This window comes from Melanostigma gelatinosum, assembly GCF_949748355.1.
Source record: "Melanostigma gelatinosum genome assembly, chromosome: 10".
Taxonomy (NCBI): domain Eukaryota; kingdom Metazoa; phylum Chordata; class Actinopteri; order Perciformes; family Zoarcidae; genus Melanostigma; species Melanostigma gelatinosum.
Window position 1 is genome coordinate 16,533,244 of NC_136643.1, and position 144,179 is coordinate 16,677,422.

The 144,179-nt window shown below is 41.0% G+C and overlaps 7 protein-coding genes across 11 annotated transcripts; 4 read left to right on the forward strand and 3 right to left on the reverse strand.

Moving 5' to 3' along the window:
* Positions 1-2,448: 2,448 nt before the first annotated feature.
* On the forward strand, positions 2,449-6,444 carry csrnp3 (cysteine-serine-rich nuclear protein 3; the record flags this gene model as incomplete). The annotated part of the gene is made up of 4 exons (XM_079276438.1): positions 2,449-2,611; positions 4,393-4,652; positions 4,833-5,129; positions 5,320-6,444. 4 exons carry the CDS (start codon positions 2,449-2,451, stop codon positions 6,442-6,444), a joined length of 1,845 nt encoding a protein of 614 aa, XP_079132564.1.
* A 2,818-nt stretch (positions 6,445-9,262) lies between these two features.
* galnt3 (UDP-N-acetyl-alpha-D-galactosamine:polypeptide N-acetylgalactosaminyltransferase 3 (GalNAc-T3)) lies at positions 9,263-16,568 on the reverse strand. Its single transcript, XM_079277031.1, has 11 exons — positions 16,458-16,568; positions 15,644-16,172; positions 14,706-14,878; positions 14,152-14,301; positions 13,698-13,932; positions 13,505-13,622; positions 13,194-13,394; positions 10,569-10,700; positions 10,237-10,338; positions 9,996-10,148; positions 9,263-9,909 (listed from the first exon to the last, which is right to left on the reverse strand). The coding sequence occupies exons 2-11, from the start codon at positions 16,138-16,140 to the stop codon at positions 9,796-9,798; spliced, it is 1,875 nt and encodes a 624-aa protein (XP_079133157.1). The 5' UTR covers positions 16,141-16,172; positions 16,458-16,568; the 3' UTR covers positions 9,263-9,795.
* Positions 16,569-18,289: 1,721 nt separating this feature from the next.
* Positions 18,290-28,510, reverse strand: ttc21b (tetratricopeptide repeat domain 21B). 2 transcript variants are annotated; one of them, XM_079277603.1, is made up of 29 exons: positions 28,397-28,510; positions 28,087-28,216; positions 27,868-27,978; positions 27,604-27,770; positions 27,342-27,464; positions 26,921-27,078; positions 26,286-26,370; positions 26,041-26,139; positions 25,736-25,928; positions 25,527-25,624; positions 25,035-25,235; positions 24,739-24,868; positions 24,504-24,661; positions 23,992-24,216; positions 23,595-23,833; positions 23,061-23,133; positions 21,626-21,736; positions 21,389-21,527; positions 21,018-21,124; positions 20,731-20,919; positions 20,417-20,527; positions 20,248-20,329; positions 19,994-20,144; positions 19,752-19,913; positions 19,456-19,651; positions 18,922-19,146; positions 18,643-18,763; positions 18,485-18,552; positions 18,290-18,401 (listed from the first exon to the last, which is right to left on the reverse strand). In XM_079277603.1, the coding sequence occupies exons 1-29, from the start codon at positions 28,418-28,420 to the stop codon at positions 18,324-18,326; spliced, it is 3,954 nt and encodes a 1,317-aa protein (XP_079133729.1). In that variant the 5' UTR covers positions 28,421-28,510; the 3' UTR covers positions 18,290-18,323. The 2 variants fall into 2 exon arrangements, with proteins under 2 accessions (XP_079133729.1, XP_079133730.1); XM_079277604.1 differs by lacking the exons at positions 18,290-18,401; positions 18,485-18,552; positions 18,643-18,763 and having other exon boundaries at positions 19,137-19,228.
* Positions 28,511-32,894: 4,384 nt separating this feature from the next.
* scn1laa (sodium channel, voltage-gated, type I-like, alpha) lies at positions 32,895-54,606 on the reverse strand (the record flags this gene model as incomplete). Its single annotated transcript, XM_079277184.1, has 26 exons — positions 32,895-35,965; positions 36,084-36,354; positions 36,461-36,558; positions 36,697-36,838; positions 37,903-37,959; positions 38,099-38,365; positions 39,447-39,569; positions 39,678-39,851; positions 40,143-40,297; positions 40,399-40,531; positions 42,611-43,096; positions 43,247-43,603; positions 43,696-43,869; positions 43,972-44,210; positions 44,332-44,464; positions 45,829-46,200; positions 47,386-47,646; positions 48,303-48,509; positions 49,566-49,707; positions 49,852-49,915; positions 50,590-50,808; positions 51,907-51,998; positions 53,331-53,459; positions 53,556-53,636; positions 53,816-53,946; positions 54,343-54,606. 26 exons carry the CDS (start codon positions 54,604-54,606, stop codon positions 34,779-34,781), a joined length of 5,958 nt encoding a protein of 1,985 aa, XP_079133310.1. The 3' UTR covers positions 32,895-34,778.
* Positions 54,607-60,379: 5,773 nt separating this feature from the next.
* Positions 60,380-64,165, forward strand: slc38a11 (solute carrier family 38 member 11; the record flags this gene model as incomplete). The annotated part of the gene is made up of 12 exons (XM_079276631.1): positions 60,380-60,391; positions 60,480-60,600; positions 60,995-61,069; positions 61,164-61,298; positions 61,516-61,581; positions 61,702-61,808; positions 61,889-61,968; positions 62,123-62,193; positions 63,052-63,213; positions 63,316-63,428; positions 63,698-63,829; positions 63,926-64,165. 12 exons carry the CDS (start codon positions 60,380-60,382, stop codon positions 64,163-64,165), a joined length of 1,314 nt encoding a protein of 437 aa, XP_079132757.1.
* A 1,058-nt stretch (positions 64,166-65,223) lies between these two features.
* cobll1b (cordon-bleu WH2 repeat protein-like 1b) lies at positions 65,224-85,167 on the forward strand. Of its 4 annotated transcripts, none has more exons than XM_079276682.1 (14): positions 65,224-65,347; positions 65,888-65,968; positions 77,373-77,561; positions 78,541-78,745; positions 78,854-79,079; positions 79,201-79,245; positions 79,333-79,427; positions 79,604-79,840; positions 79,967-80,096; positions 81,908-82,130; positions 82,226-82,314; positions 82,400-83,814; positions 84,430-84,574; positions 84,669-85,167. In XM_079276682.1, the coding sequence occupies exons 2-13, from the start codon at positions 65,910-65,912 to the stop codon at positions 84,547-84,549; spliced, it is 3,033 nt and encodes a 1,010-aa protein (XP_079132808.1). In that variant the 5' UTR covers positions 65,224-65,347; positions 65,888-65,909; the 3' UTR covers positions 84,550-84,574; positions 84,669-85,167. The 4 variants fall into 4 exon arrangements, with proteins under 4 accessions (XP_079132808.1, XP_079132810.1, XP_079132807.1 ...); XM_079276681.1 differs by lacking the exon at positions 65,224-65,347 and adding an exon at positions 65,556-65,668; XM_079276684.1 differs by lacking the exon at positions 65,888-65,968 and having other exon boundaries at positions 65,230-65,347.
* Positions 85,168-85,394: 227 nt separating this feature from the next.
* grb14 (growth factor receptor-bound protein 14) lies at positions 85,395-111,970 on the forward strand. Its single transcript, XM_079276673.1, has 15 exons — positions 85,395-85,454; positions 89,370-89,584; positions 90,847-90,976; positions 103,179-103,335; positions 104,750-104,871; positions 105,014-105,088; positions 105,237-105,374; positions 106,470-106,580; positions 106,687-106,782; positions 107,142-107,204; positions 108,435-108,551; positions 108,882-108,951; positions 109,051-109,138; positions 109,642-109,735; positions 109,880-111,970. Exons 2-15 carry the CDS (start codon positions 89,397-89,399, stop codon positions 110,024-110,026), a joined length of 1,596 nt encoding a protein of 531 aa, XP_079132799.1. The 5' UTR covers positions 85,395-85,454; positions 89,370-89,396; the 3' UTR covers positions 110,027-111,970.
* Positions 111,971-144,179: the final 32,209 nt, after the last annotated feature.

Below are 144,179 nucleotides of genomic sequence, written 5' to 3' on the forward strand. Positions count from 1 at the left end.
GTTCATCTGAGAAAGTAACTATATCAATATAATGACAATATAATATAATTATTATCAATATAATGTGTTTTAGTATGAAGAACCCTTATACACACTATGCAACGCTGGAAACACTGTCATATGGGAACGCACTGTGAGGACATAACAATCTCCATGGAAACCACTTTTGGTATCAAAGCCGAGTGCAGCATCAGCTGAGGGCTAAGCATAGAAATAGGTTTCCAACAATGGCATTTAATTGGAACCCTCGCTACGAAATGGATTCAAATTACATTTCTGGTGGAAATTTCCACTCCTGTTTGCCAACAAATGACGTGGGTTGTGCAATGCATGAATTTATTTCCTGTTTCGATGTGAGATGTTAAATCTCTCAAGACTAATTTAATATATTTCAGCATTAGTTAATTAGTTCATGTCATTATGTCTTGTCAAAATTGCTCAGAAGAGAAAGTAGATTGGTTGTTTTCTGTCAGTAACTTCAGTTATTGGCTTTAGAGAATCAAAAAGATGGTTTTCTGCTTCCAAATGAATCTTTTCAGTGAGGGTACCCTGACTGGCTCCTCTCTCCTCCGCTTTCTCCCAGATGGAGGATGCCTCACATTCCTTAGTTGAAGGTAGAATTGTTTACTCTGGAGGTTCTCCAAATGCTGGCGGTGCCATGTACACGCACAGCCTCCTGGGAACAATGACCCTCTTGCTGGCAGCGCTAGTCCTCTCTGGGTTGCACCTCGTTCTCTCAGGCAGCATTTGCATCTGTAATGACTCGATAGCAGAGCCCAGATGAAACACCGTGGCTGTCTGTGAATGGAACTCCCCCACAAGCTGCTCTGGCTCGATAGACAGAGTGGGGACTGGGTGAAGATGCATGCTGCATTTACTGATTCCAGCTTCCAAGAGAGATAGCGGTGAGGGGGAAGCTGCCAGTCATAGCAATCCTTGCTGTGCTACAGCAGCACTGTTGTGTTAGTGGGTTTATTTTAAAATGTGAGATGATGTCCCAGCCGCTGCTAATAAAAAAAAGAAACATAGGGCTCTTCAACTAAATACATTAAAGGGCTGCAATTTCAGCAATGTCTCATATTATGAGGGGATTAAATGCGTCCTGCAATATTACAGTCATTACACGTTAACAAATAAATACATTTGTAGGGAAAAAGCAGTTGTCAAAATGATGTATTTTTTGACAGTTACAATGCAGTAGTTCCAGTGTAAGTGAGATTAGTTTTAGTGTAGTTGACTGATGAGCTTGGTCTAATTGCATCATCCGTCAGAGGGAGTTAATGGCCCCTCTCAATTGACATTAAAGTAGTTTGTAACACTTCTGTTTCAACAGCCTCTGTATGAAGTGCTGCCACAAACATTTAGCTGCACCTACACAGCTATAAAAAAATAGATAGCTTCATTCATTTCTTTTTCAGAGACATGGGCATGACAGTGCAGCAGATATACTGTTACAGATAGTATTATCATGGCACTATTTAATGATAGCTATCACAGAGAGCTCTGTAGCCGGGATAATATCCTTTGGACCATTTCTGCTGTTATTATTTTGTAATTCTTGACTTTGTTGCTGATTATACAGAAAATGAGAGCCAATCACAGTACGTTTATTTCCCTGCTCTGCGGTGATTGTAGATGCATTCACCTGAGGCCTTTTCTTTCAGTGGGAAGCATCTGACCGAACACAAGCTCATTTCAGATGTACAGGATGTCCCTCATTATCCTGTCAACAACAGCTTCACCAATTCCTCCTCCAGCACTGCATGATATAAGACAACTTTGTGTTGTGCAGATTGTTGCCACAGTTCAATAGCTACACACAATGCACATCAGCAAGTGCACATCTGCAAGTGTATGCACCTGTAGAAATGCACATAAACATCACACTAATACTACGTCATTTGTTGCATTGGCTTTTAGAAAAAGCTGCAGATGTTTTTTCCCCCCTGTAAGATGAAGTGTAATACATTTTAAGCCTGTGGACATTTCTTTTATTTTATAGTATCAGCAATTAAATATACATAATCGCTTCATTTTCCATTTAATACCATACATCAAACATATATATTGGGCATAATTGTAGCGTGACCGGTAGCAGTGCAATTTAAGCTGGTCCAGTATCTTTTTTTCTCCAGCCTCTCAATCAAAGACAGTGGAGTGAACTTCCTGTAAGGCAGATGTAGTATGTAATTAGCAGCTTTCTCCTTCCATCTCAGCGCCTTTGTGCCAATGTGATCATTCGCCTAGGGAATGCCTTGGAGCTGGGATAGTGGCAGGATAGATTGTGTGTGTGTGTGTGTGTGTGTGTGTGTGTGTGTGTGTGTGTAGGGAGGAGGAAGGGGGAGTCAGGGTCTCATTGCTAATTGAGTGTGTTGAGGATTATGAAGGCCCTTAACTGGATATTAAATAATGTGTGGCCCCTCTGCTGTCTTTCGGTTTCAGGTGCAGATGCAGCGGGCCATGAGTGGAATACTGAAGAGGAAATTTGAGGAGGTGGAAGCCTCCTCTTCCCCGTGCTCTTCCTTGCGGGAGTCTGATGATGAGGTCTCCTGCAGTGAGAGTGGGGATAGCAGTGACAGTGTCAACCCCTCTGCCTCTGGCCCTTTTACCCGTGAGTGACTGTGTTTTTTTAAATTCATACATTGAGCTCAGTGTGGCTATTGAGAGTAAGCTTAATGTTGTCATTTCATCTCATGGGGAAAACATGCTAAAGCACTGAAAGGGGTTTTTAATCAAGAAAGGAATAACACTCAGATACACCCTGATTTTGTAGCTCACAATCAATGCAGGATGCAGGTCAGACAAAACAAATCTGCATGTCTGTAGATAAAGGAGTGTAATATGAATTTACTGTCATAGCTGAGTTGAGGAGAGGATAGGAGGCTGAGTGATGAGTGCAGGGCTGTAATAAAGGGGAGGGCTGCACAGACAGCCTCCCTCATTAGGGAGCAGCATCAGCTGCTGATGCCGTCTCAAGCTGTGTGTGTGCAACACTTGATGGTAATGTACATATAAATGCACCGCTCTCTAAAAACACTATTATTTTCATTATGGATAGATCTGCCGATTATTTTTCGTGAATTAGTTAATTGACTGGTCTATAAAATGCTGTGGAGAAAAATGCCTCTCGCTATTTCCTGAGGCCTAAAGTGACAACTTCAAATGTCAAACAAATTAAAACAGAGAAGACCAGCAAATATTACTTCACATCAAATAGGTTGAGACCACCAATTGCACTTTGAAAAAGGACTCTGTCTGTTGATCGACCAACTGTTTTAGCTGCAGCAACAATTATATTACAATACAATATTAACAAGAGCTCAGCGGCTGCAGATACTTACATTTCACATTTTTTTGTAAAACTTTTTTTAAAACCTTTATTAATTAAGAGCAATTTTTATGATGCCCAATTATTTTTTATTTTTTAAAATCTGTGTAAATGACATGGGTGACAGGGGGCCCTGTCGCGAGACATAAGTAGGGTGCTTCAACCCTAGAGGCTGAGCTTGGCCTCCGTGTCAGCTGCAGCTGCTGGTAGCTGGGGAGAAGGTCAGCTGGCAGCAAAAAGGGAGCTGTGCTCCTGGGAAGACTTCACTCCTGTGAAGTGACATGTACACGTACAGTGATTGAATGTCATTGCCGAAAGATGAAAGGATTGAATCCTAAGTGGTTTTACATCCACGTGCTGTTGCGTTAGAGAGAGGAGGAAAAACACCTGTGTTGTTGTAGAGAGTAAAGGAACATTATAAACCTTTAAAATACCTGTGAGTTGTCAATTTTTTCCCCATCGGTTAATATAGACATTGGGGGAAAAAAGCTAATTATAAAGACCTTAACATTGGCTCTGTGTTTTTATACCTAAAACATGCTGTTAGCTGTTTGCATTTCTCTTTGTAGATAGTAAGGCGGGGGGGCTGTTGGAACCAGATGGTTTCTATTTGTCCTGTCTGTCTGATATGGGGTGAACGCTGGGAACACTGCCTCTGTGAACCAGCACTCTTCATCTCTGGGCCAGGCAGGGGATTATTTATGCTCCATCATTGCCCCCCCCCCCTCCCTCTTGTAGAGCTCTCCTTAAAAAGACACACTGAGGACTCGCATGCCAAGCGGAAGCTTGTGGATCTGATGAAATCCTTCCCTACAAAGCTGCACTAAGATACATAGAAGCTTGCTGTAATGGCAAGAAAGAATACCTCCTATTTAAGGACAAAACTCTCAGCACGTCTGTTCTGCTGCAGCATGAAAGAATGATTGAAAAAAAGATGCATTGGTTTGCAGTGTAGAGCTTTAATTATTTCCACATTGGATTAATGAATTGTCAGTTTACAACCAAGATGAAAAGTACTCGCAGTGTGCCACTTTTTTTTTAACATTAACCGTCTTCCTTTGCAGCTGACTCAATATTGAAGAGAGAGAAGCGGCTGCGGACGAGGAGGGTACATTTTGAGAATGTGACCGTGTACTACTTCAGCCGGCGGCAGGGCTTCACCAGTGTGCCCAGCCAGGGAGGCAGCACGCTGGGCATGTCCAACAGGCATAGCTGGATCAGGCAGTACTCCCTCGGGGAATTTGCCGTGGAGCAGGAGAGGATCCACAGAGACATGCTCAGAGATCACCTGAAGGAGGAGAAGCTCAATTCAGTCAAACTCAAGGTAAATGCCTGGTAATCTTTATCAGAGCAGTATTGACATATATTTCTGTAGAAGGGATTTTATAAGCACAGAATATATCAGTGTCAAATATGCGAGTGAATTTGAAAGGGATCTGGGTCACTTTGTTTTTGTTCTCTCACTTCTATAAAATGGCTTGGATCTGATTCCGCTTGATTTCAGCTGACTAAGAATGGCACGGTGGAGTCTGAAGAGGCCAACACGCTCACGGCAGAGGACATCTCCGACGATGACATTGATCTGGACAACACAGAGGTAGACGAGTACTTCTTCCTGCAGCCACTTACCACTAAAAAGCGCCGAGCACTGCTGCGCTCTTCGGGGGTAAAGAAGATTGACGTGGAGGAGAAACATGAACTGCGGGCTATCCGGATGTCCAGAGAGGACTGCGGCTGTGATTGCAGAGTCTTCTGTGACCCAGAGACATGTGCCTGCAGCATCGCAGGGATCAAGTGCCAGGTAAATCCCATGACATGCACGTCTTCAGCGTTATCCTTGCCCGACTGTACATGCAAAGACAAGGTGCAGGGATCAAGTATATTAAATAAAGCACATTCATTATTTGATACAATCATGTCATCATCAAATTACACAGGTCATCTGTTTAAAAATAAAATGAATGGCACAGTAAATGTTGTGTTTACCTTAGGTGGACCGCATGTCATTTCCATGTGGCTGCACAAAAGAGGGCTGCACCAATTCAACTGGGAGAGTGGAGTTCAATCCCATCCGTGTTCGGACCCATTTCTTGCACACCATCATGAAGCTGGAACTGGAGAAGAGCCGTGAGCAGCAGCAGGCGTCTCCCACCAACGGTTACCACAGCGAAACTAACGACCTGGGAGGCGGAAACTCTCTCGTTCAGTCCCAGCACAGGCTGGAGTACTCTCTGTCAGATGCCGTTCCACAGACGGCCAGCATGCACCTGCAGGCTGCGGAGGAGATGGAGGCGCCGCTGGACGATGACGAGGAGGAGGATGAAGAAGACGAGGAGGAGGAGGAGGAGGAAGAGGAGAACGAAGATGACGATGAGGACGAGGAGGATAGTAGCAGTGTTTGCAGTGTCTTGTCTGACTCCAGCACCCAAAGCTTAGCCAACAGCGACTCTGAGGATGACGATGATGAAGACGAGGAGAAGTCAAAGAGCTTTCAGGGTGTCACCCCGTCAGTGTCTCATACCGACGTTGTCCCCTTGTCCTCTGTGCTGTGTTACAGCAATGGCTCTGTGGCTCATGATAGCCACATAAACGGAAACACTTATTTAATGAACTCCTCTTCAGCTGAGTACTATCAGCTGGGGAGCTCCAGTGCCGTCTCTCACGGCCAAACCAGCCGACCCAGTGAGCCCTTCGGGGAAGCCTTAGCATTCCAAGATCCGGTCGCCGCGACCAACGGCAACGCGGCCCAAGGACCTTTCAACATGCCTGCCCAGCAGTACACAGACTACTCTAATCAGACTGAGGAACAACGCACAGCTAATCACCATTTCACGCTGACCACCGGCGCTCCTGCCGCCCCCTTGACCTGCTACACATCTGACCAGGAGAAGAAGGTGCTGTCCAAAGCAGCTTTTGCGGAGCAGCCGGACACCCAGAACCAGACACAGTTTAAAAACTACTTGAACAATAGCACACAGGGTTCTTACAGCACTTCATGTATGACAGCTGAACAGCCGCAGCAAGAGTCCGGTGGCCATTCTGACCTGAGCTTACTAGGAAACAACACTAACAACCTCCCTTTACCAGACCATTGCCCTGAGGTCGCAGCCATTTAGTGGGCCTCTCCTTTTGAAGTGTTCTTTCATCATTACGTCTTCACTTGAGCCTGACCAAGTGGTATTTTAAGGGCGCATAATCATGGCCTTTCTTTTTGCATTATCCGACCTGAGCAATTTACAGCACCGGAGTACATTTTCATCTGTATCTATAAAGCCATAGGGTCTTGATGGAAATTTTTATTTATTTGTTCCTGAGGGTTCCTCCACTACAGCGTGTGCTGAACTGCAAGATGGAACAGATAAAACAAATCGTTTGTTCAACATCAGTTATGTCATGCTGTGCAATGTATCTTGTAATTTCAGATGTAAAGTTCTAGTTTTAAGCAGATATTGTACTGTAGATGGAGATTTTCTATGTCTACTGTATGTGTCAAATGTGCAAAAAGGTTTACTGTCAGTTTATTTGTTGTTTCTGAATTATGTACTTACATATTGTAAACGTTTTAATAACAATATGCATGCTGTTTGGGCAATCTCAGTGACATTTAGGAAGAAAAGAATTGCCATTGTTTTATATGAAATGTGTTGTGTACATAATGTACATTCCTCTTCTTGTTTTTGTCACGATTATATGCTTTTCTATGGTTTTGAAAAGCATGAAAAAGCCTGAATTCTTATTTGTATGTATGGAATACAATATCAAAAGCATAAAATGTCAAGAAATCAATTCACAGCATTTTGGACTTGTGTGTGCAGGTCCAGTGGCATGTAGTTAGTCTTAACTGATGAACACTTGAACTGTGGAAACATATTGCCCCTCACTTGTTTTATGTCTCCACTGTTCACTCTGAGAATACTATCATTTGCAGGTGCCACAAATAAAGATGAATTATTTTAAGCATTTCATTGATACAGGGATATTAATGAAGTAGTACTTTGACATATCTCCAAAAGTATGAGAAGCTTTTAGAGAAGATCCTCAATAAAGTGGAATGAGATCTCTTTTAATTGACCGTCATGGCCCTTGTTATTGTACTTCAAGCACCATTAGTTTCATAGATAATAAGCCACAGCTTTGCCAGTTGTATACGGGGGAAGCAAATGTTCAAGGTTGACAATCAAAGCTCATTGTCAAACATGATTCATATCAGGAATTAACAGCTACACAAAATGACTCCTGATGTCCATGAGCCATTGATTATGACTAAACAGCCAGATGTGAGAAAAGTCTTTCCCAAAAATCTGTGAAAAACCTTTTAAGAGATCTTTATAAAGTCACTGACAAAAAGGAAATTGGAGGTCTGCAATAATTTAGCGAATAGAACTGCTGTACTGTGTTGCTGAAGTTATTCACCTTGAGCTCTCTGTTCCTGCATGAATACAGATATTTGTCCCTCTTCAAAGCTTGCAAATATCTGCCCATGTTTTATAATCACAAGGGTCAGTACCAGAGTTTTGGTGGTTCTGTCGAGTAGCTGGCACCTCTCGTGCTACAAAAGTGTACAGACCGCTTTCAGGCAATCAGTGGCATCAACATAGGCTGTAGATTAGATCAATCGTGCCAAAGCATACGATATGAGACGGCTAGATACAATAACCCTGCATCCAGTTAAGAATCCTGTGTTGGCTTTTTGTTTTCCAGTATTTATTATGAATGATATATTGAAATGTGTATTTATTGTGGTTTACTATGAAGTCTGTATTAAGTAAATTGCTTCACTATCTTAAAATTGTGTTTTGTTTCATGCTGGTTGTGAGTTGTAAAGCTTCATGTGCCTGATTTATTTATATTTCTTATTCTGTAAAATGCAAACGTTTGCACAAAATGGTACCATTTCAACGCGTTTGGTTTTCCAACTGTCGACAGAGCAAACCTCATTTTCTGTCGTTTCATTTATAATATGGTTCTGAAATAAATTTGATTAAAATTGCGAGTCAACATTGTACAGTTCAGTGATTTCTTAGCGCAAGGCGCCCTCTGCAGATCACAGGGAGAAATGAGACAAAGTGGCTCTGAGTACTACCCAACTTAATTTATTGACCTAAAAATAAGACCTCTTAATACCAAGACAAAAATAGACACTTTCCATTTTAAGCATACACACACATTTTATCTGTTTCTCACCCAGTCTCAAGCTTAAAAAAGGTATTTACACTGATCCCCACCCATGTAAACACTAGTGCCTGCACCATAGATTCATTAGTGGACTACAGTTTAGATGTAGAGGGAGAGTTTCAGACCTTCGATCAACAAATAGAATTCCGTCGGTGCATTCATTTCACATTAGAAGTTCCCCTTTGATAAACACCAGAGAATAAAATTTGAAATAATACAGATGAACAATGGCGCTATTTAAAAGAGATCGATTCATATTAAAAATCAGTCATGATGTTTGACATGTATGTTGTTAGTAACGCACTGACTGTAGGTCAAATAAAAAAGCATTTCAATCATCAACAATAACCTACAGTTCACTTTTGTAATGATCACTTGAAAAAAAAAAAAACACCTGAAGTACAAACTATTTGTATGTAATTTGTGTTTAAGGGCCAGCTCACTCTCTTTCATAATGAAAGTCCAAACTGGTATTCAAATGATCATTTCTCATGTCTATGCATTAGTTATAGTTAAGTGGACCTAATAAACTGGCGACAAGTGTATAGACATACAAATCTTTCTCCTGCAAAACTTTCCTAATCTCAGCAAATCTCATCATAGTGTATCGACTCCAATCCTGATTTGAAGACTCTTTCGATCACAATACTGTAGAAACTTCTATTCTGCATCAACAGAAAACTGCAGCAATCCTCCCACACCACCGCCCCCCCCTCCACCACTCCACCCACCCAGTATACAATTACATTTAAGGCACTGGATGGTAGCAAATAAGAGGTTTTGCATTATTTAAAAGTCATTTTAAAAAAGGGGACAATGCACCCCATATTTCATTTCCAGTCTCTTTGGTGCATAACATTTTGGATTTTTGTCTGTCCAACCCCTTGTTTTATGTATATATTTCATCGACAGTATTTTGTTTGTGTGATTTTGTTTTAAATTCAATGTAAAAAAATGTATATACCTAATACTGCATGTGTTGTTTGCGAAGACTTGGAGTCGTGAATACATCTCAAACACAAAAGAGGCACTTGTTCCAAAAAATCTCAGTTCAGTCTGATTGGGAGCATTAGTTCAATGCTTCCTTCCAGCAGTGGCACACTGTGGTTTCTCCCAAAGTCAAAATTTCCCAGCAGCAGCAGCAGCAGTTCAGTTCTTCTATGTATAAAAATAAATTAAAACTAACTGTCATTAATCTAACACTGTATGTTAACTGCATACAGTATAGTATACTCGTGTCCTACTAGGTCTATGCATTGAGTGGCTATTTTTCAAAGTGGTAGTTTGCACACTCAGATGAAGGACCAGAGCTGGTATCTGTCTGAGGAGTTGCAGAGGGCCAGAGAGGGGTGCACATGACGGGCACTCAGACACATGTTCCATCCTGGCATGTAGAATAACTGGTTCTATGCGAGAGAAGAGAAAACTATTACTTTCCTAAAAAGATAACCCAAGCATCTAAAAATCACACATCAGTGCAGAGAAAACTCACCTCCTTCAGTTCCCATTTTTGCTCTGCTCCTACAGATGTGCTCCTGCCTTTATACTGGCAGTCCTCCAGCTTCACAGTCCCCTTTGCCCCGTGCAAACACAGCTCCTTCTGAATGTTGTGCCTAATCTCGTGATGTGTGGAGACCTCAAAATACTACAGCAAAGGAAACAGAAAATGCCATCAACCTCTGCAATTAAAGTGAATTAAATGTCAGAGATAGAGGGTACATTCTCTGACTGACCTGATTGCCTCCGAGTCCGTGACATGGATAAAGGATCAGCTGTTTCCCACCCTCATTGTTCTCTCCAACATCCAGACACGAGTCTTTGCCGACATTTTTCACCTACAGACGAAGAGAAGGGAAGGGGAGAGCAGTGGGAGGAAACAAAATGAAAAACCAACATCCAATGCAAGCTGTTCAAACAACTTTAGTCTCTGGAGTGCTTTCAGTGGTGTCAAATTGGAACTGCTCAGTACCCTTTGGAGATCCCAAGTGGAAACCCACAGTGGCTAGACAGGGCTCTGAGGTTTGGAAAGACGAGAGCTGGCGGTGAGGTGTGTGTGTGATCTTACCGAGCCAAAGTGGAGAGGGTTGAGATCAGGCATGAAGGCTTCTGGATAAACGTTCTTCAAATACCACGAGAAGCTCTTGCACTGCAGCCGCGCACGGAGGTCCATGCGTTTGGAGATCCCTCCAAAGGCCCTCTGTTGAAACAATGGCAGGCAGGAGAGCAAAGCAGATCCTTTACATTGATCGTCAACACAACAACACACTGCAGGCATGTTGGACACTAGCATCCTGATAAAGAAATGTCAGGTATAGAATAAGATTACATTACATTACAGTCATTTAGCAGACGCTTTTATCCAAAGCGACTTACAATAAGCGTATTCCACATCGGTTTTCGAGAAAACTGGTCACCAGAAGTAATAAGTGCATGTCCTTTCCTCAGGCAAGCATCTAAGAGCATACACCAGCGCCAACGTACAGTGCAGAAACAAACGAATGCAATAAGTGCCACAAACTAATATGAAAATCATAAGTGCAATAAGCTGGTATGAATACAATAGATGCTAAGTAAGTGCTAAGCGGAAGGCTAAGGGTAGGCCTTTCTTGAAGAGGTGAGTTTTCAGCCTGCGCCGAAAGATGGGCAGCGCCGCCGCCGTCCTGACGTCAGTGGGGAGTTCATTCCACCACTGACCGGACAGAAAACAGCCGCGACCGGGTCGATCGGCCGTATCGGGACCTCTGAGCGACGGGGCAACCAGTCGCCCCGAGGCAGCAGAGCGAAGAGGTCGGGCGGGGGTGTAGGGCTTGACCATGGCCTGGAGATAGGAAGGAGCTGTTCCTTTCACTGCCCTGTAGGCTAGCACCACAGTCTTAAACTGGATGCAGGCTCTTACAGGGAGCCAATGTAGAGAACGGAGAAGGCAAGTTGTGTGGGAGAACTTGGGGCGATTGAACACCAGGTCGAGCTGCAGCTTTCTGGACAAGCTCCAGAGGTCTGATGGCCGACGCCGGGGCTCCGGCGGCAAGTAGTGAGTTGCAGTAGTCCAGGCGAGAGATGACAAGAGCCTGGATGAGCACCTTCCTCACCATCAGTGAGGAAGGGCGAATCCTCCTGATGTTGTAGAGCAGGAATCTGCAGGAGCGTGTGACTGATGCAATGTTTGCTGAGAACGACAGTTGGTCGTCCAGGGTCACACCCAGGTTTCTCGCATGGCACTTAAGATCACTTAGCAAAGGCTGTGTAGCTGTTTTCCAGATGAATCTGGAAGTGCCGTTTATGCACTGAAAAAGGTCAATGTTTCTTCAAATATTTCTCTAAAGGTTGCCATCCACACAGAAATGAAGATTTATGGAGAGCTCAAAGTCTGAAGACAACGCAAGCACACAAAAACAAGATTTCAGACCAACAACACTAAGAGCCTACAGCCACAATACTGCTTCTGTAAGGCTGTGCTTGCCATGTGCACTTTGAGTTTGGCAAATTGCCATGGTATCGTTTGCTAATTAGCACTGAAGGCAAAATACAGTACACCTGAGGCTGGTGGGAATGTCATTAGTTTTGCAGTTATTTGATCCTAAAGTAAAGTACGCTGCAGTAAGACTATTTGACCTGATGGTAGTGCTAGCTTACAAACCTGAGGGTGATGTGAATGTATGTACTAAACCCTAAGCCTCCAATTACATAAATAAAACATGACGCAACAAAATAAATAATACATTTTTTACCTTGACTCTCCTTACTTTCATCAACGCCCTACTTTCCAACAGTCAATGAATGTGTTCCAGTGCTCTAATGACTCCCTTGTTGAACAAATTAACAACAGACAAGTATTAAACCAGTGTACCTTTAAAAGAGGAAGCGTAGTGGCACATTTAAAAGGGTTTGCAGGCACCTAATGCTCTTGAATAATGAGAGCACTTACTATAATGATGAGGATGCCGCTCACACTAGGGCACACTGATAACTAATACAGTGCATTCCTTGAAGCTGTCGACGACGGCGTGTCTGTTTAAAGCCAGCGGGTGAGGGCTGGCCTGCTCTGTGAGGTACAGCCCCGAGGGAAACATTTATGGCACCTCCGGGACCACATGTTGGGAAACATTGAGAGCCCGAGTCATTTACCAGAGTTGATGCCCTTCAGGCCCATTTTTCTCTGTCTGTCAACAGCTTTCAGCCCCTAATTGGTTATCTAGTTCTTTCCTTCTTCGAGAATGTGTTTAATTTACAGAAATCATGCATTGAGAATTACAACAGTACAATATTATGGTGTGTAATTCTGTCACAGAAGCCAGCTGATGATAAAATCTGATCATTGAACTCTACTTATAAAGACCTGTTTTTTGTTTTTCGAGAAGACAATCTATCTTTTATACATCATATTGAGTTTCTTACAAAAAAAAAGGTTTCTACAACAGAAACAAATCCTGTTTTTCTTGTGCTGGAAGGAAAAACTAATTAAAGCAACGCTTTTACCAGGTGAAACTTTTACGCTGCCATCTTGGGCAGGACCCCCTTGCAAAAGAGATTCTAGATCTCAGTGAGGTTATCCTGATAAATGAAAGGTTAAATAAATACATAAAATGCTGGTAATTCACAGACAGGAGTTGGATTTGCTCAAAACTTGTCTTAAGAGGATGTGTGTGTGTGTGTGTGTGTGTGTGTGTGTGTGTGTGTGTGTACTACATACATCCTTTGCTATCTGTGCAGCTTGCTGGTTACGACGGTAAAAGATCTCCTTGTAGTCGTCCATCCAGACCTCAGCCAGTCGAACCTGGTTACGAGCAATTACTTGTGTGCCCTTGGGAAAGGTGTGGGGGCTCTTATTGCGGAAAACATGACCAACAATAGAGCACGGAATGATCTCCAGCTGTCCGCCACACTGCCACACCTGCAAGTTAAAGGGGAGACAGCACAAACAGATGTATCATGACATGCAGTTAAGGCAGCCGTTTGGATAGTGGCGATATTGATTCGACAGGTAACACGAGATAGACCTACCCTAAATGACATTTCAATATTCTCACCACCCCAGATTTCCATTTGTTCATCATAGCTTCCAATATGGTAGAAATATTCTTTTGAGATGGAGAAGAGGCCACCAGCAAATGTGGGAGTCCTGTGGAAATGATTTCGTAAAGGTGTTCAATGACAACCAACAAGAGTTAAAATACACTTAATGTCTTTTGCTTACTTGATGGGGTATGTTTCATCCTTCCTCCTTTGTTTCTCGTGATCGGGTAGGCTCTCCCAGCCGAAGGCCAAGGACCAGTCAAAGTTTCCCCGGTTGTGGTTCTGGCCATATGGGGACGGTTTTATGAACTCAAAAGTATTGAGATCAATAGTGGTTATATCAGGACTCACTACTGCAGTGTAGTTCTCTGCTATCCTGGCCAGAAGGGGCTCCAGCCATCCATTAAAGCATTCACCTGTTATTAACACACGCAAATCAGACATTACACCACAAATAGTTTGCTTTACAATACCAAATGAATGACACATTTTGGAACGTAAAGGCATCGCGCCCTTGCCAAGGACTTTAAAAAAAGAGCACACATGAGGCTGCTGAGCTGTGGGTGTGTAAGTCAGGGTGTGGCTGCCATGCAACTGGTTTTAATCTGCGAGTTACGTCAGGGGTGTTGACTAACAGTGGGCGTCCAGAAAGGTGAGTGTGTCACCGGTGGCCACGGAGGCACCCAGCAACCGAGCGGTGATGAGTCCTTTTCTCTCTCGCTGGCGGACAACTCGAACGATGCTCAGCCGCTTCAAATACTCATCCAGCCCGTCCTTCAACGCATCTGAAAGTACGGCATTTGCATTAGAAAGCTAGAGATTGAGAAGAACATTATGAAAAGTACAACAAAGTAACATACATAGTCACAAGTATTGCTGAATAGACAATATTCACAGCTCTCAGGGCTGGAAGGTAAGACTCAAGCTCATTAAAAAGGAGTCTTGATTTCATCTTCAACATGGCTGGCTGTCAGGAGAGCCATTTCTAAGCACAACCGCTGGTAATTCCTCTCAGGAAAGTATTCACTAGCAGCCCCTCGCTTCCTGTCGTAACCCGGTTCATGGGCCACAAAAGGAGCAGGAGGCTCCTCTCTGAACATTATGTGGCACACCAAAGAGCTGCCCACCCAACATGCTGCATGAAATCAAAGAGAGCCGAGCGGCCCTGAAGGGCCCTATTGAATTTTACCATCAACACTGGCGTCGTCCACCAGGATGATCTCCTTGAGGAGAATGGTAGGGGAGGTGTGGAGGACACTGTATACCGTCCTTAGCAGGGTGCTCCAACCCTCATTGTGAAACACAATTATAACACTGGTGGTCGGCAGGGCGGGGCATCGCTTGAAGGTTTGCTCAATACATCTGCAGAAAGAAGGAGAAAGAGCACAAAGATCTAACTGTCCTGTACAGTTCCTGAGCTGCACAATAGTGTAGTTATTACATCTGCAGACTCTCCCCTGTGGGGTGTCCATTTCAGCCTTTGAACTACCTGCCATATCAGAGCGGGAGACACTTTGTAATTCCCCATAAAAAGACAGCCAAGACATGGACAGGCTTTATGTCTGTGTCATGTACTGACTATCTCCTGACATGTTCTTGGACCTACATGCAATTGGATGTAGTGTAATTTGCCAAACACAACTGTGCTGCTTTCTGAACCGGCCACAGTAACTGGGCAGGGATGCTGAAACAAAGCCCCAGTCAGTACAATCATCTCGATGGTTTCTGCCGGAGTTTTTCCCCCAGTTGCAAAAAAGCAAATCAGATCAATGTGTTTGGGTTAGACCCCATCTATTTTACACTAATCTGTTCTGGTGTTTGTCAGTCTGTGAGTTTAAATGATATTCTCGGGCCAGTACATAAATCCATGGAGAAGTAGGGAAAGAGGAGTACTTCTTGTCCAGCACCACAGCTGCATTCACACCCACTAGGTGGTGCAATTACATGTTGTTACGAAAGAACTATCATTTGGAAAACGAATGAACATTATTTGGTCTACTATGTTCAACGACACAATGATCACCTTGAGCTTTCTTGCACATTTGGAGTATAAAACAAAAAGGTAAACATGGAGGTATTTTGCACAGTTTTACCAAAAGTGTAAAGATTGTAAAAAAATTGGCATACTCTGGTGGTCTCGTGTCTGCGCCGAGGTCTCTGCTCAAGGAGATGCGGTCACTGACATACAGGTTAAAGCAGTGTTTCTCTTCACCCCTCTCCTTCTCCTTCTGCTCCTCAAGGTTCAGCGAGTCTGCGTGGAAAGGTTTCCCAGCTGCTCCAGGAGCACTAGGGTTCTGAGGTGGCCGCTCCAGAGCTGGCCTGAGCTCAGCGGCAGTGTAGTGACCTGGCAGACAAGACACACCGTCTGCTCTGTCCGGCTGACGTACTGGGGCTCGGATCTGCATCTTTGGAATCACATCCCTGAAGTTATTGACCGCTCCAATCACCATGCCCACCATGGCATCCCGCTTCACTGCCATCTCCTTCAGCCACGGGTCCTCCTGTTGGCTTGGGCTCCCAACTTCCCATTGTATGAGGAACACGAATGTGACAAAGACAAGGGCCACTATCACCAGCTTAACTGGGTGCAATCGCCTTCGGAGCACTCTACGGAGAGCTTTCATTCTTCTTCAATGGAGAGCAGGCTGACATTCAGCTGTAATCAACACATATATTCAGATGTTGAATGATGATTAACTAGCATTAATGTAACTGTCGAATCTAAGACACTGGGGGTTCAGAAAAATACAACATAATGGTACGTTCCATGTCAATACAATAACATCTTAATGGCTACTTCAAGATTTTTATATTTTTGTCTTTGAAATAAAACTAAATAGGTGAGTAGCAGTCCCTGGCAAAGCTAAAAGTAGTCTGCTACCAAATACAGATCACACAGATTAAATCGTCTTCTGTGATCCTTTAGAAAACGACCACTTACCATTCAGTCGCTGAACTACACACTTCGGTTCGAAAAGACCTTAAAATTTCAACCAATGACATCCTGCTTCGACTGTAGATCTTCTGTCGGCTGCTCGAACTCCACAGAAACTTTTCGCGCAGCCAAAAAGAGTTGCTCTGTGTCCTGCTTTCACAGAACTTCCGTCTCGTTGGATCCAGGTGCGCTCCTCTCAGGTAGAGGGAGGAGGAGACGTGCTGGCGCGCTTGCGCACAGAGAACTTCTGCGTGTCACAATCCATACCTGGAATACGTTTGAGAAAACCACGACACGACATCCCGTTAAATAAGTTTAGCGATTGCAACTGTTATTCTTGCAAAATGACAGCCATGTGTTGAAAAACAAAACATGGCAAAATCTCTGCTGATTTAAATACTTTCGCAATAAACCTCGAAATAAACTATAAGGTGGTCTGCACTCACTTTGACTTCAGGGATATTGCGGACTGTGGTCTCCACCGAGTTCCTCAGATTCAATAATGGTGCCATTAATAGGATTTGTTCAACTGGTCATTCACTGGGACAGTTGCTGGGTTACAAATAACGTAGGAACGCGCTGTAAACCCCCCCCCCCCCCCCCCCCCCCCACACGGCCCACCGCATCCAATCAGGTTCTCTGAGAGACCACCACATCTTGCACACAGATTAAATTATGAACGCGAACACAAACTGTATAAACGCACATGGTCCAGCGCGCGCTGGTGAAAGTTACGCGTTCTTTCACATGGAAAAGCGAAACTGCCCGAGCGTCCGTATACTGAAAAGTTGGAAGAGATGCCACTCACCAGCGGACTGTGGTTTATCTAATCCGTTAATTCCCCCGGTGCCCCACAGCGGATGGTCTTCATAAAGAGTTGGATGCTTGAGGGAGTAAAGACGCGGATTCCAGCAGCAGGGAGCCTGCTCAGTGCAGCTCGAGTTCTTTCTGCCTTTGACTTGCACAGTGACTCCATCTGTAGTGACTGTGTTTCCCGGCACTTCCACTTTATTATGTCCATTAAAATGTCCACTGTGTGTTCTACTTTTTCTCCAGTCACGCTTGTAAATGTTTGACGATGTGACATTTGTTTGATGATGTAAATTCTCGATTCAGAACAGTCTTAATCGGGAGAGTTAGTGTGTTTTTTAATGCAATTAAATAAAAGAAAGCAGGTCAAAAAGACACAATCATAGAGCAGAATATTTTTTATTTGACATTTATCAAATATAGCGTAACACGAACATATACATATTTATCTACATCCTTATATTCATCACATTGATTTTGATTCAAATAAACTGTATAATAGTTTCAAAGACAATGTAAATATGGAATGTATCAAATAAAAAATAGGTTGTCCATTTCAGATGAATAAAGCTTCAACATAAATGTTAAAGACCATTTCTTTTTACGCTCCAAAATCAGTTGACATGTTTCAGTTTTGTAAGAAAAGAAAGAATGCTTCCAGCTGAGTGCCTGAACTCCACTGCAGGTTTTCCCTCAGGATTGCACTCAACTATTCATTTACTCACGTTTACACAGCAAGTTTTCAAAGAAGTTTTCCCCAAAGAAATACTACAAATAACTGTACATTCTTTTTAACTTGACACATAAAGCCAAACATTAAAAGTGGATTCAATGAAAGCAACACATTTTATTACAGAAACATTGGCTTCATCTCTTTCTCTCTCTCTCTCTCTCTCTCACACACACACACACACACACACACACACACACACACACACACACACACACACACACACACACACACACACACACACACACACACACACACACACACACACACACACACACACACACACACACACACACACACACACACACACACACACACACACACTTCCAACACTAAGCTCTCAGGGCAGCACGAGCTTTGTCCAGGATGTCCTTTCTCATTCTGGGATAATTTGGATGAGCAGCCAAAACCTGTGGATGGAAGCAAAAAGATTATTCACGGGATAAAAACAAGCTCAAATCTCTAAAACTGTGAACATCCACTGGTGTCTCACCTTATGACACACATCTATGGCATCAACATGCCTCTTTGCTTTTAAGTAGTTGAAGGCCAGCTTGTATCCTGAAACGAAAAGAGACATTGCATGTTGGAAATAGAATCTTTAGAATCCATTTTCTCCGTATGAATAGAAATGGATTTTGGCTGACATACCGATAGTTGGGTTCGTTCGATTTCCATATTTCCAAGCCAGTTCATAGTTGAGAGCTGCATCACGGAATGCCTGCTCTTTTTCCATTATGTAGCCCAGATATTCATAAGCCTTACAGCATGACTGTGGAAAAAATGTGCAATTATTATCACAAAGAACTTTACATAAAAGACATTACATAGTAACGCACATTTTCAAAATAAGGGAAATATTTTCAGCGCAAATTGGACCGCCTTGTAATCCACATAACATTCAAACATTGACAATATTTTCCGGCTGACCTTGTTATGATTGAGGCACCTCTTCAAGAGGTCCCCGGCCATGTCGTACTTCCCCAAATGGATGTAGATGTCTGCCAAGAGCAGCCAGCTCTTCTCAAACTCATCGGCGTCAACACGATTCCAGTTCATCTTAGCTATGCGTTTCAGCTGGTTCCTGGCTCGGGGAGTCTGTTTCAGCATCATATAAGCTGTCGCCATGGCCAACAGTGCCGGTACGTGTTCTTTCTGAATTGGACCAAAGACTCCTGGTTAGACAGGATCAGCCTGACAGCACCTCCCCCACGATCCCACTTCCATTTGTTGACACCTAAACCATACAGACTTCCCTCTCAGTAGTCTTTTCACAGAACGGTTATACACCTGTACAAGCAATGACTATACTGTACTTCATTAACATTCAGCCTAACGCAGTGTAATGTGCAGTTTATAGAATGACTGACATTAAGAGGGAGCCTGAATTAATGCACAGCTCCCGGTGTGGCTGTATTTACACAAGAGAGTACTCCAACTGCACACCAAATGGGGTTTACTTACTTCAATGTTTGCAATCTCTGTGAAAACACCAAGGGCTTTCTCCACATTGGCCTTCTGTTTAGTGGCCAGAAAGCAGTAGTTCTCCAGTATGCGGAGCCGTGTGTGTCCTGCTGATGTCTGAGGCTTTATCTCCTTCAGCAGCTTATCCGCAGTTCTCACAGCAAGCTGCTCTGACTCCTGCTTCTCCGTGGAGGTCCTGGTGAAAGAAGGAGGCGAGCATTAGATGGAAGTCTGTGGATTTTAAACAAAAGAAGATGTGCTGTATAGATTCGTAGTATGCTTCTACTGCCACTCACCCTACTTCACCATCTAAATTCTCAAATACTTCTCCTCCCATGGTGTCATTGTCCGGGTTTAGGTAGATTTCAATCATGTTATACACGGCATTTTGACCCCAAACATTGTCTTTCCGGGCTTTGTTGAAGTGCCGCAGAGCATCATTAGGTTCTCCTGTGTACCTGAGCAGCAAGCACAAGTTGAGCCACACATTTTAAAACGGATTTCACAATTTTTGGCGCAAACGCTCCTCCAAACTTACCAAAGATACAGTCCTTTGCAGTAGTTGAACCCGGGGTCAAATTTAGTCCTGGAAGAATGTTTTTCTGCCATATCAAGAAATCTGGGCACTTCCTCCAACTTGCCGGCCCTCCTCAACAAGTCAATGAGACGTGACAGTGTTGGGTAGTTGTCTTGAAAGCAACAGGTGTAAGTTATTACGCTTAACATTTAGAAAAAGGTCAAATCATCAATTCACATTGACCGCAAATGTTTTGAAACGTGGCCCTAATGCACCTGGTTTGCGCTCCAGAAGTTGTTGAAAGTGGAAGACTGCCTGCTCATAGTCCTGCTTCCTAAACATAATGTCAGCCATCATCTAAGGACAAACATATGTAAGAAATTACTTCCAAAAAAAAAAAAAAGGTCACGGTCAAAACTGTGGTGAAGGACAGACAAAACAAACCAGAGTTGCATCTTCGTTAAACTGGTCACTCTTCAAAATGATGCTGCACTGCTCCTGGCAAGCGTCGACCTCATCTAGAGTAAGGTACAGCCGTGCCAACTCCAGCATCACCTAGGAAGAGCGAGTGCATTCGCTTGAATTTATGTGACAACACTCTTGGTGGGATAATGTAGGTGGTGGAAATATCAGCCCTTCAAATCTAACCATCAACAACTAAGATCACAAACACAAGCACCAGACTCTAAAAGATCCCAGTGCTTGTTAACCACAGCTGCAGGGAGTACACAGGACGTTTTTGATTCGGCTGCACTGACCTTGCGATCCGTCTCACAATACACAAGAGCTTCTTTGTAGAATTTGACTGCTCTCTCATAGCCCCTCTGACTTGTGTAGTGTTTAGCGATCTCAGCGCAGATCTCGGCAGCGAGCCGTTTCTGCGTGGGGACGGCGTCAGGCTGCTCCAACTGCACCCGCTTCAGCACCTTGGCCTGCACATCCCGGGCCTATACGGAGCAAAAAGTGCAACTAAATCGGCAAAAAGATTTCATACAAAATGTGAAAAGATGACAGAGAGAGAGCCACATGACCGCAAACCACTTACTCTTTGTAGGGAAAGTAACGCTTCCTCATTTTTGTCAACCTTATTTTGGATCTTTGCCAACAGGACCAGATAGCGGCAATCATCTGAGAGTGCAAGCAGTTCGTTCACTTGGTACGTTCCAGGAAAAAAAAGAAAAAGAAGAAGCTCAAAACAACCAGTAAAACAAAGTAGGAATATGGTTTCATTACCGCGACAGATTCAAAGCGGTTTACAATATTTGCTGATATTTCTCTCATCAAGTTGTTTATACTCGAGCAGTATTTGCCAGCGCACAAGCTATCATCATGACTAGATTCTCTCGTGGTGTGTTTGACGCCAGCAGTTCACCGTGTGTGTGTGTGTGTGTGTCATACTGTGACGTCTTAAAGTACCTGGCTCATGGGCCAGAGCTCCTTGCAGGACTCCCTCGCAGCGCTGATATTGCTTCATCTTCATCAGCAGCTCAGCCAAGTCGTAGCGCAGGAAGTTCTGCTGCTCCGTCTTCAGCGCTGCTTCGTAGTAATTTATTGCCTGTGTAACAGCAGCTTTGTGTCAACACCGTTCTTTTTGTTTTTCTTCCTGTGAGTGAATCATGTTTATCATTCTTTAAATGAGTGTACAACACAAACCTTCATGTAGTTATGAGTCTTGACCAGGGCTTTCCCAATTTTGCTGGCTAAAGCACCATCTTTGGGGTTTTTCTTCAGAGCTTGCTCGTAAACGTCGATGGCTTTCTCAGGCTGAGGATGAAAAAAAAAAAAGAATCGCATGGTAAAGCGGTGTCACAATTTGTTGTTGGTTTTGTAAATATTATTCAGGACGTCTATAACATTTCCTTATTTACAATTGTTGTGAACATGCCGTACGCAGGCTAGGATTGAGAGCTGTTGGGAATGTTGGATAAGGATGCGATTACTGACGAAGATCTATTTTTGCCATGAATGACGCCATCTTACCTATCATCACAACCAGAGTATGTGTCAACATGCTCGCCTCGCCTCCATGAAATCCTGCATACCTCCTCCTCCTCTTTGACTTAATCTCAGGCCGACTCTACTCACTTCAATGCGGGCACAATCTGTCCCACTTGTTGAACAACTTTCTGATGAGATTTTGTTTTGGGAGTGTTTTGTTGTTGGTTACGAGTATAGGACGAAAAAAATCATTCTATATATATATATATATTTTTTTTTTTAACAGGTTGCTCTCTCCCTTCACTCTCAACACATTATTTTCCAGGACATTTATCTTCTTCTCTCATATTTCAGCTGCCAACCTGAACTTGAACAGGCCACATTATTGAGATAAATATATTTAAACTCAGACAGGAGATACCTTAAGATGTGATATAAGATGTTCATTTAACGTCCGGTGAGTGTGCTGACGAATGACGTTGCTCAGTCAGTCTCTGAGATGCTCATGCTATCTGACGATAAAAGATGGGGACACCCTGTCTCTAAACAATGTTTGGCAACTGCTAGATTGATCGAGTTACATGACCTCTCAGTTTGATAGCTCACTCCACCAGAAATGTGGTCAATTTACAGGCCTGTCGTAAACGGGCTGCTCCTTTAAAAATAAGTGCAGCAGCATTGTGGAGTGTTCCTTGTTAGTTTTTTTTTTATATTTCCTGGAAAAACATCCCCAACACGATTCGGTTCCATCATACTAAGAGGGACATCCTGTGTCCCATTTAGACAGTAATCATCCAAGGTAAGACTTTGGCGATGGTCTTCATGACAGCTCCAACACAGCACAGCGAGGCTCCTTTACATGACCGTTAAGAGCATGAATGTAGCATAATAAAACTCACAAGCGTAGTGACATTACATTACACAGAGGCGACACATTTGTGTAACACCACAATTTATAATCTCTCCATGAAGGACAATTTTTCATTACACTTTTGACTTAAAAAAAAAAAAAGGTATAAAAGACTTAAACAATAATGTGGTCATTTGAAGCACGTGGCACCTTTAAAGCCATTCTAAGTTCGAGGCCAATATCCATACAAACAATGTTGTAAAAACATTTCCGAAAACACAGAACCAGTCTCCCGCTTACTTCTTGAATGTGCATGAAGGCATCACCTAGTAAGAGATATGTGTGAGGGCTGGGCAGCTTCTCCACCATTTCTCTGGAGAAAAGACGAAGATGTCACATCACATATGGTGTACTTCATTGTGTAGACATGCAGTACGTCTCTGCTGCTCCGAGGTTCTGACACGCTCTCCTACATCTCAGCTGTTGATACAAGTAGCAGCAGAGACCAGCAGAGACCAGCAGAGACCAGCAGAGACCAGCAGAAGACTGAAGGCGACTGTGCACGTTTCATCTTCACTGGTCGAATGGCTCCAGTTCAGTTTTTATTTGATTTACTTTAAGCTCGTTGTCTTCTAAAGCCTACTACAGACACAGCTGGATGAAACGTTGGTGCACTATGGCTGAATATCATAGCGAGTCATCTATTTAATTCAGTTTCAGCCATTGCCATTGAGACAAACATTTACAATGCATTAGGTTTCGCTCATATGTTCAACTACTATCTTACATCAAGATGTCAGTTAGCGTACATTTGGATCCAGATGTATTGCTCACCTGTAACAGCTTGCATACAGACGTTTCTCTTTCCTGTGGTTCAGATATATGTGTGCCATTTTCTCCTTGGCTTGGATGTAGTAGGGCTGCTGAGGGGTAATGTTTCTGAGCATACTCAGTGCCAGCTCGGTGTCACCCCGCAGCAGGGCCAGGTCCGCATTGGCAATAGTGACACGTAGCTCCTCAGGGGTTCCCGAGAACTCATTGATTGCATCCTGCATCACCTTTGCTGCTTCATGCTGAAGTATTAAACCCATTCATAAGTGTAAAACAAGTGTTTTCCCCCCCTTCAAGGCCAGTACATCGCTTCACATCGACCATAAAGATCAAAAGAGCGCTTTAAATCAAGCAGCATTGCATCATGTAAGCCTTCCCATATCAAAACTCAAAATGTTACCTGTTCTCCGTTGAGCCACAGGGCCTCAGCTAACTCCAAGAAGACCGAGAGGCAGTCGGCTGGACTCAGCTCAATCTTCTTGTTCTTGGATTTGGACGAGGATCCAGCACTGCGGACACCTGGAAGACTCATGGCCATCTGCAGTGTCTGAATAGCCTCTGTCAGCTCACCCATTTTCTTCTTAGCCTGAGCATTGATCAGGTGGTACAAGGGATGTTCTCGGATCTGAAAAGGGGAAGACGTCACAGACATGCAATCCCTCGTAGTTAACCAATATCAGGTTGTTTAATTCTGCGGTTGAGTTCCTGATTGAAGCAAGAAATGCAACTTTCCATCTTCCTTTCACCTGCATCCTTTCCTGTATTACTATGCCCAACTGAATATTACAGAAAAAGGTGACAGAGCTGCACTGTATTTGTGCATTTGCCGTGGGTGAAATAAGAGCCTGAGCGCATATTGTCTAGTAAACGTTCAGCAGCCAATAACACTGTCCATGCTGATGGTTGTCTTACCTCAAAGTTATGGCTGAGGCAGAGCTCAAGAGACTGGGAAGACAGTGTGAAGTTGCCCTGCAGCAGATGAATCTGTGCCATTAGCAGATGAGCATCTGCATAGGAAGGCCACTGGTCCAGACAATGTTGTAGACTGCTCTGAGCAGCTTCAATGTCACCTGAACGAACACAGAAGCAATGCAGATCAATAAAAGCATTTGCAGAAGAGAAACCAAATTTTAAATGCAGTGCTCACCAGACTGATATCTGACTTTGGCTCGCATGAAGACGCCTTGGGGGAGACCTGGCACAATCTTGACCACAGTATCCAACAATGTGGCACAGTGCTGAAGCTGAGGAGCAGGAGGCTGGCCCTGTGCTGGAGGCTAAAACAAGAACAGCCAAAGTTGTATTTACTGCAGAGACTCTTGTGGCGAGTTTCACCACAACAGGATACATATCCTTATCATACCATTCCCAAATGTGTGAAATAAAGAAACAAAACCTAAGGACCAACAAACAGCCCATCATTGATGAATCTCCCAGTTGTACCTTAGCAGGACACAGTGCTAGATACTCTTTGACAATCTCCAACAAGAAGTCCGGGTTCAGCTTCTCAAAGTACTCCACTCCCAGAGGCAGGCCCTGCAGAGTGGAGAAGTGTGTGTCCACTGCATCATTCAGCAGATTGGTCACCTCTTCCTGGGAGCGGCGCTTCTTCACTGCCAGTACGGCACGTAGGTAGAGTAGCTCCTGAGGGTGAAATCGTTTTTAATTGACTTATAGAAGGAGAGACGCAAGATGGTTTGGAAACAAAAAAAAGAGGCAGAGTAAGCGGAGAGAGGAAAACCTGACAAGGCATTCTGTTCAAGATGGATCGAATACACGAGAATAAAAACAGAAAGTCTCACGGGAAGAATAAGTGAAGAGAAAACACTGAAGACCAGCTGCTGCCTCTCCTGCCAGGTGCAACTGCATAGTACACTATTATGTAATATACATAATTAATGATTCCCAACCATGATAAGACATAAAAGACGTTACCCCTGATTTTCCAATAGACTGTTGAATCTCTGTGAGAAACTCTAACTGTTGTTCTGCATCTTCAAGGTGGCCCTCTATCAGCTGGCAACGAATTATACCTGAGAAACGAAAATAAAAGATGTTATATCTTCAGAAATATGTAAAAAAAACATGTATGTACGGACCCAGAGCGTCACGGAGACGACAGATTAATAACTGTAAGACGTTACCAGTCAAAGCCGAAACACTTGTCTCATCCAAAGTCATGGCTGTCTTGTACCACTTCATGGCCTCCTTGATTCGGCCCTGAAGCACCATCTGGTAGCCCAACTCGGTGGCCAAGTCGGAGTCCCCCGATGCCACGGAGAAGGCTCTCTCCACCATCCTAAACGTCTGCTCAATCACGTTCTCATTCCGTCCACACTGTGACAAAAAGACCACTGTAAATGCTGAAATTCCAAACAAGTTAAACAACTCTCCAGCAGTATGAAGGACACAAAAATGTGGCATTTAAGGATTCTGAAAATTGTCTTACGACACGGGTGAAGGCTAGAGACATCCTGTAGAAAAGCTCCGGGTTGTGCGGTTCCAGAATCTCCAAGCTGCTGATGAGGTTTGAAAGCTGCTTCACCGACTGCCAAAGGTGGTGGGGGGGGGGGGGGGGGGGATATAAAAACAGCTTCAGTCAATTGATCAGCAACGCTCCAGCATAAATTACAGTATTTACAATGTTATTTTAATTCCTGATATTTTAATTCCATGTGAAAATCTTAACTTTACCTGAGTAATATCTCCATCTCTGCATAAAGAATGTAGAGCTAGCATCCGTAGTGCCTCCAGGTTATTTGTATCCTTCTGCAAAAGCCTGACATATGAAACAAGGTGTTGTGAATAAGGCCCATCTGCTACACTTGATAGTACTAGAGTATATGACACTGCTGCAGTACTATGTTGAGCTCCCACACAAATAACATTAAAACTTAAAGGAACTGTGAAGGCTGCCAAGCGATGTAAAGTGTACTTTATGCTCGCTGCACCTCTCCCACTTCACACATGCCAGTGAGGGCACCACAGCGGCTCTAAGCTTGGTGCGACTCCAATAATCACTCTTCTTCGTCAAAGGCCTTTTTATGCTGTCTGACCCTGGCCAAAGCCCAGAAGCGCGAGCACGAACAATGTTTCAATCAGTATGCACTGGTTTGAGGCATCGTGCTAGTGTTTCATTTGCACTTGAATGCTGTGCCATTTGTAGAGGCAGGCTGTGGTTTTTTTCTTCTTCTTACATCCATGGCGGTGATTACGAATAGTTTTTGCGCTTTATGATATCGCAAGAGACAGGCTTCAGACAGTCTTGTGCTAAGAAAGACGTGACAATGTGTGTGACTTGGGAGAAACCTAACCACCTCATCAATTACCTGTGTGATGCGCTTATGGTTTGCTCCCAGTCTTGAAGGCTGAGCAACAGTTTCATCTTCTTGGTGAGGGCAGGCAAGAACCCAGGGAAGCTAACAATGACCTTGTTAACCATCTCCAATGCTCCGGAGTAGTTCTGACGATATTCATAGTATTGTGCCTAGGACAGAGGAAACATCACTTAAGGAGTATCGTACACCCAGGCTAGCATAAAATATGACTATTCCTGAACTGAAAGACATTTCATATGGTGAATAAAAACAGTAAATATACACCGATCAGAGTGTTGGCAAGGGACACGTAAAAAAAAACGGAGTCAATCAGAAACATGAAATACGATGAAAGGCATCGGAAATATGAGAAATGATATTCAGCAGTGACTGAGGAAGAACATTCAATATGGATTTGTGATTCCTATTTCACCTTTCCCATCAGGGCAAAAACATCTGCTCTCTCTTTCAGTCCCTCATCGAAGTACTTTCCAGCCTTTCTGGCGTAGGCGTCTTTCCCAGATGTCACATCTATCCAGGCTTTTAGGATCATCCCCTGAACAACAGAAAAACATTCCTACTTTTACAACAGTGCAAATAGGCGAGAAGCCACGACGCCCCTCTTATCATTACATACAATTGGAAAAGTTATGCTGATGCATTTCTCAAACTTATGCCAAAAATGCAAATCTCACCTCTCTAGAGCCACTGGAGAGTTTGATCATTCTCTCTGTGTACTCCCTTGCCTTATCATTTCGCCCTAATAGCCAGAGAAACGTCCCCGCATAGTACAGGCTCTTGGGAGAAGCACTTTTTCGATCCTCTTTGACTTTAGCATCAAGTTCTTGAATGACTTCCCTGTCTGGGAATACAAAGACACTTAAATTGAACCAACGACTGTGTCCAGTCCTTTCAGCAAAACATGTGGCATGACTAAAAAAAGGACTATGCTGGCTTACCTGGGTTTATCTTTTTTTTCTCAGCATAGACAAGAGCCATTAACGTGCAGAGAGACACATCTCGACTATCTCTTAATGTGTCCAACTCTATTGAGGCTTCTTGAATTAGATCTGTAGTCAAATGATGGCAGACGTGCATGACAGACAGATAGCAAAGTTGTGTGACCTTAAGTAGCTCATGCTATGCTATGCTATTTGATTTGATTATTTCAAGCCTACCTTGCATCAGGGCACCATATGCATGGAAAAAAGTATAGATGGGATCATTGCTGAATTTCCTCTGAGCTGCTGCTGCAGTGTTCACAGCGTGATTGAAATACTTTTCATAGCAATAGCATCGTATCAAAGCCTGAAGAAAGACAGAGTGAAGACAATGCGGATGTACGTTAGGGGTTTATGGGTGGTGATAGCTAGAAAACAAAAAAAGCCGCCCTCAGTTACTGCTGCAACCAGTAAACTAAAGTTAACCAGCTTATTGTTGTTATCGTCATCTGAAGCCTTGGGTTTTTCTGTCATTGTGCTCGCTTACCAACGTTGTCTCTTCATCCTCCATCTTGGCTGATTCGCTTGTGTTCAACCGGCTACTCGTGTAAAAAAAGATGACTGCCACTTTACCTTGCCTGCATTGCACTTTAGCATAAGAACGGCATTATTGCTTTTTACGTTGTGTTTACGCCATCTTGGAACAACTCCTTTAGCGTTACCCCGGTAACTCGGTAACAGCCATTTATGGGGAATTTTTCTTTCCCCGAATATTCACAGGCTCAACTTCTTCGCTGGCTTCCTGTTTTTTTCCTGCCTCTTTTGGTATGATTGGCAGATCCAAACCCCAATTACAGTTTATATTAGGTGCCAAGCCTTTAATGTTTACTTGGTAAAGTTTATTTGCGCAATGATTTACAAATAGTGACAGTCTCTCGGCCTGATCGTAAGCCTGACAGACTAAACTCGGGAAATAAATGCTACAAGTATAGATGCCCTCTTTACGTAGTCGAGCTATGACGCCATTGTATCTCCAGGTGGCGCAGTCATCCTTTTATAAAATGTGACACAACTACTACGACTGATAATAATAATATTAAGAAATAACCATAATAACCATAACAACCATAATGCTATATTAATATTATTAATAATCATCATTAATATTATCATTATTATTATTATCATTATTCAGATGCTTATTCAGTGCTTTTAAGGTAAGGAAGAGTGTAAGGTAAGGGGATTGGTTATAGCCAACGAATGAAGTCATTGGTGAATTTTACCATGTGCCATGATTTTATAAGACACCAAATCAAATGAACTTCCAGGGCATTTGAAGCAACAAGCATAACAAATGTTGCACATTGAGGTTACATCTACTTTGAATGTATGGAAATTATTTCAGGGAGCTCACTGGCTTGAGTTACACCATAACACTCACAAAGTTGGATTACAGTGCTGATAGGCTATTGTTAGGTTGGCCCACTGCTTGCCAACACAGTTAACCATCCTTAGGATAGGAAAGACATTAATGTTAATATCTTATCTCATTTTTGTTATCGTGCAATGTAAATTATATTATATGAACAACAAAACAACAACATTTGTGAAACTTAACTTATAGTTTACCATCTGGCGTGGAAGCATATTTCCATTCTGCCAGCGGTGGCCCAATCTTATGCAATGCCATGCATTGACTGTTAAGTATGAACTCTTGATGTCTACAGTGTTGAGTCCATGACAGGACCGGTCAGTATCCAGTATAGGTGCAACTGTTCCAAGAGAGACCTTTCCATCCCTTGTCAGATACTATTTAGCACTAACTGTGGCACATAATCATTACTCTCTGCAGCGCACATCAATGAAAAAGTAAATCGAGTTGGTATCGAGCCCTGAGCATGTGCAGCAATGGGAAAAGTCTGTGTTCTGTACCACACAATTTAGTGCACAGTTTTGAACCAATAATGTTGGAGGTAATTATACCTCAATTAATATACCTGATGAATAATACTCAGTATGAACTACTATGTGTTTATTAATTCATTAATCCAAAATAAATTAATATTATTTTCCATAATAATCCTACAGAGTAATTACATGGCAGATAATCAAGGTGTTGTACTTAGCAAAGAGCAATGAATACTTCATGTGTTTTTGCACTTACAAAGAACGCATTTGAAAACCTATTAGAGGAAAGACATGGAATATGTACCCCTTGGGATATGATGCTATTGCATTCTAATGGCTATACCCATTGTGGTTTGTACAGACCATTATTGATCATAGAGCCATGCCCAATAATACAAGCAGCTCACTTGCAAATTAACTCCTTTATTTCTTTTTACATGTGTGTTACTTGTGATTTGTTTGCTCTTCGCTTCAGTGCACATATGATGCATGTACTAATTTACCCGACAAACAGATGTTGATGTTCATGGATTTCTATTGTCTAGCAGTAACGATATTGTTGTCATATACCTCATGTTTTTTTCGTGTGTTGTGAGCAGGTTGTGAGTTACTGAGGGAGTGGTTCCCTTGAAACAGTGAGTGTGTGTGTGTGTGCGTATGAGTGTATGTGATTTGGCGATTGAGAGAAAAAGTGAGTGTGCGTGTCTATTAGCATATGGAAGGTAGGGGGGTACTCACCACTACCTAAGCTAATAGGATTTTCTTCCCATCCATCTACAGCAAATTAAATTACAAAGATGTTATGGGCTGTATTCTCAGATTTCTCTTTGAATTGTTCCCCCCCCCCCCCCCCCCCCCCCATGCCTCTCCATGCATCCCAAGCCAAATAGACATCATTTCACATATAACATGTCCATAACAGCTGGCGAGACACACGGGTGGGGATGCCAGACCAACTTCCGACCTTCCACCCTAATGCAGGCTAACAAAGGAGCTTGATGTCATGTTGCTGGGCAACTGGCGAGGAGAATCTGCAGAATCACTCTTGATTTACAGGTCATTAAAGTAGGAAATATGTAACCGCACCTTTTGGAGCTGTGTGCTGGTTTCAGTCTTAACCTACATTTCAAGTACATTGGCTCTCTTACATCAGTTGGCGTTAGAGGCTAAGATTATTGTTTACAGAATAAGAATCTTTTCTATTTTTCAAACAGCAAATAATTGTTTTTTCAGAATGTTCCATACAGCTCCTTTAAAGCCAACAATGATGACTTAGAGTCATTTATAATCTTATATTACATCATAACAGTGATTATAATGCATTATAAAAATATTATAATAATGTATAACAACTATGGGAGTTAGATCCTTGGAAAAAAAAAGTCAGTGCGTGACCAGCAATTATGAAGTACTTTGCTTGACTGTATATGTCATTATAAACTGCCTGATCATTTACAATTTTTACATAGCACTATACATATTTGTGAGTTCTTTTTTACTATAATTATGCAGTTCTAGCAGATTATAATGCATTTTAAGTATGTAATGCATTATAGACACGAAAGTGTGACTCAAATATTTATCCAGAGGCAGCTCAATTGTTCTGCTGACTGGCTTCTTATGAAGACAACATGTGCGCTATAAAGTACAGTGAGTGAGGCGCAAACTGATAATCACATCATTGTGAGACAGTATGGCAGGGATTATCAGCACTTTGCCATCAGTCTCTTGTTTACTGCCCTCAGGATTCAGCAGCCACAATAGGTAAAAGCGATGTTGGACTGTGATGACTTTTTGGACTGTTATTAATAATTAATAAAATGTTCCACCCACTAATGACGCTAATAGTTTCCGGCAGGAGCCATAAAGCGCACTCAGAAACCAGATTCTTTCTTCTTGTACAAATGTTTGCGAAAACTAAACTGAAATTAAAATATCACAAGCCTGTACACATTTTCAGTTCAGAAGATTCCTTCTTGGTTAAGATTTTGAGGAACATTTTACACACAATGTTTTTTCTTGTCACTCAATATGAATTGCTTAAAGTCACACATTCATAAGTGCTTTTAATATCCCAAAGAAATATAAGTTCAACCATTTACAGTTTGGGTGCTAATTTTGCACACTGATAACTAACATTTTACAGGTTCTGAATTGACACTAATGCTGATTGTGGTTCGGTAACTATTAGCAACGTAACAGCCATTAAGCTTATTGAAACTGTAAAAGCTGATGCTTAATGTCTCTGACTGTGGTGAGCACTTTAGATCCATTTTTTTTAAATTGAATCCTCCCTCTCAACTGAAAGTTATCCCAACAGTCAGATCATTACTCATTAGTTTCATCCAAAGAAATAAACACTTTCTGTAGGTGTGCTCTGGTAATCTCTAATAAGCCTTTTAGACTTTTCAACGATCGTTAGGAACACCTCAACACAGCGTTGAACCCAAAAATTTGGTCTTTGAACAAAAATCTCTGAAACATGAATGAATCTCTAACGAGATTCGTGTGCCTATAGATGTTAATTATTGCACATTCAGAATTGTCAGACAAAGCTGGGAGAAGCTAGACAGGCTAATGTTGATGTAGAATATGTAAAGGTAAAAATACCTCTGTTTGTGGAAAAATAAATAAATTAAAAACCAATATTTTACACCAGTTCAGTTGGTTTCCTGAGAATAAAAATGTGCATATCACATATTATGTATTATACACACATTTAGTGCTTGAACAAGAACGTCAATTCAAACTTGAAAGAATTCCTAAATTATAAAGCTCCTAAACACTCGCTGCTCCCTCATGTACTGTAATTGTTGCTGAATATGATAAAACAGAACAGTTTCACCAGAACATGAACATGGATGATATCAGGGTCATTCTTAATGAAGAAAAACCAACCTATGGGCGGTTAGCCTCACTGGGCGAATATTTGACCTATAATCAACCTCTACCCCCTGTCACAGTCAGTAATTAAATGAAGGACCTTTCATACATGAAACCATACATAAATGTATTTTATATAAAGAAAATAAATGAATATTTCAGGCATACTTGAGGTACATGTCATCTTTATTCTTTTGGCGTTTCAGTGAAATGGGTTATAGCAGTGTCTTGCATGCAGTTTATTTATACACGACAAGCATTATGCATATGATGGGAGATGTTAAATTCTATGTCATCAAAACATTCTTTCATTATGCATAAAGTATAGTGTAAGTATTGGACGTTTTATTTACATGCAAAATATACTTACATTAATGGAATTATACTTTGATAACATGGAACAACAGATGAGGTTGTGATACAGTCTAGGGGGGGGGGGGTTGTCATAGCTATGGGAGAAGCTAAGAAAAGTGACAAAACTGCCAATATAAAATGTAAACAGAAGTAGGAAACATGAGATGTGTGATGCCATGTCCTTGAGACAATCATTCAGAATATTCTGAGCTGTCTTTCATTCAACTTAGATATCTATCATGATAAAGATTGAGAAGTAAACTGTGAAAAAAACAGTTTACAAAGCACAAAAAAAAACGTACAGATCGCCATTTCCAAAGAAAAATATGCAGTTAAAGGTTGAAAAGTAAAGTAAAGCTTAGACAACACAGTCATATAACATCACCAGTAATCAAACATAGAGCTTTGTCTTATGAAGTTAAACTACCGTCCATGTAAGGTTTTATAGACATTTACACTTTTCACCTCACAGCTCCTGCTAAATGTATAGTATCTCTGTCTGCCTGAATACAGCAGATCATGGAGAATACATTTGGTTTCATATCACAGGTGATACATAGCAATTCTTCCATACATTCTATAATTTCATAATCACTACGTTGAGGTCCATCATGAAAAACAACTGTGAAAGAAATCAGACACAATGAGGAAAAGGTGGACACATGGAGGAGACCTGTATTTTGAAGTCAAAAAATTTGAAGCGATGCTGCTGTCCTACAAATAGACAATATCATAGACGACCTCCTCCTGGAGCACACTGACGGAAATGTGTGGTTGAGCGAGGACATTTATAACAGGTTCAGTTACAGTGAGAAAACAACATGCTTTTTCTTAAATCGCCAGCTTTGAAATGCTAACCCTCAGTTGAAGACTCTTTTTTTAGCAGAGTTACATATCAAATCTGTACATAATAAGCAATATTGTAAATGGTACATAGCACACAGCAGGCTAAGATGACGTATGTAAATGATTTTGATGATTCAATAAACTGAATGTGCAAAGTCTTTCTGCCAAGTGTTACTGCTCTGCCACTGATAATCAAACATACGAGACCAGATTAGTTTGGACTGTAGAATGATCTCATGTTTCTGTGATGTTTAAAAAAACAGCCATGTCATGTCTGTATTCTTCACACAATGAAGCATTAAGATGAAAATAGTACACTCTGGCATGCGTAATCATGGAGAAACATTCATGCAGGTCTACACATCCAGTTGACCGCAGCAACTCCAACATGGTCTCTTGGATTCGTCAAGTATTCTAAGCATCAAGCAAGACGAGCCTTGAGGCAGTGCTGCTTGTTGTAAAGACTACCCTGGAAGAAACAACCCTTTTGAAAAGTAAAAAAAGAAAGTGTATAAAAATGAAATGAATCAAACTGTGAATTCTTAAATGAATGACATACAAACTGATTTTTTTTCTCTGCCTGAGTAAAAGGTAGGTAAAGTAATACAACAGTCAGTGATATAACAGTAATTCAAGACACTGGATAGCAGAACTAGCTGCAATAGAAGTTAAAGCATTAACGACTGTTTCTTTCAGAACACTGCAGCACATACAGCCAAAAGGCATCCTTGCTCCTGAACACAGCCAAAGTTGTCCGACTACAGTCTCTATGAGCCATTTTACACTACAGCGTTTAGACTCAAGTAAGCATGGTCAGTTTGGCATAGATATCCAGACTAAGGAGGGGAGTCTATGGATGACTTCGTCACTTTCAAAGGTTGTAAACATTTTGTCATTAATTAAAATGTCTTTGTTGCATCTCCAGCATCATTTTCCTTCTATTGCTCTCCGACATCTTTGCCCTCAACCTCCTTTTCACTTTTGTCTTTTTCATATTTGTTTTTTCCATTTGTTGTCACATTGTTACATGAAGGTTGAGGGGCTGTTGAAGGCGTCAGTTCACTTTTATCGGCACTAGAAATGTCTTGGAGTTTGCCTGTGACAAGATCCCCTTTGTCAATGTGTGTTTCATCCTTTTGAATGTAATCACTGGATCTGTCAGAGGGACTCATTGCAGCATGTTTCTTTGCATACTTCCTGAATGCTCTCTGGATGACAGTGGCTGATGTGTCCTCCTGTTTGCGGCGGAGGGTGGTAGTGATGGGTTCGTAGGACACTTTAGAAGGATTGGAGGCCATGAATCGCTCCTCCATCTCCCCCCTTAGGATGTCCATCTCCCCACCCTCGCCCAGAACACGTTTTGTAAACGCAAACAGGATGTCCAGGCAGTGAATGCGTTCCCCGCTCACCATGGGTAGATCCATAGAGATCAGTTCCATCTTGTTAGGCATGGCTATGCGTAATGGTGGGTCCAGAGCATTTGCAAATTCTGACAGCTTATTGTACTCCATGAACTGTGTTGCACGAGTATCAAACCTTTCCCAGACCTCATAAAACGTTTCAAAATCATCCTCACTTAGTGGGTCCGCGCTCTCCTCAGTTGCCACACTGAAGTTTTCTAGGATAACTGCAATGTACATATTGATCACGATCAGGAAACAGATGATGATGTAGCTCACAAAGAAGGCGATGCCCACAGGAGGATTCCCACAGTCTCCCTTAATTCTACTGCCAGGATGCTCTGTGCTATTGTTACAATCATCTTCATGTTTGTTGAGAATGGGAGCAAGTAGGCCATCCCACCCTCCTGAAGTGGTGATCTGGAACAAACAGATCATGCTGCTGCCAAATGTCTCAAAATTGAAAAGGTCGTCGATGCCTGATTCCCTCTTGACGTAGGCAAAGTTTGACATGCCAAAGATGGCATAGATGAACATCACCAAGAAGAGTAAGAGACCAATGTTGAACAAGGCAGGAAGTGACATCATCAAGGCAAACAGGAGAGTGCGGATTCCTTTGGCACTTTTAATAAGGCGGAGGACGCGGCCAATCCGGGCCAAACGGATGACTCGGAACAAGGTTGGTGAAACAAAATACTCCTCGATTAGTTTTGAGAGACACATGCCTGAGGAAAGAAAGCAAGAAAAACCTATTAAAAAGATTGTAAACAATACACAGACATATACTGACAAAGTGAATGATGTGAATTTATTTGAGCACTGCAGTGAACAGGCGAGTCATACCAATGATTGACAGGACGACGACGACGAAATCAAACACATTCCAACCATTTGTGAAAAAGTATTGGCGAAGTGCGATCATCTTCAACAAACACTCTCCAGTGAAAATGGCAATGAATACGCTATTAATTTGGCGGAGAACGTAGTCCTTTTCAGGAGTCTGATCTTCAGTTTCGACCATCATGGTTACCATATTAAGCCATATTAGAACCATTATTATGATATCAAACGCTTGTTTTGTGATGAAGTCAAAGATGTATCCTTGAATTATGTTCTGAAATAGACACAAGGCAGAGAAACACAAGTACATGTTGGGTGCTATGAAACAAGGATTGGATTTGTAATACAGATTAGATGCAGTCATGATTAAAGGTACATACTGATGGTCTAGGAATAGGCTTTTGTGGTTTCTTTGACCCCAGCTTTTTCATAGCATTGTAGTATTTCTTCTGTTCTTCAGTCATGAAGATGTCCTGACCTCCAAAGTAAACATGGGATGTGAGAAATGTTAAATCACAGCAAAGGTGATGAGGAGAAAGTAATACTGTTAAATATTGCATTTGTGTCAGAATAGCAAGTCAAAAATGCCCAAACATTTCGACAGCAGATTTGATACTTATCTTTTTCTTTTGCTGGTTGAAATTGTCTATGATGACACCAATAAAGAGATTGAGTGTGAAGAAGGCTCCAAATATGATGAAAATGACAAAATACCAGTACATTTTCAGGTTGATCTCATATTCTGGTTGGTCTCTTGCCTATAATAGTGACAGAAAATGGAGACATTAGTGCATTAAAGTTATAACCCTTAAGATTTAAGTCCCGGTTGATTTGGCAACTGGTGCTTACAGCAAGTGCGATTTCATACATACATTGAACACGCATGGACCACACTTGTATTTGTTTACAGTGAAGCCAAACAAACTCATGTTGCTGTAACACATCAGTTAATAATGATAATTGAAACTGGGATATGATTAAGGGAGAGGAGCCAGTTTGTCGCTTCTAGCTGGTGCTGTATAATAGTTGCCCACTGCTCCAAATACTTGGATGGGTTAAAAATTCACTGTGTGCTATGCAGAGTATGTGTGACAATAAAAATTGATTTACACCTATTTGATTTACAAGTAAAGGAGCGTGGGTGTTTGGTTAAAAAAACACAGGTCTTTAACCCAGGTTTTTGTGTCCTGTGCTATACCAAAAGTCAACATTATTTTAAGTTACGTACCTAAGTTAAGTAATAATACCTAGGATACGTTACGTTACGTAACTCTACTTCAGCCTACTTCACTCAGTAAAAAACAAACCACCTTTTTTTAAACCTAATAAAGTACTTTTGTTGCTCAAACCTAACCAAGTTGTTTCCTGGGAACACGGGAGATCATTTTGAAAAGACAGTGCATGAATGTAACAAGCGGAAATTGGCACGTTCAAAACTGACGCTTGCAGGTTGCGTAGAGCTTATTAGTTTGAAGAAAGCAAGTTGCCATATTTGACGAGCGCATGAAATGTGTTGAATATGTTGATTGTTATTCAATTTTGGATGGACAATCTCAAAGAAAAAAAAACTAAAAAACTAAGTGAATGACTTGAAAAACAAGTAATTCATTAAAAGACAAGAAGCAAATATATTTTGTCAGATAGCAACACTGTGTATTGTATTTATTTTAAAATATTTCTTTATGTTTAGCTATTTTCAACCTTCCCTACTTAGATAGATAATTACGGATCAAGTATTGTAACTTATTAAAGTATCGTGATATTATAAGAGAGATTATAAAAAGTAACAAACAGGATGGGCCACACACAAACATTTGATTACCTTGCTTCCAGAGTCCACAGCAGCATACATGATCTCCATCCAGCCCTTGAATGTAGCCTTTATAGAAATGAACGATATCCACAAAAAATATTGTATTCGCCCTTTGATCTTTACATTGCTTCCAGTTTTCCACAAATACAGCAAATAATGTATTTACAAGCTTAAATCACCAAGTATCTTGTGCTCAGTTACTTACCACTTGCAGCAGCGCAATGTAACCCATGCCAACATTGTCAAAGTTGATTTTGTGAATCTTCCAGCGAGTGCCGTTGCCCACACACTCTGACATGTTTCTCACCTCTGCTCGAGGGAAATCCTTATCATCGGTTCTGTTGACACAATGGCCGTACTTTCCTGCAAATAGGTTGACTCCCATGATGCTGAAGATGAGCCAGAAGATGAGACATACGAGCAGCACATTGAAGATGGAAGGAATGGCTCCAAGCAGGGCATTGACAACCACCTGCACACCAACACATAAACATAATCCATCTGTACAGCAGAAATCACAGGATGTAGAATTGACGCACAGCACTATTGAGTCATGGTAAGAATAGGAAAACACAAGAGTGAATGTTTCAGTACCAACATACACATCAGCATGAGCTCATCACAGCTATGACTGACACCAACAGCTCAAATAAAATGATTGTGCATGCAGGTGGGAAAAGAATTAAGAGGAAAGGTAGGAGACCGACGCGTTTCTCTACTGTCTCTAAAAGTTGCATTAGTGCTCACAACTACATTTTAGAGAAACATTGAAAAAGAACACCTTGTAGAGGCATGACGACGCCACAACATTTGCTTACTGTACAGTGAAATCTGATTGGAAATGAATAAAGCACTACTTCTGGTGCACATGAAAAGCTGTTCATGCAAATGAGGAAATGAATGAGCTGCTACACGAGGAAAGACCATCGTCTTAACACTGCTGTAAAGAGCTAGAACACCACAACATGAAAGCAACAATCAATATATGCCACATTGATTTCAGAAGCCGACACATGAATGCCTGTTTAGACCACCATTGCACAGAAAAATATTGTAATGGTGTGAGACGTTACAACAGATATGGCACAATTTAAAAGTTAAAGTTTGGCAGTTAACATATTATATCTATCTGATATCTGATATCTGAAGCTGGAGCCAGAAGAAGGTCAGCTCATATGACTTCATATGACTTCATATGAGACTTCTCATCGAACTCTCGGCATCAAAGCAAATAAGCGCATTCTACAAAATGACAAACTGTTCCTTTAATCAAAAATCAGTGGCGCATAATTACATGTTACATTTAATGAAAGATAAACGTCAAAAAGACAAACAACTTTGTCATTTAAATGTATAAGTCAACCTGAGGACAAACAGAAAGAGGATTAGGGAAGGACAGGAAGCTTCATTTAGAAGCAACACGTGTTTGGGGTATCAGCTTACGAGGTTTTGCAAAGTTATAGAGCTTTATGCTGCTCTTTGCCAGACTGCAGAGTGCTTTTACTCTGTACCAATGAGTGAGCTGGTGACAGTGTAAATGCAGTGACTCTTACCCTCATGCCTTCAAACCGTGACAGGGCTCTCAGTGGCCTCAGAGCTCGCAGGGTTCTCAGAGACTTGATGGTACCGAGTTCAGAATATCCCATGGCATTGGCTCCCATACTGACCAGTGAGACCTAGAACACATCCACAAACAAACGTCTTAAGAAACAGCAACCTACGAATTGTTTGAAAAAGCAAGTGTATACACGTCTTCCTGTGTAAGCAGAGGTGTTTCAACCTACATCAACAATGAGGAAGTCCAGCCAGCACCAGGCATTTGTAAAATACTTGGCATATCCATATGCCACCCACTTCAGTAACATCTCCAGAATGAAGATGTAGGTGAAGATTTTGTCTGCAAATTCCAACACTATTTTAATGGTCTTCATCTTCTCAATGTTGACATCCTCAAATGCCTGGATGTGTAAATGACAGCGAGTAATTCATTGTCAATATTAATACAAATACAGTAAATACATTTTATTCAATATCCTGACCTTACTTTACAGAGAACGAGAACTGTTCTATATTTGTAAGGTTAGACTGCGCTAACTCAAAGAAATCAAACAAAATGCTCTTTAATTACAACAGTTTGGGAATCTACTGCCTGATGAGAGATGCCAGCTACAATATGTAAATACATGAGAGCACCCAACTGAATCAGGTGTCCAAAAGCAACTTTATCGACATTTATCTTCCTGTCTTACCAGTGCTCCACTGCTAAGCAGGATTACGAAGACGATGAAGGTCTCAAACCAGTTGTGCTCCACGATCCGGAAACAGGTCCTCCTAAGCATCCACCACACCTTCCACCAGCCCACTTCTGCATTGACCTGACAACACTTGAACTTTTGCACACAGCCTGAGCAGAGACAAAAGGCAGATGGTAATTTGCCAGTGTAATATGGAGTATTAGATTAACACCAAGGCCAAAGGTTAAGTGGTGGTTGTAGTCGTATTCACCATCAGGAAAGCAGGCGTCAGGTTCCATAGCTTCATCCAATTCAAAGTCCACAGACTCTCCTCCCTCCCCGCCTGGCCCACAGTCTATTGTGCTGCCCTCAGAGGAGCTGAGCTGGCCATCGTCATCTACACTCTGTGGATGAAGTCAAGTAAAACCGGTGTTCGATGAGCAAACATAACAGAGCCATGGCAAATGTAAGCGGCTGACATGCTGAGCACCTGTCTGTCCACACGATTCATGCGCTCCATATCTCTTCACAATTAAGTCATTTTCATCCAAAAATAGTCATAAAATACCAAGAGACTTGCACAAAACATTTGCATTTGGTATGTTTTAACTGCCACTGAAAGTGATGTCTGCTGTTTGCCTTGTTTAAGGTTGTTGGTCTTCACAAGGATCACTGACATGCATCCAGTTTAAGTTTGAATCAAATGTATGATGGATGAAATAAAGAGCATGCATGAATCATTTTCTCAAGTCTTATGTTTAAATGTCGAAATGAAAAAAGCATCTGCATGTCTAAATAATAATAATGATTAAAAAAAACATCATCATTGACTTAACAGAAGAACACCAGTTGAGTGCTTGTCAACAGAGACAGCAATTAAAAGTCTACATTACAGCTGCTAGTGTTGTCTCTCATAGAGGATACCAGACTCTCAAAGACAGGACATTATACCAAAGGTGATGGTGACACTGATTAGTCACTTTCATTTTACATTTCTAAAATGATATCGTTGATGTTATTCATTGAGATAAACAAGAGTAAAAAGATCAGAGCACACTACTACTGTCTGCCAGCATCACTTGTTTAACCTGTCAAATGTTTGCTCAGCCAATTAGAGACACACAAGGTTTGCACAGTACTTGTTGCATACGGCCAGATCTATGAAAAATAAAAACTAAGTACATTTAATAATGCAGAATGATCTAAATATCACAGGAGATTTGCAGCCTGGCGGTGTTGTACAGTAGCCACTTGGTCTCTCCCTCAGTCTGCTGTTGTATTGCTTTCTACAGGGTGTGTCTCCTAATAGCTGATAGATGAAACCAGCTTGAATGCCTTCCTGGAGAATGCAGGAGCACTTGGCTGTCCTGGGACCAGCTGATGTCTTGCAGGGAATGATGTAAGCATGTTAGTGCGATATACTGCGAGCACTAAAGTCAATGTGTTGATGGTTTGTGCTTCAATCCGTCCATTCTATTTCTGTCAGATGCACTTCAGCAAATTCAAGAGTAGACTGTGAAAGATTAAATATAAGATTCCTTTAGTGTGGTTTAAATATCTTTAACATGGTTTGCAGAAAGCCTTTGTATGAATGGGCTGAAATCAGAAAACCACTATGTTATTTTAAAATGACAAATATCCTGGTTGGACAATATCCTGGTTAAATGGATTTGATGGCACGATGCAAAATCACAAATATTTCAAAACCCCAGAGAATGAAACAAAACTAAAATAAATTGCATTTAAATTAAATTAACTTTCGCTGATGTTTGAATGAATAAAAATATTCCAGAAATCGAAATGAAATACAAATTCAGGACTCTAGAGTGAATGAAGTAAGGTCATAAAAGAATGGGTGATCTGTTAAAAAGGCGAGAAAGAATGAAATGTAGAGTGTTCCTACGAGCAAGCAAGCAGCAATGACTTTGCTGACAAATCTTCACATAAAATTCTGCCTGCAGGCAAAAATGATTGACAGTTGAGACAAAATTTGAAAAACTAAAATTACAAAGTAAAGCAACAAGAATCATATTATGGACAGACAGTGCGTTTCTTTTTTCTTTCACACTGTGAGCTTTCCTTCAATGCGAAGCGCAAAGAGACAAGCACTCAGGCTTAAATGGCACATAATGTAATCTACGTTTTCCTGTCTCTATGGCCTCTCATCGTTAAAGGGTATAGGGAAAATATATATATCCCTATATGGTATAGGGAAAATACCCCGTAACACGCTCATACCTCAACGTCATGGACGATGGGCAAAGTGCTTCAATGTGACTACTGCGACAGATCAAACCACTCAGCCAGAACAACAGATATGTTTGTCAAGAACCACAACACTGAAATCCTTTGTCGTCTATCACACATCATTAACATCAGTGGCATAGCTGAAAAGACTTTAAAGGTCTTAAATGAGCAACTCATTTCTTACCATGAAGGCACTTTGAGAGACTAATTGGACCGATTCACAACAGCATCCTTACCATATGGCATCCTGCTCCTGCTGCATCAGACGAGACACTGCTGAAGTCCTCAGTGTTGAGGTTTTCAAAGTCAGACTCTCCCAAAGCAATAGGAACTATGACAGTCAGACTGGGATTGTTGATGAAAGACATTATAGAATCATCACTCTTGCTGCTGACTATGTACTTGTCTCCAGTTTTGTCTACTCCACTCACATCCCCATTTCCGTTCTTCGGATAGTCTTTGATGGTATGGTTGGGGACACCATTCGGTCCTAAAGGTTTGTGGAGCTCATCCAGAGATTTGTCCTCACCCTTCCATTTCTTCTTCCTCCTGAGACAGACACTGTTGCATCTACTTTGAAGCAGGGACTTGACATAGGCAAAGCCTTTGTGAATCCGTCCAATGGCAACCTGCAGGTTGTTGGTGTCCTTGTCATCATCCGGCGCTTGCAGATTGTCAGCACTGAATGAACTCAGCAGCAGGGCCAGGAACAGGTTCAGCACCTATAAGATAATGACATGACTTCATGTAAGACTGCCTCATCTTTTAGCTATTGTACTTTATGATAACAACAAAATGTGTGTAGCTATAAAACTGAATCATGGGTTGGCCAAGCTGGACTCATGAATTGACCGTAAGAGATGATGATGTACCACAAGGTTTCCAATAACCATGACCATCATGTAGACAGTGATGCACATGTGGGTCCCAGCCACCTCCATACAGTCCCACATGGTCTCTATCCACTCTCCACAAAGCACTCGGAACACAATGAGGAATGAATGAAAGAAGTCATTCATGTGCCATCGGGGCATAGTGCAATCCTCAGAGATTTTACACACACAGTCCTTGTAGTATTTTCCAAACAGCTGCATGCCAACCACAGCAAAGATGAAGACGATAATGGCCAACACCAGCGTCAGGTTGCCCAAAGCCCCCACTGAATTACCAATTATTTTGATCAGTGTGTTAAGTGTGGGCCACGATTTCGCCAACTTGAATACTCTCAGCTGTAAAAACAAAAGGAAAACATATCATTTTAAATCTTTCGCCACACAAAATGCACCGGAACATATTGGCTGTATGACACATATAGACTTACCAATCTGAATGACCTCAGAATAGACATGCTACCCCCTCTGTCCAGGCCAATCTCCACCACGCTTACACTGACAATGATTCCATCAAAAATATTCCATCTCTCCTGGAAGTAATAGTATGGGTCCAAAGCGATGATCTTGAGGACCATTTCAGCCGCGAAGATGCTAGTGAATATCTTTACCAAAACAGAAATCTGAAATGTGGATCATGAACTAACATCATAACTATTTTGCAAAAAAAACAACATTTGTGTACTCTACAATTACAATCCACTCACCACATTGCCCACATACAGCATTTTGACGAAACTGGGGGACATTGGAGAATGCTCCATGGCCATAAACATTGTGTTGAGTACAATGCAGATGGTAATGGCTAGGTCCACAAATGGATCCATCATAATTAGTTTAACCACCCTCTTGATCTTCAGCCATGCTGGACAACATTCCCAGATGAGGAAGGTATGGGCGAAATCAATCCAGAAAGGAGGACACCTATGCTTCGATTCTTCAAGCTCTGATGCACACAAGTGATAGAAAAACAAAAAAATATTTTGAACTGAAAATAACAAATGTTTTTTTCAATACCAAAGATAATCTCAAGATGGGATACTCATGCCATGGTGTACGATACCTACCCTCCATGGTGCTGGTTATGACACTAGCTATACTGTGAACTCTCTGTCTGGCCTCTGAGCCCTCGAGGAAGTCCATGAACTCCTGGTGTGTTTCTCCACTGGCCTGTTTGTACTCCGTGTCAGTGGTGTCAGCCTGGAGATAGAAAAGATTGTTACAGATCATACTGTGCTACAAAAAATACGTTACATGTTACCATGGATATACAGTAGCTACAAACGTGAATGCAAGTGTCAGTGTTTTGAATTACAATGCAAAGCTGTACAAGTAAAAGGAAGAAACAATCAAAGGGAATTGTGCATTAAAAAGTAATTTATTTCTGCACCAGGTTGACTCCAAAAAGGAAATCGTACAGTTAAGCCCTACAGTTAAGCACTACAGTACGCGATAACTTTAGTATAATAATGGCACCCTGTGGTCAGAAGCCACAGTTGAGCTTGACAACCAGCGTAGCTCAATAAACAAAAGTGTAACGGTTAAAAACAGCATTACCACATAAAAGTTATCTTTAGCATCCACCAAGGCTCTCGTGTCTAACAAGGGTGGCGGGAAGCCTTGTGTACCGCTTCCCCTCCAGTGTGTAACGGAAATTTCGCTCCACTTTATCAAATATAGTAACAGTATAAAGTTGAATTAAAATACCAGCCAATTCATCCCCAACGTTTGTAAAAGATTTTTTTGAAAATGTCTTCAATCTCCTCCAGGAGGATCATGAGATTGATCATGTGTGCGTGTGTCAGCGGGTGCTGGAGTGAGTCTGTCCATGGCTAATATGGCATACTGCTGCAGTAAACTGCATAATGTTTTGGGCTCCATGCTCAAGGACTGCAGGTGGTTGCAGTGACTCACACTTTTCAAAATGTACCTTTTATTGCTTGTGTGATACTGCCATATATTGACCGCTCACTGCTGACTCCTCACTCACTACTCTTAACTGACCCGCGGCTTCTAGGGGCCGCAAATGATCACACAGTTGAGTGCGTCGCTGCTGCTCAGCTGCCAGAGACACAGCCGGGGAAAACTGTTTGCTCACCTTTGTTTTGGATGGTGTGTTTGTTAACCGCTACACAGCTCATTGAACTACCAGTACACACACTGTTGAGTATCCCTCAGCTGTGCTCTGCAGCCAGATACACAGTGGTAGAAAACAGTTTGCTCAGAAGACTTGAAGCCCAAATAAATGATTCAAGTCGCGGTGACGCCTGCGAACAGGAGCCGAGACGGAGCTGAGATGTGCACACCTGGCGGGGTTCTGCACTCTACTGAATGCACCTTTCAAGTTGCTTATATTTTACGCCAGCTGCATTTTTGTCTTTTAGTGAAATATCTCGACAACTATTGCATGCATGGTCATGGACTTTGGTGCTTTGCTACTATTACAATATCCACAGTGTGAGAAAAGGACAAAGAAAAACAGGTAAAAAACGAAATAAATAGAGCTATGGACTCGGCTAAAATAAATTAAATAGGGCTATTGGGGATAGACAAGCCTTTCTTACATTGTCTCCAGTGGAGGCCATATCTACCGTCACTTTAGGCAGAAGGAGCCCGACAGGTGACGATGGGAGTGAATTCCCACCCACCAGAGAAACAACACCATTGCAGTCTACTGAGCTGTGCCTGATGCCATTGGGTGAAAGTAGGAGATGCGACAAGTAACTGCGTTGGCTCATACTGCTGCTGCGTCGATCACAACTCCTGGGAAGAAACAAAGAGCCCCTCCGACTCAGGTTGTCCTCAAAAATGCTGTTCTCATCATCAGCGAACTCATTTTCTGAGCCCATGTCCTGCGCTTGGCTTCGGAAACTGAAAAGGCTGGTCCTGCTGTTCCGTCTGGATGAGAAGAGGGGTCCATGAAAACTCAGAAAGGACTGGAAGAGAAAGATATTCTTCATTGGATACATGCCGATCGCAAAGAGGAGAGAAAGGAGATGACAGCGATCGTCATATGTGCAAATGACATTAAAGGGATTTCTGCGGTGAGGTGATGATAAAATTGCCTGGAAAGAATGATGACGGTCATAATGATGCCGGTGAGGACTGAAGGGCAACTGCAAAATTAAAAATGCATGTTGGTGATGACTCAGAATGGTAAGGATGATGATCATGATGGTGATGAAGGAGAAAAAGTTCATAGATGATGATGATGATTATTCTGGTGATGCTGATGCTGATGTTGATGATGATGCTGATGATGCTGATGGTGTTCAGGATAATGATTAGCATTGTAAGGAGGAAAATTGTTTAATAAAAAATGCATCTTGATGATGATTGGTATAAGAAGTTGATGATGACAAAGGAGAAGATGATTATGATGATAATGATGATGATGATGTCAATGACGATACCGATGATGATGAAAGGGAAAAATGTCATTGTGATATCATTGAATGAAACGTTGCATTGGTCTTAATTGCATGCATGGAAGTATTGTTAAGTTAAATTTGTAAGCAACTCATGAAGGATTAGAAAAGTTAGCAAACATGTTGAATTTCCCATAACGGATGTTCTACAATCCAACACTTGGTATGACATTGGAATTGCTCACAACTCTTGACTGCTGTAATGTAAGCTTAATAATCACATTATCTATCCATTTGCTTCTCCTCTCCTGACACTCATTTTGAGAGCTCTACAAAGAGCTTGGCAAAAGCCAGCGAGTCGTTTTATTGAAAGAACGTTGAACACATCTGCCAGAACAGCGATCACAGACTGGAGTTTTGATCTCTCCTGATGCTATCTCATTTTGTTTTTGTTGTCACTGGAGGAGCCATGCATTTCAAGCACTGCTACTGTCGGTAGATGAGTCAGTATTTCTACATTTGGTACAATTTTAAACTGAAAGGTTTAGGTATTAAGAAGAATTTAAATTTAAATTGTATTATTCTTGACTGATTCAGAATTACCGTAATGTAGATACACAAGTAAGAAATGATGGGAAAAGCACTGCAGAATATTGTTTTTAGGGTTGGGGACATAATGCGCTGAAAGCAGGGCAACAGTTCACGATACATAGCGGAATATCTCTGTTTTTATACTGATAGATAATACTGAACCTGATGTGCGGATGAGCATTTCATGTCATAGTTGAGCTGGTTTGCCTCCACAGAGAAGCGACAGCGACCTTTCCTCATACTGTCCTGTGACTCGGATTTAGGATCCTTCTCATCAGCCCCTTTGCCCTCCTTTTTTTTTCGTCTGTTGCGTCTCTCTTTGGCACTTTTGGAGCTAAGCTTGGAGGTGTCAGAGGAGCTCTCAGGGCCAGTGACTTTATCGCTGGCCTCCCCACTCTCTGCTGCAGCTGCTGTTGCTGCTGCCTAGAAGAGGAAAGAGAGGGCAATAAATACCAAACTGAGAATCCTATGATACATTGTTCAGTTTTTGACGACAAAGTTGTCAAAAAGGCAAGTTCAACTGCAATCTGCAGACAGACATAGCTTCCTGGAATCAGCAGGAAACAGAATACATCTTACTGATATAAAAAAACACACAATGGCTGGGTAGCATTTGGAAGAAAGCATTAAAATGATAATCCCTCTAGGTCTGAGGGGGGTAATTTACAGGATGCAGATTCATAACCATGTACTGCGGAGCAAGTCACACTGGTAAAAAATCCAAACAAAAAAGTGTCTTTGGTCCAGTCACTTTCAAATTTGATTGGCAATTGGCAACATTTAAATTAATTCAGTAGTTCCATGTTCTGCTGCCTCTACTCCACTGGAGTTCAGAGGGAATATTTGGAGAGGGAATATTTTTTGTGTAACATTGATTTCCCAACATTAAGGTCGGAAGCCTGAAATTCTGGTGGAGAAATGCTGAATTATTTATTTATCGAATTATTGGTCTGAAACCATGGTCTGACTTAAAGTCTAGAAATACTGGAATCAGCCATTTTTAATTTTAGAGAGTCAAATGGATCCTAACTTTGTGTTCTTTAAATGGAATCAGTCGGAAAATTTGGATTATCCTGTACCTGAGCATCTTCTTGCTGCCGTTTCAGCTGCTCAAGCATGGCCTTAAACTCTTCCTCCTTCTCGATCGCCTCCTTTATGGTGGCCTGGCTCTGCTCCTCGTAGGCCATAGCTACTACTGCCAAGATCAGGTTGATCAGGTAGAAGGAACCAAGGAATATCACCAGCACAAAAAAGAGCATATAGGTCTTCCCAGCTGCCCGCAACGTCTGGAAGGAAAACAATGTAGCAGTATACTTAGTTAATATACCGATACTTAATATACTTATTAACTTTTCTTTTATCCTAAAACCTACTTAAAATGTAATACAATTGAATTCAATAGATTAAATACCCTGTGAACTTTGCTGTAGTGACAACATCAGGCCAATAAAATAAAAAAATAACAACTATCACTGATCCATATAACCAAGAGACACTGACATTAAAAAGCTTGTTGTACCAAACAGGTCATGCAATTACATACAATGCAGTGTTGTATTACTGTTTGCTTTACTTACTGATACTACAAGCCTATTCAGTGGACACCTATATAGGCCATTCACGTTGTGTTTGCCTGAGTCACAGACGGACTCATCGTTGTTCCTTCTGACCAAGATGCACCTGCACTTCATTTAGAGGTTTGTTTGAACACTTTTAATACCAACATTGTAATGTGAGAATGCTTTGTCTTTTACAGAGCCCCACCTTAACACAGCAAGCATTGCCTCTTTATGTATTCAGAGAAGCGGACCATACAAATACAGCATCCTCCACCACACATGAGGTCAAACATTTCATCAACCTGCCATTAAACGAGCCGCCGCTCTTCTAACAGGACCAAGAAAGACTTATTATGGCACACAAGGTTAAGTAGTTTAAGCTTTATACAAAACAGAGCTATGCAGGAAGCTCTGCACTGAATTAAAATGTCACATTGATAAAATCAAGCATTTTACTGAGCAATATAAAATATCTGTTAAAAATATCAGGGCTCTGTATTTTTTTTAAATTATGAAACAAATGGAATCAAGTGCATTTTGCTCATTGAATTACAGATGTGTGTGATCTTTAAATTGACTGACAAAATGCATAACGCTAGTTATGTTTGTCCACTAACAGTCCTGTATGGACACCTTTAAATGTTGGCTTGTATTTAAATTGGTTGTAATTATGTCCTAAAAAAAGAACATCATTTGGATTAAGTGTAAAATTGTCTGCCCTGTGGAGTTCACAATATATATATATATATATATATATACTGTATATATAGACACACTGCCTACCTGCTGGTAAAGGTTTTCCCAGTAATCCTGTGTCATCAGTCTAAACAGGGCGAGGAATGCCCAACCAAATGAGTCAAAACTGGTGTAACCATAGTCTGGGTTATTTCCCGCTCTGATGCAAAGGAACCCCTCTGGACACTGCCTGCAACAAACAGAGAGTTTGTAAAGGTCAGACGGAATTTTACTTCACCCTATACACACTGTATGGCAACGTTAATGCAGAAACAGATGCATCATACAAGGATTATATACATTATATGTTGTATCAAGTCGGGAATACGCTTACCCCGCTTCACTGCCGTTTCCACAAAGCAATGGATCTCGTTTGCCTTTAAGGTAATAATAATTACCTGATGGGAAAAGAAGGAAATTCACACTTTTCTTTGTCAGCAGGGGTTGCAAAAAGGTCCAAAATCAGCAATGAATCATAATATTATATGATTATAATTTCAATGGGTACACTTCTACAATCTAAAGCAATCCAGTACAAGAGTGCTACAAACATAATCTCTATGTGAATCTTGTAGAAGACATTGGGCCAGAAAGGTGTCAATTCAACTCTATGGCCATTTTTGAGGCTGTTTAGTGGTGTTGTTGAAGTAGGAGGCATTATAATGAATAATGTTTCTGGAGTTTCTAATGTTTTTTCAACCCCAATGAGAAACATTATATAACATATAACAAAATAACACATCTCTCAATATGATGCAGTCCAATACTGTAACAGTATCATTAAATATAGCCTCATGAATTAATGTAATGTAGGTCTGACGCAATGTCAAGAAAAACTAAACATGAAAAGCCTCACATAGATGGAATATATTTAGGGGGATATTTGACAGCATTCAATTTCAGAGGTTTACCTAAAAAAGTGACTATTGAAAGAAAACTTAAATTACGTAACTTCTCATTTATCCTTTTGGTAATATCTTTGATGATTTTTGCGTTGCTGTTTTTTGTGCAGGATCAAGTTAAAACCAACACAAAGTAGAACAGAGGAAAGTAAAATACTCACTTGTATTACCCGAGTACGCTGTCCAGTTGAATGTGCTTGCTCCTGTTTCATCCGTTTCATTGAATGAGGTTGAATTATCAATTTCCCGTATACACTTTTGCTTTAAATGACCCATAAACAGTTGCAACCCTATGAGGGCAAAGACGCTTAGGCAGAAGACGGTGAGAATCATCACATCTGCAAGCTTCTTCACTGACTGGAACAATGCACCAACGATGGTCTTCAGGCCTGCCAGATACAGTATCACTTGTTACTCTAAGTAGTCAATAAAATCCACTGTCAATATTAACGGCATACAGGCATGCAAACAACAAGAAGTCATGCCATCGAGCTCTGTCTTTAAAAGAGTACTCCATCGATTTAGCAATGCACTTCTGTAACATTGTTGGACTGACAATGGAACATTTGAATAAAAAAGGTAAATGCAGCAGAACCAGAGACATTGTTGATTTATTGCAGGCATCTTCCTATTCAAAACCTGGTGCCTTCATCACCCACAATGCAATTGAACAGTTCTGTTAGAGATTTGGGTGTGTTATGCTATTAGCAAATAATGTGACCTCAAGCTGCAGGCGTCAGGCCTGCAGAGGGCTGGTATGCTCACTTATTTCTAACTCCACACTTCCAGATGTTTTTATTTTCAAACTTGTAGCAACTAGCCCCAGTGCTGACTCAAATTACATTACTTGAAGCAATTTATCAAACTTTGCACCTTTCCCTCTGTAGCCACAATAGGCTTTATATTTAGCTTTTTCACATATTACATAGTCCTCCTCAAGACCTGTAAACATACTTTAATGTATAAAGTAGGAGTTCCCCTTTAAAGTAAAACATTCATCTCTTGTTATTATTTCCACTATAATTCAAGCCATGAGATGAAGATCCTTCACAACTAGGCTATTTGATGTTTTAATAGCAAACAATAGAAATGCAGGAAAGAAATTCCTTAGCCACCCCCTTTTTTGGAATCATGGAGGCTCAATGTGGTAATCAGACAGTAACACAGAAAATTAGGATCATGCGTGTAAGTAATGATGTACATGCAACAATAATAGGACACACCCTCACCACAGATGCCCGCATTAACCACAAGCAAAGAGGAGCAAATTGCGAACAAGGAATAGTGCAAGAAACATATAAGCAAATGGCACAGATCTCACAGAGTAACTATGCAAACTAAATAAGCTATAAACTTGTCGCGGGAGCATCCAGCCTACATGTCATGGCATTTGCAGCAGGAGGGGCGGTAATTGGAAGAGGGGAGGTTGAGGGGCAGCCAGAGAAAACCGTGCAAGAAGCTAACATGCACTTGCCCCTACTGCTTACCTGGGATAACTGAAATAGCTTTAAAAGCTCTTAGCACTCTGAATGTGCGAAGCGCTGAAAAATTGGCTAGGGTAAAAATCTCTGTTGCATACCTGCAGGGAAACTTAGAATTAATATGGAATATTAACTGAGATAAAAATACATGTAACATAGATTGAAGTCAACAATGTTATTTACATTTTTGTACAAACAGTATCAGATGAAGCAGAAACAGTGTACACTGAGGCATGCACATTTGATAAAGTTAAAATGATAATGAGGCTATACAGGGATGAGCATAAGATGCACCATGTGATACAAACTTAAAGGATAAGTCTGTTGATATTGTTTTTTGTTGTTATTGTCGACAAATCCCCAAAAAAGACCAAAACCAACAATTTCCTTTGTGCCATAGACCTTTTTCTACAAAATGTATTAAAAACAAATTAGCCAAATTGTTGCACTGGGTGACATGTTCCTCCATTACAATGACTATCAGCAATGCCGCTGGTAAGACTCACCAACCAAACCAATCAGTAACTGTTTATGCATTCTTTATGGGATGAAAGAGTCAATAGCATTTCCATTCAGTTTTGTTTTTCCCATCCATCCAAAGATGCACTTGATGGTTCCTTCTATAGATCAGCCTTAGCTACATATCTCGTAAACGAGCTAAGTAATCGTAAAAGTTATAATTTTGTAACGTTAGTTCTGTAAGCACAGGTGGAGCCCAGTGCTGGACTCTATAGGTAAAACTCAATCACTTCAATCACAAGCACGCATTTGGTCATTGTGTAGCTGGCCAATCAGGACGCGCCTACTGGAACATGTGCTGACCCACAGTATATAATGCAGCACACCTTGCTGCCAAACTATGCTACACCATCTTCAGCGAGTAGTGTAAGAGTGGCAGGGCCCCTTTGGTAGAGAACTCCATCTGTGCTTATAGAACTAGGGTTACAATATTGTAACCTGTGTTCTAACACACATGGGCTCCGCCCTCTAAGGAAAAAGAGGAAAAAATGGAATCTCTCTAGAAATACCCCTGCAGACAAGACATCGACCAAGACATCGGCGTACATATGCCCTTGACACTCACCCACTGAGCAAAGCCGGCAACCCTGCCTGAGTATGATGGCAGACAGGGGGGTGTCTTGTATACTGTTGGGTTCGCACACATTCGACTAGGCATGCCCTGATTGGCCAGCTACGCTTACGCATATTTGCAGGAGGAAAATGAGTGCTCGTGATTGGAGGAGTGTTCCCCTTTATCCAGTAGAGGGCGGAGCCTTTGTGAGTTAGAACTATAGTAACACATTTTGGCAAAACTGTTGCTTTTGTAACCAACAGTGAAACCAGTAAAACATTCAACTTGTTTGTTGTCTGAACAAAGGAACATATGGGGAAAGTAATAACTGTTCAAACATTATTGTAAATGTACTTACGCCAGGAGAATTACACTGAAATCCAGCCAGTTCCAGGGATCTCTAAGAAAGGTGAACTTCCCTATGCAGAACCCTCGAGCTAAAATTTTAATGACGGATTCAAGCGTATAGATTGCGGTGAATGTGTACCTGTTGGAAAAAAATGTTTTTGTTGAACTAAAATGCATTTTTTATATTTAAATAACCCGAGCATTGAATTCAATGTGTAATTCGTGGGAAACTTACTCTACATTCTTTGCCCAGTCAGGCGGTCCACTCAGTGTCATAACTGCACAGTTAGCGAGGATAGTGCACATGATCAACACACTGAACAATTTGCAGTCAGTTGTCAAGGAAGCCACTTATTTATTGGGGAATCAACACCTTTTTTTCAAAGAATTGATCATAATCTCACACAAATTGGCAATGTAAACAGTTCATATATAATAGGGTAGTAGTATGGGCTCAACATAAACATGATTCATGCTTATCAGATTAATATCTACATGAAAGGATATGAGTGTACCAAAATCTTTATTGATATTCTTCTAAGAAGGTTGAAGGGGCTCAGGAGGTACACGGCAGGAGCGGCGTTGAAGCGGAAGATGACATTTCCTCTGTTTACTACTACAAAAGTCTGACAGAAAAAGAGGGATATGTATAAAATACTCATATTTCATGGCTTTCTTGCAATATGTCATTATAGTTTGCACAAATAATGAATGATATTAACATATGGCTACTTCCAACTACTAATCAAAGAGTAATTGATGACTTACAGAACACATTTCACTGTACAAATCACTGATCACTTTTTGTATATTGCTGACGAACGTCACAGAAATCTTTTCTACTGGCCTGGTCGTCCTGTTATCGAACATTCAAAGCCTCTGTTTAACAGCTGCATGCAGTGCCAGATGAGAGAATCCTCATTTCACTGCATCAAATAATATCTATGTCTTAACACAGTTAAGAAAAAGCTAAATGTTTGTCTTTAGACTTCATGCTGAAGTTTGAAATCAAGCAGACCTACTTTCTGATTGCAGTAGTAGGGATCCAAGTCCTCCAGCGGTGTCGACACCATGCCTTTAGGAGTGTCCCCGTACAGAAAAGGGAGGGATTTGCCCGCCTCCAGCTCACGGCTGGGCTTGGGCCCATTCTCATCATTGCATTTTTTCTTCTCTGCCTTGGGCTTCTTGGCGTTCTCCTCCGTGATACGTCTCTCGATGACTTTGAGGGACTCACGGCTAAAGGGGCGGAAGCTGTCTGGACCTGGTGGTACAAGCAGCTGTGCCATCTTTCATCCTGCGCCTTCAGAGTGAACAGCTAGCCTCTAACATCAGAAAGGCCTAAGGGGTCAGAACAGATAATGAGCTCTGATTGGAGGTTAACAACTGAGTTATATCCAATATGAAAAATGTTATTGTATAAGTATTTCTGGCAGCACATTTCGGCAGGTTAGAACTGCTTTAAATGGAGAGGAAGGTGGGTGTGGTTCTGTTATTTGGCCAGAGATCATCACCTCAGGAAGTAGCAGGCTGGAATGTGCCTACAGATGGGTGTCATACAACTACATTCATGCCAGCTGTGGTAAAATTAGATCTAATTATCTGCATATAAAATTAAGATTTGACATGACAATGATCAATTCCAGGTGAGGTTCTTGCTCCTCTATGCCATCCTTCAAAATCAAAAGAGTCTGCTTTCCCCTTAGAGCACTAAGACAGGGGCGAATAGATTAATCCTACTAATAGGCCTGACTGGTATGATGTGTTAGGCAGACCTATGCAGTATTAAATATGAATGCACTACCGACTGCATCTCTCTGGGTGCCCTGCTACTGAGAGCATTTGTTGCCTGATCTGAATGTAACAGTGGAATAGAATACTTCCACCCGGTGTGTCTGTGATGCAAGAAATCAATCATAAACACAGTGGTCAATCAACTGCCCACAGCACTGGGTTATACATGTGTGACGTAATTGTAACAACAAAGGAAGGTCCAAAAAAAAAAAAAAAAAGCTTGACTTTTAATATAAGTCTGTACGCATTGTCTGCAGGTCTACGTTAAGTTCAGGTTTACACTGAGAGAAACAACAGACACAGCAGTGAGATGTGTGCTTTTTAACATTACATTTTTTAAATAAAAGTAAATCATTTACGACCAGAGTTCAATATCATTTCCAGTCACATTTCACATAAAATACTGGTTAATGTTTCTCATGAAGTGATTGTATTGTATAGCTGAGTGCTGTCTCTTTAAATCATTTTAGGATAGCATTCTACTTTGTTGTTGTTATTGTTGGTGGCACAACTACTCTGCTCTGCGGTGGTCTTTATGAGTGAGTAACAAATAGATGTGATGCAAGTATATTCCATTGCAGTTTAGTGTTAGAAGTGTCACCCTTTTTTTTACAGGGCACCACATGTTGTTTGCATACTGTAATGTATGTTACAGGAAGTACTGAGCCTAAAGCATCGAGTAACATACCTGCGGTGTACCTGTCTCTCCATATAACTCCATAAGCATAGTTATAGGCTCACGGCTAACTCGAGCCTAGATCTATTAGAGGAATACAATCTAGTCTTAGTACAAAGTAACAGATAAACAATGGAGGAGCATTCACTGAAACAACAACAAGACAACCTTCTTACGTCTCATTGAATAAAGTAAACCTTGGCTTGATGTTTACCTAACAAGGACAACTTGTGGCGACTAACCTCTAAAGAGGCATGCATCATTCTGTCAATCTGTTCCCGACTCATTACACACAACTTGAGATATGAGCTGCCACTTTGAAGCTTCAGATAGTCCCACTTTAATTTATCTGCAACCTGTCAGCATCGTGACCTTCTGCCGACTAGCCTAAAATGGATACATTTGTTTGCCTCAACTCTCACTGGAACATAATGTCAACACACTCGTTCGGTGTTTGCTATTCGCCATACATTGAACTGTGTCCTGCTAATGTGCTTTAAATGATGACTGACCGTGGCCTTTTTGGCCACATGATACACCTTTAAGCATATTCAACTCTCACACAGCAACAAACAGAAGCTCAGCTTGAACATGTCATGTACATTACTTCTTATTGCAAAACGTAATGTTGTTGACCTCAAAAGGCTTCTCAGTACTTTGAATGGGTAAAATATTGGTGACAGACTGTAGCCTGTTGCTTCTAGGCTTCCAGATAGAATAACTGTTGCTGGGTAAAGCTACTGTATGTGTCTGACAGATGTATAAAAACACAATTATATTCACATTCATTTGGGTTAATTAAATCACATATATTTTGGTAATACAGTTAAAGAAAAAGCATTTTCCAGAACTGGAATATCATTGTGATGAATAAACTAAAGCAAGTTATGCTACAGTGTGTTTGCGGCCTATACGTTCTCAGCAGGAACATTCTCGTGCCTCTATACCTTCAGTATTGTGCCTTCTGAATTGCCCACATCTTGAAATTGATTATTGAAAGCAGACTTCAAACCAGCCTGCGAGCTACAAGCATTAGAGAATAAAGACAAGCAGACCTTTACAAAGGTCAAAACAGAGCCATAAGGTGTAGTGTAATATTCCAGAAGGATCTCTGCATCTTTAAAACCTCTCAGTCACTGTTACTGTCCACGAGGCTTTTTTCACAACAAAAATCGCATAAGCAAGGCAGACTTATACAGAGTGATCACAATTCAGTATCTATGGACTCCTAACGGACCAACACACTTAAAGCTCCGAATAGTACACAACTAATGCTTGCTGCTGCCTCTCACAGACTACAGGATCAGAGACTAGATCTCGCTCATCCAGGGCGTTGGCGAACTAGCTGATGATGAAGAGCTGTGAGAACGTAGATCCCTGTCATGAATTCCAGGTTTTACATACAAACTGATGCTCTCTCTCTCTCTCTCTCTGTCTCCGTGTGTGTGTGTGTGCAGTCTGGAAAGAAAGAAAACAGGACGGTCTAATCTCTAATTGACAGCAATCTAATGATGCTGTTGACAGTCATGCAAGCAGGAAGCAGAAGATATGTGGGCTAATAATTGCTGCCATATCCATTAACTTCTGTTCGATATTGTAGCCCATCATTTGCACTCTAGTCTTTGCGAACATGAAGTACATTAGATCAATCACATCTTTTCCCATAAAGGCCATCAACACATCGTAAAAGATGACATCACAATTTGATCGAATGTGATACAAAGCGGCTTCCTCATGAACTCCTTAGCCACAGTTCTCTAAACATAATGGCATAGACACAGAACAGACATATTTGAATTCATGTATTTGATAGATAGATAGATAGATAGATAGATAGATAGATAGATAGATAGATAGATAGATAGATAGATAGATAGATAGATAGATAGATAGATAGATAGATAGATAGATAGATAGATAGATAGATAGATAGATAGATAGATAGATAGACAGACAGACAGAAACGCAAAGTTACAAGTTGTATTCTCTACAGACTTTTCTGTCAACTTCAGCCCAATTTCTCTCGAACTCAAGCACTCAGAAACAACTTTAAGAGATTCTGGTAACTCACCTTTAGTGTTCCCTCCTCGACAGGTGAACGATACAATTGTTGTGGAAGAGCCTCAGCGTGTACAAAATGTTGTATCATATAACCCCGTCCGTCCGTCCGTCTGTTTCAGGTGTTTTGACGCTTCTTCCAGTACAGAACTGCTAATTTCCACGATTTCAACTGCAAAACCATTAGAGAGAGAGAGAGAGAGAGAGAGAAAGAGAGAGAGAGAGTTGGTTGCATCCGCCCCTCCACACGGCACAGACAGAGTAGACTACTGTACTGCTGTGCTTCCGGATGTTCCTGGGTACCAAGTGAGGGCAGAGAGCACATAATGGCAGTAGAGAGGATAATGTGGTGGACATTATCGTGCGTAATTGTCCGGTATACAGATGCTGTCTAAACGGCGTGTATCGGAAACTAAAAGCTAAAGCCGCACAACTTTGAATCGTGTGCGTGTGTGTGTGTGTGTGTGTGTGTGCGTGTGTGTGTATATGAGGTGGTCAGAGTTTGCAGGAGCTATCAGTTATTCAAACGTCAAAGAAAGTATTGGATCATTCCACTGACTGCCTGTCACTGCCCCACAGTCAGCGAGGAAATAACCCATCACATTACAGCATAAGCGGATCACAGAGGTATATGTGTATCTGCCTTGTGTTTGCATATCAGTAATAATTCATTTCGTGAAGTTGGGTGGGTAAGTTGACTGCGAGCAGGACATTCACCTTGAGTCTGATACCACCTGGTGGATGCGGACGGTATTGACTTTGAATAAAGTGCAAAGTGGGAAATTACAAATTTGTCAGAGTGGAAAACACCCAACGAATGTTTATATAGGGAATATATGACACGTCATGAGAACACTGTGAATTAAGTTGAAGTGAATCCGATCGAATGGGAGCTTGAATTGCATCGTATGGACGTGCTAAGAACTGGACAGAATCCTTACATGGTTAACTGCATCGTTTTTTGCATCGCATCGCAGATCATGTATTGAGATGTAGAGCAAAATTATATAATAAATAATAAAAATAATAATGACGGAACTAGTATGCGTTTTGGACAGAATTCTTTAAATATTCAACAGTTTTAATAAGCTCAAATGATTTGTGTACCCTATATATAAAATAATGACTGAATGAATAGGTAGTACTGTAAATTAATAAACACCTCAAATGGCCCTATATCTGCTTACAACTGTGTTATAAACAGTGTATCGAATACGCAGTACTGCATAGAATAATTAATGCTCAACTAATGTCTGCTTGTGTATCTTGCTATTTTCATAAATGTATGTGTGGGGAAAGTGGGCCTACAAAGGCATTCAAATATCCACATATATAACAGCCGTCATATTTTAGATGGTGGTCTATGCAACATGAATATGTTTTTTTATTAAAAACAGACAAAACATCTGACCTAAACTGACTGAAAACCACCAATAAATGTCCAAAATTCTCAACTTGAGAAACAGTTCTTTATTACTGAACGTATTATATCTCCAGCTCTTTCCTTTTTCTCTAATCGTTTCCGTCCCTGGACAAAGGGCCCTTTCTAATAGTCTGCTTTGCAGAAAAATCCTTTAATTCCTAATTTCCGTGTATGTGTCAAGACATATTTTGGCATGAACTGCCAAAGTACAACCAGAAGTTAAACACCTGTCAACAACTGCTGCAGTATTACAATCATAGGCTATGTCAAAAGTCAGGATGTATATTACACATCTGCTGATTAGCATCACACACAATGCACAGGTTTCACTTGTTAAATTGGGATTTATGAGGAGGGGGAGTCCTTGTCAAAGGGGTAGGGCACAGTTTACATTTCTCATAGGGACTATTTCTTCAGTATAAAGTGTTCCGTTGGTGATGATTCTCCAGAGTAGCAATGGCATGGTTTCTGAAAATATCTTTTAAATGTACATTTTAATGCAACACACTAAATTCCATTCAACTATCTACATCCAGCTTCTTAAAGCACTAAGTCCCAACAGAAAACATTACAAAAATAAACACTGGCATTTTTTTTTTTTGCTTCGTTGAATTTGTGATCCATGAAACACATGGCCAGTCATGTCTGTGCATACAAATAGACACGTCTTTGCACGAAGGCAACCTCAGTATCTACAGTAACTTATAGGCAAAGTACAATAACTTGTGTTTTCATTATTAGGCTAACCATCTGTTGCCTTCATTTTATTTACATACAAGACTTCATGTTGCATGCTCGTTGTAATGCCATACTGCAAGTATTGTTGCATCGAAGCAGAATAAACTCCTAGCAGCTAATAATCCACTTGACACGTCAGAAGAAGACATCAGGGGGAGGAGCTCAGCTCTGCAGGGCTGCGGCCCAATTTAACCCCAGAGAATACGACCGACCAGGGGCGCTGTTGAGATGTTTCAAGACTTCAGTTATTTTATTTTTTTGATGTAAGTACATATAAACTTTGCCTTGTTCAGCCACACCGCAATCACGTGAGAGTTAAACAGCGAGGACACGTGGACAAAGAGGAACCAGCGAACAGCAGCAGGTGCTGAAAATGGCTCAGGAGGTGAGTAATGCCATTGTTGTAGGACACGAACAGCAGGCGGACACTTTTTGTTGTGTCTAATAACTGCTCCGTTTTTATTATTCCCGAGCTAAACAATGAAGAAGGGGCCACATTGATTCCCCGACAAAAAGCTCCCAGAGAACCAAGAAGTTCAATGATATCGGCGTCTTTTAATTTCATCAATTCCATAATAGGATCTGGAATAATAGGTAAATCCATATCAAAATTCAAGTAGCCAATATTGCCTGCGAAACGTATAACTTGATTGTGTACGATCGATTATATGAATACAAACTGTTGCTCTTACACTCTTAACCATGTGATTATTCAGTTAACTAATTGAACAGTATTTGTTTGCGCAACAAAGAGCAGCTTTCATTCGAGCCCAGCGGTGGTAAACCCTCCATATCATATGACTGGCGCATGTTGCCCTTTAACTCTTTCATCCTCAAATAAATGAGTCATTATCGCGAAAAACAGAACAGCATCAGCATGGCATTTTAAAGACTTAGTATTGATTCCAACTGTCACACTTTTTTGCTTTAAAATACAACACTTTAGTTGCAGTTCTGTATATGTTTGTGTATATCTTTTTTTGACCAGGTTTACCATATGCATTGAACCAGGCTGGACCCCCCTTTGGCCTTCTGCTGTTGCTAGTTGTTGGGTTCATCACGGGTGGGTTTATGAAAGGTGTCATTTTGAAAAAATACGGAGGCATGGATTTATTAAATGAGCAAACTATTAACGCCATGTTTGCATTCAATGGCAGACTACACAATCATCTTACTCATTAAAGGAGGCAACCTGTCCCGGACAAACAGTTATCAGTCACTGGTGCACAGCACATTTGGTTTTCCTGGATTTCTGATTCTATCTGGGCTGCAGTTCCTTTATCCTTTCATTGGTGAGTTGTTTAATGTGTAATCCAAAGTTGAATATAATGGAATAACACATTTTCCACACATTTTATGTGTAAGTTCCAGTGTGGTCTGACGAATAATAACGGTTTACTATTTCATCTATTTTTACTATTTTCTATAACTGTTGACTTTGGGTTCAGTCTAAATAATACTGCAGACATGAATACTAGAATGATACTTCACCTCTGTTTTCTTCCTCAGCCATGATTAGCTACAACATCACAACTGGTGACACACTGACCAAAGTATTTCAGAGAATACCAGGAGGTATGCTGCATGTAGTGTATTCCCCCTTAGATAAAAGACAAACCACCTGCAGTAAATCCCACATTTGATTCTTTGCATCTATACGATTCAAGTATATGTTGTCGTGTATTCTGCTTACAGTTGGTCCAGATCACATACTTGCAGAGCGTCGCATTGTGATCTTGCTATCAACCCTTGCATTCACACTGCCTCTCTCGCTTTATCGAAACATAGAGAAACTTGGGAAGGTAAGTTCGATTATTACACGGTTGTCAGTGTCATTCAGTGATTTTAAAGCTGCCTGTAAAACATCTGTGTGTGTTACCAGGTGTCCTTCTTGTCAATGGTGCTGACATTTACCATCCTCATCATTGTAATCATCAGAGCAGCTACCTTTGGACCTCAAATGTATGAATGAATATTCATACATTGATACAAATGCTTCCTGTGTGTGAACCACTGTTTTTGTTTTTTTTATGAATTCAAACTAAAATTCTGTTATACAAACATAATCATATGTTTCTGTGCTCCTTGATGACTGAATGTGAATATCACTCTCTAGCCTCCCTACAGAGAATGCATGGGTATTTGCAAAGTGGAATGCAATTCAGGCAGTTGGTGTGATGTCTTTCGGTGAGTTTGTCTGCATGGTGCCGATGACTGAACGTCTTAGAATCTCTTCAGCTTCATGTTGTTACTAGACAAAAAGTATACAGGAACACGAGCCAAGATGGCTGCCAAATACATTTTTTCTGTTAGAAACAAGTAAACGAAGGCTGATTATCCACAAAACCCAGAACGCATGCAGGATGAAAGGGGTCCTATCCCCTTACCTGGGAAAAGAGATCCAATGCACCGCCGTACACCTGAGAGAGGTCAGTGCTCTAAACACCAGCACGGAAGGGGTGTGAAGCATTGAGCTCATTATGTTGGTTTCACAACCTGCACATTCACTTCATGGTTAAAATCCTGTTTCCAGCTGCTTTCCGGAGCTCTGATCAAACCGATGCCACCACATGGTCAGAACCAAAGGCCTGACGATACACAATCTCACCCATTCAGCAAAAGGCCTGTTATCATCTCCTTTTGAATGAGACTATGTCCATAAGTGAGTGAGTCTAGTCCACCAAGGCCTTTACACACATTGTGGTGAAAATGTTGGCCTTGACTCAAGTGGCTTGACAATAATGGCGACTACTGCTACAAAGGAAGTCATTTCGATGGGGAATACAGTGCTGTGTAACTTGAAGTAAGACAGGTGTTGTTGGCAGTCTCTCAGTCTTAAAAGGGATGGATACGATCAGCTCACCATCAAATCCATTCTGCAGAGAGGAAAGAGGCCCTCTTGGTTCAGACAAGGTACCAAGTTAACTGGAGTTGAAAGTTCAAGCTAAAAAGGAAAACACTTCAAACTGTTGTTATGAGCAATACTTTTGAGTGTTATTATGTGTTAATGGTGTGTCTATGTTCTGCCCCTGTGTGTCTCTTTAGCCTTTATATGCCACCACAACAGCTTTCTCATCTATGGTTCTCTGGAGCAGCCCACGCTAGCCAACTGGTCTCTGGTCACCCACGTGTCCGTAGGCTCTGCGTTAATAATCAGCGCTGCGTTTGCCGTTGCTGGCTATACCACCTTCACCGGCTACACACAAGGTAGCGATATTAGGAATAGCAAACTACACGACTCTACAGTTTATTTCTTTTTAATATCAACATTGTATGTTTATGCTCTCATATTTCCACCTTTTTTTTTAGGAGACGTATTTGAGAACTACTGCAGAAATGATAACCTGGCAACATTTGGTCGCTTCTGTTTTGGCCTCAGCATTATGACCACATTTCCACTGGAGTGTTTTGTTACACGTGAGGTAAGTGATCCTTTCTCGTACTCCAACCTAAGAATTTAACAGTTAAACGTTTACATATGTGAGGGGAAGTGGTAATCTGAGGGTTTGAGCCAGAGGCGTGGCTTTGTGACGAAATGAACAAAAGGAAAGCTTCCCACTTCACTCCCAACTGCTCTTGCAGAGCTGCTCAGTACGTGACAGTACAACCAATGTCAGCTGTAGAGGTGTGTCCCCAGGCATCTGAAACAATGTGTGCATTACAACTCCCTCTCTCTTGTTTACCTTCTCAGGTGTTATCCAAGGTCTTTTACAGTCGGGATCTTTCACAATTGGAACATGTGGCAATAACGTTTCTCATAGTTGCAGTTTGCGCATCCATATCTTTGGCCAATGATTGTCTGGGAGTTGTTTTGGAGCTGAATGTGAGTGATATAAACTCAGCCATCTGCATTTTCATTTTGGTTAGTGTGTATGAGGTGTTGAATTTGACCTTAATGGTGTTCTCTTCTACCATCCAGGGTGTTCTGAGCGCCACGCCTCTGATCTTCATCATTCCATCTGCGTGCTTCCTCAAACTCTCCCCCGGCCGCTGGTTCCAGGGTGAAAACTTGATACCCACCAGCTTGATATTAATTGGCTTGTTTGTTATGATCACCGGTTTGACCATGACGGGCCTCTACCCTCAGGATTGCTCACACGGCGCGGAGATGTTCTACTGTGCAGATGCCAATGTTTCTGGCACTGTACCACCTGCATGAAATACAACAAATATTTGATTCTCTTAAACCTTTTTTAAACAACACTGAATACCTTTATGTACTTGAACTGGGGCTATTTTTCATGGTTTGGACTGTAGTCTCCTCAGTTTATTTTCTCATATCTGTTTGAATATCCCTGAATACGCTCTGTTTTAGCGCCTGTCTCTTTAAGATGTGACTTATGGTATACATGGCATGTGACATAGAAAGGGGAGCCAAACCTGAATGGCTTGTTGAATAACATGTTTTCTGATCTAAGCAGCCCACACAAAACGGACTGGGCTGTCCTACTTCACAGTTTGTGAGTCTGCGCTCCTGATACCCAAATGTATGTGCTCAAGTACTGAAAATGTGAGTTTTTCATGATATGTTTCCTTTAATGTTACACCATGCAATGGTATTTCAGAAAAAAAGCACATTTCCAACTTTTGAGAAAGAGCTTGGGGAAGATCCTTTCCTCTGTCGACATGATGATGCCCCCGTGCACAAAGCAGGTCCATAAATAAAAGTGTTGTTGCGTTTGATGTGGAAGAACTTGACTGGCCTGCACAGAGCCCTGAGCTCAACCCTATTAACACCTGTAAGATGAACTGGAACGTCTACTGTGAACCAGGTGTTATAGCCCAACAAAAGTGCCAGCCTTCACTAATGTTCTTGTGGCTAAATAAAAGCACATGATATTATTGCCTACCCATCTACCTAGCAGCACACCCACCTCGTCAACGACCACTACGCCACTGCTTATATGATATTATCGGAGCATTTTAATACCCATAGGTTTGGACTGTTCAATGCGTGTTCTATGAGTGTGATGTTAAGGTTTCTACAAGTTTTGATGAGATATTATACATGGATGTGTTTAAGTTGTTGTTTTTCTTTTTAAGTGAATTGTCTGTTTTGATATTCATGATTCAGAATTATTTGTATCACGCTGAAGGGGAAATAGTCGTTTCCTTATTCAGCCACACGATGTCGCGCTATACAATAAAAAACGTCGATTAAAAGGAAGTGCAAAACAACAACGGTGGTATGTTTTGATACAGCGTATTTCAAACCGTGTGGAAGAGGGGCTTTGCCTGTGTTGTTTTTGGAGGTTTTGTTGGGTTGTTGCTGTGGGTGTTCTTGCTGAAGCTGGGCTGGATAACGTTATGGCCAGCGCTTCATCGGGATCCTGGAGGGAAGGTAAACTGGATCTGAGAGACGCCCCACTTTTACTGCTCAGTGTTGCGATGGATTCTTTTAGATGTGCAGAGAAAAGTTGGCAGAGTGTCGGGGGCAAAATGCTTTAGATATGGCAGACTTTATAGTTTAAAAGGGGGGGGGGGGGCATATTTAACTACACCGGAATGGTTTGCGTAAAACGCGCAAAACAACGGAACTTCAGAGCGGAGTAATGGATCATTTATCGAAACAAAATCAGTTTGTTGTGGAATTCAACTCATTGTTTTCTATGTAAAGATGTATGGAAGTTGACAACTGCGTCGAAAACCAACAACGTCCATGGTAAGCCATGATCTACGTATTCGGTGAAACGTGTTTCCAGTAGAAAAGAAGGAAAAACGGTTCATATGATTGAAAAACTGATGACCTCATGTGGGATTCGCCCATATTTCAGTATTTGCCAGTTTGCGTCACTTGGAAGCAGCAGGTTATAGTAGCCTTTATAACATTTAGTATGTGAACTGTTGAATGAATTGTGCCTTTTGTTTTGTGTTTGACTAGTCGGAGCGATTTTGTTAAACCAATGAGTTTAGTCATGGATGATCATGGATCCCAGCCCCATCCACGGAGCTCTGGTCTGAGGTATGTAGATTACCAGCTGTCAACTATGTGTTGTATTTGTCAATGACGGAGAAACCCCCGTTAGACCTACTTGGAACATGTGTGTGTCCAGTAGCCTTTTTCTACTCAACATTTTAGAAAAAAAATCATAGTTTATCTTTATTTGAGCCACACCTCCATGGTCCTAAAAGTATTGTTTGGGAAATATAATTATAAAACAGCTAAAGTATGAAAAATAGTAACAAAGGCCTTGTTTTCTATTGTGCACCAATAAAATGACACCAGAATATGACGTTCTTCCACCGATGACACTCTGTGGTGCTGGCCACAATAATTGCTTGCAGGCAACCAGCTTTTTGTTCTGACCTATCTGTGAAAGGTATACGTATAATGCCAACCATGTAAAAAGAATGCAACTTTCAAAGAGCGTTCTTCTCACTCAGTGCATCTCTGTGAAATCACAGTTGTTGCAGACGTTTCAACCTTTGAACTCTCCTCATTTCCTGCTCTCAGGGTTGTACTGAGAAATTGCCTTGACCATATGTAGAGGTCATGGGAAGTATTTTGCAGGCAAAACATTCTGACTCTGTGATGAGCCTGTTGATCGTTTTTTTCTTGTGGAAATCATGCGTACGCTGGGCTTGAAACTGATATTCGATGAAATACAGATTCGTCATGTCCAATAGTCAGAGAAAATCACATTAAACAGCTCTGAGTATATGACATGATGGAATCAGTTTTGGTTCAGGGACTCAGAGATGATGTCAGCTGCTTGAATTTCAGTGGATGGAATGATTTAAAAAAAAAAGGGGGGCTGTGAGTTTCCAGAGCTTTTTTTTACAGAGTCACCACTCACTCCTTTGGCATTAAATTAAAGATGAGACGGAGAATTTGAACACATGACAGTTTCCAATCCAGTATTCCATGATCGCTATATAAGTTTCCAGTCCTTTCCTGCATATCGTAGTTTCCCGTTTGTAAAAATAGCATTCAGGCACATCATCATGTGCAGTTTACTAAGAAAAAAAGTAGTATCACTCCCTTGGTGGGACTAATAATCATATTTCATAAGCATTGTGTAATCTAGGAGCACAGCCACACTCCTTGGCAATGGAGAGCAGCAGACAACCTAAATCTCTATCTGTGTTTTGACTATTATTTGGAAAAGTAAACCGCACTCTTCCATAAGTTGCTGGGGCTCGGGGGGGGGGGGGGGGGGGAAAGTGCATGCTGCCTGCGTTATTTGTGGCTTCTTATATGTGGAGCCAGTGAACTTCTCACTTTTTCAAATGCAGTCATATGTGAAGACTTCATGTGACCCCCCAAAGCTATGCTACATTTGCTATCCAAATACTGAATCTGCTAGAATCACTGCGCTGGCTGTTCTCCAAGCCGAGACGTCGCCAACACACACGGGTCAGCAAAATTACAAAGCGTTTATTTTTGTCTGTTTTTCATTGGAGAAGTCGTTTTGAGAAGCTTTATTTATTTTTTTTCAATACAATAATCAGAATAATCAACAACAATTCATTGTAAATCCCATCGATTCATTCCTCAATCTGACAGTGTGCTGCTTAAAGCTGGCCCCGCTAATTGGACACACCTTAAACCATGATCTCACATGGCTGGCTTTCCTCCGGGCAGAATGTGGATTTAGTTAAGGTATTGTGAATCCCCACAGCTGTTTCCAGATATGCAGGCAGTCCCAAGGGCACAGCTGCTCTCATGAGTCTACAGATGAAAATCATGGCTGGCCAAACGCAGACACTCGAAGCAAGTGGGCATGTCAAATTGAAACATAGTGACAGTCACTTGGTTTTTGCTGTGTCTTAACATTTCACAACAACTAGACAAGAGAGACAAATCACAAGGCCTCCAAGTACACTAAAGCATAAACACAGCGTGTTCTCCTCAAAATGACAACAAGGCTTTCTTCATACAGGAAAACACATCATTTAGTCTACACACCATGCTGCCTTCAGGGAGCCCACTCAGATCGCCAGTGCTCGTAAAAGCGAGATAAAGGATGTCATTCAAAGATATCCACTCACTAGATGCTAAAAGCCAGAGGGAAATCAGTATTAATGCCCAGCAAGCTTCTCCTGCCAATGAGCTGTTGTGTCTTTGAATTCTGGGATGTTTTATGGAAGCTTTCTGCCTCACAGGGCTGAAACAGACAATATGGCTGACATCCAGGGCACTGGGAATAATGGGTTGCCTTTGTTGCCACACTGAAGCCAACGCACTGACCGTGAATACCAGTGAATAGCTCTCACTGGATTATGAAACATAGCTTGTTGGTTGTTATTGTTTTGTTTCGTCTTATTTATCTCTACAGTAGACATGATTATGTATTTCTATAATATTGAGGTTTTGCACAGCAGCCTGTTTGAGTAGATCTGCTGCCCAGATCCTGCCTGAAATGGAGTCCTGGGCCCTCTGTGTTTCTTTTATGCACTCTTCCAGGGCACAACAGTTGGATGCCTCCCACTCTCAGCCTGTGTACCATTCAGAATGACCCAACATGAATTAGTCCTTTGTCTGTTCTCAATAGGAACTTTTACTTATCTCCAATAACATCTAAATGTGACAAAGGAACAAGTTGCTTTGATTTTCTTGACCTCCATTATCAGTGTTTGTCTTGTTTTAGATGAGATATTTATAGAAAAAGGCCTAGCCAGTCATGAATGGCATTGTTTGAGTTTACTACAGGTCTGTTCAACAAGACCCTGGCAAGCTGTCTGGCAATTATCAAATGGTTGACAAATCATCAATCCAAGTTTAAGCCAATAGAAAGGAACAAAGGCCAGGTATGATACAACATTGCACACCTTGAGATGGTGCTCTGATGGCACTATCACTGTGCATATGTTCATACCATTGTATCCACCCAGGTGTTTGTGTATTAGTGCGATAGCGCTATAGTGTTAAATTTGCACAATATCAGATTGGTAACGAGGTGATATAATAAACCTTATCATCGCCGAACATACACTGTAGCAAGCTAATGAACCCTTTTTATCCAAGATAATCCCACTGAGATTTTGAATCTCTTTTTTTAAAGGGGTACCAGTCAAGATTTAACTGTGCATAAAAACACAAAAAAACATAAACCGACTGAAACAGCAAAAAGTTAAAAACCACATGACAGACTTAAAACAAACCATCAAATATTTTTTTTGTTACATTCAGTGCTCAAATCATTCTTAATGCTATTTTTAAAAGCTTGCTCATGAGATAATTAAGTTCAAAATGCCTCTGCAGCTCACATCAACGATGAGGGTCAGAACACTTTAAAAGCGCTGTCAGCAAAAAAGGTGCGGGTTCTTGGGATGAAGAGCACAATTTATCTGCAGGACACTACAACTTCTGATAGTTTTAGCATCAGAAGGAAATTTATTCACGCTAATACAGTAAGTAAAGCAAGCAGAACTACTTGATATCGTGACTTTCCGGCTCAATTTCATTATGAACCATGCCTCTGTCTTTAGTTAAAGGAAATCTCATGACATTGAAAGATCAGCACGGTCGTGTTGTTCTTGCCTTGAGAGTGTGTGAGACTGGGTGTAACTCTTCGACATTAGGATGGAATGAAGTTGCGGTTTGCGCAACACGGAATATTCTGTTTGCACTATTGGTAATGAAATTAGATACTGCATGTGCCTGTTTCAGTGCAGAATCACTGTTTTCATTCTCCCTTTCATAAGCTTCAGTTCATGTGATGAGCAGAAGAGGTAGACTGGGGGGGGGCACAGCAGGGAGTAATAATAGTGAGTGAATCCCTACAACCGGATATTACGCACTGCATTGATGAGCTAATAATGTCAGAATACTACATGATGATGTTAAAGACGCCCTGAGAGTTTGAGGCCTGTGCTGTGGGAAAAAAGTTTTTTGTTTTGCCTTCAATAATAAACAATACACATAGGAAGTGGGAAGTTCTCATATGGTCCCTGTGCTCTTTTTCCTCCCTAATCTCCTTCCATCCCACACTGCTTATGTAGTAATGGCCTTTCCAGACCCTCTTTAAAAAGCTTGTGTTTACTGTGAGTGACCTCTCACCAGCTGTGGCCCTGTGTTTTGTCTTTCCTCAGGGACTCCCCCCCCCCACCATCTTTAACTCCCCCCCCCCCCCCCCCCCCCGGACTTGCTCCTACACACTAACATCTCCGTTCACCACTCCACCTCCTTATCGCCCGGTGGTTTTCGTTGGTGGTGTTTGTAGACTGCAGCACATTCTTAAGTGAAAGTGGAGGGCTACTGATAACCTGCTGGCAATGAGCACTTATTTCACAACGGAGAGTCAAAGTTATTGCTTCCGTACCAGTCGGTGCACAGTTTGCTTTGCTGTTTTAGATTGAACGCTTTTTAAATTCAGTGTTTATTAACTTAATAATGACAATATCAGAAACATTCCAAAGGCTGTGCTTCCTCTGCCTGGAGTTAATGTGCTGACAGCCTCTTTTGACTGTTACCATGAATATGTTTATTGACTTAAGAATATCACGTTGGTCACAGTTCTGTTTTTGAGTTCAAGCATGTCATCTGAAATGATGTGAAATTATTGAAGAATTTCACCAGGAGTTTAATGTCGGAGGAAAAATAGTTTAATCATCGCAATCCAAATGAGAGGGACTGCATACTGTTTGGACATGTATATGTTATTTCATGCCTTTGCGCTCAACTGACAAGCCTTCCAGCATAATTATCGGATGAGTCACTTCTGTAAAAGTAAGGTGTGGTTGTGAAAAGTTGCCAGTGTTTATGGGAATGTAAGCAAACGCAGGTGAAGTACTTTACTCGATTAGGGGATGGTGGGGTGCTTTAGTCTGTCGGACTCCTCTTGTTGTTTGACCCTGATGATCACATCATCACCAGCATGATTACAAGTATCATGCATGATTTCAAAACAAATCACTCTTATGTAAGTTCCTGAGCTTACCAAAGTCAGTGGCATGTTTCAGTGTGCTCTTGCTCCGCTGGCCCCACCCACAGGTTCATGTCTGCACAGGGAGGCAAAGCTGCTTACCTTTCTGCTCATGACCACGGGGCGAGTGCCACTTACACACTGTGAGCTGGAGCTTTCAGAGACGCAGCGAGGGGTTAGACAGGCTTTAGGTAGAGGGGACAGCTTTTTGATGTCACAGCTTGGACGTGGCATAAAGGTGGGCCTTTTTTTGCAAGCTGTGCTGATGTAGAGTTTAGTCGATCTGACTACTCATGGGCGATACACAGCAGAATGGGAATTATTTGACCTGAGACAATCTTCGGCGAAGAGGTAAGAGCATGGAAGGAAATGTTGGCAAACTGAGAGGAAAAGCAGGTCTGCCACACCTGCTCTTTACATTTCTGGTTCTTCCTCCTAGTAATCGTCATCTGTACAACTCAGCAGAGCTCTCACTGACTCACTCTGAAAGTGTTGGTGAGGTCCGAGCAGTATTTTTGTGTGCTGAATGTTTTTATTCAGACCAGTCACAGTCTGTGTTTTGTCCTGACGTGGAAGGTGTGTTGGGCATGTTTGAGCGTGTATATTTGACTGTCAGCTAGCTAGTAAACTGCTGCTGGTAGAGTTCTGGGAGTGTTTCGTCATTGGAGCGTTTAATTGTTGCTCTTGTTTCTTAAAATAGTTTTGTGTGTTGTCTGGAAGTGTGACTGAGCAGAAGGGCCTCTTGTTTGTCTCTTTGTACATGAACCCACCAGTCCAGTGTGTGCCGTCCTGCTACCCAGCAGCTGCTAACATACCACATGAGGCATTTCTGCTAATCCTCCACCTCCTCAGAACCTCAAAAGAAAAACCAAATTTCTACCAATGCTTTGGTCTGGTTTCTTCTCTGGGCTGCTCCCACCTGCTCATTGCTACATTTGATCCAAGATATGCCTGAAGGGCTTTTAATTGACGGGGTGGAAATCGATTTCAACTGAAATGTTTCTGGTAACCGTCATGCCAGCTGGAACAAAATGGAATGTAGGGAATTTGGATATTCCCTCTTTCAGCTGGTTGACTGCTGCAGATATTACGATTATCTTTTCGTCTTTTGGTCGCTTTTAGCAAAGGACAGATATGTATTCTCACCATTCGTCCAACTTTCTCTCTCCCCTGTGTCCCTCTGTCATTCTCAGTCACACATGTGTCTTATGTGTCTTTTTCACACGTAAGCACAAAAGTATTCGAAGTATTTTCGCACAAGGAGCAGCATCGGGATATTATACTGGCCTTTTGTTTTCGTTTGTCAGTTGAAGTTAAGTTAAAACCTAATCAAGCTGATTTAAGCATTCCCCACCTCCTGTGTCAAGTTATCCTGCACATTTTCCTCAGGTGTGAACAAGAGCACCAGACATCTGTTTGAAGCATTTCACATATTCACATCCCAAATCAATTGAGAGATGCAGTTAAACCAAGACTATCTGTTCTACATACCATCATAGCATGCAGTACTTCTCCAGTATATCATACTGGATATTTGGTTCAGAGTCCATTTGTTTGCATTAATTATGAAACGTAACAAATGGCACAGTGACAGGGGGTCTGTTATTCCAATGGTCGTCTGTGATCACGTCTTTCAAGCATGCCCTCTGGTATTGAATGGGCTTGTTTGTGAGTGTCAGACCTCCAAGGGGAAACCCTGTGAATGAGGCATCAGCGGAGTCGAGCTTCAACACGTCTCTTCTCATTCAGCAGCACCCTGTGCTTCCGAAAAAACCCACAGGCCTGGATGGCACGAACAAACCGTCCTGTGTGTCCGTGTCTGTCACCTGCTCGAGGTGTCTTGATAAAATCGCTGATGACACAGCTGTATAAACTGGGCTGACCCTGTGACTGAGGCACAGCTGTTGTGCATTTTAGTCATTCTAGCTTATTCCAAAAAAAATAAAAATATCACATTTTGATTCCAAGAATCACATGGCGGTTGCATCATTTGTATAAATCAACTGGCAATGCTCCGTTTTAGAGCGTAAAAGGAAACATTTTAGACACTGTGCTAAAGGATTACAATCCCATTGCATAATAAACATCCATGAAATCAGGACTTTGTACATGAGACCACAGTGTAAATGTCTGTTTTTAGGTAGTCTATTGACGTAAGTGCAGGGAGTTCATGGCATCATTCATGGTCATGGTGGGTCCACACCTGCAATGTGTAATCTGTGTATTATTATTAATCAAACACTCCCTTCCCTACTTGTCTGCAGCCTTCTAAACTGATGAGTTTGAGTTCAGAAGTTGTACTTTTCAACACATCGGTATATACAAGCACCGCTGCTGATTCTTATAGGCGGCAGTGATACAATTGCAGTGGTGGAGTGTAACTGTACTCCTACTGTATGATCGTTTTGGATAAAATGAAGGACATTCTGGCAATGTATTGGTTTTTAGACCATTCAGGGGGCTAAACGTTTTGCATCATTGTACTGTTCTCGGGAGCATCTGTGTACTTTGCAAATGTTATGGAAATCAGTTTGTTATATTGTACAATTCCACGTGTGAAGTGGAAATCTGATTGGTAATATCAAAACTTTTAATCTTCTGTGGACGATTAACATCAGCAGGCAAATGTCATGACAATTCCTTCTTCGGTTTCTTTGGTGGAAATGATGACCGGCAGATAGAGGCATTTGCTCTTCATTTCAGTCATCCAGATCAGTTACATTGAAAAGCTAAATTCAATCGAGATTTCATTCATCCAATTGAAAGCAGATGAACTCCAAAACAAGCTGATGGACACAGACAGCCCTGAAAATAGACGTATCAAGAGAACCTGCCCTTTAACGTTGGTATGGCTAACATGTCGGCATACAGATATATGCCTTCTTGGCGTTTGTTTGCCACATGAAAAATATTAAGTTCATTATTCACTTCTAACTCTAGTTGGTCTCCGGCAACTCCTTAGACCAATGTCTTGCATTTGCTTACTAGATGTTCGTCTGTCTTCACCAGCTGATTAACTTTGTTTGCTGTCGGATTAGCAGTGGATATTTTTCGTCTTGTCTTTGCTTAGAAGCAGCTGCTGCTGGAAACCGGGTTGATGGGAGCGGTAAAACCGAACCATACAGTAAATTTGTGGACAATACCACCAAAACAATGAGCTAAAATTTAATAGGAAGCTTCAAACACCTCTGCTACATAAGTAGATGATAGCCCATGTCAAGGTAAACTGTATTGTACTGAATATGGAAATGCTGGTGGTCGAGGAGCAGAAGTACACAAAACATTCATAAAACCAGTTATAAATACAAATATACAATAAGCAGTCGCCCACTTCCAACACAAACACACACCCACGTATGCACACACTCACACAGGGAGCGCATTTCCTAACACCCACACTCTGACATGCGCTCAAACAGACGCACACATGCACATGGTGCATGCAGACACACACACACAGACACACACACACACACACGCATAAAGCACTTTCCTCTCTCTAGCATACGCAGATACACACACACACAAACTAATATAGAGACAAATAAATACTTTGATATGAGTGGGCTACATGATCCCTGAGAAACAAACTCTGTATCAACATTATATTTAACTAATAAATAAATTGTTCCATACAAATATTGCATAAGATTTACCATTCCACCTAGCTCTGAACAAAATACAACTTATTTACCTTTGTAGAGTTCCTCCTTTTCCCCGGTAGCTTAGGTGTAGCCTGTAGAAGGTAAGTAAGAGTCCCAGAGGATGCACTCAGCCTTACTCAGAATGAGGTCTTTACATAACTTAGCAGCTGGCATCTGGTGACACCCGATGCCTGACCCCTTTCAAATGAGTCATCTGATTAATAATGCTGTAAGTATAATGCAAACTTTATACAATGCAGATCAGGGGGATATCTCTAATACTATAACAGGACACCTCAAGTGTGATCAAGACACTGAACCCCAAGTTGTACATATATTAGATTTAGGAAAAGCTGGCACAACCTTATCCAGAGGGTCCCTGGGAGAGAGACGTGCAGTGGAACTCACTTTGCATTTGTTTCTTTTGATTTATTTTGTCAAGAAAGTGGTTTCTGACACACACACACCCGAACGGAATCAACATACATAAACGGTTCACAGTATATTATTTGGGTTTGTTTGTTAATGTCTGTGCGAGATCCTGTGGCTTTATCATCCTGGCTACTGGCACTATTATTATTAAAGATGAACAGATAAACAAGTTTGTTTCTGTTGTCTCCCACTGCTTGTTGCTTGTTTCATTTTGTTTTTGCTACTTCAGGTCATTGTGCTGCCTGTTGTCTGGCTAACCCTGACTGTCAGTTAAAACAGTACAGATTGCTCAGACACGGGTATGGATTTCAAAGCCTGTCGTGTAGTTGCTTTAGGAATAGCAATAAAATACGAGATAAATCTTAACCACATTGTAAATAATACTGTGGCTGTGTCGGAAATTGTTAAAACTTGTTCACTATTCACGAGTGAGCTGTGTGATGTATCGCTGTCAGGAATAACAACATGGCCCTTCTCAGGTCACGAACAGTGTGATGGCAGTTTGTAAATGACCGTCACTTGTCGTCCTCATTGTCATCTCCCTGGTTTTTGCTATTTATCACAGCACACGCTACTGTAGAACCACAGAATCATTCATGAATATGATACAGTGTGTAGCTACTCGTCCACATGACAAGGAAATCGATCATTTCTAAACTGGCAAAGTTTTCCTTTAAGACGACAAAATGTCACCATTAAAGTTATATCAGGATTTTATGACTGAGTTCCCTATAATGGCACTAGCCTAAAAGACATTAACCCTCTAAAGCCTACATAGACAAAGAAACACCTGGACATAGTTTGATTTTCTTGCCTGCCGTTTATTGGAACCTAAACTGTTCCAAAGTTATTTAATGTTGTGTTGAAACATGTCAAACGTAGCATCAATGCTACGCTAGACATGTTTCTACAAAAGTATTTTATTGGCAGCCACGAACAAGACACCATCCATGAGCTTTAAAAAATACCTTTTCAGCAAACATGATTGAGACAAGAAAGCACACGATAAGTGGCTTGTCTGGTTGTGCTAATGCAATTTTGTACTTTATAATCAGAATCAGCTTTATTGGCCATGTATGCGTACGCATACAAGGAATTTTACTTTATGTATGACATAGACATACGGCATCAAAACAGTTTGTGTGTGTGTGTTTTTCATTCATGTCATGGTCTGTGTTTAAGGACAGCCGCCCCCATAGCAAGACTAATAATCCTTTGCTAGACGTGCCTCAGTGCAGCCTGTGACCTTGCATTGCTGGGATTCCTCTGTTTGTGCCCCCACCAGAGACGTTACAGGCTACAATTCAAGGCAGTGGGTCTGCACATGCCCGTTTTATCTCTCTGCAAACCCAATGATGTGACACTTGAATATCTCTAAGGTTATTGATTCCTTGGCCCACTGAACAACTTGATAACACTGCAGGACATTAGTTTGACCGTAGCTGACTTGAAGTGAAGTTGTCTGCTTTGGTTTGTTGTCGTACCATCTGCAGCTTTTCATTTCAAGTGAACGTTCACGCGAAACTAAATGCGTTACAGCTTGCCTTTAAAATCTTATAATGACGACCCTGTTCAAATCAAATCTTTTCTTTTGTTTACAGACAGCAGGTTTTTATTATACGCCATCTCTCAGGAGCATTACGACAACGGTGTAATTATCTGATGCATCACAGATTTACTGTGCATCATTGTCCCACTGATGGCCAGCTTACAGAAAATCTTGGGATGAATGAAATCCGTGTTATATGAAATATCTCGGGCAGTGATTTTTTTTTTTTTCTTTTGGTTTTGTGTGTGGCATACCTGGTCAGTCTGTAACTCCCACACTGTATTGACACAGTTTCCAGGAATGTTGAGCCAAGACAAACACTCAAAAACGCCCTTCAAAACTGAAATGTGTATTGTATAGTTAGTCACACTTCAAACTAAATCCTAGCACACCAAGTGATGTTCACCAATGCATGGGGGTGTTGCCTCTACACTAAAAAGAACATGCACGGCACTATAAATCAATTTGACTACAACATAGGCAAGAAAAAACAGTCAACAGTCAACTGAAACTCTTATTATCTCTCACACGTCTGTTCATTCACAGCCATTTCTTCAGGCTCAATGAGTAAATCTTGGTTGTCTTGTGACTTGTTTGCAAAGTGGACTTGAACTCCCACATGTAATAGCCTCACTGCTTTCTAAAACCTGAGGAAGAAAGGATTCCTTTCATGCTGTCTGCTGCACTTTGATTTTCAATCAGAGTATTGTCTGAGATAGCAGAGACAATTCCAATGACATTTATTTTTTTTATAAATATAAATGTCAAAGTATTCATTTGTCTGGCTTTGTCATAGCAATAGTCTGAATATTCAACAAATGCTGAAGCAACTAATAATTTAAAAATAATTTACACTCTCTTGTCCAACTACAGGGTGTCGACCAAAAGCAAAGCACCATCCCCACCAGGACTGAAACAGCTGGACTCCCCAGGTCTCTCCCAGTGGTACCCAGGAACCCTTCATTTAACCATGGACCAGAAGGAGGACCTGATTGATACCGACCTCTCTCTGGTTGTGGTTCTGCCTGGCGGAGTGGAAGAAATGACCACAGTCCACGGAAGGTACGGTTGGAGCGCTGTCATGCAATTTGAACACCGTTCTGTATTTTTTCATACCAAACAAATTCAATATTACATTTAAACACAACATCATGATATCTGATGAAGTCATCACATTAAGTGCAGTTCCAGTCAGACTGAGTCAAAGAGGTGGAGTCGTTGAATGTGTGGTTTTTGTTCTGGGAATTACATTCATTACATTTCTTCATTCTTGTCTCCTCACCCAATGATGTAAGACATGATTAAATACGTTTTTCATCTCAAATTCCGAATATTATCTCTTGATTGCATGCTATGGTGCGTTAAGATTACACACAAATCTTACTTAATCTTAAGCTAGCTCCGCACAACCTACAGATCAACGTCCCAACACACCAGGACGTCAAAATGTCTGTGTGTCCTTCTATGAGTCTGCTCTCTCACACAGTTCAGTCATTCCATCGACAGAGTTTACTTAAGATATCATTATCGTTCTCACAATGTTCTTTTCTGGGTGTCTTTTGCACCTTGGCCTCTTGAGAAATGACTGAGACCAATCCAATATGAATGGATTAAGCGCTGAATTCTTTCGCTTCTTTTCTTCCTCTAAACTTGTGCCCACACAACAGAGTACATGCTTTATTTTGAGGATTCAATTTCAAACTGTATTATCAGTGTCAAGAAAGCTCCATGCGACTACTGTTGCTACTGTAAGTTACTGTACATCTGCTTTGTATTGTTTAAACACATCCTGCACAGCTTTTTACAATTTTAACTTTATGTCTTATGTTCTCGAAACAATAAGAGCTGCATTGATTAGTCAATTGATCTCGTCGCAGTGTCAACTCATACATATTTGTCCTTGATTTCAAAATCGCTTTGATCACAATGTTCTACTTTGCATTGTGTAACTGTCGCTGAACCAGACCTCATCTCACGTCTCCCCTCTTATGCCAAACAAATGATTTTGTTTTTGTCTTATCGTGTCCTCCATGTCTTTCAGCAAACCCCTGATGGATCTATTAGTAACGCTTTGTGCAAAGTATCACCTCAACCCATCCAGCCACACCTTAGAACTGGTCACCGCCAACAAGAACAACACCAAACTCAAGCCCAATGCTCTCATAGGAACTTTGGATGCAGAGAAGATCATACTTAAACCTAAAGGGGCGGATAAAAATAAGAAGACGGGTCCTCAGATGCCCGAGGTACATTAAAGACGTGACACCATGTTGGCGCGTGCAGTAAACCTTTTGCTCTTCATGGTGAGTTAACAGATTTGATCAAAGTGGCACATTTTATTTTTTATTCCCTAGGCAACTGTTCGGATGGTGATAAACTACAAAAAGACCCAGAAAACTATACTACGAGTTAATCCTCGCGTTCCCCTGGCTGACCACTTACCAGCCATCTGTGAGAAATGTGAATTTGACATTGAGACTACCGTTCTGTGGCGAAATGTTCAATCACTGGCCCCTTTGGACTTGTCCAGCTCTCTAAATGATTTTGCAATAAGGGAAGTTTATGCAAGAGACACTCAAGGTAGGATTCAAACCTTACTGCATAGAGCATAAGATTTTAGCAAATCAACCATACTGTTTCATACTGTACCTCATCCGCTCACTTGTTATTGTGCTAAGTCTCATGCTTGTTGGCTTTGCAGGACAACCTGCTTCCCCCGTGTGTCCAGCCTCACCAACGCATGCAGGTATTTCACTTTGTAAGCTGCATGGTTGATATTAACAGAGCCGTCATATTTGGGACCAATGTTATCTTGCAACTGTGTTTTTTTCAGGAGCCGTGATGCCAGGCAAAGATAAAAATCAGAAAGAGAAAGAAAACAAAGGGCTCTTCAGCAAGTTTAGGAAAAGCAAGAAGAAATCTCACCAGGTAACGCAGTATTTTTCTTCATGGACTGATTATGCAATTATGCAGCTGTATCACAAAGTAACTTCAAATGCTCAGAGGGAGGTTTGTTGACTTTGGTTTGCCATTGGTTGAAGTGCACTATGTTCTTTGGGAACAGGCCTCTTATCATGTTCTGATTGGATGTTTGTTCTTTAAAGGCAACGACAGCCAGTGCCCCAGCTTCTCCTGTGCTAGTGAGCAAGCCTCGACCTCTCAGCATGGCCTTACCTAGCTCCAATTCGTCTCCGCTCAACTCCCCTACACTGTCCATCGATGTGCCAAAGAAGAGACGTGCACCCCCACCCCCAATTGTGGTGTCCCAGAGCTGCGCCTCGGACCTCAGCACTCGCCGGAGACTTCATTCTGAACCTACTGCCCAACTGGACAGTGACCAGGTGGGTGAATATTAACACAGACGCTCTGACGTGTCAGCATAGTTATTGTAAAATGAAAGCCTTATGATCTCTGTGTTCAGGTACATTGATTATATAACGAATATAAAATCTTTGTATGTACCACAGATGGCTGGTTTAAGTCGTGGATCCTCAGCAGAGTCTTCATTAAAGAGAACCAAACGCAAAGCTCCTCCACCCCCCACATCCCCCAGTGCTGTTGTCCAAGAAACAGTTCCTCTGGATGAAAGTTTGCAAGGTTTGTCTTTACATTAATGAATTGTTATCATTACTCAGTGGGACGGCTATGTTTTTCTTTCTTTCATCATAGATTGTTTCACTGCTGCGTTAAAATATAATCTAAAATACAGCCTGTTCTGTGATGATTTGTCTTGTGTACTTTGGCCTCAATGACATTTAACTTTGCAGCCCGAGACGACAATTTGTATGACTCTTGTGCCTCCTAGTGGTCATTGTTAAACAGTGGCTCATTTGAAACGCTACAGCCCTGTTAGGATACATGGATCATGGGAACTACATGGTGGTTAGAGCACAAAAATCATTCATCTAAATACGTTTTGTGTTAAAGTTTGCAGATTCTGCTTCTTTTGTATATTTGCATGGCACTAGTTTCATATACTGCCCTTTTTCATTCATTTAGTGTTTTAGTTCTTGAGCTTCATCTATTTCCCTCTTATCTCTCATATGTTATGCACAGATCAATTCATATACAGTAGTTAGAAATGAAGGTGCCTATTCAGATACGTATGTGTGAAATTCATTTAAAAAAATCAAAACCACAAACAAATGTATGACAAGAAAACATTTTTGCTACATTCCAGGTCATTGTATGTTCTAATTCCCATGGTATTTTTCCTTTGAGTATAATTAACTTGCTTTGACATACTTTCCTGTGATTGTGAAGACACATCTGAGCCTCGCTGAGTTGTCCTTTGAGGGAAGCTCCACCCTTCCTGTATACAAAGCAATTTAAAGCAAAAACGAAGAACATCCCAAAATATGGGAGAAATACAGCCTTGAAAATGAGATTGTATCTTTTATAAAAAAAATTTTAAGGATGAGTTCCCACATACAAAGCCTTTACAAAGGCATGTTAGTCCTGCATTTAGTTGTGGTCGTGAGTGGAAGGTCTGGCGCACATAGTATTGATATTACATTTCAAAAACAATATATGTTTACTTACTGTGGACAATCCACAGTAAAACAATTCTGAAAACCATCAACAGAAAGGTTCAGGTTTCCCCAAGTAATCAGGATAGTGTGTCTGCAGAGTTTCTTAACTAGTTTCAGCACTACAAAAATCTTTATACTTTTTTTTTACTTTTACTGTGTTGTTCACAAAATCTCACAACTCCTTTAATACCCACATAGTCCCTTGACTAGCGGCCTTTTCTATCGCCCAGACCGAGAAAGTGCAATCATCACTGGCTGTATACTCCTGCTGCCTACATGTCTACACACCACCATTTCCGTCCTCCCACTTTCCAAACACTGAAGTTCACAGAGAAAGATAATTTCCTCTGCTGTTTCCCCAACGGCCCGGTGCTGCTCAGTAGAGATCAGAGGCCGAGATCAGTGAGAAGCTGCAGTTCTGTTTAAGTAGCCTTGAAATTCCTTTAGCTCTCTGCTCCTCTGTTGTGTGCTTTATTTGAGTGCTAAATTAAGAACTGGACAAGAGAGACTGAGATGTAAAAGATGATTTAGTCAGTAGGACATTATTTTATTGGAAAGGGTGAATGTCTGTGTATGAGCACTGAAATGAATACAGTTGGATACTTGTTTTTCTCATGCATATGACGAATACAACAAAAACAATAACTTAAAAGCAGTTAAGGGACTTTTGAATTTTTTTCTCCAATTTTGGAAAAGATTGTCATACCATTTCAAAAATATGATTGCCTGCACGTGTCCTATTTAAATAATATTAAAAAATAAAATAAAATAAAAAAATAACAATTAAATGTTGGATGCACCACTGATAACCTAGCCACATTTGACTTATAATGCCAGGTATGGTAAATGTGTCTTCTTTATGATGTCGTTTTACAGGAGGTGCAGCTGCTAACACACTGGAGGAGATTATGGAACAAGAGGAGACCACTGCTTCTGTAATGTCTGCAACTGCTAGTGATACCCAGGGAGAGGACTGCAGCCTCAACACGTCTGCTGATGTTTCGTTGCATTCCCCGTCCCCAGATACTGAGGGACTGGCCACGATGTCCATGGAGAGAAATGGGGAAGATCAGTCTGGTGATCTGTCCTCAGATGGCAAGTACGAACTCCAGTATTACTTCTCCACCCTCAGCCATGCTTTAACATTACTATTAGCAATGCTTTTAATTCCTTCTCTTTGCTTAACTTTTACAGTCAACTGCAGAGCACAGTGAATGATTCTGTAACTCTGAGTGATGCGAGGACAACTGATGGCACGGACTCATCTGAACTGGCAGATACTAGTGGGTTTGCACTTGTATTATGGTGATATTGTTCATATGTCCTGCAGATATCTTGCACCTACTAATGTATTTCTTTTCTGTACAGATGGTGGTCCACGTCCAGTTGAAAATGTAAGCCAACACCCGATCTGTGAAGAGTCTACACCTCAAAGTGTCGAGGGTGATTGCAGCACTGTACCCAGCAGCCTCCCTCCGCCTGTGTCGCAGGACGCGGAAGTGCAGGCCTCTCTTCAGGCAAACACTGTAACCCTCTGGGAGCAGACAGACAGGTTGGAGAGCCCGGTGGCCACCAGCACATCACGCCCCACTGGAGAAGATGCTCAAGTGCAAGCAGATTTCACACCACCACCTGTGCCTCCACAACAACACGTGGGAAAAAACCCTCCCTCAGCTAATGCACCTGCCTTTGAATCAGCAGCAAAGAAAGAAATGGCCGCTGTAACGGAGGAAGTGAACCCGCCTGATCTCAAACATGCCTTACCCCACACCTCGGAGACCTTATCATGCCAAGACCCAACAGCAAGTGCTCCTGCCACAACAAAGGCACCATCTATTTATGCCACAAATTCTGAGCCAAAGCCCAAGCCTTCCAACGAGCTTACAAGGGACTACATCCCCAAGGTGGGGATGACAACGTATACTATCGTGCCACAGAAATCCTTGGAGAAGCTGAGATATTTTGAAGTTGCACTGACATTGGAGGCGCCTCCTGAAGCTCCAGAAGGGGGACTTGATATTGGGTCTCTTCAGCCGGAGGAGAGCACAGCACCGAGGGGACAGACGGATGTCTCCAAAGCAAAAAGTGAGCTGCACTCTACTATACCCAGGGAAGACTTACTGACTAGCACTACTACTACCCAAGGCACTGTTAATGGAGGTATACCTGAAACCATTCATTCCTTATCACCAACAAGTTCACCTAAAACCGATGACAAGATCTCATCCTTTGCTAATGGGGCATCTCAAGCAGGTTCACCAGCAGAGGTCAAGGAGATGAAAATGCCACCTGCTACTAAACCTAAGCCCGGTTCTTTCCGTTTGGCACAGCACAAAAAAAACCCTGGGCATTATGTAACCTCAGCAGCAGAAAAGAATCTCAGCGCCAGTCCTGGGTCTGGCCAGAGGGAGGCTCAAATAAGTGCAGAGAGAGCAAATTTACCACCTCCTCCTGTGCAGTGTCAAGAGGAGACAACAGGGGCTGCTGATGTTGAGCTGAGCCCGAAGGGGGATGATAAGAATGTAGCATTCATGCGAATGACAAGGCAAAGTAGTTTGCCATCGAAAGAGCCAAGGATAGGGTTAAGCTTGGAAAAATTAAGGAGCTTCGCAGCCCCGAGGCCCTATTCTCCTGCAACCCCATCCCGCTTTGCCCAGGCAGTGTCTTCTGCGGTGAGAAGGAGCCATGGGCCAACGTCGCCTAACTTGCCTGTTTCACCACCCTTCTCCCCAAGCACAAGTCGCTCATCAGTCATAGAGTCAGAAGGATTATCTGAGCTCAAGGTGAGTTGTGATAGCGTAGCATACTTAGATTTAAATATCTAAATAAAGATGAAATCTGCAAATGACTACTCATGAGACCAATGTCGCAGGTCATAGCTTTTTTAATTTTTTTTTTATGTATTAATGCTTGACTAGAAGAGCACTTTGCACTGCTGAGCGAGGCATTTTTTTTCCCCTTAAAAGAGTTCCCTAGAGGTGGACAAGAGTGTGACTTATCCCACGACTGCTTTAGTTGGTTTAAAAACTACAACCACTTTTGCAACTGTGGTGTGTAATTTTGGTGCTGTATCAGCCATTTGCACTGTGACTAGTGGTGAGTTCTTGACTCTTGAACACTATAAAATCTTATAAGTAGCAGAATACCTTGTAATAGTTCCTCTAACCTATTGACTTGAAGCCCAGGGTTTAATATATACTACTTGCTGTATTCCAAAGCCCTTTAACAACTTAGCATTTTGCATGTTATCTTTTTTTTTTTAACCTATTTTAGACTTTATTATGCTTTTGGAAGAAAGGTATAACAATATAATGCAGTCTTTTCTTTGCTTCTCTTTGTTGTCTGACACAGTAAGTCTTCGGTAATTGCATACATTGTGTCTCTCTTTACCATCACAGAATGGTGACAATCGAGTGGTGGATGGCGACAAAGACTCCACTCTGCAGCTGGTAGCGGTGGAACCACCATCTTTTATTGGGATTGCTCATATAGAAGGAAAGAGCAGTCCAGTGCCTTAATTCTTCTGACAATATATCATCTACTGTAAGCAAAATCTTACACACATTGTAATATGATATCATAACAATGTTTCCACAACACATGCATTAACTGGTGTGTTTTTTTTTCTTTCTTCCAGGAGGTTATCCTGTCTACTTTGAGTTCTCCCAAACCCTTTATCCCATGACACAGAAGCAGGATCTGTCTTGTTTTACCTCTTTCGGTAGTCTCCAACAGTGTAAATTATGTATTTTGACCATTAATAATTGCTGTATTTTGTTTTATTTTCCAGCATGTCATTAAGTAACATCCCTGGCGCTGACCTGCATATTTTAATGCTTCTGTTTTATTTAGTGTGATGATCACCATGCATTTAATGCATGACTGTTGTGTGTGAACAAGAATGTTAAATGAGAACAATTCTTTAAATTATTAGGAAATATATTATCTAAATAATACTGGATTTGTAGGACCAGACCATGTCTGACCTATGGTACTTAAATGCCCCTTTAGATTATACATAAAATCTATATTTAAGTGTTAGAGTTTTGATTAAGCTATATCCAGAAATACACTGATGTGCACAGCACACGTTGTTCTGTCAAGCATTGTTGATATGAATAAAGCTTTTATCATTGCAGATGTCTTTATTAAAGTCATTGCCTCCAGTAAGTGCACAAATGATGCCGATTGTTATTTTTTCCCCTTAATAAACTGCTTAACTCGGATCCCGTTGAACACAGCCTGCTATTCACAACAGGTAAAACGTGTTCACGGTGTGTGTGTGTGACGTAGGGCACGTTATAGTAGAGCACCTGTGTCACACGCGCACGTGCCAACAGTGAGTTTCAACCCACACGGGAGCAGCGATATGAAGACCAGGTTACTCGGTTTGAATTGGGAACTCCACTCTAAGAGGCACAAGGTAAGAGCAGCGTTACGAAAAGTCCACATTAAAAACGCGTGCGGTGTGACGGCCACGTTGGTCGCAGCTGCTCCCTCGACTAATAGGGAAGACTGCGACGGATTCATTTTGCACCGTGGACTTTCGTCCGTGAAATGTTTACCTTCGTATGAACATTATTGATTTGTAATGGAAATCAGTCGTTACTGTGAAGCATTGTCGCAAAATGCAACCGTAAGTTAATTGCAGCCCGGATGTGTTTGAAATGATTTGTGCACCGGGACTGTGCGTAACCTCAACTCCCCTTCTCTCTCCCTGACTTTGGCATTTCTCAATCTTAGCAATGATAAGCGAACAGTTCTTATCAAGTCCTGGCTTTCTCCCACATGTTTCCTAATAAAATCCCCGAAATTGATAGACTCAAAAACGTTCATCTTTCTGAAGCTAATGTCAACATTGTCCAACTGTCCATTATTCTTACCAAATACCATAACATGCATCACTGTAACGGCGTCAACCAAAGTGTTGAATTCGACACCGTCATAATGTAATAGAATACCAGTTGACGTTTGCTATGAAGATGAACACTTCTTTGTCATAATGCCATAGTTCTACAATAGCTCCCACTGCCAGTCGCAAAGACATCAATGCATTTGGCATTATTAACTGAACAGTTAATGTTTCAACAGTATTTTCAGTGACAAGAGGGCATCTTGACCTTAGGCAGTAAGCCGTTGAAAAGAGAATGATTAAACTTTTTTAAAATTAGATGCCAAGGGGCCTGCTTCAGAACTACTGCTGTTTTCAAAACAGGAAGAAAACAAAAAAAACCCACATTGCAATGGCTTCTCCACAACTTTTACAACATGCTAGAAACAAATAAATTAAAGTGAGAAATAGCAGCAATTCATAACGCACTCAATAATTGCCGCGGTGAGAAGTGACATGCCCACTGCTGTCTGGCATTATGAATGGGCTAGTGTGGCTTTTGTCTGTAAAGAAGCTGCTGCAGCACAAGTGTTGATCCAACCACCCTCTCCCTGTAGTTTCCAACAGCTGCTATGCATCACTCCGTTACATTCCACATAAGCCAACCGTTGCGCCAAGAGTGCACAAATGTAGCAACCTTTCCATTTCATTAGATGGACAGGGTGCACGGAGCTGAACTGGACAGCTGTGGCTTCACTTGAACTCATGATGTTCTTTAGCGTGAACAAATATGTCTTGAGTTGTACGACTCAAGATCGATCGGTGGACCCCACAGCACACAACTTTTCACTCTTGAAGCCACAGAGACAATGTCAACAATGCATATCACCCAGAAAGCCCTACTATATGATAACGGTTCTTCCTAGTACTGAAGAACTGTCAGGCATTTCTGATTTTAATTGCGATTACAGCCATAATGACCATGCAAGAATGCTGCAGCATGAGGCCCCTCGCAGTACCATCTTCCTCCACTCTGAGGCTCATCAAGCCAGTGATGCAACCCCTCCTGCTATATCTTTGTGGATTAAGAACATCCCCAGGAAGAGACTAGGTGCTAATGGGATCCCTAGACTTTTGTGGACAGACTGGGAGAGCATCAGTCACATGGTGCTCTGGGGGTATGAACTATAGTGGGGATAGATTGGAAGCAAATCTCTTTCTTACTCTTCAAAAGCTGGTAGAAGGATAGGAAAACTTAGAGGAGTCCAACGGTAGATAAAGGTGGGTTCTGAGGGAGATGGACACTCCAATGAGTACTTTATAGTACCAGTGGGGCACCCAGGATATTTTCAAATTACCATATGGTGGAGGGCACTTATGAAACATCTGCCATAACATAGCCTGAGGCCCCAGATCTAACCTCTTGGCTGAAACAGAGGTCTTACTTGTTGTTACAGCAGTGATGGGGACACACCCAGCCGCCGCAGGTTGTGTGCCACCATTGCGATAGCAAGGTGGAATATCCAGTTTCCACCATCTAATTGTCCATGCTCTGCTTAGGGGTGGCCTGCAGGATGGACTTGACTGGCGTGACTCCAAGACTGGAGAAGAGGGATTGGGCATGGATGAGTCGCTACCCCACATTTCTTTTTATCGGAACTGTATTTCGGAACAACAGTGTAAATACTGTCCTTACTATTAACACCTTGCAATCAGCACTCTGGCACGGCAGCTAAATAAGTGGGGTCACTCTTTGGGCTGTGGCACTGGAAGCGGAGCTGATGAAGGTAATTGGCAGCAGCCAGGGCCTCATCAGACCAATTAGTCTGCGTCCATGATGTCATATTTGGCACTGAGCCAAAAATGCTCCTGTCATTCAATGACCAATAGGGTGGAATTTCTAAAAAAATCAATTTCATAAATTATATTAAAACATAATCTATAGATCATTCAAAGCCAAAATAATTTAACTTGATGATTAATAATTTAATTGTTTTATTTTTCAAAAAGGCATCTAAAGAAATCCAATGTGTACACTCTAAATGCATTACAGTGCAAAAATAATCCAAATAAAACTAAGTTAGCCACGATTAGACAACTTTTTTTTGTTTTGTTTTGTTTAGTTTCTGCATTGCGTTCTAGCATGTGTGCAAAAGAGAAAACAAGGAGGCTGAAACAATGTTGCATGCTGCAAGTGAATGATGTGTGGACAAGGACACTCAGTCATTAATATGAGGCAATGTAACCGATGCAGTGAAATAACTACAACAATTAAACCTGCGTGTCTGTCAGTAAGTCGGCCGGGTCTTTCGAAGCAGTAGCTCTTGGTGCAACCATTAAAAACTTTTTTTTTAAAACTGTCTTACAGTTCTGTGCAACACTATTATTAAGTTCCTAAAATAGATTTGGCGTTCATCGTACACCAATGTAATTAGCATTTGCATTGACTGATACCAAAATAATGTGTTCCAGGCTATGAGTTATTTCTGGCCCTCTCGTGCTGCCTGGGGTTTCTTGTCCTTGTATCAGTCAACCGGTTAACCAGTTGAAAACTTTTTCCTTTGAGCATACAGCCGCACTAAAGATACGCAGTCAGGAGGATGACATGCATGAGCTTTTATCATTCTGAGATGCAACGTTTTACTGTTTCCTTACGCTGTATTTTTTGCTTCTGAAGGTAAAAACAACTGGCGTTAGACCACTGCACCAGCACCACATTTACCAAAGTAATCAAGTTAGCCGTGCCTTCTGTTAATGTAGTGAGGTATTGCTTTAACCCTATGCTGCCCGTTAGCCTGTCTCTCCAGTAGCCTGTCCGCCCCTGGTCAGACTCTGTTACACATTACCTCTCAGAAAGATGTTATCATCCCAACCATCCCCCACATGGAGCCTGTCACTGAATGACACAGCCCACAACACAACCAATCCGCTTGGCTGGCTACTCTGTACAACCGCATGTCTTCTAATGATGCACTGAGTTTAAAGTGCAATTAAGATCACTGTGCGAAGTCCATGACAAAAGTTGTATGGTACTGGTGGCCCGCATGGACTCGTTACAGAGCTAAAGACACCCCCTTTGTGTAAGTGTGCTTCGTATGCACATGTTCTGCTTCCAGCTCGCAAAGGTGACTTCAACAAATGCAGGGGAATTAAAGCACGACGTCAACAAAAGACGTAAGGCGGAATAAATTAGCCGATTATTTGTTTATTTGATTATTTGTACACTACTGTGTCAGGGCGTGCATGGCTGTTTTGTGAGTCATTGTGTTAAAAATATCCTTTATTGTGGTGGATCAGGTTTGGGTAGGAGGGATCGTTTTGCCCCACTGGGCCAGCCTCGTGGGCAGCAGATGAGCCAGAGAGACTGTGTGTGTGTGTGTGTGTGTGTGTACAGTGTGTGTGCGTGTGCTCTGCTGAGCTGTAAGCAGAGGAGCCCCGCTAGCCAGCTTGCTCGAACGGTGCTCTGCACACTCCGGTCCAACAGCTCGTCTCTTGTCTCTGCTCCAGATGATGCCTTGGATTTAGCCGGCCCACATGAGTGATATGAATAACACGCTGGACGGAATACACACTTCTGGAAGCCTCGGAGAGAAAGCAGATATTTTTCAGAGTGGTAAGGGTAATGCGAGTGGCTTTCCCAGCCCAGCCCTGATCCCTACGCGAGCTCCTTTACCAACACCAAATGCCCAGAAGATCAGGACCTCGCTCAGCAAGGGGAACAGGTCAGACTCATTTTTCTCCCTTGCCATGAATGACACCAGTTTTTAAGATTCAATCAAAAATAATATTCTGTTGCACTAAAACTGAAAGCACTGTTTTCTACTCGACACTTTGCAATGTTAGCTGCCCCACAGAAGAATAGTTCACTCTTTGTATTTGCAGAACTGAGACACAAGCGCCTATTGGAAAGCCGTAGGGTAGACTTTGTACCTGGAAACACAATGAGCTTGACCCAAACGCAGCTGTCAATGCAGTGTAATGTTTTATTCCAACAGTGCAGTTAAAGACCTGGAATCAAATCAAGCACCTGTTAGTTTGAGGGAGATAATTAGTAACTCAGTAACTGCTGTGTTTACAGAGCAGTAAAGAAAGTGTCAGTCAGACATCAGCCACTTTCAGAAACTGAGGCCCTCTCATCTCCAAGTGTGCTGAAAGCTAACTCTTATCTTCTCGTGATGATAAAAGTAAAGGACTAAATATCCTGGCTACTATACTACCAAACATTTGCAGATGCATCCCTTTAGGGGTTGTGATGAGTGACACTCAATTATACTATTTCCAGATTATCACAAAACAATATTTATTGATCATGCAACTTTTTTTATTGTAATGTGGCTTACTTTCCTCCAGACACCAGTTCAAGCACTTTTTCTTTAGTGTCTGCTAGCTGCAGCTCACATGTGCTCTATCTTATCAAAAGTCTGATGGATGGTGCGTCGTAGTCGGTAGTTGAGAGCAGGAGGAGTCCATGCAGAGACAGCCTTGTGTATGCTTATCACCTGCTTCATTTATACTCCCCCATTCAACTACATGGGACACGCACAACAGAGAAGCCAGCAATATGTTGTAACAGCTCTCTGAGCTACAGCTTGCCAAATCTGTCTTGTAATACATCATTATGATTTTACAGTCTGGACTGACTCTGACAGGCAAAATAGGTGATCCAATCCATTATTAATCTTTTTAAAAACTTGATTTTCCAACCGCACTTTCTCCCAGAGTTTCATACAATATCAAACTTTATTCTGTATCTGCTTGATCCAACATTTGACTGAGGCGTCTGTGTCTTCAAATAGAATATTGTAGATGTGTGCATCATTTCCTACACAACGCACAAACATTCAGCCCGACGTACTTTGCTCTTTCTGAAACGATGGGATCTCATACATTTTGGAATAAGGTGTGAACAATGCTCGCCACATTTTATGCAGCATCTGCTTCTTCCTCTCTCTGTGCCTGTGCTTTTTTTGTTTTTGCCCTTCAGGAGCAATCAAGAGGGAGAGGAGTCATTCCCATCCCCTGTTCCAAACCCTCTCCCTGAGCTTATCGCCTCAACCCTCTCCCCCCTTGTCTCTGAATGTTTATTACCATGGACCAAAAGTAGTGCAACTCAGGTGAGTGTTCCATTTACAGCACTCAGGGGTGTTTGTGACACAAAGAGGCATTTTATTTAAAAAAGAAAGGCCTTTTCTTACATTTTCAGTGTGCTACCTCAGGCAGTATAGTTATGCTTTATTAATTGGAACAAGTGCCAGAAAAACAACTGGAGGACATGTGTGTCTTGTGATTTGTCTGAAACCTCAGGGAACATGGTATGCAAGTATGTAATTGGTTACAGTGAACAGATAAAAGTGCACACATAAAAGTCAGCATACTCAGAAAATGCAAACGCACAATGTTTCTATACATTGGGCAACAGGCAATACATGTGATGTGTGACACCACCTGTAGACATTGCATTTGAAATTGTATTATTTGGTTTACCCAGGAAATACCTGGCTTAGTGACCAACAGCCACTCAGTTGACACTGCATTTGTTTTAGGGTGTGTGATTTGTAATGCACTGGCATGGTTGACAAAAGATAACAGTGCCAGATTTACCACACAAAATGCATAGGTACTTTGGAAACAATGGGTCTTTGATTTCACACACAAGTAGTTAAAAGTCCTCTCATTGACAATCTTTATTTATTTGTATATATATATATATATATATATATATATATATATATATATATATATATATATATATATAGTGATGTATTGCTATACTGTAAGCTAAGCAATATATGATTTTTATGATAAATGATTTTTGGAAAACTCTCAAGTTGACAGTCGACATGAACACACCACCATATGCATAGCTGATAACTGAGTTTTATCAGAACGGTGGGATCTGCATATGCATTTGTTACTGTCCCTTTAACATAGAACTACTAATGAGTGCAGGTCAGGAGAAAATGTATTATCATGCACTGCAAAATATTACTTAATATGACTTTGATCTGCTGCTGTTTGTACGTTTATACAGAACTCACTGCCACATTCTAAAAAGAGAGCACGTTCATTACGTTGGAAAGCTAACAATTATGGGTCTGCTTCAAAAGAGCCTGGGTTTCTAAATGGATTTTGTCTATACGTTTTCCAGGGCTGTTAAATTAGTCTGGTCTGTCAACCACTAGATATTTCCTGGATGAGGATCCATAGACTGGATGCTGAAGTTGATTTCAAGTTTTTCAGTATCTTTGCGGTGTGTGTATTTGTGTGTGCAAGTGTAGCAGCAGGGGGCACCTCAAAGCAATGACTCATAGGAAAGCTTGAAATTACAGAGCTCATCAGTTGCCGAGGACGATCAGCAGCGTAGGAATACTCTGTGCTCATGTGCTGCTTTAATCCTGAGAATGAAAAAAGGAAAGTGGTGCCTCCATTGTACTGGTGGCATCGCGTGCCAATTATCCTCTGCTCTCATCAGCCTATTGTGAAGATCAGGGATTTCCACAGATTCTGCATTTTCTTTGATACATGAGAGAATTATCCTCTAGTCTCCCAGTGAAGGAGCAATATGACACCCTGTTGACATCACTCTGCAACAATGTGGCTTCCTTGTGAGCACATCTTAAAGTGCTCCTCGCGTATCTCGCTGATGGGCCTGGCAGCCTCTTACTTTAGTCTTTTCAGCAGCGGTACCGCCAAGACACAGGGAGTATGTCAGAGTGAACAGCTGTTTTTGTGTCACAATCCTCATGTCACAGGGGTTATGACCTTCTTTCAGTAGCACTCAAGAAACCAATGACATCATTGTTCCAACTGAGCAGCACTGATCCCCTCTTGCTCTCTGAACTTTCTACAAGGAAAATAGTTAATTTAGCTTACCAGTGTCTCTTTTTGAGGAGTCAATTAATAATCTTCTGCTAAAGGCAGGCTTAGATTATAAAATGAGCTGTTATAGAAACATGTTGCTCCTCTGCTATGTGCACGTATCTAAAGAGTTGGTGGTAAAAAAATAGTGACGGACTTGGAATTAAATCCGAAAGTCGCTTTCTCTCTGTCATGTTTAAATTGGTTGGCTAAAGTTTTAAGGAATGCCCCTTTATTTTTCTCTCTCTCTTTTTCGTTCTTGTTTCCTATCGTGCTCATGGCACAAATGCAACATTTATTCTTTGCCACGTGGATAATTGCAATGAGACGCAGAAACAGGGCAAATTACATTCCTCTACAAAACCTTATGGCCGTGCTTTCGTCGTGATATCGGTGCAATATCTTTTGTGAATCGGACCTTGCGACGGGGCAGACGGCGGTTGCAATTGATGCACAATGCATGGTCCTATCAGCTGCTGCATTTCATTCTTAGTGAATTTAGTGAATAGAATGTGTCCTAAACTACCTCAGCTGTTTCAGACATACAACCCAGACATTTGCCGATTTACTTTGTGGAATAAAATCCTCTGTCATTTTTGAGTTGGACCTCAGGAAAAGAAATGCCGACTATAAATGCTAAGGGTTCATCTTCTAAGACGATTGGCTAAGCCACAGCACAATGCCACTGCGTACACAAACACGGCACATTTAGCATTACCTGATGATGCTGTAAATATATGTTGGAGAGAGAAGTCTGTCATGCTACACGTTGGTCATTGTGAAGACAATTCCATGTTGATATTGTTGATTAGGGCAACGTAAGCTGGCCTTGAGTGTAACATCATGGAAGAAACAGCACATCGTCCTGATATCTGGCACAGCCTACACTCTCCAGGAATATAGTGGGCAGTCATGCTTGGGCTCGTACCAGAAACCAGAAGCGCACAGGCAGTCTGCTTCCAGACGGTGTTGAGTTGTCACTTCAGCCATATGACTCAGAGGAAATGCCTGCCCCTATAGAGATGTTATTTCAGATGCAACATGCACCATGTCCGCATTCTTCACTCTGAGTTTCAGCCTCTCCTCTCCAGCAGATGTAATGGACTCCCCCAGGGTCACACTTAATACAATATAAAACATTGATTCATGTTCTCTCCATTCAGCTACTTCATCATTTGTCAGAAAGCTGCTTGTGCTGACCAAACAGAGCTACGCTGAAGCCATACTGCATGTATCATTTGACATTTATAAACTCTATCAACATTAAGGAGTCATGCTGTAATCTCTGAACAAAGCTTTCCTTCTTTGTGCCGAACAGAGTATGTGTATATATATATATATATATATATATATATATATATATATATATATATATATATATATAAAGTCATCTGATGTTAGAGGCATGTGTCTCTGTCTATCTGCCCCCTTTCAGATGGACAGTCGTGAGATGAAATGATTCTACTTGTTGGTCTGAAACGTTTTTATTAGGGGTGTAACGATACGCGTATTCGTATTGAACCGTTCGGTACGAGGCTCACGGTTCGGTACGCATGACGAACCAAACAATACGTTTGAATAAAAAAAAAAAAAACGGAAGAATAATTCTTTTTTTTTTTTTAAACCTTTATTTAACCAGGTAGTCCCATTGAGATTAAACATCTCTTTTGCAAGATGTAAGTAACAATACAAGATGTAAGTAACAATGCTACATAACATTGAGGAGCAGTTTTTGTTTTTTATGCTTATGTGTTGCTAAGAAGACACCCCAGAAGATGGGTCACTCAGGTATAGTTCCATCATTGGTCAAAGTCAAAGAATAACTTCATGACGTTAGTTGTAATGAATAAATATATTTCAAAATAAAGTACATTTCTCTGGCATTTATAGTTTTCTACTGTACCGAAACGTACCGAACCGTGGCTCCACTGCATCGTACCGAACCCAACCGTGAATTTTGTGAACCGTTACACCCCTAGTTTTTATGTGCACCTTTCCGGGCTTTGATGCTCGGTTTTGATAGTGCTGCAGAGATATGGTCGGCTGCAGAGACTATATTTTCTCAAATTCTACATTCACTATTGACACCAAATAAGTTGATATTAAAATGAACCCACTTCTTCTTCTTGGTGTTGATGAATGCCAATGTAAACATTGACATGACTGGTTTTTACGGAACTTCAAGTTTTACCAAACTGGTATTATTCTCTGGTATAAATAAACAGTCACAATCAGGGTTTAAACTGTGAGAGTAGTCCGATATGAATAGACCAAACATAGAATGTTTGTTTAAGTCAAACACAAGAAGCATCTCTTTCTCTGTAACACTCTTTTCTGATCTTACCAAATCCAGACAGCGCTAAATGTGTGAATACACCTAAAAATACCAACTTAGTTGAATTTGTTCAGTCAAACATTTAGTAGTGTGAATGAAAAGACATCCCTCACCTCACTGAAGGTTGGCTGTGTATGTCACAGCACACCTCAAGTATAGTTAGTATGCTTTGGATTTTGTGGCGCCAGAGATGGACGCTGGTGCAACACAAGACATTTACTGAAAATCCTGCACCCAACTACAATTTAGAGGCAATTTACTTGAGTATTTCCATTTTATGCTCCTGAACACAAGTGGACGAGAAGTCCAACAACAGTAGTCACTGGTATCCGACTCACATTTTTCCACCGTGTGCAAAAGCACAACAGCAGTATCGGCTACATTTATTTTGATTTCATTTTTTAGCAATAACATCTAAAAAAAGAATTTTAAAGTCAGTGCTTTGGAAGCGTCCTCTTGGTGGTTATGTGTGTGGACGATACTATTGTTTTAGAGACTTCTTTTCCCCCAGTATTTGCTCAAGATGTTGCTTCTTCCCTGGCTCAGTGCCATGTTTAGGCCAGGAGGCATTGCCTTAAAGGCTAAATTCAGGGAGCAAAAGTTTACTGTAGATAAGATTGTAGCGTGACTGGCTGCGTCCTTCCTCAAGATGGATACTGCTCGATATCTCTGGCCGTTCTTTGACGGGTACACTGTGAATCTCCCCGGTCAAAGGTGTTTGTACACTCCATACCTACATGTATGCACCACTGCTACTCTGGTTGCCGTCTTGTTACTTTGACAGAGCATGCAAAGGGGTCTTCATTGAAGCAACTGTGGTCAAGGACAATGTGTCTAGGGCTGGCTTTGTTATGGGAGTTGTGGAGACTCTGTTATCATTCTGGCTCCATTAATTTCAATTCATTTTAGCTGTGTGATAACTAGCAGCGTCTGCTTGTCTGCGCACTCACAAGCCAGTGTGCTGTGTTTCGAGATAAACATGAAGCCTGTTGTGGGAGGTTCTCATGAGTTGAAATGGAGGACAGTGATTGGTGCTGGTGAGGAGATAAAAGAAATGGACCCATGCACATTTTGAAATGCAGTGTACAGATTTTTGTTACTGTAGCTTTGCAAAGCATTGGTGACGAGTAGATTTGCAACATAGCTGCTCTGGGATGCGCTTCTAGCTTACTGAGGGACCCAAAGTATTCACATCCTGGCAGCTTTCACACCACAACTAATACGCAGTATACCAAACCTACACATTGTCCGAAAATGAGGCAGATATATGGTACAGTATTAGCATAGCAGGGCTGAGTGAGTTTGTATGTGTGTGGTCTTTATTAGACAACTATTTCAGGCTCCTTGTGGTCTGCGAATGTCTCTCCCTTATAAGTGCACTCATAAGTTTTATTGAAATGGCATCCCCCCCCCCCCCCCCCCGCCCTCCACAGCATCTGGTATCTTTTGTGCAAGCACTTGTCCATACTTGTGCTCATGTAATTTCTGAAAAGTCTACTTCATTATAGTGAGGTTCATTTTAATATGTTAAACTAGAGGCAAACAATTCACAATTCGATTTGACCTAAACTATACCCGTCAACCTTTTGAAAAAATGTGTTTTATTTGACATTGATTTGGCTAAGACTGAGGCTTGAAAATGCGAGTGTCTTGTAAAGATGGCACACTGATATTTACAAGGCCTCTTTGTCTAGTCTTACAGTAAAACAGATGCGTGTTGGGAATTGAGGCTGTGGGCTATTTTGGACCGCTAATTCTCTCTCTCTCGCTCTCTCTCACTCACAAAGGGCCCAAATGGCATGATCACATTAGATACACTCGTGCCAAAGCAGTATATGAATATCAACAAAAACGACAGTATATTCAGAATGTTGTTAAGACTGAAAGACTAACATGGTAATGATAATTGAATAAGAAATAATACAATAAATGGATCATCTGCGCCCTGATGTAGATCTAACAGCTCACTCTTAATGTGTTTGCAGAAAGAGGTAAACTGTCCTGCAAGGAGACAACTTTTTTTAGATTTCCCCAGTACGCTCTTCAGTTTCTAATTATTTAAACAGTTATTAAACTGGAGACTCTTTAAGGATCACTTTTTGCCCATTTCCTTGACGAATGTCAGTGCACATAAATCAACATTTTCATGACTATGCTTGTGAATGTTTGTTTGGTGAAGTGTGTTTCACTTCTGAGTCTTAAAAATAGCTGTCTAGTGTCTGGCTACAAAGTAAAATAAAATATGATACATGGACTTTTTGAGACATCATCAGCTTATTTGCTGTGTTTTTCACATTATTGCCAGGCAGAATTTATTACCGTACTTTGATTCCAAGTATTTAACAGTAGCTTTGTAATTCAGGAGAAAATCCTTTTTTTTTCTGTGTCGTTTATTGGAACTGCCTTTCTAAGAAGAGCCAAAATGAAAACCTTTCCCAAGGACAAAGGAGGAGTTTGAGTTGAGGGTAGGCGACGAGACGGAGTTTCTCACACTTTCATTGTGAGGGATGTCATCCTCACAGCTTTCAAAAGGGTTACCATATAGTACTAAGTGCTGTTTGTTATATTATTAACTATCCTGACAACTACAATTGGTACATTAGCCTTATTTTCGGTTACTATGTACCTATCACGCAGTTAATTGTGCACCTAAGGCAGAATCATGAATTTCCATGCGAGAAGAGTCACCTTGCCTGCCATCACACCACTTTGTCTGCAGAAGCGGGTAGGAATCTTACACGGATCTCTTCTTCTACTCTCTCTTCAACATTTTTCCTCTGTATTCGTGAAGAGCTGCTTTATGTTCATGTTGGACGATCGTTCTAAATTGGAGCCGTCTTTTGAAATGGTGCCGGATCCAACATCATGTGAGCACTCTAAAAGGGCTCACTATGTGTACAACAAGGGTTTGTCTTCATCAGTATGTTATATCAACAATCATTTCTCTGTGCTGTTGTTACTTGCTCAATCTGAACTTTCACCGGGACTCACACTGGGTTCTTAAAAAATGTTAGCTTACATGAGTGGGGATTCATCTTTGACACAGATGCAACGTGTCATTTGATGGCAAAAGATGGTGTTTTACTCTTAGAGTAGCCGATTCTCTGGACTTCTAAAATGTAAAATCTGCATGAATGCTGAACAAAGCAAGCCCACATGTAAAATCTGAATATTTATAAACGGTACAGTATGCATATATAGTGTCAGTGGAGCGGCGCTTTGCATTGGTGGGACTTTCCAACAACAATATCATGTTAATTCTTAAATTCCGGCCTGCTCCCCTTTAATACTGCTCCATTATTCCTTATGGATTTATAGATTCTTGCCTTCCATCTTCTGATGACTTGCTCTTTTTGTTTACTTTGACACGGGGACGTCGACTTGTATTTCATATGATATTAGACTGGCAAACCTGGAATCTGCCAAGCGGAAACGTACAGTGAAATGTGGACCTGTGTGACAGATATGGCACCTTCTCGTGACCCATATTAGGTGGTATAAGATAAATATGGACTTTAGAACATTGCAGATGTGACATCTTTATAATGACAGTAAATGTGTATTATTCATCAAGCCACCTCAAGTGTCTTTTACATCCTATATCTGAGTCAAATGTGTTGTGAAAATCCAATACCAACAAGCTCAGAAGAATAGAAATCATTTTTTTAGATAACACCGCAGCAGCTCAGCAGTCTTGTTTTTAAAAACCTGTTTAAAGTAGCTACTATCTTTCCAGCGTGTGTATCTGTGTAGCCTGATAACATTTGTCTGCTGTTGCAATTCATCTACTCATTGGTGCCCGCTGGATGCTCTGTAAAGCAAACCGTATCCCGGCTTTGGATTTGTTTTTCCATTTGGTCCATTTCTGTTTCAGCATCCAGAGAACCAGTGCTTGGCTACTATTTGGGAGCCATGAGCTAAAGGCGTAAATAGCACCTGGTTTGGCCATTATAGAGAGAGCTCGAAATGAGGACATTGAGGACATTTCCTAATGGTTTCTTAGCTAGATGAGGCTGGAGGCCACCTCCTCACCACCACTACATGATAGAGCTGCAGCTGTGAGAGTGCAGTTCAAGGTTAAACCAAAGCGGTCTAATTGCCAAAATGTCTCACACTGTGCTGTCCTTGAGATAAGAAGGTCTAATAGAGTTTATGTTCAACAAGACTATATGTAGTGCTACATAGTCGATGTCTGGATTTGTTCTGACTTGTCCAGACAAGGCTTTTCATCGAAGGTTCTTTGTAACGCAGCACAACATGTTCTTTTGCTTCACCCTCACCGTATGTTGGCTGGTGACTGTCACAAAATGTAAAAGATTGCGTTGATTTCGAAACATTTCACCGTTTGTTCACCAGAGGGTACAAGTTTATTTTTCCACTTTTAAAGTAGCTAACTAGATATACAGCTTGCTCATGATTCTGTAATTTATAAACTTACGGTATTCTTATTACCGCCACCAAGGAAGTTATGTGAATAACTGCTTTTAAAACGTTTCTGGCCACAGCAGGAGACATCGTCACCAACCAGTTTCAGAATTTAGACTGCAGATTTGACTGCTTGTTTGAGTTGGAGGACATTTTTGAATGTTTGCTCTGCTGGTTTTGACTAAGCTAACAATACTGTATTGTGTGGACATTTTGAATAGTTTAATGTTGACAGTGTTGTCACTGGTGAATTTAACTATTTAGCAGTTTTTATCTGGGTGATGAGCTTTAAAGTATTTTACAATAAAGTTCAAGACTAATATCAAGCACAACCAATCTAGCTCGTGCCAAACTAAGCAAACAGAATGATCCCTATGGTGCTTTTATGATGCAGATAGTACACAATCGGATCAAATTTAAACTATTCACATTATGCACTTTTACGACATTACATTGCTGTCCAATATCTCACCCCAGTGAGCCTTACTTTTGTACCATTGTACATTTTTCAAAAGCGACCTCTTATTTTGGCATTTACTGCAACCAAGTCTTTACAAAAACAACTCATATTTTTCGTTGGAACAGCTGAAACCAGTTTGCTCTTTTGCCCTTCAAAGTGAAGAACAATAATCCCAACAGAGACGTTGCAACATAAAAGGTGTACTTGATTGACATGACGTAGGCGTACATGAATGCTACTCAGGTGAAAGCCTGTTTACATTTGGATCAGGGTTACTTGCTGATGAATGCAGCTCTGTGTTCACTGATAAAGACAGCAGCCGAGTACACAGCATGCTACCTTGCCTGGCCATTTATTAGAAACTCCTAACCAATGATTCACAGTATCTTCCACTCAACGTCATGTATGAGAAATGATGCATAATGATACAGTAAGTTGTTTTAGGAAGTAAAAGTAATTAGTTTGGGTTGTGCAATGAAGTGAGTTGACCTATCTGTTGATGTTATGAACAGCATGTAGTATGGATTTATGCGTATTTCTCATCTGATGTCCTTTCACTTTATATTTTGTTGAAAGTTCAAATACAACATGCCACTGCTCTACCACATCTGATGTAAAATATTGTATGTTTTATTTATGTCTTTGTGATTCAACATGGAATATTTTCTAAGTTTGGAAAACAACCAACAAGATATTTGCATGACTCAGACATCTGCTAAGTTAGTTAGTGAATCTAAAATAACCTGCAGAGCATAATTCCTCATTGAAATCCTCACTTTTAAATGCTTTTGATGCCAAACCATGTAAGCACCATTTTGGTGCCTTAGGCGTAACACATACAATGGCCACTTATACGACCCCTTTACAAGATACATATTAACTAAAAAAGTAGAACGTAGAGGCATGATGGAGTGTGGAAGTGTCCTGATGTGAAGCCTGGTTCTTGTGACAATATCTATGAAACTAACTTCTAAAGATTGATTTTTTTTTTTTGGGAGGAGGTGCTTTATCACCATGTTACTTCTGAGGGCGGACATCTGAACCACACAAGCAGAGCGGTTTCCTGTGCTGTCTCCATGGTTACTGTGATAGTATTATTTATTTTTTTGCATAATTATCACAAATGATTTGATGTCGGATAGTGGGTGGAAGAGTTTACAGGCTATGGTCTGAGTGATGGAAAGGATTCATGTAATTTAATTTAATTTCCATTCATTGTGGATGCCTGTTTTCTCGACATCCAAACAAAAATTTTCACGAAACTATATCAGTCGGTGTGTGTGTGTGTGTGTTAAGGACTGCAAACATGGAGTACATCTGCAATGCTAATGCCCCAAAAAGGTTTCCTCATCCTCTGACAAACCCTACCCTGTCCCTGGTGAAATGTGATGCCTGAATGATTTGATTTGGCCGACTCTCAGGAAGCCGCTTCCTCACAGCAGCTAAACAAGAGTGCAGGCTAGATGCAGTTATGACCAGCAGTTCAGCAAATTCATACCTTTTTTTTTATGATCTGGGGTTTGTTTATTTTAAATGAATGTGATGTCTCCTGTTCTCAGCTGTAGTTGTCTCTGATTTGGTTTAAACAAGAGGTTTGATAACGAACCTGCAGTGTTAACGATATTAAAACACGGGCTGCTGGAGTAATCCGTTTAGTGTACGCCCTCGTCTTTGTGAGACATCCACAAGCAAAGATATTTGTCTTTGTCAGGCTCCAAGTGGGCTGATTAAACACTAAATGGTTTACACTGAGAGATGATGTCATAGCTGAAGGCTCCCATTTGCTGATGGCTCCTTGAGGGCTCAAACCTCAGCCCCGCTGGAGAGCGCTGACCTCTTTTCTCTCCACAAAAGGAATCAGGCTGGCCCTGCCCAGCTTTGAACTACCAATAGCGCTCATAGAAAGAAAACAAAAAGACAGTCATTTGGTCTTTACTTTGCTCCCCTCCATACCCCGTCTCCGCACCCGCCTGTGTCAACTTTAGACAGAGTTGACCCAACTAGCATTACATTTAACCAGCACCTTTGTAATTGCTGTGTGGGCTCTTGCAGGGCATTATGCTGGACTTCTGCTTGCCATAGGCGTGTGAATGAGCATGGAGAGGGGGTTGGAGCCATTTTCAAACATTGAATATGTAACATTGCTGGCTTCATCTAGCTGTTAAAGTTATGGCATCTTGTAATTCTGACTTTTAGGTTCATGTTCCTTACGGCAGGAGACTCACCGCAAGGGGAAAAATATTGTTTTGTGTCTGATCTGATATGACAAATTTCCTCAACTTCTTAAAATGGACTCTTTTACAGTATTTCCTAGTTTATTCAAAATGATTTTGTGAATAGGAGATGCAGATATAGATACATTAATACAGTGATGTTAGAGAAGGCAATACAAGACCTTTAAGTAATCTTACGCTCTCTCAATTCAGACTGCAATGTTAAAAGTGATACGATGGTTTAAGATCCGACCTAGTGTGGTGCATTGCTGAAAGGGACTCCAGTTCATGAGCAGATCAATCTCTGACGCTTAGTGTTGGTGAAAGGCAGCAGGTGATTTGGTATCCACCCCCAGCAATACAGATACGGTATGTGGAGTTGGGACAGCGCTGTGCTAAGAGGCAGTTTTGCCTAATTGCCTCCTTTCAGCTCCACTGCAGCACAGAGCGAGAGAGGGAGGGAGAGAGCGGGCGAGGGAGACATAGAGATAGAGGCTCGGTCCTTCCCAGCTGACGCTCGCAGTGCTGTCAGACGTGTGTTTTTATGTTTCCTACAAAAGCTCTCTTTTGCAATGCTGTGTACTCAGCCATGCATAGGCTACAGATCTTGTACAAACTCAGAACACTGCTTGGCTCCAAACAGGGGGGTAAGTTCTGCTTTCAGATGGATTCAGTTTTTTAAGTGTTTGATGTCTCAATGTGGTATTGCAAGATTAATACACTTCACAAGCTCGATTATTTACATCCTGGAACATGCGTTGCACATTGTTCCCTACTTTGTAAGGTCCTTTATCAACGCAAATGTTCTCAATATTTTGTTGCTGCAGTAGGAAACAGGGGCTACCTCACTGGTGTTTGATGGTCAACCTGATTCATTTGTCTGATACTTTGCCTCACTTTTAATACTTTTCATTGCACTAATTCAAGTCAAAAAACCGCTCTCTGCTTGTGCTCCTCAAAGGTAAAAAGTACCCCATGCTGCTGAGAGGTTGCAGTGGTTGTTGATTCTATGCTTCTGTTTTCAGGTAATCAAAGTTTATAATGAAGATAACACCAGCAGGGCAGTGGAGGTTCCCAGTGACATCACTGCCCGGGACATATGCCAGCTGTTTGTCTTGAAGAACCACTGCATTGATGACCACAGCTGGACCCTTTTTGAACACGTCTCTCATCTGGGAATAGGTAAAATGTTGTTTTCTGTATAAATTGCATTGTTCTGTGAGACTGTAAAAAATCATGCATGATCATTATCCTAATCAAATCTCACATGTTGTGAGAGTATTAGACATTATGTAGAGGCAGCTCCGGTTAAGTGTTGTTGATCAAACTGTACACACATTTGATAGTATGTGTATTCACCATGTGATGGTAATGCTGTTGGTACTAGGGGCGAGGTTTGCTTGATTTGATGGGAGTGGCAGTAGTGGGGGTGGTGGGCAGGTGACTTGGCGATATATGCGAGTGGAACAGAGCACCGCTTTGTGTTTGTGGTCAAAGTTTAGTGCCCAATTACATCGTGTAGAATATGAGGAGGGCTAATATTTGGTACGGATTTTGTCTTTATCACTGCGAGGCATCAATCATATATATGCCTTGCATAGGACATTTTCATTTTAAAGGGGGTTTGTTTCATGAGAGAAATGGCTTGCTTTAGACACTGTTAAGGAGCATTGGTAGTGATGCATTGCATTGAATAGTTTGCTTTTAGTTGTAACCACTTATGTAACATGTACTGTAACGGAAGTGTTTGCTTATCATAGGCACATTACCATTTGCATTCAAGAATGATGTATGACTGACATTGAATATAGTTCTTAATAAGCCAACAGTGAAAAACACACATATCTGTCATTGATATATTAACACTGATCTGCTGAGGGACAGCATGACTGCATACAAGATTTCTCTGCTGCATTTTCACACTATTGCACACATTACATAATTCATCCATCTGTTCTGTTCCAGTCATCAATGTGTTCTTTCATCAAAGCCACGTGCTGCTGTATTGTGAAAAACATGTCGATAGATATTTGTTATTTACCTTTTTCTGAAATGAGATGCATGGTTTTCACTGTATTAAGGCAATAGACTGTTTTCCTGCTGTTTTGCAGACCACTCAAAGTTCATATCTATAAATGCTTATTAAATCAAATTGTGACCAAGGCATACAGTATCTAATTCCTCACAATCATATTATCAGCCATGTAAATCATGAATAGGTACTTGTTGTCTGATGACGTATTTGCCCTGATTGTTTGTTCAAAGTTGAGGGCTGCGTCTTGTGTGCTGTCTGTTGAATCAGGGGGAAACATTTGTGTTCACTCATTTCAAGTTCTGGGAAACAATTCATGTTTATGTTCTAATCATTCTCTTGAGACCTCTGCTCTCATCCAGAGGTTACACATTGATATAAGGTTGATAATCAAAACTGTGTGCCTCCAAGTAAAGCAATGATCTCTTGTCAGGAAATCTTTGCATTACGATTAAGAACATTTAAACGTATGTATTCTATTCCGTCTCCATCTTTTATCATAGAGGAGTGAAAAAAAACAAAACGTAATTGATTTTCTTTTTCTTGTCCTCCTGGTCTCACTAGAGAGAACCATTGAAGACCACGAGTTTGTGATGGAGGTGCTGTCAGGCTGGGGAATGGACACAGACTGCCGGCTGTATTTTAGGAAGAATTATGCTAAATATGAATTCTTCAGGAAACCCCTGGTGAGTTTGTGATAGCGTTATGCTGTGGGTATGGTGATGGGTTCACACGCATGATTTTGCCAACCACCTGTATTCCGACTACTGTGTGGGTTGAGGAGACTAAAGAGTGCTGTCACAAATGATGTTGCTTTCATATTGGTAGGATTTCTTCCCGGATCACATGGTCTCCATATCCAGTGAAACCAACGGGGTGGTGGATCACTCTCAGCTCATACAGGTATTACGTTCCTTCTGTTCACGCTGCACTCTCTTCCCCTATTGAGTGCCATTTGTGAGGCTCTCAAACTCCTGTCTAAATGTGTTTTCACATTAAGAGTCAACTGTTCACACCCATCTATGGACACGTATTTCTCTCCTCAACACAGACCTTTCTCAACTCCAGCACTTGTCCAGAGATACATGGACACCTCCATGCCAAAGAGCAAGGCAGGAAGTCGTGGAAGAAGTTTTATTTTGTCCTGCGGAGGTCGGGGCTTTATTTCTCCAACAAGGGAACTTCCAAGGTCAGTAAAAGAAAATGACTCGGCTACAGAATGTTGTCTGCATTTTACGAAATGTTAAGAGCAATATAAGAAGCGGAATACGACATGGGTTATTTATATAATTAAAACCATTCTGTTGCACGCAATCCTATTTCATATCCTATTTGGATATCTATATGTTGTTGCATTACATTGGTCTGGAGCGCTTGCTTGAATTTAAGGCACATACTGTAGTTGCGCTGTAATATTTATGATACAATTGGAAAAGACTGCTGTTGGTACACTGTGGGGGTCAACAGTTCATCCACTGTATATATCTCACTCGTGCTTGGAGAGTGCAGTGGAACAGGTTGAGCTTGATTTTCCTTCGGTCAGCTGGCATGTCACCCGGGCAGAAACAGGATTCTCAAAGCTGCTGACAAGTGAAGCTTATACCCAGGCACACGGCGTGCCAACACAACCATTTCTCAACTGCTTTCATTTCCTACAACAGTCGACCTTTTGTTGTCGGGTGCAGGGAGGCTTTGGTATGGCGCCCACTTTTACTCTTAGCAGGTTTACCATTCATCTGTGGTCGGACACATTGCTAGTCAGTCAGCACAGTCAATACCGGCTGAGGCGTTACTTTAAATAAGGAAGTCGGGCCGCTGCGTCACATGAAAGCAGAACAATGGCCATCTTTGTGCCTTTTTCTTTCTTTGAAATGTTTCTTTGGCACAATGTGGGCACTGATACTGTCTCGTTACAGACCCTATATTTTTATTGTGTACCTTCTGTGAAAACAATTAGACAGTAAGTGTGGTTTAATTCAGATATAGGTGGCATTCATCCACTGTTCAGATTTGGATTTCTAACAGAAGCATGTATGCTTCATGTCCAATTCATTTACAAAACTTCTTCACATTAGTGACCACATCATCAAATTTATTGAAGAGGCAAGGCTGCAATACTGACACACACAAACACAGACCTTACATGCCTCTCCATCCCTCACGCAGCAGACCTACAGACATGTTGCGGAGTTCAATACTGGACCCGAAACTTTGTTTTGATGTTGCATGAAAGTTCTTTCTGTGCTTTTGTTTTATAATGACTTACTCCTTTTTTTTTTTACAGGAACCAAGGCATCTCCAGTTCATTGCCGATTTCAGTGACAGTGATGTCTACACAGTGTTGTCAGCCAAAAAACTACATGGAGCACCTACAGATTATGGCTTCTGTGTCAAGGTACCAATCACTTTCTAGAAATGCCCAAACTGCACCAAAGGAGCAGAAGTAGAGTATAGATTCTCCGCATGCTGAACTCCTTGTCTCCTGTAACTTCTGTCTCCAGTCCACGAAGTGTAGTTCAGCCCGGGACTTGAAGCTGCTTTGTGCGGATGATGAGCAGACCAGGACCTGCTGGATCACAGCCATGCGCTTGTTAAAGGTTGGCTCGCTGATCACCAACTGGTGATGTCTAAGAGGACGAATGCTGAGTCAGTGCTAGAATCAGATTTAGCTTTGGGAGGAGGTCAGGGGAAACCACTGAGTGATGCTGGATGAGCACTCGTAGCCTTTATAGAAGCAGCATGTGTTCATTGTCTGGATATCTGATGGATACACTTAAGAGCATTAGTCACTCTCCTGCTGGTCTATAAATAATATACAGTCAAGCTTAACAGGCTTTATTTGTATCTGCCCCTTTTCATCCCTCCTCTCCAGCAATACTGAAAGTATTTTAAAGTTAAGATGTAATAGATATTTGAGATTGGAATTGAAAATGCTGACTTTTTTTGTGTGTTCCAGTATGGGATGGAACTGTACCAAAACTTCATTCAGCCACACCAGAAACAAAAAGCTTCGCCAATGGTAAGCTGAAGGTCTTATCTTTATGTCATGCAACTCACTTGAAAATGCCTTAAAAGCTTATATCCTCACATCAAAAATGTACTTTGGTAAGCTTATATTAACAGTGGATCAAAAGATTGTGATAAACACACAATCTGCAGTTTGCCGTAACTTCACCTGGTTGGGTCAGCGTTGGCGTGTTGGTGATTCAGCCCACATACTGTCCTCGCTAACCTTGTTTCAAACCCAAGCAGGGAACCTATTTCAGCCATAAAGCTCTGATGTACCCACGTATAATACCTCTCAAGCACCAAATGACAGACTGATAACGACAGCAACTAGCTGGAGAACATGGTAGAGCGTTTAACAGCTAAAAAAACCCATTTTACTCAGGAGTTGGTTTGAGACCAGCAAAGTGAAAATGGGACATTGTATCGTTAAATGTTTGTGAACAAGTTTGCCACATCAACTTTATAAGGTAGTACAGTGTCTGTTGTTTTAGCTTGTTCCACTGCTCCCAGGTGACCAAAGAAAATCCATTAATGCAGCTTTAAAGATACGTTTTCATGCCTTAAAAATGCAGCGTTGTAATGTAATTGCATAGGACAAATGAGGCACCTTCAGTGTGTTCATGTGGGTTTGGCGTCTCAGAATAGCCTCAGACTCTACTGGGAGTATTTTTGTGGCAGTGAACACAATCTATTTATGTCTTTTGGACATGTTCATGAACCCTCCACTTTCTAAAAATACACAGTGATCAGCTGCTCTCAGATTTAACAACTCTTCACCTCTTCTCTGCTGTCGGAGGGTCACCAACCGCCTCGCCAAGAGGATTAGCGCGAAAGATACGAGAGTACATGAATCTGCCAAATGCACGGTCAGGCTGCTGAATCTCCTGTGCTGCACGAGACAGATTTAGCTAAACATGCTACCTTGAGAAAACGGCTTCATATGATCACTGAGAAGTAATAAAAATGATAGAAATGGAGTCCTTATTCAGACACTAGATGGCAATACAATACCAAGAGACAGCAAAAGTCAGTCCACTCCTCTTCCACAGTATACAAAGGAAATCAACCCCCCAAAAAGGAAAACATTTGGGTATTTTGTAAAATAAAATACACATCTTTATACAGTATTTTTTTTGGATGAGAAAATAAAGCAAAATACACAACAGGGGAATAATTGAAAGAAAAATAAGTAATGCGGTCAGTACAAAAATAACATTTCAACGTATGTGTACAATTTCAGAGAAGTATCTCAGAGAATTCACTGGTGGCGATGGACTTTTCTGGGCAAAAGAGTCGGGTTATTGAGAACCCATCTGAGGCGCTGTCTGTGGCCGTAGAGGAAGGCCTGTCATGGAGGGTAAGTCTGGCTATCACCCAGTGAAAACATCTACCGGTACTTAATGAAATCTCTAGAATAAAAAAAGGTTATGAGAGAATCTAGGAACCAATCATTAAAATGTTGTTATGCGACAAACATCAAATATGTTCATGTTCAGGGTAACCAGAGTTATTAGGAATTAGCAAAGTACTTTTTACTATTCAACAGTATATTCATACACATAGTTGCTTAACACAACAACATAAAGGTTAAGTCAACAGTTGTAAGCACCTCATAAGTTGTGATTGTAATAGGATAAATTCACATTACTTCAACTTACATTGTGACTGTAACTCATTTCTCCTGTAGAGGAAGAGCTGCCACCGTCTGAGCAGCCACGGGAGCCCCTCCACATCACAGAGCTCAGTGTCGATCATAGGTTTGTGCGGCGCTTTTTAATTATTTTTGATTTGCTCTCTGTACATACCGGTAAGTGAAATGGATCATTTGCAATATATTGTTTCTCTTTGTGCTTCAGCCCTCCACTTGGCTCAGTCCTGGTTCCACGGCAAACTGTCTCGGGACGAGGCTCAGCGGCTAATCACTCAACAGGGTCTTATCGATGGGTAAGCAGTTACAGTGCTTTTCTGTCGTTACATTATGTCATTAAAGACATTAGGTTGTAGTAGGTAGACCTCTGGGTTTACAGCATTTGGTGCATGATCCTCAACAGTGAGGCTTTTTTGATATACCTTCTTTTCTAAAGGACAAGGTTGGTAGTTCTGTTAATAAAGAGTGATTTCCCTGTAAAATACCTTTTTTTTTTTATTTTATTTTTTTTTATGTGAGTCACATTTGAATTGAACAAATACATTTCTGTTGACAATACATTTGTACAATTATGTGTTGTGGGTAGTAACAAAATGTAATCATTTTAGAGATTATTTTTAAGAAGAAACATAAAGCGTTTGAATTATTATATCGTCACAACATCTGAATATACAATATTCTCTCGTGGAGCACAATAGACTGGACTTCAAGAGACAATATAAATATATTGATATATTCTTTGGGAAATCTCAAATATGGTTGAAGTGAGAATATTTCAATGCGTTCTTCTTGTTTTCAGAGTATTTCTTCTGAGAGACAGCCAAAGCAACCCGAAGACGTTTGTACTGTCGCTGTGCCACATGCAGAAAATCAAGCACTTTCAGATCTTACCTGTGAGTACAATCCACTGTTTGGACTTACATTGGTTTTTAATAATCTTCCCAATTTGAGCCTGACGTTTAGTAAGTCATCTGTCTCTTGTGCGTTATTCCTTTGTGTGTGGTTGTGCACGTATATGTGTGCATACTGCACTGCAGGTGGACGACGAAGGGGAGTCATTATACAGCCTGGATGACTGTCACACGCGGTTCTCTGACTTGATCCAGTTGGTGGAGTTTTACCAGCTAAACCGAGGGGTGTTGCCCTGCAAGCTCAAACACCACTGTTCCCGGATCGCCCTGTGAACGAGGGACCCCAAGAGACCCCCCGAGGGCCCACATGCACCTTAACTCCAGGGCCTTTCAGGGCATACACTCCCAGTGTTCTCGTGCCTTGAAGAAGAAAGAAATACAGACTTAACAGCCGTGCTAACTGAAACCACTGTTGTCATGCACTATCACCTTCTTCATACTTTGCTACGTGGTTCCTCCTTATTTTTACATTTCAGAAAAAAGTTGAATTTGACAATAGACTGTATGATAACTGACTCCATGTGCTGAAGATGATGTGCAGTTGTGTTTGTTGAACGTTAATCTTTGGCGCTGTAATGTGCCCACGTGTGGCCGTAAATCCATTGTGCAAAGTCCAAACATGACTTATTGTGCTGTGTACTGTAGAGCTGAACGTGTACTGCAAACAGCTTGTGATTCTAACATCATGACATCAGTGAAAGAAAGTGTTGTATTACTCAAATACATACAGTAGCTTGCATTTGGGTTTTCACTGACGAAATTAAAATCGAATGTCTTCTGCGATATGCATACAGTTATTTCATAAACATAAACCTGTCAATTTTTATTTGAAACCATATTATTCTGGGACTTGTAGTACACACCACCGCTGTCATGTTAAATTTGAGTAAAACTAAGCTATCTTACTTTTCATTGTATTTCCAAGCATTCAGGTATTTAAAAAAGAGAATGATTGTTTTCTATTTGAGTGCTTATTAAACAACCTATCAGGAAGTGCCACTGTGCGTGCCCTGTAAGCTGGACTGAGACTGCTGCAGAGAGACGGGGAGCGGTAACGTCAGGGTGGAGAGAAATGGCACAACCTCACTAGCCTGCACTGTACATTCATTGTAAATGATTGTGATTAAATAAGATGTTTGTATTACATGAAGTAAGTTGTGAGCTTGCTCTACAGCGAGAACGGTGAAATATATTTCACTCATTTCAGATAGTAGCCATTAAGATGGAAATCTGAAATACTGTGTGACTGATTTCTAAATTCAGTTATGTAATTTAGGTTTTATAATTTCCAAAGATTCAGGTATACAGTTTGCCACTGCTGTGGATAAATATTGTTTCAGATATTGTTTGTTTTTAATAAGCCAATGATGCATCAGCTTTTAAGAACAAGGCATTTTAAATCAGTGACATCATTGAAATGTCCATCTTCTGTTTGTTTCATTTTTTTGTTTTATTCAGCTGGACAACAGTGCATTGATCAATAAATGTCATGGACTGCATAGTTTTATATAAACAAAGTCTGTAATGTACGATTTGTATGATTTATTGTTACATTTAACGATGAGCTGCAAGGTAAACACACCGTTAGTTAAAGCCACATTACAGTACACAGTTCAATGATGTTTAAAAGCTGCCGGCAATTGCTGTAGTTAAATACGCAGCACGGTAAACTCCGAACTATAAAGCCCAGATGAGATCTGGGACAGTGTGACGCAATAGATGACTATCTCTTTATTGTATAAAATAATATACCGCTTAGTCTTTTTATAATAAATGGGTTATGATACAAATGCAATGACGGACACTAAATCTCACTGTACAATGAAATGTTCACCGTCGTTAGCACACGGTGGGGCGCTTCTTTGCTCAGAAAGATTTTGACATGATTTTCTAATGAGATCCAGCACATAGTTAAATTTAGCAGCACTATGTATGGGACACATTAGCACATTAACATTGTCAAGTATGAGTTGATGAATTGTGTGTATATACACTTCTATCCTCTACATAAATCATTTTTATAACCACTAGATGGTACTACTTGTCCAGGTTTAATAATTGTGTCTGATGCAATTTAAATGACATAATACATATACAATGTGTCACAGATGCAAGTTAAGTTGACTTCAAAAAGTTGTTGTACAAAAGTTGTGCAACTAAGACTTCACTGGTTGAGCATCTAAGATTGTATATGCAAATGCTTGGATTACATCAAGAAACACGTCTGTCGAATGTATTGCAATGAGTAAGTGTATTTTACGATGTGTCTGTTGTTTCTCTGATATTAAGTCATGTAATATTACTGTTGCAAGTAGTGAATTGAAGATGAACTTATTTTAATTTACACCTGAGCTCCATCGGATATGAAATATGAAAAATAAATGGTAAAGGATATGATTGTTCTCTACACAATAGTAAATGGAAGAATGTCTTGTGTTGAACAATCTTCTCTGTTGTGATACAAACACGTTGCCCCTGTACCTCCTGCCCTCCTCTACTTAAATAGCACATTTTGAAACAGTGCTAACATCCAGGGGAGATGTGCGCACACAGAGAAGTCTTAAATGCACCCCTGCTTCCGAGGTCTTGTGCTAAATGTTGTTTTGGATGTAATCCTGCCATTGATCGGAGTCTGGCTGCAGGGGGAGAGTTGGCAGCTGGGAGAGACTGCGCTTCCTTTAATGAATTCATCCAGCTCTATCCAGCCCAAACGGCCTGTGGATACAGCATTTCTCCCAGTAAATAAAGACCCTCTCTCTCCGCTCCGTCTCTGGCCCTCATGGACAACCACCACTGTTCATAACACTTCTCGCCACGACTTTGGATTTACTCCTGGCTGCACTCTCACTCTTACGACTTCAGACTTCAGAGTTGTCAACTTCACTCTGTTCTAAAATGGCCCTCTTGTTGTATTCCCCCAGTCTGTATTCAATTATCTGGCTACGCTGTCTTCGACCAATTACTGACTACTCTATCTCTACTGAAGTGAAGACTTTGCTGTTTGCTTTGCTCTTGATCCTCAAAGGTGCATTATTTGGGCTTGGCGATGAGTCTAGGCATGAGGAAATGAGGCTCGGTTTGTTTAGGGGATGAGCTTTAGTGAAGGTTAGAGGCTTTAACTGTTCCTTTGCAAAGGGCTCTCCCATCAGGAGTATCTAAAGCCAAAAGCAAATCCAACAGCTCTTCACTGTATACAGTGGCCACAGAGGAGCGGAGCAAAGATTATTGCAGGTCGAGAAGAAAAAAATATTAAATACGTGAACATTTCCATTTTCCACACGTGGTGTTGAACTAATTATATTGAATGACAGATGAGCTGTGATCACGTTGGTCTACATTGCGCAGTTGTAGTGCTGATTTGAGTTTATTTTTCAATCTTTAGTGAAAACCGTCGGTCACTGGTCAAACTATAACAAGCATCTTGTCTTAATAGATTATAGAAGAGAAGGGGAAGTCATGCAGGTACAGTGCTGATTATGTCTTTATGTATGATGTAAATCTGTATTAATATTAAACAATTGAAGATACAGCGAGGGCATTATGGGTCTTGGTTGCGTTGATATTTTAAACGCCAGATAGTACATTCTCTATGTGACGCTTAAAATGAATTGATAAAAAGAAAAATATGGGCATATTCAAGATTTTCTCCAATTTCCATTATGTACACTTACTGTAACAGCAAGGTTTTTAAGAGCTGAAACCTTGAGGTCATATGCAGTTGAAAGTACTTCTATGCTTTATAACAAGCGTTCATTTTACGCAGATGGAGTTTTAAACACCTGCAGTAACAGTGATATTTCTTGTAAACAGCTACCATACAAATAATCCCTTTTCACACAATGCATGAGATTTATCAAGACCGTGGTTGTGCCGTGGTGTGTGAAGGGGAATATTATTGGTGTATTTGAGCATCTTTGGTAATGTATTATGTCTCAGATAATTGCCCAGACGGCGCTTGCTCCATAAATCGCCTTTCTAACCTCTGATATTTTTTTTTTTTCTGGGGGTCTTGGAACTGGCAATCGGTAAGTGCCAAGCTTTGTTAATTACAAGGATAACACACAAACTTGTCAAATAATGGATGTGGTTTGCAATTTCAAGTTTTAATAATCAATTACTGGCAGTAATTCTCTGTGGAGTCACAGGATAGTCATTAAATCTCAAAAGGCGAGACGCACGCAATGGTTCCAAAGCCCTATTTTTAAATACATAAGGGAACAGGGTCTGCTTCAATCCGGTGCATTTTCTTGCCTTGTTACAATGTAAAGTAGCTCAATTACACCTCGACAGAGCCGCTTGTAAAATAACTGTTCAATGACAGTGAGTGATGAATGATCATATTAATGCCTATTCCTACAGGAACTGAGCCAACAAGGACAAGAGTGGAAAGATGCTCTGTTGCAATAATACTGCAGATCAGCTTGTTGTTTTTTTTCTTTAATATGAGTTTCTGCTTTTATTATGTCGAAGCCAGAAGTTTGACCAAGTCCTGTATGAACTCACATAAAGCATACACATGTGTTTGCTGTTGTTGGGCCGGAAACACCTCTGTAACTGGCCTCTTTGATCTTGGCAAACCGGTAGATGTAGTGGTGTCGAATCAATGTGCTCTTTTTTTCTCTGCCATACAGCAGGGTTCCTGTTATTGTATTTTTCGTGTCCACCTTCAAAGCTGAAACATTGCAGAGGTTCTTCTTGACCTTGAGAAATTAACATGGGAGGACTGGCTTTGCTCTGAGGGAGCCCTATAGAGGCCACGTCCCCTCCTAATCCCCAGTTGAAAGGCATACCTCTACTGCTCAGACGAAATAGTAACATCCAGCAAGCCAAGTGTTTACACCATATATAAAGACATAAACCATGTCATGTCTTTTAGGTTATTTAATACAGACATTTTCTCTTTGTGATAGATATGGGTTGATTGTGTGTAGCCTAGAATGTGTGTGTGTGTGAGAATGTGAGGTATTGAGACACACACACAGAGAGACAGAGAGAAAGAAAGGGAGGATTGGCCCTGCACAGATGAACAAACAGTGAATCTGAAGTGCAGCGCCCTGTGTGGCTGCCCACCAACTGAACAACATTAAGGCAGTCCTCCATGTAAAACCTGCTCACTTCTCCCACAGACACTCGAGTTTGGCAAACGGGCAGCGGCTCAGCGGGGAGGAGCTCTCACTGGAAGGCAGACAGTGAGCTATGGACAGCAGGGAGACATAAACCACAGCTTCTGGTGGTGATGGACTGATGTTTTAGGTGATCAAAAGGATGGATAGGAAAAGGGAAACAGGGGTGGCACCGGGAGGGGGTCTCGGAGAGGAAAACATTTTGGACTTTGAAGGTAGAAAGTACAAGAAAAGCAAAGTAAAGCTGAGATGTTTGACAGTGCGGCACTTGGGGTGAATATTATCGTATGGTAAAAAGTAGACCCAAACTCTCAGATTCACTTACCTGCGATCGCTATCCTTCAGACACCATAACATGTCGTTGGGAGAAGAAACTCCCCCCAAAAAAACGTATACAGTATATAATGGAGCAGTTTACTTAAAGGTTGCAGAGCAGAAATTAGGATGACATATTGTCCTATGATTTCTCTGCAAAATAGGTCAAAGTGTTCACAGGGGCACAAATGGACAAACATGTGGGCATGTGCAAAAGTGCATTCACACCATCAATTTACATTCCTGCCCACTTTTTTTTTGGTCTCATTTACATGGTATGCGAGTGACTCCTGAACAGGTTAGGAAGCCTTGTGGAAGAATTAGGAAATGGTCCATTTCTGAGTTACACAGTAGAGGAGAAGCAGAGCAGCATATGCTGGGATTCGAATGGTCAATCGATGAATAACCCAGAGCAGTGTTTTTCGGCGCAGATTGGCAGGCATTGTGCAGTGGTATCTGTGTGTATGCGTGCAAGAGAGAAGGGGATTCATCCTTCCCCACAGTATTACGCAGTCGTCAAAAATATTTGCAATGCCAGGAGGTATTTTGAAAAATATTTGGAGAAAATTCAATACCGTCCTGACCTTTTGCTGGGCATTTGTGAAGAGATTCACTCTGCGTCTAATCTGGCTCAGAGTCAGGGTCTGTGTTACTGCATGCAGTCGATTCTCAATTATGTTAATCTATTCTGCTGGTTCACTTTGATGCCTTTATTCAAATCTTTTGTTTTAATCTTTGGTTGAGGTGGTATACTACAAATTGAACAAAACAAGAAGCTAAACATTGAATTGAAAAGAATACTAAGAAACAGTTGCCTGTATCATTTTTAATGCAATCAATAAGTATTTATTCATATTTCATGTAGGTTTCATAAAGGTACGTACTATGCATCAACAACTTCATTGTTATTATTTCATTGTTTTGTTATTTTACATTTATCGATATAATTGTTGCAAATCATTTCATTTCTGGTCACCAGGATCTTCTTACTAATGAGCTGATGTGAAATTGGGCTACAGCCACAAGAGGGCAGAAAGAATCCAAACACACACACACACACACACACACACACACACACACACACACACACACACACACACACACACACACACACACACACACACACACACACACACACACACACACACACACACACACACACACACACACACACACACACACACACACACACACACACACACACACACAACATAATGCATTTATAATTCCATATAATATTTGCCTACAGAATTTCTACTAAGAGGCTACTCATTTTTAGGGATGTGCCGTTGTATACAGACAGCTGCCAGAGCTACTCACTATTTGCAGGTGTTTTAAATTGGTTTCATGGTCTTTATGGTGCAGATGATGCAAATAGAGTTTAGTACATTAAAGTAATAAGAGTGTTGTTAAATAGCAGCTGTATATATCTCATATATTACACAATATTACAAAGGATTGACAGAAAAAATATTTATACAATGGTTGCAATCAAGCTGTAAATTTCAAGATATCTGAAATGTCAGTTGGAATGAAGACAAAAACAGGAAATAAAGAATCTAAAATAGTTAGTTTAGCTTCAATCAGAAACAGTGAGGACAATATTGTCACTGATCTATGCTACAATACGTTTTCCCGTATCGTTTTATCCAAACAAAGCTTTCAATGAAAATTTTTTTTTCTAACAAATGTTACAGCACAATAGAAACAAAAGGAGGTAGTGTGACAAGTTTTACAATGAAATACAAAAGGAAATGTTGAAAGTACAACAAATATAAAACTTCAAAATAAGAGCCATGCCATCAGTTATAGAACACAGTGTTGTGCCTTCACTCTGCGGAGCTGAGACTTTGCTGACTAATCAGCTCTCTAATGCTGATCGATGTTTGTTGGGGTGGATACTGTCCCGTAAATTCCACCGCAACATTGAGGAATAAAAGCAGCACACACACAAACTACACACAGAGGCCACACAATTTACTGTGGAAATCAATATAATTCTGGATTAATGCACGACATAAATGTTGCTATTATCTACCATTATTCTACAATTTAAGGTCAGTGACGATAAAACTTCCAAAGTGGTGTTTTAAATGTGCTTAGCTGGAGAGGCCGCTATGTGGGGATAGCTTATCTTAACATAGCGGCCAAATCCCCAGCGTTAGGCTCACGCTGCATTATCAAGTGGCGTGAGTGTGGGAACACAACAATGCGCATGCCCAAAGCCTTTGGCAATGAATGCGGATGGAACAAATTTAATACCAAGAGGGTTTGATTGGCTATTTGCCAAGTAATGCTGTCTTGGTTTGCTCGTAGTTGGCAGAAGTTAGTGTTTCTTTTAAAGAAGATAGTAACTTCGCTTGTTTGCACTATACATGCTGGGACTAGTAAAGGATGATCTTATTTTATCTTACCTATGCCCCACTACAGAATCCACGCAGCACACTCGCTGACTCTCTCTGACCCAACACACCTTGGCTTGGCTTCTTCTCATTGCTGTCCTGGTAAACAAGAAAGGGAGAGACAATGTCCTGCTTTAATCTAGGTCCTCACGAATCGCACTGAATCACATTTGTCCAAAAGGAGTTCATTTAGGTCCACAAACAGATGTGAAGACAGGCTCTCTGCGCACAACCTGTTGGGGCTCCGGCTGGCTGTGTCATTTACGGCAGAAAATCCTCTCTCATGCTAATTATTAATTGTCGTGAATAAATGTTTTCAATTTGAATAATGATTACTGCTAGACATAGCAGCATAAGCTTTTTAAAAGACTTAATAGTGACTATTGCAAGTGACATATCATTTTAAAAGATTTAAAAGACTTGAGATTGCATGCAGGTGTACATTCCCTGGTGTTTGCCAAAATATGTTCTACAGTTTCTTCTGGTTGTCGTGTGTCTATGCATTCATTTAGCGCCTTTACGCAGTTGCTCGCTCACTCTGAAAGCATCTTGACTCAACCATGCAAGCACCAAAAAGTGCCTCACAGCACAGGAACCCAAACACGGATCTGCTCTTCATAGCTTCATGAGCCCTGATTTTTTTGGCCGGTGTTTCAACCACAAACCCCACCTTCCTGCTTAAGCGTGTGCGGATATGTTGCAGTGAACACGGCATGCCTCTTGAAAGTGTTTGCCTTTTTAATCAGGTGTGTGTTTAGTTTACACTGTCTCCCCAACAAGACCAAGCTCCACAACAACAGGACTAATATATATTCTGTGGCTATTGCAAGGACGCAGAAAGACTGAAATGTGCAGTGAAGTGAAACATAAAAGGTTGAAGACAGGATCTGACACTGTCATTCATTCAGCACGAATAAAAACCCATTTAACACAGGAACTTACATTATTATCTGCAATGAAATATAACAACACAAGCAGTGCAATGCACGAAGCAAGCCCACCCCAACCAATCAGTATTGGTTGCCATTTTTTGATAAAGACAATACATTTCACACAAAAAAAAGCAAAGATAACAAAGACATTATTATTCTTGCGAAGTAAATGTTCAAAATAAGATACTGTTTAAATTACCAATTGTCCCTCCACAGTCCCCTCTACCTCTCCATCATTGCCCACGGGCTTTCTCTTCCCTCAGATAGAGGCCAGTATGAGATACAGTTCGTCCTTCAACTCAGAGATTTACAGCACAGCTCACAGACTTATTAAATTCATCAACAACCCCACAATGCATACACATTCCAGCAGTGATCTGGTAGACAGCAATGGTACCTTATACAGTGACCCGTGTGCAAACTCCATTTCATGTTACCAAAAAAATACGAGGGTTTTTTGGACGATTTAACACACTGAAAATGTTTTGAGAGCATGCTATTTGTTTACTTAGCGCTTCCTTTCAGGCTGAGGTTGAATGAAGGCTGACGTCAATCATACCTCTGGACCTCAGTTGTGTGCTGCTAACTGCCAGTCTTTGCCCCTTATTATAACACAAGTTAATTGAATCCCAGTCCAGAGCCGTCCAGACGCTGCTGTGTGTATAAAAAGGTACAAAAGTGATAGAGCAGGTGTAGCAATATTTGCACTTAGAGTATTTCGACTACATATCAGTTTGCTCTGGTCAGACATTTAAGAGAATAGTCCTAGCTTTGTAAACCCCTTTCATTTAGTGATGGGCAGTATTCCTATCTTCCAGTTTTCAAAAGAGTCCTCTTTGACCCACATACCAACAACAAAGAAGGACTTCGTTCTGAGCTACCACACATGGTTTGGTTGGTTTGATAAAGATGAACCAAGAAAAAGGATATGGACAAAATGACCATGACCTCAGACATGACTGCACACTAAAAATAAATGAATGCATCTTTGTCCATAACAGACTGTTGAACACAGGGATCACATCATATTTATGTGTAATGGTTTTTAGAGGTGATCATCTCACGCGGTGTTGATATTTGTTCATCGACTGAAACATGGCATAAGAATTTACAAGCTGTAGTCTCGGTGTGTAGCTTACATATTTGTGTTGAAACGACAGTGGTGGACGGCAGTTTGTTTTTGGTGCACAAAGGATCATCGGCATATGGGCATTCGCATATAGGTACATGCACCTTTACGATTTACTTCAAATTAAAATGGATCGTAAGACCTTTTGCCCCAAATGACTATCTTCATACGACATAACAGTTTGGGAACAGAGCTGGAGATTCCAAAATTGAAGAAGCTATTGTTGTCACAGTTGGGCAAAAAGACAACTTGGGGATGTACCCAAATGCAGATAGACACGGGGAGCAGAAGGATAATAAATGGTGATTTTAATAAAGAAATCACCAAGACAAAACTTACATGCCAGGTGAGTACAAAAGTAGCAACTAAAACTCCAAGAAACCAGAACGGGCAAAACAACACGACACAGGATCAGTTAGATCAGACATGTGCACGGGGGATACAAACATAGCAGACACAGACATTGGGGAGTACATGTTTAAATACACTAGGGAGGTGTCGTTGATTAGACACAGGTGAATTCAATCAGGGGGGGGCAGACAAATACGATGGTGTGAAAACATACAAAGGCAGGAAGTGAAGGGATCTGATATGAGAGGAGAGGTGAGGAGAGGTGAGTAACACAACATAAAACAGGAAAAACTGAAATGACAAAAATAAAGAAACTTAACTAGGGAACAGGAGGAGACATGACAAACACAACTGCTGCACAAAAAAAGGAGGGAAGACCACAAAGACAGGAAGTAAAATAAACATAAGACACAGGAGGCAGGGAATTTCAAAATAAAACAGGAAACAAACTAAACCAAAACCAAGATCGTGACAATTGTATCTTGTTAGCTGTGTTGCACCATCCACTTTTATCTAAAAATACATTTTTGGAAATATGCTTATTTGCTTTCTTAAGATTGATACCAACCTCATATTACACTACATTTTACTTTGTGTACAGTATAGCTGGTGTAAAAAAAACAAAAACATGGACATAACTTTTCCTCTCTGGTGATAAATCTGTTTTTTTCGCATATATCACATACATTTTCATACAATGTATGTGATATATAAAATATGTGTCGTTTTTTCCCCCCAGACGGACACACTCAGTGCTACATATTGTATACAGATGATGAAACTACAAAGATGATGTCATACTTTGTTCAAGTGTCCAGTAGCTTTTAACCATACAGATTAGCGAGCACTCTATCAACATGTATGCTCAACGGGCAAACATAACAAGGTTATCTAGAAGATGCGCTATACTGTGTAATCATGATGTTACATTATGTGTTATTTCTGTTGCTTATTTTTTTTTTGCATGTTGTTAATATACCATCTCAGCGATCTCAAGGGTGATACAAGCATAACTGCATAACCTTGTATCTTCCTTCTCCATCTAAGTACTGTATAGGCACTTCAAAAACAGCCACCCATTTTTCCATGGATTGGAGAGCCTTGACACAGGAAATTGAAATTGCAAAGGTTTGACATTGTCATTTTTGTATTTTATTTTCTGCTCCTCAGTGAAGCGGTACTTGAGATGAGGATAGCACCATTTCAGCACAATTGGCATGACGACCATTTCCCCAAAGTAAAAGCAAGTATTTCACTTACAGATTTCCACCAGTTCTAAATATGTTCACTGTTGTCAGGGTGTGTTCAATCTTAACTGAGTCTCACCACTCAATAAAATATAAACAGTTATGTACTGCTCACTGAAATCTCATAGAGCACCATAGGACTTCTGAATGATGGCTTAAATGACAAAAGGCACATAAACACATTGAGGTCTTACCCCACCGTGATATCTCCTTTTTGATGATTAGAGTCAGAAATAAGCCGTTTTCATCTAAATAAGTAAAACAATTGCTATATTGTGCATGTGCACAACCAATTATAACAAAGACTTTGATTAATTATATTGCTGTAATAAGCAAAGTCAAAAATCTTCAAAAGATTAACATATAATTCAATGATTTGTAAACTGAAGTACAGAGAAGCTTCACAGGAGCTAAAAGCGGAGATGTCATTGAGTGAAGCATCGTGGTTTCAGTCTTTGTGTCTACTGCACGTTGTTGTCAGCAGCACACAGCGCAGTCTATAATACTCTCATTAGGTCAAAATATATGTGACCCAACTGTTTGTCCCCTGGCTGATTTAGTCCATTTGACAAGTGTTAAATGAGCTTTATGATGCTGTTCTTCTCATGACTCTACTGTATCTTATAAATTAATCAAATATAATTCATGATTGATTCACTTTTTTTTTGAAAGTTAACATTCCTTTCACAATAAGAGGATCAATGTCTAATTTAATTTATGTGTGCTATGTTATAATTCAAATTAAGGTGGTGTAGCAGCAGACAAAAGATGTGCAACATACTTTTCATATGAAGAAACCAATCTTCAATTCATTCATTTACATATGAAACAATTACAGCATCTTGGCCAGTCATACACACCTGGCGTGTAAATATTTAGTTTAATTTAGAGCACGAAGAGACGCCTAATACGGCCACGTTAACTGGATATAGTAAAAGTCCAGATCAGGCTGTGCAGTTGTGTATGGCCGAGCTGAAAACAAGGCAAAGCCCAGCAGTTACCATTATATACGTGCCAGATGAGCAAATGATATGGGTTGAGTTGTGCAGCTGTAGTTGCAGGTTGTTGCTAATGGTTTGAGCTGTTACCGAGCTGTTACTCTGAAATGATTCAGTGAGAAAATAAATGAGGGAAGTGTACAGTGTTGTTTTCTGTTTTCTCAATAAATGTACAATGGGAGTAACAACAACCTTAGCTCACTTAACTTTTTGGGGAGACACAGTTTGAGTATTGGCCATTATGATCAATATGTTGATCATCTGGTCTTTTGGAAAAATCTTTATTCATCAGTTATCGTGATTTGTTTGAATGATTCCAACAAGAAAACACATCTGCTAACGTTAGTTCAACATACATTTAATTACCTCATTCTAGTTTTTGCATGAATTGCTTCTAAAATGTTCCGGCGTAGGCTCGATGTGTTTGTGCCCAGCACAGATGTGCAGGATTTGAATCTGTGCCTGCTACCTTTCCAAATCTTAGTAGTTTGTCAACTGCTGGTTATAACGTCAACTTCTGCTGCAGCTGACTGTCTGTACCCAAAGTTAAATGTCCAGTTTTTTTTTCCAACAACACAGACAACAGGCCAAACAGATGCGACTTCTGTAACTCTGCTGGCATAACGATGTGCATGCGCATTTTTACTTCCATAACACACGGTGCTTCTAAACTGTTCTGCTGTTGTCGATGAATTTAGTTGTATATTTCTTCAGTTTTCAATCAAAACAAATTATTCTGCGGCACTCCCATCATTTAACCCTCATTTTACCAGCATATTTAACTTACAAGGAGAACCTACTGAATGAACAGAATAAACTACTGTAACTTCTGAAAGAATAAAATAGATAAAACATTCGAAAGAGGAAGCAGCGACACAGGAGGAAAACTGAAGGCCAAGGGGCTTTTCTTTGATGATGTATACTTGAGATGTGCCGTATTATTGTGATACAAGTGGTTGTCTTCTGAGGAGACACTGCCTGGAAGTGTTTGTCCATGATCACATTGGAGGAAGATCAATGACAAATGTATCTGAAGAACACCATTGATTTGATAGGAATACTTCCAATCCAGTGGCAGGTTATACTCACTGTGCTGTATATTCAAATGGCCTTTACCTTCTATTTGTTCCCAGACCACAAAGTGTGTCTTTACAGATTCCCATATAATCGTCCCATCAAATGATATTACCTATTGAGGTTGCCTGTGCTAACTATGCACGAATGCATTTGAATAAAATACCAAATGTCAACATGTCGAGCAATGTGGCAGTCTGTTTGTTTTCAGCTGTCATATACAAATGTCACCATGGATTTCAATTTTATTCGACGTTTAAATCTTTAATGTGACATAGACACAGAATGGACGAGCAAATCAATATCTCGAAAGATATTTATTTTGAAACCTGCTTAAAAATGTACTTGAAGCCATAATATAAAAGCTGCCTTAAGAGTTGTATACTATTGCATTATAACCCATCAAAGACGTAATATATAAGATATATGACTCCTCCTTATCAAACACATTATTATAAGATGAAGTAATGTGACAAATACAAATGTACTGGGAAATAAATGGCCTTTATGGGTATAAGTTTCACACAAAGAAACGATCTTTAGAACTCAGATACACTAATGTCATACAGAGCATCCCAGGTGTCTCTCTCTCTCTCTCTCTCTCGCTCTCTCTCTCTCTCTCTCTCTCTCTCGCTCTCTCTCGCTCTCTCGCTCTCTCTCTCAGCTCTGAGTCCCCTAATGTTGAAGAAATGGAAATGCATGCAATCAGGATTCAACACATGAGGTCCGTATGATATAAATAACATTTTTGCATTGACTAAAAGTCAGAGTTCCCCTTCATTCATTTTGCTCTCACTCTTAAGCGCAAGATTTCTGTTTCTCAGCCTGTGTTGGTAACAAAGCCGCTTCCGTCCACACATGTTATTTTCAATCAATGACATCAACTTTTAACTGCTAGCTTGGGATAATGTTAACATTGTGTGAATGAATGCTCATCATCATGTAGATAAGAGCTGATAAGTGCAATCAATGCCTTTGAAATAAAGATGACAAAGCCACAGGAAAACCCACAACACTGATTATCTCCAACAAATTGCCCCGGGCTGTCTAGCCAACTGTCAAATCTTTTTACATCTGATGGCTTTGTATTTCAGTAAAACATACAGTCAAATAACTAATATCCTTATCTTCTGTTCCCTCTTTGTGGCTAAATGGAAGAGGTGGGTTTTCATGTCGATGCTGTTCTGCTATGATTAGGGTTTTGGATAAAGATGGACTTGATCTGCCCGTAAGAGAAACAAAGAACAGGATTTCCTTCTTGCCTGTAAGAGTACATTCAGTACATGTAATTGGAAAAGTATGATATACACAGTAGATCTACATCATGAATTACTTTTACATGATTACACAAATCTGGAATTTAAGTGTGTGATGCATTGGTTGAATAATTCATATTTCACTTTTTCTTTCAGTAAGAAGCATATGTCTTTATTTCTATAAGGGACACAGTGTTTCCATCCAAAGCTGAGATTTTATTTGACCATGAATAGTGCTGTCCTCTGGAGCCTTAGATTGCTATTGTACAGGATGGCCTTATACCCGTTAAAGGCCTGGAGCCCAAGCTGGGACATCTCTTCTTTAAATCAGCTTTGGGATCTCATAGACTGCACTGATTTCCTTGTAGGCCTTTGTGCTCTTAAGAAGTGATCACCCTCCTTCAATGCCCCGTGGATTAAACAGGGCAGGCTGGTTCACTCCTCTCTTACTCGGCTTCACAACGACTCTACCTTTGTAGCCAATAAAAGGCTAACTGGAAAAGAAAGAAGCGATGGGAGAATCAATCTACTGGAAGCCTCCCCACAGTTTTCTCATCATTTCTCGTGTCGTATGTCATCTTGGATTGTAACACAAAAAGCTAAAACTCAGTATGAGGGATGGTTTCTCAGCTACTCAATGTTCAGAGAAGTCAGAGCGTGAAAGGATTTCAGAAGAAGTGTGAGATAAGTTGTGTTTAGGAGTTAAGTGGAGTGTGTGGTTGTTTGTGGATCAGAAATGACAGCCGCATCTCTATTTAAGCTACACAGCAGCTACAGTGAACCCGCGTTATTCTGTTTGAATGTCTGTTTTATCTTTTGTCCTTGGTCATTTTACAGTATTTATAGTATATAGCTTTTGAATCTGTATTCTTTATTGAGAAAGCACCAGAGCCCAACATTATTGCTATCTACCGATTAGGCTAATTATGAAATAAAAAACTACCAAATATTTAGTAATACAGCTGCCAAGTTGTTCTGTGACCCTGATACTGCGCACAAGATTATTCATCGGGTAATTATGCATTTCACTAATTAATTCTACTACATTCACACACAAACATGTCCTGAATTATTTATAATTTGCGTAGAAAGAAGCATTTATTAATTAATACCGCATACAAAAAAAAGGCTTTTTAGAAAACAGAATGTTTTTACATAACTATTTATCTGTACGTTTCTACCCATTACACATTCATGTATGGACATGTTTTATGCACCTGTAAAAATGCAAACCTCTGTCCTTATATTGTTGTATGTAACAAATATTTGAATTAAAGATAATTTACAAAAAAATGTAATCATAAATTTGTAATTAAAAAGATCTCCTATAAGCAGATTTAGGTTTCCAAAAGCCTTTAAGAAAATACATTGGATTTATTATGATACTAGTTGTTTGATTCAGGCTTTTCCAATGTAGTGTAAATATGAAAACTGTTCAGCTATTAATGATAATAATATACGTGGTATTAAAGAGCTTTCTTTAGTATTTTTCAGATACCTGCTGCTGTAAAGCACGATTGCATTTCCTTTGGTCTGCCTGGCTCTATACTCTGTGACTTCTCCATATCAGGGGATGAAGCTGTCTGTTCAGGTGATTGACACAAGCCTACATTAAGAGGTGGTTTTGGAAATTAGTCCGTGGAGACCCTTTGGAGCCGAGCTGGAGAAGGAGGGCTGTCTCTGAGAGGAGCCGTGCCTTTTTAACCCCTCTCATTGGTATGCCGATGTGCGACTGGCAAGCTGCTCTCTAAATGGCTGAGGCATCCTGGCTGGTACCCCCTCGACACGTTCCTGCACAGACAGACCCCGTGGAGAGCTGCCAACAATATGCAGCCCGGAATCCTCAAATTACAATGGGCCCAATTAATAATCACATAGTTAGTTCATATTTTATATCTTATAGAGAGCTCAGCAGAACAAAGCCTCGATCAGAAATGTATAGCCTGTTTTTTCCCCCCTACCATGACCAAGCTTTACTTTAACTCTGTGAACATTGTTTTCTTTCCCTCCAAATGCTAGAATTTGGGATTTATTTTAATGATGTGGTAGCTTGACCACTCTTTCACCCTCCTTCTAATTCCCTATTATTTGCAGGATATGTAAAAAATATATATATATAATAATGGGACCACTAAGGGATGGTCATGAAATTTGAATGAGTCTGTCACACCATGAAATAAGACGTATGCCTAAAACAGTAAAGCTTTGCTTTAGAACCAGTTTTTGACCATTTAAGACTTTTTCAAACATGAAATAGTTTAGTTATCGGTTTTATTTGGGGTTTATAAAATGTGGCCAGTAGAAGCAATGTCATTTTTCCCTTCAAATTGAATTCTTCTCTTTTGCCCATGTGCAAAATACTTGATAATACAAATATTCCCCTGAAAATATGTTATTAACAAGATCTTTTAATTCACTGTGACTCCGTCGTTCTAATCACAGTCTGTGTTCAGCGTTTTGTTACGTTACATATTATAAGCATGGTCCGCTCTATGCCAGTGATAAACCATTTTGAGATTTTGACATGTTAATTTAAAGTTGTTAATAAGATGTAAATATGCAAAGTGGCTTCCCGGGCTCCCTTTGAAATGCAAATACGGGGTGCAAACACAGGTGGGGTGGATATAGGTTCTGATGCAGCAAAATCATGGAGGTGTAGTAGTGTTCATATGTTATTCAAATATGAAAGACATCAGCTATGTTTCCTCAACCTTTTATTAATGGATTTGCTGTGATTATGATGGGATTTTACATTTTTAGTGTCTGTCTGTCTGTCTGTCTGTCTGTCTGTCTGTCTGTCTATCTTTCCGTCCGTCCGTCCGTCTACAGAATGTTGAGGTAATCACTACGTTCATATAGCAGATCTTATAAATGGGCCACTGAGAAGCATTTGAAATCGGGTGGGAGGTTGGTGAGAGGCTTTAAGTGATTGTGTGAAGGCAATTTATGAAAAGTGCCCCATTATGCATTATATTAACCAGTTTTTAGTTGTATAATTTCCATTCCTTCTAGTATGTGCACATCTGTAGCATTACGGAAAATAAACACTCTTTGAAATGTTTTCTGTTCACAAACAGTGAGGTCTACAGTGGGAAGTCTTTAGAGCCTAAATATCTCTCTTTAGTGGGCATTCTCTTTTGCAGGACTGATGCATGTATGGTTTGCTGTGTGATCTTGATGGCCTTGATGAGCCAAGTGATTATCTTATCGAAGAAGGTCACTCAAGGAAACATCAAACTACATGTTTGAAAATGGTTAAAAGAAAATCTGGGGGTGGGGGGGGGGGGTGGAGTTAGAAAGAAGTGAGTTCACCAGACCTCTGCAGCCTTCTGATCTCTGCTTGAGGCTAGCGCCTCGAGGCGACTCGCATAACGCGCATGAATCTGGAACTTTCTGCTGCCAAGTTGCAACGAGGAAGAAAAATGCGTTGAATAAAAAGGACAATATCCATGGTCTGCCTGCTCTGATTATTTTGTAACTGTCCATTGTGCAATGCTAAATCAGTAGAGTCCTCTTTTTAACAACCGCAGCTGCACTGACATTTTCGTTTCATAAAATACTGCAGGCCTATGTGCGAGAATTTGTTACATAGCGATAGACAGAGAGAGAGAGACGTGCGGACAGTCAAATCCAGCAATGCACTCTGCCACTGGTCAGCCAAAACTTTGTTGATGATTTGCACCTCACTCTCATGTCTACACATTTCCAATTTCAGGAGGAAAATTGGGATTCCTGAGTGTCTGAAGTACCATTTTCTGACTCTATGGAGTGAAAAATAGGATTCAATTCCTGCTCAACACCTCTTCATCAACTAACCACCAAATGCCAGCCTCAAAAAAAGTGCTTGTATCAAAGAACTTTGATGAGTGCATTTCCATGTTTCTTAAAAACTGTTTGGGGGGCATTTCACAGATGTTTTAATGCTTTGTAAAAAGTGCACAGAAACACGAGAAAAGTCATGTTTTGTGTAATTATTCACTGTGCCTCTGCTGAGGCTGGTGAATGCACTTTTGTTGAAAGAGAGTAACCCTGACCAATCCCTCCAGAGAGGTGTTCCAGCTCCCGGTGTGTACCGCCACTTAACCAGACTCACAGACATTAGCCACCCATGACTTTGCTGCCAATCCAGATTCGACACCCACTGTACTCCCCATTAAAATTTTACAGGTCAAAAATTTAAAAGGCAGTTAAAGAAATGTTCTTTTTCATTACATGTGACAAAAAAATGAGTAGGTCAGCTTTTGGCATAATGGCACGGTAATTAGAGCCTCACGCTTTGATAAAGTGTGACTGTAAATCAATGTAAGACTAATTAATCAATATTTTAATTATTAGACCTTTTAATGAGCATTTTTGTTGAATTCCCCTGGATCTTGCTGCCATATTGGCCTCCTCTGTCATCATTAGTAGGAACACTGAGGTTTTTACTGTGCTCAATGTTCCATCATCTTGCAATGAATAGTGACATCAAAGAGCTTTAATTCTTTTCTTTTTTCGTGCTTGATGTTTAAGCTGAGACTTAAAGCTCTGCCCAGAAGTCGTGGTCCTTTGGATTCCGGTTTCTGACTCATTAATCTGAGTCATTATGGATTCTCACCAATACGTCTTTCTCAAATTAGCACTTACTAATTGCATTCTTTTGTATCATCACCCACTCAAGTCATTTAACTGTACATTTCAAAGAGGAAAACTTGTACTATAGGACAATAGCACTGGTCAAACATTTGAAGCCTTTCTTTTGGGTACCTTCAGATAAACTGTTTACCTGCTGGTCTGAGTTAATTCAGAGCAGGGCGACATCATTCATGTTGTTGGAGAATCAGTAATAATAATGCACAATTTACAGATCATGTATTTTATTGTAAAATCAAAACCTGTATGAAACATTACACTCACATTAAACAAATTCAAATCTTGTTGAGCTGCAACTGTAGTCACGTCAACTGCCAAGACTTGTAATCTGCATTTTTAAGTGTCTGATCTCTCATGAGCAGCAAGTAACCAATACTGAAAACTCATCAACAATAAAGTGATCCTTGTTCTAAAGGCATCATTTCAATGTTTCACCTTTTACCTTCTGCATGCAAGTTTGTTACTGTGCGATACTCAGAGCATCAATACAGCAGCAAACAACTATTTACTGTGTAAAGTAATGCTCTCCCTTTTTGTTTATGTCATCATCTGATCTTCCCTGTGCTTTGCTGACACAGCACACGTGCATTTCTTCATCTTAGCACATGTGAGCATCACCCACTGACTAGCTTACACCCGGGTCAGGCAGTGTTCCCTTAGCCCCATGTTACCTCAGTATCATCCTTGGCCAATGTTAAAATGTATCAATAACTTTTTGAGATATCGTGCTAACATCAAATAAGGGACAGACAGCGTGGCTAGTATTTGCTGCCTTTATTAGGTTGGTTAGGTTTAGGCATGAGGAGTGAGATTGAATACAAATATCAGTGTAAGCCAATTAGAGGCAGAGTATAGGGAGGGTCATGCCTTTGCCATATAGGAGAACAAAATGACTGGGAAGGTCCGGTGACCTCTTTCTGCATAATTATTAGCCGTGTGCTTCGGTTTCTTGTATTTGGGGAGCAAAGGGCGTTTGTTTTTAAGATAACAGGTTGTCAGACAAATGGACTTTTTGTCTAATTTGACAATTGTTAGACTGTTGGGGTTTCGAAATAATGGGCCGTCAGAACAATGCATGACACCAGCAGTGGTACTGATCTGATGGAACACAGGGCTGAGGGAACATAGACACGCTTCTAAGCCACAGACTCAGCCGTCGCCATGTTGAGAGCCCTGTGGAGAGCCCTGTGGAGGCACTGCTCTGAATTTTGTATTAATCACCTGTAATTGTTTTGGGATTCAATTTGGTTTTTACAACAGCTTAAGTTGATGAAACACTTGTGGCACTGTGAGCAAAATGATATGTTTGCCTTCGAGCTAAATGCACTGCAAATTAAGAAAACACCTGAAAAAATAAAAGCAAACAAAGAAACATCTTCACCAACTTGATGACACACAAAAACAAAAATGTGCAGCATCTGGAAAAGGCACTGCAAGAAGCTTACAACAAATCGGAAAATGTTTCAAGGGGACACTATAAAGTGATGCACAAGGCTGGGAGATGCTGGGAGATGCTTGTTGTTTATGAAGTTTTTGAGTCAGTGGTTTCGGAAAATTACCTAAAATGGTTTTTGTGTTGTTTTCAGAATGTGACATCATGATTCAGATTTTATTACAGATCTCTGCAGCCTTTTTGCTTATTATTATATTATCTGAATCATGCAATCACAATCTTTGACAGCTAAATTCAATAGCTTCTTAATCCATAAACATGGCAACAACAACAAGTGTGTCCCAGCGGTGTGCATCCCTTTTTAGTATCCCCTGGAAACCGTTTCTATTGTGTTGTGATCTTCTTGCAATGCGCTTTTTGTGTTTGCAGCGCTTTTTACTAGATGCTGCGCATATGTTGTCAAATTGGTAAAAATGTTTCTTCATTTGCTTGTTTTTGCATGTGTTTTCTTAATTTGTGGTGCATTGCGCTCTCAAGGCCACTGTAGATTTCACCTGAAAGTCTTTTTACAAAATCCTCCAGAGAAATCTATCACTGCTGTATCAGCTTATTCAATGTAAAAATAAATAAAAGTAAACAAAATCACTGCGGTCATGGACCTATATATACTATTTAACATGTCTGCATCTTAACAACAGAACAACATCTAACATCCTTGCCTTTAACTCAAACAATGATTGACCGAGAAACAAAAAAATAAATTCTATAATTCAAACTCGACTATACGATATAGCCTACAGGTCACAACAGTTACACATAGTTTTGACTGAATTAGCCCTGCTAATTTAAAGCTTATATTTTTGAATTGATTACGGCTGGAATCCAATTACACTGCAATAACTACCTCCCTTCCCTCCGTTATTCAAAGGGTTTTAGAGTCTTCTAAGAGTTGGGGGGGGGGGGGGGGGGCATATTAGCAGGGCTGTGAAGTGGAAGAACAAGCAAGGTTAATGAGCCAGAGTAGACAGAGCAGTGCTGACACCGGTGAAAGAAGACGGCAAAGAGAGGTGAAAAGGTAATGCCTTTGTTTTTGATGGTTGAATCACAGAGTAAAACCCCCCCACAAATGTACCTACTGCATATATTTGAACGTGTATAACATATTGACAAACACGAATATCAGTTTGTGGGAGTTATAATTTGCCTGTGGGATGTGCTCCTCTGAATGGGATTATACAACTCATCTGAGTGTGACCAGTGAGTGTCAAGCTACATCTTAACCACGACTGGCAAAACTGTGTGGAGCTCATCTCCGCTGAGGCACAACTAAAATCTGGAAATAATCAGCTCGTGGGGAACATGAGAAATTCTCCAGAAAACACTTTAACGCCACTGGAACCCACGGCTCCTCAAGATTGGATTCAGGTACCTAATCCCAGGCGGCAGCTGCCCCCCCCCCCCTCGCTTTTCTTTCATACAGTGGAGCCGAGCAGCCATGGGGTGTCAAAGGGGGCTGAGAGACTGCTGTGGCTGACACCTGCTGGGCGCTATAAATATAAAAAAAACTGGAGGTGCCATTGTTAGTTTGTACTGTAGTTCTCGCTCTCTCGGGCCACTCTCTCTCGTGGGCTGATGTTTACTTTAATGCGAGCTGAAAGCTTCTGCCATCACCAAACCATTAGATAAGCAAGACATCCAAATAACTCAACTGATTCTACCCAACAGCAAAGATCTCGACCTAGATCACAGAGAAAAGACGTCGCTGCAGCTGGTGTTTCACAAGACAAAAACACAATATTGCCATGAACGAAACATTGGAATTAAACAGTTCCTATTGGAAAAACTTAACGTTGCTCTATGCCATATTCAAAGCATTGATCTAGCAGCAATGAGCTGTATGTAGAGACATAGTAAAGTAATGCCTGAGCAGATGATAATCCTCCCTCTGTGTGTTGTATGTAATTCAAGCTTCTTCTAGATTTGTTGACATAGCCGGGCCAGCCCTGAATGTCTTTTAGTGCATGTTAGTGCATGTAAGCGTTCACTTACTGGCTAGCTCACAATCACCTCTCTGCACTGCATTAATATGATGGTTACAGCTGATAATCGTCGTGGAAACGTATAACGATGTAATCAGGCGTATAACTGACCCGCGAACAAACAACAATTTTGATCCTTTTATCAATACTTCCAACAAGCTTATATTGTGTGAGAGAATAAAGTAATAGCCTCGGAAATACCAACATATTGGTTTGTGATGGAATGAACTCATAACTAGGTTTTCCTGCTAAGAAGCCAATATGGTCCTTCCATATAAAAATATTACTTTAATAGATGCAGTTAATCTTTGCATCTGACCTGGTCAAATTCTTTCAGGTCATGCAATTTGCCCCACATGTTCTAATAAATACTAAGCGAACCTGGTCTGACTCAAGATCCCAGCCGTTGTCAGAGAGATGAAGAGTTTTTGTTTGAAGATCAGCGAGATGTGAACCACACACATGACACAATATGTTATCTGTGTTATGTTACATTCTCCTGGTAATGTCTCATGGGGAAATGATAAGCAGAATGTGCGTGTCCTTTCCACGCACATTTCCCGGTTACATTCTGCTAGAATGACGGGATATCTTTTCTTTGTCTTTTTCTCCTCCCCTCTCTGCCTTGGTTGTATCCTACGCAGCAACGGTAGACGTGTTCTTTACAGATGATCTCCTCTGGATTTCCAATTTGCAGTGCTCTGACTGTTACAGGCAGCAGCAGTGCTTTAGCAGGTTCCGTCAAAGCCCAACTGCCTCCTGCACTGCCTGCAAGTGTGACACCTCCATTCAATGCTCTTGTCAGTCTGTTGAAGAAAAAGTGGATTAATGTCAGTTTCAGGGAGCCTCACAAAGCAAAGTGTAGCTTCGAACACGAGAGTGATTCTTGTTGAGACGGTCATCTGCAGCATCTGTCGGGGGGGGGGGAGAGAAAAACAGAGTGGGGATAGAGGGAGAGAGAGAGGGTGAGAGCTAGCACTACAACACTTTTGATACACACACCAGCAGGGTCATCAGACGTAGCCTGTTTAGAGGCAGAAGCTTAATCACATGTAAGCGGCATCAGACAGCCGACACCTCGATGTGTTTTGGAGATATGATGCCTGTGTGTGTGTGTGTGTGTGTGTTTTTGTGTGTGTGTGTGTGTGTGTGTTTGATTTCTGCCAGACCCTCCCCCCATGGCCTTCCCCTCCACTTGATTTTCCCAAGAGACACCCTGCTGAGAAAACGACAGGGCAGCAAAAATGTACAAAACCAGCTCTCTGCTGGCTAAGACCACCTTTCTCTGCTTATAGAGAAAACGCCTGAACCAAGCCAAAAGAATAAAAGACTGAGAAGCAATCCTCTTACCCCACACTACCCCAAAACACAATGCATCAATTGAATTATTAATTATCAATTATTTTTTAAATGTTTATATATATATATATATATACACACACTATATATAGAATATATACATATATATATTCTTTAGATTAGATACATAGATATCATCAGCAATATCTGAAAAGACTGGGGTAAGACAGGTTTATTTTTTAATTGATGAACATAATTTCAATGATCAAATAATATGAATTCGAAAGGATTAGAAGTGACCTGGACTCATATGCAGCAAGAGTGAAGCTGAAATGTGCCAATAAATATGTACCGTATGAGACTTTCCTCTCTAATAGGTGATATGTGCACTTGTGTTTAGGCCCTCTCCTTGATAGTGTGCCACATGGCCAAGCTATTTATATCCTGACACTGAGGTCTGGATGACACCAGTGACAGCTGTGTAGAGATGACCATTAATCTGCAATTGATCAAAAAGGTATATAAAAAAAAATCCAGGCTGCTGTGATGGGGGATCTGGTTCTATGCTGCTTGGCATAAATTAATGTTTAAGATGATCTTTTTATGTCTAACATTGTGCTGCATGCATTTCCTCTTTCACTTGTTAAGTTTTTAATGATTAAAGAGGAAGAAGGTTCGGTACTTTATGTAATATTTGGCAAAGACATTGTCTATTTGTAAGACATTTCTTTTCCCAGACTATAGCGACCTGTTTTCACCGACGACGGGGTCTTAGAACACACCCACCATGGCCTGCCTGACCATTAGGACAGATACACTTTGCAGCAATTATTCATTTGTAGTTTCTTTCAACAACAAATAAATAAAAGCAATTCATGGGATGTGTACAGTATGATTTCTAGTTGGATATTATTGTTTCGAAGCAGCTGGTGGAGAATCCTGCATAATGATCACTGACTGCATAGTGTATGAAACCATTACAAGTGGTCAATTTAAAGTTGTGACAGTTCAAGGGAATCGGGAGCCATAACATATACAGAATGGTCCAGAGCAAGGTCAGTGTTTTAGTACCTCTCCATGTCTATGCACTGAAGCTGACAAGGATGCAGCACATTTCATGTGGGACCGCCGGGGAAGACAATGTGGAGCCGTGACTTGTCTAGACGCCCGGTGCTTGTCCTTAGCACGACAGCTTAGTATACAAAGTCCCAGAAAGCTGCAGGTCTGCTGAGACCCTCAGCTCATTTAAATCAAGATTGAAGACTTTTCTGTTTGCTGCTGCCTTTAATTGAACCACATTCAATTCATATATTAATCAATTTCCTGCATTTCTGCATTTTACTACTGCATTTTATTTCTTGTACTGTTTTTTAATGTTTTAATGAATGTTCTTAATTGTTTTTAAATCTCCTTTTCTTTTGCTTTATGTTTTGATGCTTTTAATGGTTTTATGTGAAGCACTTTGAATTACCTTGTTGTTGAAATGTGCTATACAAATGAACTTGCCTTGCCTTGCCTTGCCTTAGTAACAGCCCTGTGTTGAAATAAATCTGTTACCCAGTCTGTGCCTGCATTAAAGAACCAGCAGATTCTTTGCACCCCAGACTAAGCAATGCACTCGGCCTGCTTTGTAATGCATGCACTTTACATTGCGATATACTGGAATGCTCGGACTTGCCTGATTGACCTGCATTCCGGAGCCAGCCCGCTCTCTGCTCACCACACCTGAGGCCCCCGGGGCTGGCGTGTGGCTGTCACTGGCCATCGCCACGCCATGCGATTGATGACAGCTATTCACTGATGAAGCTGTATTCATCATTCCTGTCCAGGGCTGCACTGACCAGATGGACCCTGACCATCCATCCACTGTCAGGGACACATCTGTTCCCGTTGTTGCTTAGAGTACTAACAAGTCACCTGCTCCCTGAAAGGCTGGTGTCAGCCACAGAGGGATGGATGCAGCTACACGCTGCCTGTTAAAGACAGAGAAACATCCCCAACACAAAACTACTGAATCTTAGTTTTTGTTTGTGTTGCAGGGATCTTCAATCAGCATGATGCTGCAATCAAGATGTCGGGCTATACCTCTCAGTGTCTTTGGTGCGATTCTACAATGGTAGGTGACATCTTGCCGAAGGGTTCTATATTTATTCTGCCATTGTTAAATAATTGCGTTAACTTTGCTGCATATTTCGTCATGAAAATGCTTTAAATAGAGCCAATGTTTTCAGCTGAAGTCCTCTCTCCTGTTCTGTTCTGACAGGTGGAATTGAAAAGAAAGTATTTTACCAGCTTTAATCTTTGATATGACAATCTTAGCATTATCATTTAGTTATTCTCTGTAAGGCAAGACTTGTCATCATTTCTGTGTTTAAAATAAGGTTAAACTCTGCCCGGTAACATTTCATCCATTGTCAAAAGATATTAAAACACACCCGTCATGAGTTTGAAATAGTGTGTACAAAAACACACCATCCTTGACGAATCCATTTGTTAAAAAGGAGGAGAGGCAGCGGTGGCTTTTGAATATACTGAAGGAAAAGCCATCATTCTTCCCGGTTTCACTGCTGATTCTGACCATGTAACCTCCTGCTAGCACACTACTTCCCATTCCAAACTACTCACACAAGGAAGCATGATTTGTGTAAGGCCTCCATGCAAGGATTCGGTGCAGTGCTGTTTCTCCGTCTTTTATCATGATAGGTCACCATTATGCTGTTCCTGGTGAGTCTTTTTGTCTACATGTGTGCTCACAGGTGAGAGCGCTCGAGATCTGCACTGAAGTGGTGTATAGGCCTATTTAGAAGGTCTGACTTCATTAGACTCCCTGCGAGCGGACTGAGTGTGTCTGAGGAAGCCCCGCGGAGTTCTTCATTGTCTTAAGACTCAATTGTAATCACCTTACTCAGCGTGACAGACAGAAGAGCTCTCTGGCGTGATTGAAAGTATTGATCTTTTGGCAGCTCTCTCTCTAGACAAGTCGGAGACGCACAATCACAGCCTTCACTTTAAAAGAAAAAAAATCTCTTCGTCTGCCTTAATCATCTGATCAATAATTAGCATCAGGACAGTGGGGGCTTCTGCCACGTGCTTGCTTAGACTGCTTTCAGCCACCTGCTGCCTCCACTGCTTCCCACCGGGGAGGAATCTGCTGAGTAAAGCTGATCTGGTGGACTGGGGCAGTAAGGGCAGGGTGGAGGCCCGAACAGCAATGACTTTCAGATTCACAAGCTCCACCCAGCCGCCCCCCGTCCATCCCCCTTCACTGTCGTGCAAGATCGGCAAGATTTCTGTCACCTTCAGCGATGGCAAACAGCCAAGTGCTCTTGGAACCAAAATTCACTCTCACAGCATCCTGTCGTATAGCAGCATGAACTTGATAATCTTCTGATAATTGCAGCTTTAAAGGAATATCACAACTCAGGTGGGAGAACAGCGGGTGTATTTGATCACAGTGTGTCATGTTAGCAAACAGCTTTTTGCATCTAATTGCCAGTAACCTCTATATGAACACATAGTGATGATGATATTTGACTGCTTTTTTTTGTGGATTGTGGAAAGGCAGTGATATTTTCTTCTTGAGGAATTCATTTAGCAAGCTATGCTGCAATATGGCCCAGTTACAGTAGCTCAGTGCACCCCGTGTTAAAACTGTGTTTGCGACACATCTCTTCCATGGAAACGCAATAATGACTTCCTCACTTGCTGACCAAGACCACAACAGTGTTCTCTGGTGCTGACGCCCCCAATGGGTCTGCCCTCAAAGTAGGACTATGCTAGTGCCTGCATGGTGACAGTATGTGTGCAGACAGAGAGGAAATCTGGAAGCCATTATCACTAACATTCCACTGCCAAACCTTTGATTCAAATGAAGCTGTTCAACTCTATCGTACACAAACATCTAACCCTAACTGCTGGTTTAGACAGTAATGAGTGCAGCCTGTTGTTTGTTAGTCTGTTGTTCGCTTTCCCTCTTTATTTCTGCCCATGGGCCCGTGCAGTCGCCGAAGGGTGCAAAACACAACAACACTGGACAAAGCATGTAAAAAAGAATGAGAAGATAACGATCAAATTGTTTTCTAAAAATGATCTGTCTCTTTGAAATTAAATTTTCAATGAATGTATCAGCAAAGTTTGAAAATGTTCCTACTTACACAATTACACAATTTTCACTGATGGTGTATTGCATCTGGTTTCTGTATAACATCAAGCAGGATAGGAAAACATGGTCGTCATGAGTGGCATGGCAGTCCACAACTTTGGTGCAGACTGAAATGCCAAACAAGGATTGCCATGACATTCACAGTTCCCAGATTATGTATCCCTCGGTTAAAACATTTCCAATACTAAACATTATTTGTACATAATCATTGCTCATTGCACCTTAGCATGAGCTAATTCCTTGGGAGGAAAACCAAAGAGGCTCACGGCTCCCGATTTGGACATTTGACACTTGTCAGGAGCTGGTAAATGTGTTGTTTTTTTATCCAACAAGTCACTAAAAGACTTAAAAGAAATATTCTGATGCATATTTCATATTACACACATGTACATCTCAGTGGGAAATAATTACAGGGATGAAAATCTTCCATCCAGTGTTCATTCTGATGATTCTGCTGCACATAGGTTAACATTTGTTGTTGTGCCTCCCCTTCATCAAAGACCATTTGATTGTTGATTGTAATTAATACCACGTAGTAAGGTAAGGGTCCTTGAATGGCAAGCCAAGCTCTTGTGAGCTCTCCTTGTGTTTGAGTTGATTACAACCCAATGATACTGATCCTCAGCAGACAAACTCATCAGATAATTGCTAAGGGTTTATAGAAAGGTCACTTAACAATTACGATAAATTGAACGTGTAGGGAAATGTGACAGCACACAGCTCACAGAAAGAAGCACAAACATGAACCTCTATGCTGACAAAAAGTTCTGTATTCCTCGCAAAATGGATGAAAAGGGGAGAAATGATAACGGCAGGAACACCAATCATTAAAACTTCATTTTGATTTCTCTCTCTCTCTCTCTCTCTTTCACTTTGTGGCACAACAATGTCAGTGTACCCCATGTTTCAAGAGTTACAGGTCCTTTAATCAGATTCCTGTCCAAAACAAAGGACAGAAAAGCGCATAGCATTATCATAAAATAGAGCGCTGTCTTCTCTGGAAGCTGCGGTCAGACCTCTACCCTGCAACAATAGATGGGTAAAGTGTTTCTGGATTGGATTAAACTACGCAGAACCTTTTATTAATCATTATCTGCTCTACAGTACCAAAGCATGTAATTGTGTGGTGTGTATCCAGATTGTGATTCTCCTTCCCACAGGGCTATTCGGCACTGTGTTGTCAGTGCATAAAGCTATTGATGATAAGAATGCAAAAGAAAAAAGCCTTCTTTTAAACCAACCTTGAGTCTTCTTCACATTCAGGATTACTCCCCTACCATCATGGCAGGCACTTTGCAAACAGGAGGAAATTAATTTGACTGTTTTTCAGCATTGATGTGCTGTGCTCTTCTCATTGCACACAATAATAGAAAGCAAAAATATGAAAAGGCATACATTTGTGTGTATTCAAAAAAAGGAATCTTTCTCTGCACATTTTTTTAATTGTCTATATTTTATTTAAAATAATCAAGTAGCATTCTGGCTAAGAGCTTTGACCAAGACAATGCAATTCTCTAGCGTTGGTGATGACAGACAATAGGCAAGGGAACCAATTAGTGTTTTTCAAGGATTAATTGAAATAAATATCTATGTTGTGATTTTCTGGAAAGCATTTAGCGAAGTATCTCTTTGTTTGTGTAATTGTTAAGCTGTAGCATTGCCTTCCTCGGGGCGATGTCTTGTTGGAGGTATGCCAATGGTGTTTCACTTGTTGAGTGCATTACTAGCTCTAAAGCAAGCAAGAGCACATAGATGGACTATAGCCCCAGCGCACACAGTGCTGTCTCCGAGGCCCAGAGGGCTGCATTGTTATTATCTGCTATTAAGGAGCTACAGACGACTACCATGTAGCTCGCAGTACGGTGCTGCTCGGTATCCTTACATTGTTGACATCTGGTTCTGTCATCGTACTTCTGCCTACGCGTGTATGCCCACAAATTCTGCAAGTCTTGGGATGTTCAGCAGATGACGATATTCATACAATATTTGATATATTATGTAAAACACAAAACAGTTTGATGTAGATTAATGGATTTTTCGGAGACTTTTATTAGTGATCAGTAAAAACCATAGTAGTGTCATTTGTGTACGTGATTGGGGTCATACAAAGTGCAGAACGTGATACTGGAGACAGAGGTTCACAGTGTTGCGTGTGTTAGATTTAACTTTGGTAAAGGTCAAACTAAACTTGTCTTGAAAATCCTGTCTCGTACTTTTTTTTTTTAACTTTAAACTTTAAAGACAATGATTTTTCTCGAACCTTAACCAAGAGCTTTGATCCTTAACATCACCATGGAAATGTAAAATGTGTTGTTGCTTTAGATAGGAATATTTTAAGACGTGGCAGATAAGATAATTCAAATGTTTATGAAATATTTTGATGAAATAACTGCTGCATATTTGTAGGACATAAACATATTTTTTAGCAGACGTGGTTGAGATAGAAGAACTGAGACAGAGGTCAAAAATAATGAATCAGCACAATATTAAACCGTTACTTCTTATAGTTAAATATATTTGTGTGAAAGTGTAAGGCTGTATTTGTGTCATGTATGACTGGGTATCCTTGCACATATATGTGTCATGTCCGTGTGCATGTTTGAATGGGGGATTCTGTGCATGCGCTTGAATACATCTGTTTGTGTGTGTATGTGTGTGTGTGTGTGTGTGTGTGTGTGTGTGTGTGTGTGTGTGTGTGTGTGTGCGGATGTGTTAGTTGATGCCTTCGCTGTGCTCCCCTGCTCATGCACAGGCACTCCAGAGATGTCCGCGCTAATGGAAGCTGAAGCTGTAGTGGCTGTATTGATTGCTCAGACCTGCAGATTATTGCTCTGAAGAGTGACCAACATCAACCCACTAAGGTAAAAACTTCTCTAACCAACAGGAGTGCGGCCGCTCTACCCTGAGAAGCAACATGTTTAATTGTTTGTGGTGTTCTCCGGCCCCTACTGCTGAGGGCCCTGGGGGAGAAAGGCAAGTCTAGGGCCTGACCTTTCCCTTCCATAGCCAGCCTCATTCACACATATAGCCTGGGAAATGTATCAGTGCTCCTCACTTCAACATCGCTCCAATTACCAGAGAAAAACACAATTGGAGCCCTCATCAAATGGAATAGGAGCACTGTATCCTTCGGAGACTACGAGGCAGCTTATGCACTGAATTCTACAAAAGTGAAATACACATTGAGTGAGGCATTTCATCGATCAAAATTCTAAATTGATATCTTAGTGAGGTTTGTTCTCTTAGAACATGTTATTACCTTTGTATGTTAATCTCTATGTCTCACAAGTATCATGAGCTTACCGATTGAGTGGAAAAATGAATAAAAGTCCAATCCTGTTACAGACACCTTCCTAGACACCGACATTTATTGCTGCACAGATGCAACGAGGAGATACATTAGAAAAAGGCGGCCCTGTGCCGGTATCCGAACACTCTCCCTCAGCATTCAGCTCAGTGGGTTGCAATTATAATGAATATTAATGACTGTTTTCTCATACATAATATTCTCATAATGACTCTACAAAGTAAATGCAGCCCTCTTAAAACAACCATTTATCATAACTACGTACCAAAGCAGTAACACTGTCAACCACTGGAAAGATGAAGCCATCCGCTACGCTCTTTAAACTCTCACGTGTACGCTTATGACAGGGGAAGCATCTAATGCTGATAAGAAATTATATTTTACATCATACCATATTTTAAGTCATCTACTGAAATGTAAATACCCGTCCTCTTTTTTTGTCAGGTTTTTAACTGGATGAGCTGTACGAATTTTTGGCATTGGATCTGAATGAAATAATACAGGTAATTTTAGTGCAACCGCTATAATGTTAAATCATTCACACACTGTTATATAGACTTCCCCTGTCCAATGAACAAATGCATTACAGCAACTAAAACAAAATGAAATTCAGTGTATGTGCTTAAGAGTACTTCTTTACCTCCGTCAAATACCTTTTCCCGCGGGCCATTAAAACAGCAGAGAAGCCGAGCTCAATCCTCACAGGCATTACCTGTGAGCGACTGAACCCTATTTGGGAATTGGTAAAGCGTACAGAGGAATAGACTTGGGATAGAACAGCCTGGCAAATTCCATTTCACATCTGAAGTGGTCTACTTGTGAAAGATCATTTGGTTTGGAGTGAGTAAACAGAGGGGACTCCATCGCTCTCAATGACTTATGTGTGAAAGCTGGGGATTACAGCCGATCAGGAAGTCTTGGAGCTGTTTGGAAAAGCATTGCCTTGCAAAATGGATCCAACTGCAGGACCGTGTTTCACAAGCCCCTCTCCCATTAGTCTGTTCTATACTAGGCTGTTGTGAATGAAGCTCGGCACATATAAGGTGATGTTTCCCACGTAGAGTGCTCATGTTTTATTAATGGGTTTATGTAACTTGCTTCTTATTTTAATTTCTAATTGCTATGATCATATTTTACTTGCTGATTCCATGGCTGAGATTTGGGGATGTCACATAGCTTTTAACTCGTAAATTCATGGGGTACCTTGGGTAACACATTCACCACAAATTTAAACATTGCTTGTGAAATTTTAGAATATAGTTATTCAAATAATCCCTCAAAACACATTTCTGTAATCTATTTATTTTTCAACAATTTGTACTTTCAATTTACAAACTTACTTTTCAAACTTACTGCTACCTTTTAATGTGGCCTATTATATTTTACTCATATTGTTCTGTGTTACACACACTCAATGGTCTTGTGGTCACTGCAATAAGGTTGTGCATAATGTGTGCACCTGTATGCACACACAGCTATTACAAGAAAGCACAGAGACTCTGGTGAAGAAGCAGGTCAATAATGTGCATTAATGGTATCCGTAGTATGAAATAGTAATGTGAGTAATAATAAAAGTGATATGAGCAGTTGGAGTCAGCAGGGCCATGGTAGGAGGAAGGACCAGGGTCCAGATGAAACCATGCTCCATGGAAACCTGTGAGGAGAGGAAGCACAAGGACTCCGGGGAAGAGACAAAATCAGTACTGTGCATTAATGGTATCGGTAATAGGATTAATAATGTTCATAATGAAGATCGTAGTAGGTGTCAGCAGGGCCATGGCTGGTTGAAGAACCAGTGTCCAGATAAAACTGTGGTCATCCTGTGAGGCGAGAAAGCACAAATACTCCGGGGAAGAAGTAAAGTTAGTAATGAACATTAATGGGACATCAATGCATACAGACGGAGGTGAAGAAGAGGAGGAGAGAGGTGCTCAGTGTAGGAAGTCCCCCTGTAGTTTTTGCCTATACCAGTTTGTCCATGGGCCAGTCCAAGGCAAGCCAGAGCCAGCCCTAACTATAAGCACTATCAAAGAGGAAAGTCTTCAGCCTACTCTTAAATGTGGTGAGTGTGTCTGTCCCCCGGACTGAAACGGGAAGCTGGTTCCACAGAAGAGGAGCTTGATAACTGAAGGCTCTGGCTCCCGTCCTACTTTTTAAGACTCTAGGAACCACAAGTAACCCTGAATCACTGGATCGCAGCTCTCTAGTAGGGCAGTATCGTACTATAAGCTCTTTAAGATATGATGGAGCCTGACCAATTCGGGCTTTTTAGGTAAGTAAAAGGATTTTAAATTCTATTCGAGATTTTACAGGGAGCCAGTGCAGAGAAGCTAATCCAGGAGTAATATGATCTCTCCTCTTAGTTCTTGTTAGTACACGAGCTGCAGCATTCTGGATCAACTGGAGAGATTTAAGAGACTTATTAGAGCAGCCTGAAAATAAGGAATTGCAATAATCTAGTCGAGAGGTAACAAATGCATGAACTAATTTCTCTGCATCGCTTTGAGATAGGATGTGCCTGATTTTTGAAATATTACGTCGGTGAAAAAAGGCAGTCCTAGAAATAAGTTTTATCTGAGAGTTGAAAGACAAATCCTGATCAAAGGTAACTCCAAGATTCTTGACGGTGCTGCTGGATGTCAGCGCAATGCCATCTATAGAAACTACATCATTAGATAACTGATTTCGGAGGTGTTCTGGGCCGAGTAGAATAACTTCAGTTTTGTCTGAGTTTAACATCAGGAAGTTGCAGGTCATCCATGTTTTT

Excerpts from the sequence above, each read along its gene's own strand:
- galnt3 (XM_079277031.1), bottom strand. The coding sequence starts at position 16,140 with ATGAAAGCTCTCCGTAGAGTGCTCCGAAGGCGATTGCACCCAGTTAAG. Across the intron at positions 10,701-13,193 it reads CTGCACAGATAGCAAAGGAT|AGGGCCTTTGGAGGGATCTC; the intron begins GTATGTAGTACA and ends TTGTTTCAACAG. Across the intron at positions 10,149-10,236 it reads ACGGACTCGGAGGCAATCAG|TATTTTGAGGTCTCCACACA; the intron begins GTCAGTCAGAGA and ends CCTTTGCTGTAG.
- ttc21b (XM_079277603.1), bottom strand. The coding sequence starts at position 28,420 with ATGGAGGATGAAGAGACAACGTTG. Across the intron at positions 19,652-19,751 it reads AATTTAGATGGTGAAGTAGG|GACCTCCACGGAGAAGCAGG; the intron begins GTGAGTGGCAGT and ends TTCTTTCACCAG. Across the intron at positions 18,553-18,642 it reads TCGAACGAACCCAACTATCG|GATACAAGCTGGCCTTCAAC; the intron begins GTATGTCAGCCA and ends TTTTCGTTTCAG.
- cobll1b (XM_079276681.1), top strand. The coding sequence starts at position 65,628 with ATGGAAGTTGACAACTGCGTCGAAAACCAACAACGTCCATG. Across the intron at positions 65,669-65,887 it reads GAAAACCAACAACGTCCATG|TCGGAGCGATTTTGTTAAAC; the intron begins GTAAGCCATGAT and ends GTGTTTGACTAG. Across the intron at positions 65,969-77,372 it reads CCACGGAGCTCTGGTCTGAG|GGTGTCGACCAAAAGCAAAG; the intron begins GTATGTAGATTA and ends GTCCAACTACAG.
- grb14 (XM_079276673.1), top strand. The coding sequence starts at position 89,397 with ATGAGTGATATGAATAACACGCTGGACGGAATACACACTTCTGGAAGC. Across the intron at positions 106,783-107,141 it reads CAGCCATGCGCTTGTTAAAG|TATGGGATGGAACTGTACCA; the intron begins GTTGGCTCGCTG and ends TGTGTGTTCCAG. Across the intron at positions 107,205-108,434 it reads AACAAAAAGCTTCGCCAATG|AGAAGTATCTCAGAGAATTC; the intron begins GTAAGCTGAAGG and ends GTACAATTTCAG.